Source organism: Babylonia areolata, chromosome 32, assembly GCF_041734735.1.
Source record: "Babylonia areolata isolate BAREFJ2019XMU chromosome 32, ASM4173473v1, whole genome shotgun sequence".
Classification (NCBI taxonomy): Eukaryota; Metazoa; Mollusca; class Gastropoda; order Neogastropoda; family Buccinidae; genus Babylonia; species Babylonia areolata.
Genome location: NC_134907.1, coordinates 840,018 through 958,339, shown reverse-complemented (window position 1 = coordinate 958,339; position 118,322 = coordinate 840,018). Strand labels below are relative to the sequence as shown.

At 44.2% G+C, this 118,322-nt stretch overlaps 4 protein-coding genes and 1 non-coding gene across 6 annotated transcripts; 3 read left to right on the top strand and 2 right to left on the bottom strand.

The window, feature by feature from the left end:
• Positions 1-6,785: 6,785 nt before the first annotated feature.
• LOC143276529 (dnaJ homolog subfamily C member 9-like) lies at positions 6,786-24,239 on the bottom strand. Its single transcript, XM_076581073.1, has 5 exons — positions 24,033-24,239; positions 16,497-16,649; positions 14,672-14,791; positions 11,443-11,654; positions 6,786-8,891 (listed from the first exon to the last, which is right to left on the bottom strand). Exons 1-5 carry the CDS (start codon positions 24,160-24,162, stop codon positions 8,706-8,708), a joined length of 801 nt encoding a protein of 266 aa, XP_076437188.1. The 5' UTR covers positions 24,163-24,239; the 3' UTR covers positions 6,786-8,705.
• LOC143276528 (uncharacterized) lies at positions 24,164-37,472 on the top strand. Its single transcript, XM_076581072.1, has 4 exons — positions 24,164-24,520; positions 27,994-28,214; positions 30,520-30,862; positions 32,538-37,472. Exons 1-4 carry the CDS (start codon positions 24,307-24,309, stop codon positions 32,678-32,680), a joined length of 921 nt encoding a protein of 306 aa, XP_076437187.1. The 5' UTR covers positions 24,164-24,306; the 3' UTR covers positions 32,681-37,472.
• A 1,376-nt stretch (positions 37,473-38,848) lies between these two features.
• Positions 38,849-38,920, bottom strand: Trnaq-cug (transfer RNA glutamine (anticodon CUG)). The gene has a single exon. It is a non-coding gene; the product is annotated as a tRNA-Gln (tRNA).
• Positions 38,921-39,153: 233 nt separating this feature from the next.
• LOC143276504 (origin recognition complex subunit 2-like) lies at positions 39,154-81,956 on the top strand. Of its 2 annotated transcripts, none has more exons than XM_076581041.1 (13): positions 39,154-39,293; positions 45,200-45,343; positions 50,495-50,581; positions 52,040-52,117; positions 52,406-52,513; positions 54,763-54,884; positions 56,880-57,088; positions 61,061-61,193; positions 65,150-65,249; positions 71,919-72,062; positions 72,661-72,894; positions 77,316-77,434; positions 80,974-81,956. In XM_076581041.1, exons 1-13 carry the CDS (start codon positions 39,200-39,202, stop codon positions 81,052-81,054), a joined length of 1,653 nt encoding a protein of 550 aa, XP_076437156.1. In that variant the 5' UTR covers positions 39,154-39,199; the 3' UTR covers positions 81,055-81,956. The 2 variants fall into 2 exon arrangements, with proteins under 2 accessions (XP_076437156.1, XP_076437157.1); XM_076581042.1 differs by having other exon boundaries at positions 39,160-39,293; positions 45,203-45,343.
• A 21,939-nt stretch (positions 81,957-103,895) lies between these two features.
• On the top strand, positions 103,896-116,625 carry LOC143276381 (uncharacterized). Its single transcript, XM_076580861.1, has 6 exons — positions 103,896-104,023; positions 108,149-108,283; positions 109,359-109,502; positions 113,570-113,737; positions 115,040-115,212; positions 116,354-116,625. The coding sequence occupies exons 1-6, from the start codon at positions 104,005-104,007 to the stop codon at positions 116,588-116,590; spliced, it is 876 nt and encodes a 291-aa protein (XP_076436976.1). The 5' UTR covers positions 103,896-104,004; the 3' UTR covers positions 116,591-116,625.
• The last annotated feature ends 1,697 nt before the right edge of the window (positions 116,626-118,322 follow it).

The window sequence follows — 118,322 nt, the reverse complement described above, 5'->3', positions numbered from 1 at the left end:
TTAAACTGATCTTTCTCGTCAAACATTACATTTTGAAATAATACTCAATACATAAAAAGCTTGGATTTTTTTTAAGTGTATCACAAGTGAGTCTTGAAGGCCTTGCCTCTCTTGTTTTTGTTTGTTTTTTGCAGTCTGACTCTGATTCGCTCCTGTCGTAAAGAAACATGGCCGTGCTTTGGTACAGAATTACAGTTTTCCCTTTCTCCTTTGTTTTGGATGCATGTGTATTTGTGTGTGTGTCACTGTGTGTGTGTGTGCGTGTGCAACTGAAAGAAGAATGGTTGTTATGAACAAGTGCTGCCTTGACTGTTAGTCTTGGTCTGATGCTGTCCTCTTTAGTGGCTTTACAGACATCAGTACAGAATGGGTTGATGTGGTGGTGTTTTTTTTTCCACAGCCTAAAATTTCCTTGCTGTTCGCATCCTTGAAAAAAAAAAAAAATCTATGCTCTGTTGACTTTCCATTCTCTGTGTGTGTGATGGTTGTGTACGTGTGTTTGTGGTGATGACTGTGCACACAGGTTATATTTGTGTGCACCAAGTTTATGTATTCCGTCAATTTCACCCATCTTGTCTCATCACTGTTCTTCATGTCAGCTGGTCACAGGTCTCCGCTTCCTCCATTGTCAAATAAAAAAATTGTGGACAGAAAGAAAAGCCAAAGTTTTGTGATCAATACAGTGGATAATGTTTCTGACAATACGGTGGATGATGTTTCTGATCAACACAGTGGATGATGTTTAGAAGGGAGAACAGAAAAAGAGAAGAGGAGAGAAAGAAGGTAGAAGCAAGGGAAATAAATGCGTAGTTCTGAGGATTTGAGTTGTTGAAAATAGAACCAGAGAGAGAAGAGAAAGAAAGTACCAAGGGAGATAAACATGTAGTTTTGAGGATTTGAGTTATTAAAAATGGAACCAGAGAGTGGAGAGAAAGAAGGTAGAACTATTGGAGATAAACCTGTATGGTTTTGAGGAGTTGTGTTGTTGGGTGAAAATAGAACCAGAGAGAGGAGGTAAAATATAGAACCAAAGGAGATCATTCTGTATGGTTTTAGGAATTGTGTTGTTTGGTGAAAACAGAACCAGAGAGAGGAGAGAGAATGTAGAACCAAGGTAGATAAACCTGTATGGTTCTGAGGAGTTGAGTTGTTTGAAAATAGAAGCAGAGAGAGAAAAGAGAAGGTAGAACCAAGGGAGATAAACCTGCATGGCTTTGAGTTGTGTTTGATATAAATAGAACCAAAGAGAGAGGAGGTAAATTATAGAACCAAGGGAGATAAACCTGCATGGTTTTTAGGACTTGTTTGGTGAAAATAGAACCACAGAGAGGAGAGAGAAGGTTAAATATAGAACCAAGGGAGGTAAACCTGTATGTTTTTGTGTTGTTTGATGAAAATAGAACCACAGAGGTAGAAGCAGGGGAGAGAAACCTGTTGTGCTGTCCAGGATCAGGAGCAGAATCACAAGGCCAAACCCACTGTGACACTCCCCCCTGCACCCTCTCTCCCCCCCACCCCCCACCCCCTCCTCCAACCCCCCTTTGTTCACCAGTGTTGAGTCGTAATGTTTGTCGACACAACCAGGTAGGTTTGAACCAAAGTCTGTCGAGTGCATCTTGTGCGTTTCTGTTATTGTTACCAAAGACTTACAGACCTCTTCAAAGTGTGAGATTCATAGTTTGTCACGAGTGCATGGTTTCTAAACATGCCGTGGCCTGCTTTCACATAGTGTGTTTAGCCTTTACTTTGATGTTACTTTTGTGTGTGTGTGTAGGCGAGTGTTGTGGGCGTGTGCAAGAGAAGAGGTGTGAGTGTCAGTGAGACATGTAGTGTGTCGTGTTGGACGTGTTTTGGAGACTGGAATGTTATGTAGTGTGTTCAAGAGTGTGTCGTGTGTTGGGACTCTTAGTGTTTGTGTGTTGTTGTGTAGAGGAGGAAGGTGGCAGAATGGTTAAGACGCTCAGCTGCCAATACAGAGAGTCCGTGAGGGTGTGGGTTCGAATCCCGCTCTCGCCCTTTCTCCTAAGTTTGACTGGAAAATCAAACTGAGCGTCTAGTCTTTCGGATGAGACGATAAACCGAGGTCCCGTGTGCAGCACGCACTTGGCGCACTGAAAAAGAACCCATGGCAACGAGAGTGTTGTCCTCTGGCGAAATTACGTAAAATGAAATCCACTTTCATAGGTACACAAATATGTAAGCATGCACTCAAGGCCTGACTAAGCGCGTTGGGTTATGCTGCTGGTCAGGCATCTGCTCAACAGATGTGGTGTAGCGTGTATGGATTTGTCCGAACGCAGTGACGCCTCCTTGAGAAAGTGAAACTGAAACTGTGTAGTGTGTTCAAGAGTGTGTCATGTGTTGGGACAGGTAGTGTTTGTGTGTTGTTATGTAGTATGTTCAAGAGTGTGTCCTGTGTTGGGACACTTAAGTGTTTGTGTTGTTATGTAGTGTGTTCAAGAGTGTGTCGTGTGTTGGGGCTCATAGTGTTTGTGTGTTGTGTGGAGTATGTGTGAGCATGTCCATGGTCTGACTGTGCCCACACATCAGTGTGTGTGTGTGTGAGCATCAGTGCATGGTGTGTGTGTGTGTGTGTGTGTGTGTGTGCGTGCGTGTGTGAGTGGCCTTGTGTGTGAACATCTGTGTGTGTGGTGTGTGTGTGTGAGCATCTGTGTGTGTGTATGTGGTGTGTGTGTGTGTGCGTTTGTGTGAGCATCAGTATGTGTGTATAAGGTGTGTGTTTGAACATCTGGGTGTGTGTGTGTGTGAGAGAGAGAGCACCACTGTGTGTGCAGTGTGTATGTGTGTGTGTGTGCATCTGTGTGTGGTGTTTGTGTGTGTGTGTGAGCATCAGTGTGTGTATATGTGGGATGTGTGTGTGTGAGCATCAGTGTATGGTGTGTGTGTGTGCGTGTGCGTATGTGAGCATCAGTGTGTGTGCGATGTGTTTGTGTGTGTGTGTGTGTGCATCTGTGTGTGGTGTTTGTGTGTGTGTGTGTGTGAGCATCAGTGTGTGTATATGTGGGATGTGTGTGTGTGTGCGTATGTGAGCATCAGTGTGTGCGATGTGTGTGTGTGTGTGTGTGTTGATGCAAGTAGTCTTCTCTCTTCTTTGTCACTGCTTGATTGTGTCAGTGTCTGAAATCTGTACTGTTCTGTCATTTGGGTTCACTCATTTGTGTTTCATTGCTGATGTTATGGGAGATGATTGTCATGACTGTACTGGTCTGTGTCAGTGCTGTTTTCATGGAAAGAAATGAGTGACTGTACTTATGTGTCAGTGGTCTGTTTTCATGGAAAGAAATGAGTGACTGTACTTATGTGTCAGTGCTGTTTTCATGGAAAGAAATGAGTGACTGTACTTACGTGTCAGTGGTCTGTTTTCATGGAAAGAAATGAATGACTGTACTTATGTGTCAGTGCTGTTTTCATGGAAAGAAATGAATGACTGTACTTATGTGTCAGTGGTCTGTTTTCATGGAGAGATATGGTTGTTCTCAGTCTTTATTATCAGACAAATAGCAATCTGGAGTCTCTTCCCCACGTTGACCTCATAAATTTCCAAGCGACCCAATCACACCCACAGTTTTTGATGATAAACAGCTGACTGCTTTTTTCCCTGGTTTATTTTCTGACCTGTGAAGTGGCCTCTGAACTTTGCAATGTCAGTGACCTCTGACCCATTTGCCCAGGGTTCTTTTCTCACATGTACAGCTGATTATCTCCATCTTTTGATCTTTCTTCCCTTTTTTATACAGCTGACATCCCACCGTTTTAAAATTTTGATTTTCTAAACAGGTTGGCTTTTGTATGGTCAGGACTATAATTATCAAATTGAAACGCATCTTATGGTCTGTCATTGCTTTTGACGCGCATTTTGTTTGTAAATGCATGTACTCACACGACGTGTGTGTGCGTGTGTTGGAGAGACTGAGTGAGAGAGAATAGAGTACAATCAGTGTGAACTACTGTCTAGTCAGATACAGCGACTGTCATCGTTTGTACAGAGACGTAGACAGCACATCATTTCATGATTTGGTTAGTTTGTAGTGAGAGCTGTGGACTAGGTGTAATAATTTATTGACTGCCACTCCTGATCTCGTTTACTATGTGGTGGTGTACCTGTTATCGTGTGTGTGTGTGTGTGTGTGTGTGTGTTTCCCTCCGATTTCATTATATATATTATCATACTGTGTTGCTTTGGCGCTGTGGTAACAGCCACTGTGCATCTCTTGCTGTACGATTGTTTATTTTCATTATTACATTTATTATTATTGTTCTGTATGTTTCAGTTCCATTTACATGATTTATTACTATTACTACTACAGTATTACTATTGTTGTATGTGTGATTCAGTTTGGTTCAAATGATTTTTTTTTTATATTATTACTGTATTATTGTTCTGTGGGTTGAATTTCATAAACACAGGATTATTCATTCGGTGTGTGCAAATGAGTTTCACATCTGTTCATGTCTCTTTCTGATTCCAGACATTTATCATTTTCTGCCTGTATTTCTTTTTCTTTCTTTTTTTCTTTCTTTTTTTTCCATTCATTTGAATTATGTTCATGTTTCTTTTCTGATTTTAGACATTTCTGCCTGCATTTATTTATTTTTTGGTTTTGTTTTTGAAATTCATTTGAATTTCTTCAGATTTGTTATTTTTGAAACTAGTGGCTGACCAAACCTCGACATGTGCCATTAGAACACACTGTTTTGGATTGTGCTGAAGTGTGTGTTGGGTAAGAGGGATGCTTCAGTGTGTGTGTGTTGATCCATCATTGTGGACATGTGGTTACATGGTCTTCTTTGTGGCATCACACTATTTCCAGCATGTTGCTGAACTTGTGCATGAAGAACAGAATGGAATCAGGAGAAGTTTTTTGTTGTTGTTTTGTCAATCACTTTGTGCTGGAGTTGATGTCATTTGACCTATTGATTCTCGGACAGCTGTGGACTTGAAATGTGGACTTGAAACAAAAACCACCATCACCATGTGTCAAAATGTTTCAGACCTACTCAACACTGTCAGCTGAGATGTTATTTTTGAGCGTGTATGATTTGAGATGTGTGAGAATGTGCAATACTTGTTTGGTTTTTTATTGTCCTTACCTGTTGAATACATTGGAATGATTTGTTCCTTTTCCCATTCTGTCTGGAGGCGAGAGAGGGAAAAGTGGGCATTCATTCAGCATTTTCCTTATTGTGCTGTGCTCTCTTTGACAGTGATAGTGCATAAAGAATACATTGTTGTGTACAAAGAGGAAAGTATGTGTGCTGTGTTGATGTCCAGTGTGTGTTACAACAGGTGGTGAGAGAGGGGTGGTCCAGTGTGTGTTACAACAGGTGGTGAGAGAGGGGTGGTCCAGTGTGTGTTACAACAGGTGGTGAGAGAGGGGTGGTCCAGTGTGTGTTACAACAGGTGGTGAGAGTGGGGTGGTCCAGTGTGTGTTACAACAGGTGGTGAGAGAGGGGTGGTCCAGTGTGTGTTACAACAGGTGGTGAGAGAGGGGTGGTCCAGTGTGTGTTACAACAGGTGGTGAGAGAGGGGTGGTCCAGTGTGTGTTACAACAGGTGGTGAGAGAGGGGTGGTCCAGTGTGTGTTACAACAGGTGGTGAGAGAGGGGTGGTCCAGTGTGTGTTACAACAGGTGGTGAGAGAGGGGTGGTCCAGTGTGTGTTACAACAGGTGGTGAGAGAGGGGTGGTCCAGTGTGTGTTACAACAGGTGGTGAGAGAGGGGTGGTCCAGTGTGTGTTACAACAGGTGGTGAGAGAGGGGTGGTCCAGTGTGTGTTACAACAGGTGGTGAGAGAGGGGAGCAAGATGGAGGTGGTGGTTGATGCCTGTCATTGTGTACACACCTCTCTACACATCATGTACACATATCACTACACACCTCACTGCACATCATGTACACACCTCACTGCACATCATGTACACACCTCTCTACACATCATGTACACACATCACTACACACCTCACTGCACATCATGTACACACCTCACTACACATCATGTACACACCTCTCTACACATCATGTACACATATCACTACACACCTCACTGCACATCATGTACACACCTCACTGCACATCATGTACACACCTCACTGCACATCATGTACACACCTCACTACACATGTACACACCTCTCTACACATCATGTACACACATCACTACACATTTCACTGTACATCATGTACACACATCACAACACATGTACACACCTCACTGCACATCATGTACACACCTCAATACACATCATGTACACACCTCAATACACACCTCACTACACACATGTACACACCTCACTACACATCATGTACACACCTCACTACACATGTACACACATGTACACACCTCACTGCATACCTCACTACACATATCATGTACACACCTCACTACACATCATGTACACACCTCACTGCACACCTCACTACACATATCATGTACACACCTCACTACACACATGTACACACCTCACTACACATCATGTACACACCTCACTACACATGTATACACCTCACTACACATGTACACACCTCACTACACACATGTATACACCTCACTACACACCTCACTACACATGTACACACCTCACTACGCACATCATGTACACACCTCACTACACACATGTATACACCTCACTACACATCTCACTACACATGTATACACCTCACTACACATGTACACACCTCATTGCACACCTCACTGCACACCTCACTACACACATGTATACACCTCACTACACACCTCACTGCACATCATGTACACACCTCACTGTGTAACTGACATTTTTAATTCCAGCCAGGTGTAGTACTCAACAGATCACTGTATAATTGACATTGTAAATTCCAGCCAAGTGTAGTACTCAACAGATTACTGTATAATTGACATTTTTAATTCCGGCCAGGTGTAGTACTAAACAGATCATTGTATAACTGACATTTTTAATTCCGGCCAGGTGTAGTACTAAACAGATCATTGTATAACTGACATTTTTAATTCCGGCCAGGTGTAGTACTAAACAGATCATTGTATAACTGACATTTTTAATTCCGGCCAGGTGTAGTACTAAACAGATCATTGTATAACTGACATTTTTAATTCCGGCCAGGTGTAGACTGAACATATCTGTTTAACAGCATCATGCAACACAAGTAAGCCAACAAATGAACACTTCTAATGTCACCAAAGCACAATATGCAAGAAAAAATACACGTGTTTAAACATAAGCATATGATGAACTAACAAGTCCAGACGACTCTGATGTATTTAAAACCACAATCATACAAACAACAGCCTTTCAAAGCTTTCCAGCTTTTTCTGTCCTGGTCAATGTGAGAAACCAGTTAATTACCATCAGCTTTTTCTGTCCTGGTCAACGTGAGAAACCAGTTATTTACCACCAGCTTTTTCTGTCCTGGTCAACGTGAGAAACCAGTTATTTACCACCAGGTTTTCCTGTCCTGGTCAACGTGAGAAACCAGTTATTTACCACCAACTTTTTCTGTCCTGGTCAACGTGAGAAACCAGTTATTTACCACCAGCTTTTTCTGTCCTGGTCAATGTGAGAAACCAGTTATTTACCACCAGCTTTTTCTGTCCTGGTCAACGTGAGAAACCAGTTATTTACCACCAGGTTTTCCTGTCCTGGTCAATGTGAAAAACCAGTTATTTACCACCAGCTTTTTCTGTCCTGGTCAATGTGAGAAACCAGTTAATTACCACCAGCTTTTCCTGTCCTGGTCAACGTGAGAAACCAGTTATTTACCACCTGCTTTTCCTGTCCTGGTCAATATGAGAAACCAGTTAATTACCACCAGCTTTTCCTGTCCTGGTCAATGTCAGAAACCAGTTATTTACCACCAGCTTTTCCTGTCCTGGTCAATGTGAGAAACCAGTTAATTACCACCAGCTTTTTCTGTCCTGGTCAACGTGAGAAACCAGTTATTTACCACCAGGTTTTCCTGTCCTGGTCAATGTGAGAAACCAGTTATTTACCACCAGCTTTTCCTGTCCTGGTCAATGTGAGAAACCAGTTATTTACCACCAGCTTTTCCTGTCTCACTTTCTGAGTGAATTTTTTTCCACAACAAGACAAGCGTACAACCACATGTAGCACTTATTCTCTCACGTTCAGACATATTTCCTCTCTCTCACACATTCACAAAAACACATGCTGCTGTGACATAAAACCAGCAAGAGAGCAGCTGACACTCACAAAGACAGATGACAACTTTTTTCTTCTTCGTGTTCTGCACCTGACACTAAACAAAGTGCACACACACACACACAACACAGCACACACACATAACACACACATACCACAGTTCACACACACAACAAAGTACACACAATGTACACACATACACACACACACAACACAGTACATAGTACACACAGTGTACACACACACAACACACACACACACAACACTATACACTCACAACACAGTACATACACAACACTGTACACACACAAAACACAGTACATGCACAACACAACACAGTACACTCACACACAAACACAGTACACACACAACACAGTACATACACACACAACACTGTACACACACACACACAGTACATACACAACACAATACACACAACACAGTACACACACACACAACACAGTACACGCACAACGCAGTACACACACAACACAGTACACACGCACACAACACTGTACACACACACAACACTCTTCACTTTTTCTTCTTCTTCCCTTTGTGTGGCTGGCAGTATTTGGCCTCCAGACTGGCGAAGAAGCTGTCAGCATGAGCGGCGCGGGAGGCGTGGCGGTGGTGGATGAGGGAGGTGAGGGAGGAGGGGGAGTCGTCCAGCTTCAGCCTCTTGGCCTCCTCCTCCGCCTCCGCTGCTTCCTGGGTCGCCTGACCTCACAGGACACAGATAGATACATAGATAGATATATAGTGAATACTGCCTGACCTCACAGGATACAGATAGATACATAGATAGATATATAGTGAATACTGCCTGACCTCACAGGATACAGATAGATAAATAGATAGATATATAGTGAATACTGCCTGACCTCACAGGATACAGATAGATAAATAGATAGATATATAGTGAATACTGCCTGACCTCACAGGATGCAGATAGATACATAGATAGATATATAGTGAATACTGCCTGACCTCACAGGATACAGATAGATAAATAGATAGATATATAGTGAATACTGCCTGACCTCACAGGATACAGATAGATACATAGATAGATATATAGTGAATACTGCCTGACCTCACAGGATACAGATAGATACATAGATAGATATATAGTGAATACTGCCTGACCTCACAGGATACAGATAGATACATAGATAGATATATAGTGAATACTGCCTGACCTCACAGGATACAGATAGATACATAGATAGATATATAGTGAATACTGCCTGACCTCACAGGACACAGATATATACATAGATAGATATATAGTGAATACTGCCTGACCTCACAGGATACAGATAGATACATAGATAGATATATAGTGAATACTGCCTGACCTCACAGGATACAGACAGATATATACTATAGTGAATATTGCCTGGCCTCACAGGATACAGATAGATATATACTATAGTGAATATTGCCTGACCTCACAGGATACAGATAGATACATAGATATATAGTGAATACTGCCTGACCTCACAGGATACAGATAGATATATACTATAGTGAATATTGCCTGACCTCACAGGATACAGATAGATACATAGATAGATATATAGTGAATACTGCCTGACCTCACAGGATACAGATAGATAGATAGATATAGTAAATATTGCCTGACCTCACAGGATACAGATAGATACATAGATAGATATATAGTGAATACTGCCTGACCTCACAGGATACAGATAGATAGATAGATAGATAGTGAATACTGCCTGACCTCAGGACACAGATATATACCTAGATATATAGTGAATACTGCCTGACCTCACAGGATACAGATAGATAGATAGATATAGTAAATATTGCCTGACCTCACAGGATACAGATACATACATAGATAGATATATAGTGAATATTGCCTGACCTCACAGGATACAGATAGATACATAGATAGATATACAGTGAATATTTCCTGACCTCACAGGATACAGATAGATACATAGATAGATAGATAGTGAATATTGCCTGACCTCACAGGATACAGATAGATATATAGTGAATATTGCCTGACCTCACAGAATACAGATATATACTATAGTGAATGTTGCCTGACCTCACAGGATACAGATACACATATATAGTGAATATTGCCTGACCTCACAGGATACAGATAGATACATAGATATATAGTGAATATTGCCTGACCTCACAGGATACAGATAGATACATAGATAGATATATAGTGAATATTGCCTGACCTCACAGAATACAGATATATACTATAGTGAATGTTGCCTGACCTCACAGGATACAGACAGACAGATACATAGATAGATATATTAATATATAATGAATATTGCCTGACCTCACAGGATACACATAGATAGATATATTAATATATAGTGAATATTGCCTGACCTCACAGGATACACATACATAGATACATTAATATATACTAGTGAATATTGCCTGACCTCACAGGATACACATACATAGATAGATATATTAATATATAGTGAATATTGCCTGACCTCACAGGATACAGATAGATAGATAAATAGATATATTAACATATAGTTAATATTGCCTGACCTCAGATAGATAAATAGATATATTAACATATAGTTAATATTGCCTGACCTCACAATATACAGATAGATAGATCGATAGATAGATAAACATATAGTGAATATTGCCTGACCTCACAGGATACAGATAGACAGACACATAGATATATATATATTAATATATTGTGAATATTGCCTGACCTCACAGGATAGAGATAGATACAGAGATATATTAATATATAGTGAATATTGCCTGACCTCACAGGATACAGATAGATATCTGTAGTCAATATTGCCTGACCTCATAGGGATATATAGTTCCATATATATTGTGAATATTGCCATCATTATCATTTCCTGGGTCGCCTGATGTCACAAGAATACACACACACACACACACACCGCCACATATGCTCACACGCACACAGAACCCCCCCCCCCCCACAAGACACTCACTCAAACATCCCCACACGCACCAACCACCCCCCCTCACATACACAAACCCACACCATGCACACCCACACCACCACACACAAACACCACACACACACTCACACCCAAACCCTCACCCACCTCCCAACCCCCCCTCCTCTCCCCCACACACGCACACCCATACAAACATAAACACACAACCCACCCACAATCACACACACACACATAAACCCACACCCACAAACACCCACACATCCACCTCCCCACCCCAAACAGCCCCCACACACACACAAACCCACCCTGTTCCTTCGCGCGGTTCTCTTCCGCTTGGATTCCTTGGTGAAGGCGTTGAAAGACGGCAGCTCCCCCTGGTGGATGAGGCTGGTGAGGATGCCTGTGAATCGCTGTTCGTCGTCAGGACATGAGCACAGCACACTGTCCATGATCACGTCCATGTCACCCTCAGCCTCCAGGTAGGCTGTCTTCAGGTCACTCACCTCCTCCTCTGACCCTGCGGCAGGTGGACAGGGTGGATGGTACAGGTGGACAGGGTGGATGGTACATGTTGACAGGATGGTACAGGTTGATAGGGTGGATGGTACATGTGGACAGGGTGGTACAGGTGGACAGGGTGGTACAGGTGGACAGGGTGGATGGTACAGGTGGACAGGACAGTACAGGTGGACAGGGTGGATGGTACAGGTGGACAGGGTGGATGGTACAGGTGGACAGGGTGGATGGTGGATGGTACAGGTTGACAGGGTGGTACAGGTGGACAGGGTGGATGGTACAGGTGGACAGGACAGTACAGGTGGACAGGGTGGATGGTGGATGGTACAGGTGGACAGGGTGGTACAGGTGGACAGGGTGGATGGTACAGGTGGACAGGGTGGTACAGGTGGACAGGGTGGATGGTACAGGTGGACAGGACAGTACAGGTGGACAGGGTGGATGGTGGATGGTACATGTGGACAGGGTGGTACAGGTGGACAGGGTGGATGGTACAGGTGGACAGGGTGGATGGTACAGGTGGACAGGGTGGTACAGGTTGACAGGGTGGATGGTACAGGTGGACAGGGTGGATGGTACAGGTTGACAGGGTGGATGGTACAGGTGGACAGGGTGGAGGTACAGGTGGACAGGGACGGATGGTACAGGTGGACAGGGGGATGGTACAGGTGGACAGGGTGGATGGTACAGGTGGACGGTACAGGTGGACAGGTGGAAGGGTGGATGGTACAGGTTGACAGGGTGGATGGTACAGTGTGGACAGGGTGGACGGTACAGGTGGACAGGGTGGATGGTACAGGTGGACAGGGTGGACGGTACAGGTGGACAGGGTGGATGGTGGATGGTACAGGTGGACAGGGTGGATGGTACAGGTGGACAGGGTGGATGGTGGATGGTACAGGTTGACCAGGGTGGATGGTACAGGTGGACAGGGTGGGTGGTACAGGTGGACAGGATGGTACAGGTTGAGGGTGGATGGTACAGGTGGACAGGGTGGATGGTACAAGTGGACAGGGTGGATGGTACAGGTGGACAGGGTGGTACATGTGAACAGGGTGGACGGTACAGGTGGACAGGGTGATACAGGTGGACAGGGTGGCTGGTACAGGTGGATAGGGTGGTACAGGTTGACAGGGTGGATGGTACAGGTGGACAGGGTGGGTGGTACAGGTGGACAGGGTGGATGGTACAGGTGGACAGGGTGGATGGTACAGGTAGACAGGGTGGTACAGGTGGACAGGGTGGTACAGGTGGACAGGGTGGATGGTACAGGTGGACAGGGTGGTACTGGTGGACAGGGTGGTACAGGTGGACAGGGTGGTACAGGTGGACAGGGTGGGTGGTACAGGTGGAAAGGGTGGGTGGTACAGGTGGACAGGTGAGAAGGATTGATAAAGGTGGAAAGGACCAATGGTACAGGTGAACAGTATGGTACAGGTGGACAGGGTGGATGGTACAGGTGGACAGGGTGGATGGTACAGGTGGACAGGGTGGATGGTACAGGTGGACAGGGTGGATGGTACAGGTTGACAGGGTGGATGGTACAGGTTGACAGGGTGGATGGTACAGGTGGACAGGGTGGATGGTACAGGTGGACAGGGTGATACAGGTGGACAGGGTGGCTGGTACAGGTGGACAGGCTGGTACAGGTTGACAGGGTGGATGGTACAGGTGGACAGGGTGGATGGTACAGGTGGACAGGGTGGATGGTACAGGTGGACAGGGTGGATGGTACAGGTGGACAGGATGGTACAGGTGGACAGGGTGGATGGTACAGGTGGACAGGATGGTACAGGTGGACAGGGTGGATGGTACAGGTGGACAGGGTGGATGGTACAGGTGGACAGGATGGTACAGGTGGACAGGGTGGATGGTACAGGCGGACAGGATGGTACAGGTGGACAGGGTGGATGGTACAGGTGGACAGGGTGGTACAGGTGGACAGGGTGGATGGTACAGGTGGACAGGATGGTACAGGTGGACAGGGTGGGTGGTACAGGTGGACAGGGTGGATGGTACAGGTGGACAGGGTGGATGGTACAAGTGGACAGGGTGGATGGTACAGGTGGACAGGGTGATACAGGTGGACAGGGTGGCTGGTACAGGTGGACAGGGTGGTACAGGTGGACAGGGTGGTACAGGTTGACAGGGTGGATGGTACAGGTGGACAGGGTGGATGGTACAGGTGGACAGGGTGGTACAGGTGGACAGGGTGGGTGGTACAGGTGGACAGGGTGGTAAGGTGGACAGGGTGGGTGGTACAGGTGGACAGGGTGGGTGGTACAGGTGGACAGGTGAGAAGGATTGATACAGGTGGAAAGGACTAATGGTACAGGTGAACAGTATGGTACAGGTGGACAGGGTGGGTGGTACAGGTGGACAGGGTGGTACAGGTAGACAGGGCGGATGGTACAGGTGGACAGGGCGGATGGTACAGGTGGGTGGTACAGGTGGACAGGGTGGTACAGGTGGACAGGGCGGATGGTACAGGTGGATGGTACAGGTGGACAGGGTGGTACAGGTGGACAGGGTGGGTGGTACTGGTGGACAGGGTGGTACAGGTGGACAGGGTGGGTGGTACAGGTGGACAGGTGAGAAGGATTGATACAGGTGGAAAGGACTAATGGTACAGGTGGTACAGGTGGACAGGGCGGATGGTACAGGTGGACAGGGCAGATGGTACAGGTGGACAGGGCGGATGGTACAGGTGGACAGGATTGATACAGGTTGAAAGGAATAATGGTACAAGAATACAGGAATGAAGGTATAGATGTCAGCACACTTCCATATACATATTCAAACACATACTCACAACACACACATTCATGTATTGAATTACAAGCACACAGATGTATACCCATGAATTTCATAAAATGATCTCCTTCATGTCTTAGTCACCTTTGTACTTGTTCTCAAGGTCAACTCAAATGACAATCACCTTTTAACTTGTTCTCAAGGTCAACTCAAATGACAATCTCCTTTGTACTTGTTCTCAAGGTCAACTCAAATGACAATTACCTTTGTACTTTTTCTCAAACTCCTCAATGTCCTTGACGGTGACCTTGGGAAAGAGGAGTCTCCAGTACTCGCACCAGTCTCGGTCCTGGTCGATGACGTCATCCTCTTCACCCACCTCCCCTGCACACAACAGACGATGACGTCATTTCCACCCCCCCCCCCACACACAACAGTCGATGATGTCATTCTCCTCACCCCCCATACCCCCTCTGCACACAACAGTTGATGATGTCATTCTCCTCCAGCCCCACCCATTGCACACAACAGTCGATGACGTCATTCCCCTCACCCCCCCCTCCCCTGCACACAACAGACGTCATTCCCCTCACCGCCCCCCCCCCCCCCCCCCCCCCTTGCACACAACAGACGTCATTCCCCTCACCGCCCCCCCCCCCCCCCCTCCCCGCCCCCTTGCACACAACAGACGTCATTCCCCCCCCTCGCCTCCCCCCCACCCTTGCACACAACAGACATGACAGCCTTTTCCTTCAGTCACACATGGAGAGGTGATTGCAACAAACAGTGCGTGTTTTTCTTTGTCACTTTGTATCTTAAGTTCTGAATACAACACAGCAGCAACAACAATAATAATAATATCAACAACAGATACTTATATGATAGCACTCTATCCTGAAAACTGTTCTAGCGCTCAGTGCTTTAAAAAAAACACATCATATTATACATAACGCATTACATCAATATTACATAATATACATAACGCATTACATCAATGTTACAGATAAAAACCAAAATATACATTGCAAACTATATTATTTACACACAAACACAATACACACACTCGTACACGCATATGAACATGCCAACTGCCTCTCCAAACACACATGGATCAGTTAAAAGAAAACATTTCTCCTCAAACTGTCACTCTCTTTGACAATCTCAACTAATTTTACATCTATTACTAAATTAGTCTGACAAAAGACATAGGTCTCTGAATTGTTATTTTGTGCAAATACATGACATGAATTTGAGACAGCGTTTGGGGAAGGTTTAGCATGTTGTTGTGTCCTATAGAAAGGTACTTTACTCCCAATTTCCCTCACTCCACCCAGGTGTTAATGGGAACCTGACTACAGGTGGGGAAGGTTTAAGCAGCAGCAAGAGAGGGCCCTGCCTCCCTATACCGAGTCCTAGACAGTGGATAGGAATTTTCTGCCCCAAAGTTCTGAATCATGACATATAGCTGTTTCTCCACAGAACACTGAACACAGTTCTAAATCATGATATATATATAGAGAGAGTGAGTAAAGAGTGGTAACTCTCTTCATTCACAAGGTACACAACTTCAAGTCAGTGCTGCTTACGCTACCAATTCAGCTAGCACACAGGTAAATAAAAGGTACATTGGAACAAACCCAGACACTTCCTCAAAACACTGAACCCAGTTCTAAATCATGATATATACCTGTTTGATCACAGAAAAACTGAACAGTTTTAAATCATTATAAACCTGTTTCATCACAGAACACTGAACACAGATCTAAATCATGAAATATACCAGTTTTAAATCATGATATATAATATACCCGTTTCATCGCAAAACACTGAACACAGTTCTAAATCATGATATATACATATACCCGTTTGATCACAGAAAAACTGAAGGCAGTTTTAACTTATTATAAACCTGTTTCATCACAGAAAACTGAACAGAGTTTTAAATGATGATGTACCTGTTTCATCACAGAACACAAAACGAAGATTTAAATGATGATGTACCTGTTTCATCAGAGAACACTAACAAAGTTTTAAATCATTATAAACCTGTTTCAAACACACCTGTTCGATCGCACAACACTTAACACACCTGTTTCATCATAGACAGCTCGCTTGTCCTTGTCCGACAGAATGCTGTAGACTTTTCCAAGAGTCTGGAACTTTCTGGTGGCCACCTCCTTCTCCTCCGCCCCCACCCGGTCAGGGTGCACCGTCAAGGACACTTTGTGGTATCCCTTCTTCACTGAAACCACACAACAAGATTCCCTTCTTCAAACCACACGGCAACAAGATTCCCTTCTTCAAACCACACGGCAACAAGATTCCCTTCTTCAAACCACACGGCAACAAGATTCCCTTCTTCACTCAAACCACACAGCAACAAGATTCCCTTCTTCACTCAAACCACACAGCAACAAGATTCCCTTCTTCAAACCACACAGCAACAAGATTCCCTTCTTCACTCAAACCACACAGCAACAAGATTCCCTTCTTCACTCAAACCACACAGCAACAAGATTCCCTTCTTCAAACCACACGGCAACAAGATTCCCTTCTTCAAACCACACGGCAACAAGATTCCCTTCTTCACTCAAACCACACAGCAACAAGATTCCCTTCTTCACTCAAACCACACAGCAACAAGATTCCCTTCTTCACTGAAACCACACAGCAACAAGATTCCATTCTTCACTCAAACCACACAGCAACAAGATTCCCTTCTTCACTCAAACCACACAGCAACAAGATTCCCTTCTTCAAACCACACAGCAACAAGATTCCCTTCTTCACTCAAACCACACAGCAACAAGATTCCATTCTTCACTCAAACCACACAACAACAAGATTCCCTTCTTCACTCAAACCACACAGCAACAAGATTCCCTTCTTCACTGAAACCACACAGCAACAAGATTCCCTTCTTCAAACCACACAGCAACAAGATTCCCTTCTTCACTCAAACCACACAACAACAAGATTCCCTTCTTCACTCAAACCACACAGCAACAAGATTCCCTTCTTCAAACCACACAGCAACAAGATTCCATTCTTCACTCAAACCACACAGCAACAAGATTCCCTTCTTCACTCAAACCACACAGCAACAAGATTCCCTTCTTCAAACCACACAGCAACAAGATTCCCTTCTTCAAACCACACAGCAACAAGATTCCCTTCTTCACTCAAACCACACAGCAACAAGATTCCCTTCTTCACTCAAACCACACAGCAACAAGATTCCCTTCTTCACTCAAACCACACAGCAACAAGATTCCCTTCTTCAAACCACACAGCAACAAGATTCCCTTCTTCACTCAAACCACACAGCAACAAGATTCCCTTCTTCACTCAAACCACACAGCAACAAGATTCCCTTCTTCACTCAAACCACACAGCAACAAGATTCCCTTCTTCACTCAAACCACACAGCAACAAGATTCCCTTCTTCACTCAAACCACACAGCAACAAGATTCCCTTCTTCACTCAAACCACACAGCAACAAGATTCCCTTCTTCACTCAAACCACACAGCAACAAGATTCCCTTCTTCAAACCACACAGCAACAAGATTCCCTTCTTCACTCAAACCACACAGCAACAAGATTCCCTTCTTCACTGAAACCACACAGCAACAAGATTCCCTTCTTCACTCAAACCACACAGCAACAAGATTCCCTTCTTCACTCAAACCACACAGCAACAAGATTCCATTCTTCACTCAAACCACACAGCAACAAGATTCCCTTCTTCACTCAAACCACACAACAACAAGATTCCCTTCTTCACTCAAACCACACAGCAACAAGATTCCATTCTTCACTCAAACCACACAACAACAAGATTCCCTTCTTCACTCAAACCACACAGCAACAAGATTCCCTTCCTCACTCAAACCACACAGCAACAAGATTCCATTCTTCAAACCACACAGCAACAAGATTCCCTTCTTCACTCAAACCACACAGCAACAAGATTCCCTTCTTCACTCAAACCACACAGCAACAAGATTCCCTTCTTCAAACCACACAGCAACAAGATTCCCTTCTTCACTCAAACCACACAGCAACAAGATTCCCTTCTTCACTCAAACCACACAGCAACAAGATTCCCTTCTTCAAACCACACAGCAACAAGATTCCCTTCTTCAAACCACACAGCAACAAGATTCCCTTCTTCAAACCACACAGCAACAAGATTCCCTTCTTCACTCAAACCACACAGCAACAAGATTCCCTTCTTCAAACCACACAGCAACAAGATTCCCTTCTTCACTCAAACCACACAGCAACAAGATTCCCTTCTTCAAACCACACAGCAACAAGATTCCCTTCTTCACTCAAACCACACAGCAACAAGATTCCCTTCTTCACTCAAACCACACAGCAACAAGATTCCCTTCTTCACTCAAACCACACAGCAACAAGATTCCCTTCTTCAAACCACACAGCAACAAGATTCCCTTCTTCAAACCACACAGCAACAAGATTCCCTTCTTCACTCAAACCACACAGCAACAAGATTCCCTTCTTCACTCAAACCACACAGCAACAAGATTCCCTTCTTCACTCAAACCACACAGCAACAAGATTCCCTTCTTCACTCAAACCACACAGCAACAAGATTCCCTTCTTCACTCAAACCACACAGCAACAAGATTCCCTTCTTCACTCAAACCACACAGCAACAAGATTCCCTTCTTCACTCAAACCACACAGCAACAAGATTCCCTTCTTCAAACCACACAGCAACAAGATTCCCTTCTTCACTCAAACCACACAGCAACAAGATTCCCTTCTTCACTCAAACCACACAGCAACAAGATTCCCTTCTTCACTCAAACCACACAGCAACAAGATTCCCTTCTTCACTCAAACCACACAGCAACAAGATTCCCTTCTTCAAACCACACAGCAACAAGATTCCCTTCTTCACTCAAACCACACAGCAACAAGATTCCCTTCTTCACTCAAACCACACAGCAACAAGATTCCCTTCTTCACTCAAACCACACAGCAACAAGATTCCCTTCTTCACTCAAACCACACAGCAACAAGATTCCCTTCTTCACTCAAACCACACAGCAACAAGATTCCCTTCTTCACTCAAACCACACAGCAACAAGATTCCCTTCTTCACTCAAACCACACAGCAACAAGATTCCCTTCTTCACTCAAACCACACAGCAACAAGATTCCCTTCTTCACTCAAACCACACAGCAACAAGATTCCCTTCTTCACTCAAACCACACAGCAACAAGATTCCCTTCTTCACTCAAACCACACAGCAACAAGATTCCCTTCTTCACTCAAACCACACAGCAACAAGATTCCCTTCTTCACTCAAACCACACAGCAACAAGATTCCCTTCTTCACTCAAACCACACAGCAACAAGATTCCCTTCTTCACTCAAACCACACAGCAACAAGATTCCCTTCTTCACTCAAACCACACAGCAACAAGATTCCCTTCTTCACTCAAACCACACAGCAACAAGATTCCCTTCTTCACTCAAACCACACAGCAACAAGATTCCCTTCTTCACTCAAACCACACAGCAACAAGATTCCCTTCTTCACTCAAACCACACAGCAACAAGATTCCCTTCTTCACTCAAACCACACAGCAACAAGATTCCCTTCTTCACTCAAACCACACAGCAACAAGATTCCCTTCTTCACTCAAACCACACAGCAACAAGATTCCCTTCTTCACTCAAACCACACAGCAACAAGATTCCCTTCTTCACTCAAACCACACAGCAACAAGATTCCCTTCTTCACTCAAACCACACAGCAACAAGATTCCCTTCTTCACTCAAACCACACAGCAACAAGATTCCCTTCTTCACTCAAACCACACAGCAACAAGATTCCCTTCTTCACTCAAACCACACAGCAACAAGATTCCCTTCTTCACTCAAACCACACAGCAACAAGATTCCCTTCTTCACTCAAACCACACAGCAACAAGATTCCCTTCTTCACTCAAACCACACAGCAACAAGATTCCCTTCTTCACTCAAACCACACAGCAACAAGATTCCCTTCTTCACTCAAACCACACAGCAACAAGATTCCCTTCTTCAAACCACACAGCAACAAGATTCCCTTCTTCACTCAAACCACACAGCAACAAGATTCCCTTCTTCACTCAAACCACACAGCAACAAGATTCCCTTCTTCACTCAAACCACACAGCAACAAGATTCCCTTCTTCACTCAAACCACACAGCAACAAGATTCCCTTCTTCACTCAAACCACACAGCAACAAGATTCCCTTCTTCACTCAAACCACACAGCAACAAGATTCCCTTCTTCACTCAAACCACACAGCAACAAGATTCCCTTCTTCAAACCACACAGCAACAAGATTCCCTTCTTCACTCAAACCACACAGCAACAAGATTCCCTTCTTCACTCAAACCACACAGCAACAAGATTCCCTTCTTCAAACCACACAGCAACAAGATTCCCTTCTTCACTCAAACCACACAGCAACAAGATTCCCTTCTTCACTCAAACCACACAGCAACAAGATTCCCTTCTTCACTCAAACCACACATCAACAAGATTCCCTTCTTCACTCAAACCACACAGCAACAAGATTCCCTTCTTCAAACCACACAGCAACAAGATTCCCTTCTTCACTCAAACCACACAGCAACAAGATTCCCTTCTTCAAACCACACGGCAACAAGATTCCCTTCTTCACTCAAACCACACAACAACAAGATTCCCTTCTTCACTCAAACCACACAGCAACAAGATTCCCTTCTTCACTCAAACCACACAGCAACAAGATTCCCTTCTTCACTCAAACCACACAGCAACAAGATTCCCTTCTTCACTCAAACCACACAGCAACAAGATTCCCTTCTTCACTCAAACCACACAGCAACAAGATTCCCTTCTTCACTCAAACCACACAGCAACAAGATTCCCTTCTTCACTCAAACCACACAGCAACAAGATTCCCTTCTTCACTCAAACCACACAGCAACAAGATTCCCTTCTTCACTCAAACCACACAGCAACAAGATTCCATTCTTCACTCAAACCACACAGCAACAAGATTCCCTTCTTCACTCAAACCACACAGCAACAAGATTCCATTCTTCAAACCACACAGCAACAAGATTCCCTTCTTCACTCAAACCACACAGCAACAAGATTCCCTTCTTCACTGAAACCACACAGCAACAAGATTCCCTTCTTCACTCAAACCACACAGCAACAAGATTCCCTTCTTCACTGAAACCACACAGCAACAAGATTCCCTTCTTCAAACCACACAGCAACAAGATTCCCTTCTTCAAACCACACAGCAACAAGATTCCCTTCTTCACTCAAACCACACAGCAACAAGATTCCCTTCTTCACTCAAACCACACAGCAACAAGATTCCCTTCTTCACTCAAACCACACAGCAACAAGATTCCCTTCTTCAAACCACATAGCAACAAGATTCCATTCTTCAAACCACACAACAACAAGATTCCCTTCTTCAAACCACACAGCAACAAGATTCCCTTCTTCAAACCACACAGCAACAAGATTCCCTTCTTCAAACCACACAGCAACAAGATTCCCTTCTTCACTCAAACCACATAGCAACAAGATTCCCACTGAAAGCACACAGCAACAAGATTCAAATCAATTTAATCCCTTTCCACCTTTTGGGGTGTGGAGGATACAATAACAATACATACACATCCAATCACAACTTCAGTCCAAACTGTCACCAAAACAAGCAAAACAGAGAGAGAGAAAGAGAGAGAGAGAGATGGGCACACACACACACACGCTAATAACAATGATTTGCAACAAAACAAATCAAACTTCAACACACTGACAAGTAAACACACACACACACACACACACACACACACACTCATGCAGTGCACTGTCAGAGGTACTTTGTGGTAACCAGTAAACCCTTCTTCACTACAGGCACACAACAAACACACACAGGCAAACATACACGCACACACACACCACCCACACACACAGACACACACACAGAGGCAAACACAGACACACACACACAGGGTGCACCAACAGAGACAATTAAATGAATTCATGGTAACCCTTCTTTACTACAAGTACACAATACACACCAGCACTAATGTACAAGTTAAAAAAGAATCACAAGACGAAGTGAATTACCCAACCCTGCAAGCATACCCCCACGCCCCCCAAAAACAAACCAACCATACATGCATAATATATATATATATATATATATATATATATATATACATGCCTGAACGTGCACACACACACATACTTTTTCTGCACCAGACCAATCACTAGCTACCATGACAGTGTACAAGCAAAATCTTCAACAAAATTATGTGAAGATGGCTGCCTACCCACAAGACAGTTACACACATGTATGTACACACACAGTGATAACAGACTGACGGTCAGTGTGCTGGACTTTCAATCTGTGCACTGGGCTGGAATCCCAACACAGCCTGATGCTAATGATAAATCTATTTGTTTCTGGGTGGAGAGGTTTCCTAGGTCTTGAGAGAGGTGCTGATGTAACTGAACCGGCAAAATCCACATTTCTTCCCCTGTGTTCTGTCCATTCTATTTCATTCCGAAGAGGGAAAAACTGTAATATTTGTCTAAATAACATTGTAATATATACTCTACATTTCTTCCCCTGTCAAGAGAGAAAAAGAAGGCCAGTCAAAGAGTGGAGGGGAAGAAATGTTGAGTATATCATAATGCTATTAACCAATTTACAATTTAAGGAGGAAGGTGGCAGAATGGTTAAGATGCTCTTCTGCCAATACAGAGTCCGTGAGGGTCTGGGTTTGAATCTGAATCCTGCTCTCACCCTTTCTCCCAAGTTCGACTGGATAATCGAACTAAACATCTAGTCGTTGGGTTCAGACAAAAATTCAAGGTCCCGTGTGCAGCATGCACTTTGCGCACTGAAAAAAAGATCCCATGGCAATGAGAGTGTTGTCCTCAGGAAAACTTCTGTAGAAGGAATCCACTTGAATAGGTACACAAATGTATGCACTCAAGGCATGTTGCGTTATCGTGCTGGTCTGGCATCTGCCTAAAAAATGTGGTGTAGCATATATATATATATATGGATTTGTCTGAACACAGTGACGCCTCCTTGAGAAAACTAAACTAACCTGTCTTAAAAAGTTAAACGTTAAAGTACTGGGTAAGAAATGTGTATAAATAATTATATATATTATATATATTGCCACTGAACCTCCCATGGTGTTTGCACATGCTAAGAATACACATCAAAGATCCTGTAATCCATGACACTGTTCGGTGCGGGTGAGATATTTCGGATACTGGAAACACAAAACTATTCACTTGACAAAGGATCGCAAATATTATTAAACTATCCGATGCCAAAAGTCACAAACCAGCAAATTTCTGTTGGCCGTGCAGTACAGGAAATGAAGCTTATCAATATAAAATCTGTACCACATAATGCCTCAGTAGTAACATGGTAGACTTCTGATCACTTAGTAATCTATCTGTCTGTACAGGTCTATAAATTTATAAATCATACATAATCGAAAACAAGCACTGGATGAAGCAGCTCTTTTCATCCTCGGTGTTCTTATTCTCTTGTTCATCACCTTCCTGTGGCGTGGCTTGCCTGCGAATTCCTAGGACCTCGTACAAGTTAGTTGTTTCAAAAAGTTCTTCACATGACTTCAACAGCGCTGGAAGCTTTTCTTTCTGTTTGGTTTTCGATTTCTTCGGCATTTTTGGATGATTAGTATGGCTCTGTGTACTCGAAATGTCCGCGAAATGTTTGACTGAAGCTTGTTTCCAGAAACGAGAATCATTCCAGGGACATCATTCTGAGCAATATTGATTGTTGCAAGTCGAGGGTATTTGTGGGAAAATATGTCATTTTCTGCGTTCGAAGTTTCTCAGACAATAGCAGCTCAGTTCGGTGGTTGCCAGGATTCCAGTGGCAGTGATGATACACTACTGCACACCGCTGCTTACGAAGGAAACATTTCTGCTTTGGAGGAGATCTTGAGCAGACGACCATCAAGGGAAGCAATCAATCAGCGTAATCACTTGGGCTGCACACCTCTGAGGCTGGCAGCAACGGGTAAATGAAATTAACGGCCATGATCTTGACACACCGCTCATATTTGGTACTTGATATCGTCGTGTTTACCCAGATGTCAAACATCACTAGTGTTTTTACTTGTTCTAACTTTCCAGATTTCCCAAATAGAAGCTGGCCATAACATAAACAAATGGCACCAAGAATAGGCTACTAAAGTGCCCGTGTATATATATATATATATTTAATAATTAAAAAAAAAAAAAAAGAAGAAGAAGAAGAAAAAAAAGAAAAGAAGTATCATTCTGCAGCTTCAAACTAAAGGTTAAAGAAACCTATATGTTGACAGCTTATATATATATCACCACACGGCAAGCACTGCAGCATCCAACTGCACTGTTTGTGTTGCTGTCATATTGTCAACTAATAATGATTGATGAGAAATAATGTAACTTTTTATAAGGGAACCCGAAGTGGAATGACTGCATGCTTTTTTTTTTGCTTTTTTTTTAAATTTTATCCAGCCCTCAGGGCAAAGAGAAAATTAAACTGTAGTTATCAAGCAAATGATGAAAAGTAATGGAAAAAGACAAACACACATTTTCACACACATATACACATCCACACCCACATGCACACACTCATGCACACACACACACACACACACACACACACACACACACACACACACACATGCATGCACACTCACACTTTCAGAACAATACATGCACAGTGAATAAGTGAAAACATACATGGATTGATGTGTGCATGCATGATGCATGAGAGAGGGAAAGAACAGTGAAAAGGACAATGGAACCAACTGCCCATTTCAGTCCATTGCAGTTTGCATGTACCAGTTTATTATATGATATATATTCCCCAGTTCAATTCTCAAATCTCATGTGGAAAACCTTCCATGTCTATTGTGTTCGTTCTTTAGTTTAACGTCTTTTTACTGTAAGTGATATTAGACGAGGGTAGGAAAAAAATCGAGGGGGATGGGGAGAATTACTGTGTATGCATGCAAGTAAGTGAAAGTGTGTGTGTGTGTGTGTGTTATACGTTACATATAGAAAATGATTGATTTAAGGTTTGTTTAAAAACAAAAACAAAAAAAACACATAACAATATAACATATTTCTAATGAAAAACTAACAACTATAACAGCGAACCAACGAAAAAGTCATACATTAGCAATGGACTGCTGAAGATAGTCAACACTGAAGATGATTTCAGTTAGGGATTTGAGACTTAACATATCGCAAGTTGGTATATGATCGGCTGTTATGTGAGCACCACAGAAGCAAGAAACATTACTGACATATTTTGTCCTAAAACAATTCATTTTCCATCTGCAGATTAGAGAAATGATTTGCCTCTTATGAAAATCATTATGGTAATGTTTTCCCATGAAACCATACATTTTCTGTATGTTCTTAGGTAAATCCGAGTTATCGGTGTGTTTTTCCTCAAACTGAAATTTTGACCACTGGACTTTTTCTACCATGGTGTAACATTCCTGTAGTAAAGCGAAATATTTAAATCTAACTCCTTCGTGAAGCTTCTAGCTCCTTTTTTAGCCAAAATGTCAACTTTTTCATTATAGTAAAAACCTCAATGAGAAGGAATCCAGCAAAAGGTTATGTGAGAGCCTCTTAGTAAGAGTTCGTGTATCAAATGGTTAATTTCAGTAATGAGTTCATACCTAACCGTTTCTTTTATAAGTTCAATAGCGTGATGAACTGATTTAGAATCAACACAAAATAGAATCTTAAATATAGTTTTGGGAAAGGATATCATGAAATTTAACGCAATTTGAATTGCTATGAGTTCAGCTGTGAAGATGGACTTATTCTCTCCCAGTTGAAATGAGTTTTGAAAGTTAAGGTCTGGAATAACGAAAGCAGCACCATCTCTATCATTTACAACAGAGCCGTCTGTAAATATCTTCAGATGATTTGGGTATTTCTCTTCCAAATGGATTCGTACATGCGATGTAAGTAAATTTATGTTGTCATCTTTGGTCAGATCAATGTGATCGATATCAAATTGCGCTCTTTGAAGTTCCCATATGGGTGTAGGTGATACGACAGACCTTTTAGCAAAATGTGGGGTTTTATTCACGCCGGAATTTGTTAAAATACTTGACGTGTATGTTCCCAGTGTGGTATGAGAGGATATAGATCTAGCTCTCTTTGGAAAATCGCTGTCGGATTTGAGAGTTATTTCTGATTCCAAATCATTTTCGTCCGTTAAACTTCTCAGGACAAATTTACTACACGCAAGTTCCCTTTGATCCTCTAATGGTAATACTCCCGCTGCACTGTACGTTTTCTTACTGGAAGCATGGACTGGTAAGCCAAGTGCCAGTTTATATGCTCTGCAGTCTATGCTTTGAATTTTTTTCAATAAATATTTCGGTGCACTGAAGTATACTTCTTGTGCATATATCAGTTTTGACCGAACAAGTGATGTGCAAAGGTGTAGTAGAATGAATATGCCCTGGCTCCATGGTTGTTTGCATACTATTTTCAAAAAGTTTGATGTTTATTGTGTGTATTGATGTGTGTGTCAGGTGGACATACATGGTGTGTAGTAAACCTTTCATGTCTATTGTGTGTTGATGTGTGTGGTGTGTGGTGCTGTGTGTCAGGCATATCAAGTGTGTTGATGTGTGTGTCAGGTGTGTTGATGTGTGTGTCAGGTGTGTTGATATGTGTGTCAGGTGTGTTGCTGTGTTTGTCAGGTGTGTTGATGTGTGTGTCAGGTGTGTTGCTGATGTGTGTGTGTCAGGTGTGTTGCTGATGTGTGTGTGTCAGGTGTGTTGATGTGTTTGTCAGGTGTGTTGCTGTGTGTGTCAGGTGTGTTGATGTGTGTGTCAGGTGTGTTGCTGTGTTTGTCAGGTGTGTTGATGTGTGTGTCAGGTGTGTTGCTGATGTGTGTGTGTCAGGTGTGTTGATGTGTTTGTCAGGTGTGTTGCTGTGTGTGTCAGGTGTGTTGCTGATGTGTGTGTGTCAGGTGTGTTGATGTGTGTGTCAGGTGTGTTGATGTGTGTGTCAGGTGTGTTGATGTGTTTGTCAGGTGTGTTGATGTGTGTGTCAGGTGTGTTGCTGTGTGTCAGGCATGTCAAGTGTGTTGATGTGTGTGTCAGGTGTGTTGTCAGGTGTGTTGCTGTGTTTGACAGGTGTGTTGATGTGTGTGTCAGGTGTGTTGTTGATGTGTGTGTGTCAGGTGTGTTGATGTGTGTGTCAGGTGGACATACATGGAGTTTTGAAAACCTTCCATGTCTATTATGTGTTGATGTGTGTGTCAGATGGACGTGCATGGTGTGTAGAAAACCTTTCATGTCTATAGTGTGTGAATGTGTGTGACAGGTGTGTTGATGTGTGTCAGGTATGTTGATGTGTGTGTCAGGTGTGTTGATATGTGTCAGGTGTGTTGCTGTGTGTGTCAGGTGTGTTGATATGTGTCAGGTGTGTTGCTGTGTGTGTCAGGTGTGTTGCTGTATGTGTCAGGAGGACACACCAGGTGTGTAGAAAAACTACTGGACAGCGGTGCCCGAGTGGACGTGCCGGATGTCAAAGGTCAGACCCCGCTGCAAATGGCGGTGAAGAACGTGCACTACGACTGTGCACGCCTCCTGCTGGACAGGGGAGCTAACCCCAATGGGGACGGTAACAACCGACAGTCTCCCCTTAGTCAGGCCGCTCTGCTGGGTCGCTGTGACCTGGTGCAGGTGTGTGGTGTGGTGTGAGGGGTGTGTGATGTGGTGGGTGTGTTGTATGGTGTGGTGTGTTGGGTGTGTGGTGTTATGTATGGTGTGTGTGAGTGGTGTGTGGTGTGGTGTGAGGGGTGTGTGATGTGGTAGGTGTGTGATGTGGTGGGTGTGTTGTATGGTGTGGTGTGTTGGGTGTGTGGTGTTATGTATGGTGTGTGTGAGTGGTGTGTGGTGTGGTGTGAGGGGTGTGTGATGTGGTGGGTGTGTTGTATGGTGTGGTGTGTTGGGTGTGTGGTGTTATGTATGGTGTGTGTGAGTGGTGTGTGGTGTGGTGTGAGGGGTGTGTGATGTGGTAGGTGTGTGATGTGGTGGGTGTGTTGTATGGTGTGGTGTGTTGGGTTTGTGGTGTTGTGTGTGGTGTGTGTGAGAGGTGTGTGGTGTGAGAGGTGTGTGGTGTGAGGGGTGTGTGGTGTGAGAGTGGTGTGGTAGGTGTGTGATGTGGTGGGTGTGTTGTATGGTGTGGTGTGTTGGGTGTGTGGTGTTGTGTGTGGTGTGAGAGGTGTGAGGGGTGTGTGGTGTGAGGGGTGTGTGGTGTGGTGTGGTGTGAGGAGTGTGTGGTGTGAGGGGTGTGTGGTGTGGTGTGAGGAGTGTGTGGTGTGAGGGGTGTGTGGTGTGGTGTGAGGAGTGTGTGGTGTGAGGAGTGTGTGGTGTGAGAGGTGTGTGGTGTGGTGTGGTGTGAGGAGTGTGTGGTGTGAGGGGTGTGTGATGTGGTGTGAGGAGTGTGTGGTGTGGTGTGAGGAGTGTGTGGTGTGAGGGGTGTGTGGTGTGGTGTGGTGTGAGGAGTGTGTGGTGTGAGGGGTGTGTGGTGTGGTGTGGTGTGAGGAGTGTGTGGTGTGAGGGGTGTGTGATGTGGTGTGAGGAGTGTGTGGTGTGATGTGAGGAGTGTGTGGTGTGAGGGGTGTGTGGTGTGAGGGGTGTGTGATGAGGTGTGAGGGGTGTGGTGTGAGGGGTGTGTGGTGTGGTGTGAGAGGTGTGTGGTGTGAGGGGTGTGTGGTTTGGTGTGAGGGGTGTGTGGTGTGGTGTGATGGGTGTGTGGTGTGGTGTGAGAGGGGTGTGGGGTGAGAGGGGTGTGGTGTGGTGTGAGGGGTGTGATGTGGTGTGAGGAGTGTGTGGTGTGAGGGGAGTGTGATGTGGTGTGAGGAGTGTGTGGTGTGAGGGTGTGTGATGTGGTGTGATGTGATGTGAGGGGTGTGTGATGTGGTGTGAGGAGTGTGTTGTGTGAGGGGTGTGTGGTGTGAGGGGTGTTTGATGTGGTGTGAGGGGTGTGTGGTGTGAGGGGTGTGTGATGTGGTGTGAGGGGTGTGTGATGTGGTGTGAGGAGTGTGTGGTGTGAGAGGGGTGTGGTGTGGTGTGAGGAATGTGTGGTGTGATGGTGTGGTGTGAGGGGTGTGTGGTGTGATGGTGTGGTGTGATTGTGGTGTGGTGTGAGGGGTGTGTGGTGTGAGAGGTGTGTGGTGTGGTGTGAGGAGTGTGTGGTGTGAGGGGTGTGTGATGTGGTGTGAGGAGTGTGTGGTGTGAGAGGTGTGTGGTGTGGTGTGAGGAGTGTGTGGTGTGAGGGGTGTGTGATGTGATGGTGTGGTGTGATGGGTGTGTGGTGTGGTGTGAGGGGTGTGTGATGTGATGGTGTGGTGTGATGGGTGTGTGGTGTGGTGTGAGGGGTGTGTGGTGTGGTGTGAGGAGTGAGGGGTGTGTGGTGTGGTGTGAGGGGTGTGTGGTGTGATGGTGTGTGATGTGATGGATGTGTGATGTGATTGTGTGTGGTGTGATGTGATGATGTGTGGTGTGATGTGATGAATGTGTGATGTGATGATGTGTGGTGTGTGGTGTTATGTGATGAATGTGTGATGTGATTGTGTGTGGTGTTATGTGATGAATGTGTGATGTGATTGTGTGTGGTGTGATGTGATTGTGTGTGGTGTGATGTGATGAATGTGTGATGTGATTGTGTGTGGTGTGATGTGATGGATGTGTGATGTGATTGTGTGTGGTGTGATGTGATGGATGTGTGATGTGATTGTGTGTGGTGTGATGTGATAGATGTGTGATGTGATTGTGTGTGGTGTGATGTGATGGTGTGTGATGTGATGATGTGTGGTGTGATAGATGTGTGGTGTGATGGTGTGTGGTGTGATGTGATGATGTGTGGTGTGATGTGATGGTGTGTGGTGTGATGTGTGGTGTGATGTGATTGTGTGTGGTGTGATGGTGTGATGTGATGATGTGTGTATTCCCAAACTGATGGACACGACGAACCATGTCACAGCTGTTGCTGGACTACGGAGCGGAGCCGATGATGCAGCGTGAGGGAGCCAGCGGCCTGACCTTCACAGTGGACGCGCTCCAACTCTCCATCGCCTACCAGCACTACGACTGTTCCCAACTGCTGCTGATGGAGGGGGCCCAGTCCACCTTCTCCCCCTTCCACACCCTGGTGGTGCAGCGGGGCCACTGGCGATTCGCCCACCTGCTGCACCAGTTTGGCACCAGGCTGTGGGTTCGAGACCACAAGGGGCTGTACCCCTGGGAGGCCGAGCCGCGGAGGGCGAGGGAGGAGGGGGACGAACGCGACAGTCAGGAGTTACTGGCCTTCCTGCACAGACTGAAAGGTGAGGGGCATGGGGGGGATTGTTGGGGTGAGGGAGGAGAACAACATGACAGGAGTTGCTTCCCTTCCTGCACAACATGATGGTTACAGGTTATGACATGTAGTCATGGTTACAGGTACTGACATGTAGTCATAGATACATGTACTGACATGACATGATGGTTACAGGTACTGATGTGATGGTTACAGGTACCGACATGTTGTGATGGTTTGAGGTACTGACTTGATGTGATGCTTACAGGTACTGACATAAAATGTTGTGATGGTAACAGGTACTAACATCATGATGGTTACAGGTATTGACATGACGTGTCGTGGTGGTTACAGGTACTGACATGTCGTGGTTACAGGTACTGACATGTCACCATGGTTACAGGTACTGACATGATGGTTACAGGTACTGACATGATGGTTACAGGTACCGACATGATGTGATAGTTACAGGTACTGACATTTCATTATGGTTACAGGTACTGACATGACATGGTCGTTACAGGTACTGACATGGTGTGATGGTTACAGGTACCGACATGTGATGGTTACAGGTACTGACATGTCATTATGGTTACAGGTACTGACATGACATGATTGTTACAGGTCGACATGTCATTATGGTTACAGGTACTGACATGACATGATTGTTACAGGTACTGACATGGTGTGATGGTTACAGGTACTGACATGACATGATTGTTACAGGTCGACATGTCATGGTTACAGGTACTGACATGACATGATTGTTACAGGTACTGACATGACATGATTGTTAAGGTACTGACATGTTGTGATGGTTACAGGTACTGGTGTCATGGTTACAGGTACCAACATGACATGTCATGATGGTTGCAGGTGCTGACATGACGTGATGGTTACAGGTACTGACATGACGTGATGGTTACAGGTACTGACATAAAATGTTGTGATGGTTACAGGTACCGGCATGTTGTGATGGTTACAGGTACTGGCATGATGTGATGGTTACAGGTACTGACGTGATGGTTACAGGTACTAACATGACGTGATGGTTACAGGTACTGATGGTTACAGGTGCTGATGTGATAGTTACAGGTATTGACATGTCATCATGGTTATAGGTACTGACATGATGGTTAGAGGTACTGACATGATGGGTTCATGTACCGACATGATGTGATGGTTACATTGCAGGTACTGACATGGTGGTTACAGGTACTGATATGACAACACGGTTTCAGGTACTGACATGATGGGTACAGGTACTTGCATGATGGGTACATGTACCGGCATGATGTGATGGTTACAGGTACTGACATGTCATGATGCTTACAGGTACTGACATAGGTACTGACATGTCATGATGCTTACAGGTACTGACATAGGTACTGACATGTCATCATGCTTACAGGTACTGACATAGGTACTGACATGTCATCATGCTTACAGGTACTGACATAGGTACTGACATGTCATCATGCTTACAGGTACTGACATAGGTACTGACATGTCATGATGCTTACAGGTACTGACATAGGTACTGACATGTCATCATGCTTACAGGTACTGACATAGGTACTGACATGTCATCATGGTTACAGGTACTGACATAGGTACTGACATGTCGTCATGGTTACAGGTACTGACATAGGTACTGACATGTCGTCATGGTTACAGGTACTGACATGTCGTCATGGTTACAGGTGAGCCGCGGTCCCTGAAGTCATGCTGCCGACTGTCAGTGTGGCGGCAGATTCGCTCAGTGAGGAAGACAGCGTCCTGTGTCAAACAACTGACAGGTGTGCCCCAGGGCATCCTGCAGTACCTCAGCTTTGAGCACCTGTGACACCTGCAAAACACTAGTGCTTGCTTTGGATCTGGAGTGTCAGCATTGATATCAGCAAAAGACGTTGCTGAGTTCCGAGCAGTTTTGATCTGAAATGTCACAGATATTGCTGAGTTTCAAGCAGTTATGATTCTGAAATGTCAACACTGGGTATCAGCAAAAGACAGTGCTGATTTTTCATCTGTTTTTAATCCATCACCGACATCCACAAAAATATATTGCTCAGTTTTGAGCAGTTTTGATCTGCAACATCAACATTGATATCAACAAAATGTATTGCTGAGTTTTGAGCAGTTTTGATCTGAAAGACCAGCACAGACATCAACAGAAGATGTTGCGCAGTTTTGATCTGCAACACCAACGCAAATATCAACAAGAGATGTTGCTCAGTTTTGAGAAGTTTTTATCTGCAACACCAGTGCAAATATCAACAAGAGATGTTGCTCAGTTTTGATCTGCAACACCAACAAAAATATCAGCAAGAGATGGTTTGATCTGAAAGATTAATATTAAGAAAGGAGACTGGTGAAAGGAACACTGAGAGAAAGACAGAGATTGAGGAACATTGACCTTCTGAGGGTCAGAGAGAGAGAGACAAAGAGAGAGAGCTAGAGGGACACACACACACACACACACACACACACACACACACACACACACACACACACAGAATGAATGATTTATTCTCATCTGTAGATACGCACAAGCTTTTACCCCAAATATAGGGGTGTGACAAGAAAGAGGTGTTTTTTTTTCTCTAGGTATACACAGGCTGTAGCCCCAAATAAAGAAGAGTGACAACAACGCATTGTATTTCTGGGTATACACTGGCCAAGGCCCCAAATCTAGGAAAGTGACAACAACAAAAATGGTGTCTTTAGGTATACACAGGTTCTGGTCCCAAATATAGGGGAGTGACAACAACAACAAATTGCATCTCTGGGTTTACACAGGTCATGGCCCCAAATAACGGAAAGTGACGACAACAAATTGTATCTATGGGTATACACAGCCCATGGCCCCAAATATAGGAAAGTAACTACAACAAATTGCATCTCTAGGTATACACATGCTGTGGCTCTTAATATAGGAAAGTGACAACAAATTGTATCTCACGGTATACACAGGCTATGGCCTCAAATATAGGGAAGTGACAACAAGAAATTGTATCTCTGGGTAAATACAGGCCATGGCCCCAAATATAAGAAAGTGACAACAACAAATTGTATCTCAATGTATACACAGGCCATGTCTCCCAGTATAGGGGAATGGCTACAACAAATTGTATCTCTGGGTATACACAGGCTCTTGCCCCAAATATAGGGAAGTAACAACAACAAATTGTATCTATAGGTATACACAGGCCAGGGCCCCAAATATAGGGAAGTGACAACAAATTGTATCTCTGGGTATACACAGGCCATGGCCCCAAATACAAAAATGTGTCTTTAGGTATACACAGGCCAGGCCCCAAATGTAGGGGAGTGACAACAACAAATTGCATATCTGGGTATACACAGGCCATGGCCCCAAATATAGGGGAGTGACGACAACAAAAATTGTATCTCGAGGTATACACAGGCTGTGGCCTCAGATACAGGGGAGTGACCTGTAACCTGTATTGGTATCAGATCAGTGTCTAGAGAGGGATTGTTTGATGTTAGAATGACCTGTAGTCTGTGTGTTGGAATCAGATCAGTGTGTGTAGGGATGACATCATCACTAAATATACTAGTCTGAACTGGTTAAAATGGAACACAGAATCCCACAGGGGTCCGTTTTAGGCCCCATGCTCTTCACGCTGTACACTGCTCCTCTCGCTGAAATTATCAACCACTACAACATCAGGCATCATTCTCTTGCTGATGACACTCAAATTAAGAAAAGTGATACCCCTGAAAAATTGTCCTCGCTCTTGCAAGAAACATTAGACTGCTTCCTGGACATTCAAAACTGGATGACTATTAATAAGTTACAATTGAACGCGTACAAAACTGAAGCAATATCATGGGAACTAAACAGGAACTCTCTTCCATCACAACTGACACAATCAAACTTGGCAGTACATCCATCCCTCTTTCCAACTCAGTCAGGAACATTGGCATTGTCCTTGACAACACACTGTCCATGCAAAAATTTATCAGTCAGACCTGTCAATCTTGCTGTTGTCAACTGCAGTGCATCAGTTGCATTTTGAAATATCTGTCCATCGATGCAACATCTAGATTTGTTGTTTCTCTCATTAAGGCTGCTTAACTCTCTGTTGTCTGGTTTGCCTGCTTCACAAAACTCTGCTGCCTGACTTGTCCTCAGAATGAAAGATCTGAGCACATCATTCCTCTTTTGCAACATCTCCATTGGCTCCCTGTCTCACACAGAATAAAGTACAAGATCAGCACTCTATGTTATAAATGTATTCACAAATCTGCCCCTTCCTCTGTGGCTGCCTACACCTCTACACCCCATCTTGCTCTCTACAATCAGCTTTGGATCCATTCTGTTTCTGTATACCCAGATTCAAACACTCCACTGTCGGCCATCACTCTTTCTCAGTCTCTGGACCTTGCAGCTGGAATGAACTTCCTCTTTTGCTAGCCAGGTGTCTGCACTCAGCTCTCTCAAGTCTGGCCTTAAAACCCGCCTCTTCCCAAGATAGCCTCACCCCCCTGCCTCTTCCTTGTGTTCAGTTACCCAGTTTGTAATTTTTTTTTCTAAACTGAGTTATGCATGCACGTGAATGGTTGGTGTGTAAGTGCTTTGATTTGTCTTTGCACAAGATTCGGCATTATATAAATACTAATTATCATTATCATCAGTATTATTTATTTATTGTTATTGTTGGTTGTCTATTTATTGTGGTTATTATTATCATCATCATCATCATTATCATTATCATTATTATTTAATTTGGTATTTAAATTTATTTATTTATTTTTAATGCGCAGGGTAAAAAACAACAACTGTATGCAAACACACAGGAAGTGTTTGAGAGAGGAATGGTACACACAGACAGACAGACACACAGACAGAGAAATTTCGACAGAAATGATCTTTTGCATTATGGTGCTTTCAACGGTTATGGCATTATGTACTTTGTTCAAACCACTGTGAACAGATTGGTGTGCGTGTGTATGTGTGTGTATTATGTGTGTGTGTGTGTGTATGTGTGTATGTGTGTGTGTGTGTGTGTGTGTGTGATCTACCACTTACCTATGTGTGATAAATGTATGTGTGTGTGAGTGTGTGTGCGCGTGCACGTGCGTGTGTGTGTGTGTGTGTGTGTGTGTGTGTGTGTGTGTGTGATCTGGCATTTACCTATGTGTGATGCCAGGTATTGTCGGCTTGATCAATTATTTTCCAGTGCTGTGATGGATGCACATCTATAAATAGCTTTCAACGGGCTGCATCACCTCCCCCTCTTCCCTCCCCCTCACCCCCATTTGAACCAACCTAGTCTGCCTTTTCTGCCCATCGTTACTGTGTTACACCTGTTTTATTTACCTGTCTACCCATCAGTGTTCACTGTGTGGCTGATCAGATGTTACAACACCTGTTTTATTTACCTGTCTACCTATCGACGTTCACTGTGTGGCTGATCAGATGTTACAACACCTGTTTTATTTACCTGTCTACCCATCAGTGTTCGCTGTGTGGCTGATCAGATGTTACAACACCTGTTTTATTTACCTGTCTACCTATCGACGTTCACTGTGTGGCTGATCAGATGTTACAACACCTGTTTTATTTACCTGTCTACCCATCGACGTTCACTGTGTGGCTGATCAGATGTTACAACACCTGTTTTATTTACCTGTCTACCCATCAGTGTTCGCTGTGTGGCTGATCAGATGTTACAACACCTGTTTTATTTACCTGTCTACCTATCGACGTTCACTGTGTGGCTGATCAGATGTTACAACACCTGTTTTATTTACCTGTCTACCCATCAGTGTTCGCTGTGTGGCTGATCAGATGTTACAACACCTGTTTTATTTACCTCATAGGGGGTGTTGATTTCTGTTCTGTCTCTGTATTGTACACACACTTGAGGTTCCACACATTTGCATGCGTGCATGCATGTGCACACATACATTCATTCAAACACTCACACTCATGCATTTGTGCATTTGAAAACACACATGCACACACACTCTCTCTCTCTCTCTCACTCACACACACACACTCTCTCTCTCTCTCTCTCTCTCTCTCACACACACACACACACACTAACACACATGCACGCACGCGCGCGCACACCACACACACACTAACACTGACACACATGCATGCATGCACGCACGCATGCACGCACACACACACTCACAAACACTCATGCACACACACACACTAACACACACACTAACACAAACACTAACATTCACTCACTCACACACACACACACACTAACACTAACACTAACACTCACTCACACACACACACACACACACACACACACACACACACACGGAAAATGTATGTCCTGAAGCTGCCAGTGAGTGTTGCTAAAATTGTCCAGGGTAGAAATGTCCACCTGTAAAGATGAACTGGCTTAACTCACTCAATACGGCCAGTCCTCTCTTTCTCCTCTACACAGACCCCTCGGATGTCCAGTGGGTGTCTCAATGACCCAACCTTTAGCTTCCGTCGTCAGAATTGTGGTATTCTTTGTCAACATTCACGTCTTCAGTATAAGAGCTTTCCGCTTGCAATATTTTGATGATGGTAATTGGGGTGAAACGCGGTTAACGTTGTCTCTTTCGCCGTTCGTATGGAGAGAGTTAACGCTGTTTTACCAGCAATACAGCATCGCCATCATTATCAATCCTTGTTTTACTTTTTCTGATGTTCTTATTGTTTTTGTATTTATCTAATTTTTATGATAATGATACTACTACTACTACTACTATATAATATGTAATGATAATAATTATTATTATTATCATTATTGTTTTTATCATCATTATTGTTAGTAGTAGTAGTAGTCTTTTTATTATCATTTGAAAATGTCACTTCCTTTTGTTTCTGTGGTTTTGCTGTTATTGATGATATCTTTGCATATTCCTGTCTTGCATAATTATGTTTATTTTGCCATCAAGTGTGCAATATTGTTGTGGTTTTGTCATTTTAATATGAATGCAAATAATCATATCATGAGTGGAAATGCTGAATATCTTTGTCTTTATTTGTGTTTGTATTTGTATTTGTATTTCTTTTTATCACAACAGATTTCTTTGTGTGAAATTCGGGGCTGCCCTCCCCAGGGAGAGCGTGTCACAATACTACAGCGCCACCCATTTTTTAGTATTGTTTCCTGTGTGCAGTTTTCTATTTGTTTTTCCTATCGAAGTGGATTTTTCTACAGAATTTTGCCAGAGACAACACTTTTGTTGCTGTGGGTTCTTTTACGTGCGCTAAGTGCATGCTGCACACAGGACCTCAGTTTATCGTCTCATCCGAATGACTAGCGTCCAGACCACTACTTAAGGTCTAGTGGAGGGGGAGAAAATATCAGTGGCTGAGCCATGATTCGAACCAGCGCATTCAGATTCTCTCACTTCCTAGGTGGACGCGTTACCTCTAGGCCATCACTCCTGTGTGAGAATGTATAAGAACAAATAGAAAGGTGCAAACAACAACAACAACAACAACAACAACAACAACAACAACAAAACAGAGAGAGAGAGAGAGGAAAAAAAACAGCAACACACACAGAGAAAAAAATAATTTTTATCTCAATCAACTTTTTCTCACTACAAAAAAAAAAAAAAAAAAAAAAATCATTCCTTTTGCTACCACTCTCAGCAGAGTTTGGTTATTGTGTTGGTACAAGCACATAGCACACCTGTACACACAGACACACACACACACACACACACACACTTATTCATTCACTCACACACACTCACACACATACACATCAACACACACGCACACAGACGCACACTCATGCTCGCACATGTACACACACATGCATGTGCTTGTCAAAGAGAAAAATTGGAAGAACAAAACAGATATCATTACTACACTCAGTTGCATTATTGGAGTTACTAGATGGATGATAAAAAAAATATCTAAAAAAAAGATTGGTGCGAGAAAAAAAAAATGATAAGACAATGAAATCTTTGGAGTTGTGAATAGGTAGGTGGAGAGAAAAAAAAAAAAAAGTACAGGTTCCACCGAGATTTGAACTCGGATCGCTGGATTCAGAGTCCAGAGTGCTAACCATTACACCATGGAACCATCGATGTTCGATAAAGCAAACTAAATACTGATATAACAAAAATACTTCCGATTGTATGTTTTAATTTTAATGACTTGTATTAAATAAACAGTAAATTAGTATTGTCAGTTTACTGTTAGAACCGTCTCAGGCATTAAATCCTCCCTATTTATACAATTTTCAAAACTCAATGAAAACTTTTTTTCTGTATGTGCATTTTTTATCTTCATGGAAGAAGAGTGCAGTGGAAGACCCGCCACAGAAATCGCAAGTAGACAGCAGCGCGACTCACCGTCACTATGCAAAAAGAACGTAAAAAACGGGTGTCTGTGACGTTTGTTAAGGACGATGATGTGGTACAACATATTCTTCACATTGAAGACAAGAAATCTGGTTTGTTATTTCAGTTCCTTTTCGAAATTTATTGCTTTATCTCTTAATTCTAAAAACAAAAACTGTTCACTTGAATGTTCGCTTGTGTGCCGATATTTAGTATTTTCAACCACCGAGAATATGGTTAACATACGAAGCTTTGGTAAAGTCTCACTTTAGCATCCTGAATTCCTGGAGCTATATGCACGGTGTATTTCGTGTATATTGCAATGCAGGCTTGAAGTAACAATCATTTGGCCATTGTCCATAGCTCCAGGAATTTTGGATGCTAAAGTGGGACATTACCATGAAGTTTCAAGAAGAAAAAAACAAGATGTTAATTGTATCTTTAACATATGCATTAACTTTACATCAAAAGCTTGCACCGAACTGATACCACTACTGTGTCTACTTTTAATGATGCACAGTGGTGTTGCTGTAGAGAACACTGCCACTTATTTCAGGTTTCGGTTGGATCATCAACCACCCCCATTATATGCAGCCACTCAAAACCTGATTAAATACTGGTCAGGTATCTGCCTTGCATATGTGTTGTAGCTTAAGTGAAATTTGCCCAGAAGCAGTGACGCCTCCTTCAGAAACTGAAATTGAAACATCAGTCTTGAATACTGCCATATTCAGATATTGATAATAGTTTTACCTCGGACACCCAGTGGAGATCATCATCACTGTAGTTTATATTCTTCTTCGTTCATGGGCTGCACCTCCCACGTTCACTCGTATGTACACAAGTGGGCTTTTACGTGTATGACCGTTTTTACCATGCCATGTAGGAAGCCATATTCTGTTTTGGGGGGTGTGCATGCTGGGTATGTTCTTGTTTCCATAACCCACCGAATGTTGACATGGATTACAGGATCATTAACATGTGTATTTAATCTTCTGCTTGCATTTACACATGAAGGGGGTTCAGGCACAAGCAGGTCTGCACATATGTTGACCTTTACCCACCAGGCGCCATTGCCAAGATTTGAACCTGGGACCCTCAGATTGAAAGTCCAGCGCTTTAATCACTTGTTTATTGCACTGGTAGTATTTTGTATAATATTATGACTGTTCACTTAATGAGGACATGAAGTGGAACAGTTTCATGCTTTAAAATTGGCAAATGGGTAAATGATTACAGAACAATATATTATTTAAACTGAACATATCTGCACATTAAATTCATTAAAGCAATCATATTGATTGAAACAATCAACCTGGTGCAACACAGGGTGCAGCAATATTGGATGTCATAACAACTATGGGGAACGACCCCAGACTCTGTTCATAAAGTCCACAGAAACAATAAGTGTTCTGTGAGTGTGATCTGTTTATAAAGTCCACGGAAACAACAAGTGTTTTGTGATCTGTTTATAAAGTCCATGGAAACAAGTGTTCTGTGATCTGTTTATAAAGTCCATGGAAACAACAAGTGTTCTGTGATCTGTTTATAAAGTCCATGGAAACAACAAGTGTTCTGTGATCTGTTTATAAAGTCCACAGAAACAACAAGTGTTCTGTGATCTGTTTATAAAGTCCACAGAAACAAGTGTTCTGTGATCTGTTTATAAAGGCCATGGAAACAAGTGTTCTGTGATCTATTTATAGAGTCCATGGAAACAACAAGTGTTCTGTGATCTGTTTATAAAGTCCACGGAAACAACAAGTGTTCTGTGATCTGTTTATAAAGTCCACAGAAACAAGTGTTCTGTGATCTGTTTATAAAGTCCATGGAAACAAGTGTTCTGTGATCTATTTATAGAGTCCATGGAAACAACAAGTGTTCTGTGATCTATTTATAGAGTCCATGGAAACAACAAGTGTTCTGTGATCTGTTTATAAAGTCCATGGAAACAACAAGTGTTCTGTGATCTGTTTATAAAGTCCATGGAAGCAACAAGTGTTCTGTGATCTGTTTATAAAGTCCACGGAAACAACAAGTGTTATGTGATCTGTTTATAAAGTCCACAGAAACAAGTGTTCTGTGATCTATTTATAGAGTCCATGGAAACAAGTGTTCTGTGATCTATTTATAGAGTCCATGGAAACAACAAGTGTTCTGTGATCTATTTATAGAGTCCATGGAAACAACAAGTGTTCTGTGATCTGTTTATAAAGTCCATGGAAACAACAAGTGTTCTGTGATCTGTTTATAAAGTCCATGGAAACAACAAGTGTTCTGTGATCTGTTTATAAAGTCCATGGAAGCAACAAGTGTTCTGTGATCTATTTATAAAGTCCATGGAAACAAGTGTTCTGTGATCTGTTTATAAAGTCCATGAAAACAACAAGTGTTCTGTGATCTGTTTATAAAGTCCATGGAAGCAACAAGTGTTCTGTGATCTGTTTATAAAGTCCATGGAAACAACAAGTGTTCTGTGATCTGTTTATAAAGTCCATGGAAACAAGTGTTCTGTGATCTGTTTATAAAGTCCATGGAAACAAGTGTTCTGTGATCTGTTTATGAAGTCCATGGAAACAAGTGTTCTGTGATCTATTTATAGAGTCCATGGAAACAAGTGTTCTGTGATCTATTTATAGAGTCCATGGAAACAACAAGTGTTCTGTGATCTGTTTATAAAGTCCACGGAAACAACAAGTGTTTTGTGATCTGTTTATAAAGTCCACGGAAACAACAAGTGTTCTGTGATCTGTTTATAAAGTCCACAGAAACAAGTGTTCTGTGATCTGTTTATAAAGTCCATGGAAACAAGTGTTCTGTGATCTATTTATAGAGTCCATGGAAACAACAAGTGTTCTGTGATCTATTTATAAAGTCCATGGAAACAACAAGTGTTCTGTGATCTGTTTATAAAGTCCATGGAAACAACAAGTATTCTGTGATCTGTTTATAAAGTCCATGGAAACAAGTGTTCTGTGATCTGTTTATAAAGTCCATGGAAACAAGTGTTCTGTGATCTGTTTATAAAGTCCATGGAAACAAGTGTTCTGTGATCTATTTATAGAGTCCATGGAAACAAGTGTTCTGTGATCTATTTATAGAGTCCATGGAAACAGCAAGTGTTCTGTGATCTGTTTATAAAGTCCACGGAAACAACAAGTGTTTTGTGATCTGTTTATAAAGTCCATGGAAACAAGTGTTCTGTGATCTGTTTATAAAGTCCATGGGAACAACAAGTGTTCTGTGATCTGTTTTTTTAAGGCCATGGAAACAAGTGTTCTGTGATCTGTTTATAAAGTCCATGGAAACAACAAGTTTTCTGTGATCTGTTTATAAAGGCCATGGAAACAAGTGTTCTGTGATCTGTTTATAAAGGCCATGGAAACAAGTGTTCTGTGATCTATTTATAGAGTCCATGGAAACAAGTGTTCTGTGATCTATTTATAAAGTCCATGGAAACAACAAGTGTTCTGTGATCTGTTTATAAAGTCCATGGAAACAAGTGTTCTGTGATCTGTTTATAAAGTCCACGGAAACAACAAGTCTTCTGTGATGTGTTTATAGAGTCCATGGAAACAACAAGTGTTCTGTGATCTGTTTATAAAGTCCATGGAAACAACAAGTGTTCTGTGATCTGTTTATAAAGTCCATGGAAACAAGTGTTCTGTGATCTGTTTATAAAGTCCATGGAAACAACAAGTATTCTGTGATCTGTTTATAAAGTCCATGGAAGCAACAAGTGTTCTGTGATCTGTTTATAAAGTCCATGAAAACAACAAGTGTTCTGTGATCTGTTTATAAAGTCCACGGAAACAACAAGTGTTTTGTGATCTGTTTATAAAGTCCATGGAAGCAACAAGTGTTCTGTGATCTGTTTATAAAGTCCATGGAAGCAACAAGTGTTCTGTGATCTGTTTATAAAGTCCATGGAAACAAGTGTTCTGTGATCTATTTATAGAGACCATGGAAACAAGTGTTCTGTGATCTGTTTATAAAGTCCATGGAAACAACAAGTGTTCTGTGATCTGTTTATAAAGTCCATGGAATCAAGTATTCTGTGATCTGTTTTCAAGGCCATGGAAACAAGTGTTCCGTGATGCAAAATGTAGGCTCATCACTTTCATCATTTCCGTAACCTGTGCAAGTCAAATCGTCGTCTGTACAACATGTGCTTTCTTCTGGCACTCACAACTTTGAACTGTAGCATAAGGACTAGGGGTTCTGGTTCACCATGACTTAAGCCTCCAAGATTGTTGATGTTTCAGCAGCTTGTTTTAGCTCTTCGTCCAGAAACTTGGGTTCAACATTGTATGGAACTAAACCAAACTCCATTAAAGACCACCCTTACACAGTATTTTTCTATGAAATTGTCTGAGTTTGCTTCACTGATAAGTCAGCCAAAAGCGAAAGTGAGTCTTTTTGTTTGTGACATTGAAAGTGGAAGTAGATGGGCGCAATAGCCGAGTGGTTAAAGCGTTGGACTGTCAATCTGAGGGTCCCGGGTTCGAATCACGGTGACGGCACCTGGTGGGTAAAGAGTGGAGATTTTTACGATCTCCCAGATCAACATATGTGCAGACCTGCTAGTGCCTGAACCCCCTTCGTATGTATATGCAAGCAGAAGATCAAATATGCACGTTAAAGATCCTGTAATCCATGTCAGCGTTTGGTGGGTTATGGAAACAAGAACATACCCAGCATGCACACCCCCGAAAACGGAGTATGGCTGCCTACATGGCGGGGTAAAAACGGTCATACACGTAAAAGCCCACTCATGTGCATACGAGTGAACGTGGGAGTTGCAGCCCACGAACGCAGAAGAAGAAGAAAGTGGAAGCCTCCGTGACTGCTGGAATCATCACATTTCTATAAAGTTTTTACTCAAGATTTATTTGTTTTAACTTGTTTAAGAAGTATTGGACAAGATGTCATTGCCTAATATCGATTTATGTAAGCCATAAAGCCATCCCACCTCGCTTCTCCTTTAATGTGACCATCCTCATCCTAATTTCTATGATATTATGACTGCCAGTTTAATGTCACCTTGACCACAGACACCAAGCGGAGATAATCACTATATGATGCTGCTAAAAAGAATCTCTCTCTCTCTCTTCTTCTTCTCTCTTTCTGTCTCTGTCTCTCTGTCTCTCCCTCTTTCTCTCTCTTTCTCTCAACAGACAACAGACACCAAGTGGAGATAATCACTATATGATGCTGCTAAAAAGTATCTCTCTCTCTCTCTCTCTCTTCTTCTTCTTCTCTCTTTCTGTCTCTGTCTCTCTGTCTCTCCCTCTTTCTCTCAACAGACAACAGACACCAAGTGGAGATAATCACTATATGATGCTGCTAAAAAGAATCTCTCTCTCTTCTTCTTCTCTCTTTGTGTCTCTGTCTCTGTCTCTCTCTCCCTCTTTCTCTCTCTTTCTCTCAACGACAACAGACACCAAGTGGAGAGCGTCATTGTGTGTTGATACTATAACTGTTGTAACTTGATGTTACCATGGCAACCACGTGGAGAGCATCATTGTGTGTTGATACTATAACTGTTGTAACTTGATGTTACCATGGCAACCACGTGGAGAGCATCATTGTGTGTTGATACTATAACTGTTGTAACTTGATGTTACCATGGCAACCAAGTGGAGAGCATCATTGCGTGTTGATACTATAACTGTTGTAACTTGATGTTACCATGGCAACCAAGTGGAGAGCATCATTGCGTGTTGATACTATAACTGTTGTAACTTGATGTTACCATGGCAACCAAATGGAGAGCATCATTGTATGTTGATACTATAACTGTTGTAACTTGATGTTACCATGGCAACCAAGTGGAGAGCGTCATTGTGTGTTGATACTATAACTGTTGTAACTTGATGTTACCATGGCAACCAAGTGGAGAGCATCATTGTGTGTTGATACTATAACTGTTGTAACTTGATGTTACCATGGCAACCAAGTGGAGAGCGTCATTGTGTGTTGATACTATAACCGTCATAGCCTGATGTTACCATGACAGCAGACACCAAGCGGAGAGCAGCCAAGCGCAGTCTCAGCTACAGCAGTGGTGTGGCGGCTGGCAGTGGCAAGAAGAAATGGATTCCAGACAATGACGTCATTGAGGACAGCAGCGATGATGACGACAACCCTGCCCGCCTCTCAGGTTAGTGTCTGCAGTGATTACTGTAATGATGCACTGTCTGTGGTAATACGATGTGATGATTACTGTAATGATGTACTGTCTGTGGTAATACGATGTGATTACAGTAATGATGTACTGTCTGTGGTAATACGATGTGATGATTACAGTAATGATGTACTGTCTGTGGTAATACGATGTGATGATTACTGTAATGAGGTACTGTCTGTGGTAATACGATGTGATGATTACTGTAATGAGGTACTGTCTGTGGTAATACGATGTGATGATTACTGTAATGAGGTACTGTCTGTGGTAATAATAATAATAATAATGGATACTTATATAGCACACTATCCAGAAATCTGCTCTAGGTGCTGTACAAAAACGCTTTTGATAACATAAAACATTATATCTATGTTACATACACACACCAAAATGTGACCACACACACACACACATACGCGCGCGCGCGCACGCACGCACGCACGCACGCACGCACACACACACACACACACACACACACACTGCATACATACATTTTAACATACATGTGTATCTAACAGCTACCCTAACACATACGCACACATAGGCAGGCACAAACTTACATGGACACACGCACACACAATACACATTCATATACATGCATGTAGTTGTGGACCTGCCACAATTGAACTTATTGCTGAGGGAAAAGGTGAGTTTTGAGACGAGATTTAAAAGATGCGAGGGAATCAGAATGACGGAGGTTATCAGGGAGCTTGTTCCACGTCTTTGGCGATTGAAAAGAAAACAATCTGTGTCCATAGGTCTTACTTCTGACGTGAGGTATCCTGAGAAGTCGAGTATCAGAGGAAGAACGGAGCTGGCGAGACGGGGTATAGATATGGATGAGTTCAGAAAGATATTTGGGGCCAGATGCGTTGACTGCAGAAAAGGTCAGAGTGGATAGCTTATAGTCTATTCGATCAGAAACAGGCAACCAGTGGAGAGACTGAAGGAGAGGAGAAACATGGTCAAATTTAGAAGCTCTGCAAATGAGTCTGGCAGCGTTATTCTGAATTCTTTGGAGTCTGTCTAACAGGTATTTGGGAAGGCCGGCCAAAAGAGAGTTGCAGTAATCCAATCTTGAGAGAACCAGAGAGCATACAAGTGTCTTGGTTGCATCGGTTGAGAGATAGTGGCGGATAGAGCTGATTCTACGCAGTTCCAAATAGGCAACTTTACAGATATTCGAAATGTGCTGTTGGAAGGAAAGAGACTGGTCCAGGATTACACCAAGACTGCGAACAGAGGGAGAAAGTGAAACAGGTGTGCTATTGATCAGAACAGAGTCAGGAAAGGAAGGATGTTGACGAAACTTCTTTGGACATGTTATCATAAATTCAGTCTTATCATCATGTAATTGCAGCTTGTTGAGAGTCATCCAGTCCTTTAGGCCAGCAATGCACTCCTGTGTTTGAGTCACCAGTGCATCAAATTCAGCTATGGAAGCCGACTGATAAAGTTGTGTGTCATCAGCAAAGCTCTCATGCGACATCGCATGATGACTGATGACATCCGACACAGGAGCCGCATACAGCACGAAAAGAACAGGACCTAGGACGGACCCTTGTGGGACACCATATTTCAAGGCAGATACTCTAGAGTATGTACCATTTACACACACTTTCTGTGTACGATCTGACAGGTAAGACGTGATCCATGCTAGTGCAGTGTCACGAATACCAAAGGAAGTTTTAAGTCTGTTCAAGAGGATAGAGTGGTCGATAGTGTCAAAAGCTGCTGACAAATCTAAGAGAGCGAGAACAGATATCTTATCCTCATCAAATCCTGAAAGCAAATCATTCACTATTCTAAGAAGGGCTGTTTCGCAACTATGACCACGTCTATAAGCTGACTGGTGGGAATTAAGTAAACCATTCTGCTCCAGATGAGCTAAGAGCTGAGATAATATGATCTTTTCTAGCAGTTTTGATAAAAATGACAGATTAGAGACAGGTCGATAATTTTTCAAACAATTATGATCCAAAGATGGTTTCTTGATGAGTGGACGTACAACAGCAGATTTGAAGCTTTCAGGGAAACAACCAGACAGTAAGGAAGAATTGATGACATGAGTAATATGTGGCAGTAGAACATCAATACATTCAACCAACAAAGAAGACGGGACAGGGTCAAGCTCACAGGATTTCGGACAAGCGCTCAGACACACTTTCTTCACAAAATCTTCAGTAACCGGTTGGAAACAATGTAAAACAGGACCACTGTACACGCGTTCTTGAACGGGTGAAGAAGGAGACACAACAGAGTCAAGCTTCTCACGAATGCATGATATTTTGCCGGTGAAGAAGTCAGAAAACTTTTGAGGGAGTTCCTGCACCTGTTCCTGCACTGTCTGTGGTAATACGATGTGATGATTACTGTGATGATGTACTGTCTGTGTTAATACGATGTGATGATTACAGTAATGATGTACTGTCTGTGGTAATACGATGTGATGATTACTGTAATGATGTACTGTCTGTGGTAATACGATGTGATGATTACTGTAATGATGTACTGTCTGTGGTAATACGATGTGATGATTACTGTAATGATGTACTGTCTGTGGTAATACGATGTGATGATTACTGTAATGATGTACTGTCTGTGGTAATACGATGTGATGATTACTGTAATGATGTACTGTCTGTGGTAATACGATGTGATGATTACAGTAATGATGCACTGTCTGTTGTAATACGATGTGATGATTACTGTAATGAGGTACTGTCTGTGGTAATATGATACGATGATTACTGTAATGAGGTACTGTCTGTGGTAATATGATGTGATGATTACAGTAATGATGTACTGTCTGTGGTAATATGATGTGATGATTACTGTAATGATGTACTGTCTGTTGTAATACGATGTGATGATTACTGTAATGAGGTACTGTCTGTGGTAATCATCATCATGGCCTGGCTTCGCTGACGAAGATCTAGGAAGGGCGTTGTCCACGTCTGATGCAGGCACGCTCATGGCTGACAAGGCCAATGCGGGAAAAGCAGAGTCGGCCGCAGCGGTTGCAAGGGAAAGTCCGGTCTGGGTTCGCGGCTGCAGCGTCGTGGTTCTTCCTCCTTCTGCGTTTGTCCTCAAGGCTGGCCCTGCGGTTGTTTTCGAAGGAGGAGACAGCTTGGTGGATGGTGCGTCGCCAGGTCTCTCGATCAGCGGCTACTGCGGACCACTGGCGATGGTCAATGTGACAGGCACCGAGAGCTTTCTTCAAGGAGTCTTTGTATCTCTTCTTGGGTGCTCCTCTGTCACGGTGGCCAGTGGACAGTTCGCCATACAGCGCGATCTTGGGCAGGCGGTGGTCCTCCATCCTGGACACGTGCCCTGCCCAACGTAGCTGGGTCTTTAGCAGCACTGCCTCGATGCTGATAGTCTTTGCCTGCTCCAGGACCTCGACATTTGTGATGTAGTCACTCCAGTGGATGCTGAGGATGGTGCGAAGGCAGCGCTGGTGAAAGCGATCAAGCAGTCGTATGTGGTGCCGGTAGGTGACCCAGGTTTCGGAGCCATACAACAGGGTGGGCAGTACAACAGCTCTGTACACGCTGATCTTTGTGTCTTTCTTCAGGTGTTTGTTGTTCCACACTCTCTTGTACAGCCTGCCGAATGCGCTGTTTGCCTTTGCAAGTCTGTTGTCGATCTCCTTGTCGATCTTGGCGTCAGACGAGATGGTGCAGCCTAGGTAGCTGAACTGGTGGACCGACTTCAGCTCTGTCTCACCGATGTTGATGTGAGGAGCGTGGAATTCTTCCCGTGGGGCAGGCTGGTGGAGAACTTCCGTCTTTTTCAGACTGACTTCTAGGCCGAAGAGCTGCGCAGCCTCTGCGAAGCAGGACGTTATACGCTGCAGGGCCGCTTCTGTATGGGCGACGAGGGCAGCATCGTCGGCAAACAGAAGCTCTCTGATGAGTTGCTCCAGTGTCTTGGTGTGGGCCTGTAGCCGCCTCAGGTTGAATAGGCTGCCATCAGTGCGGTATCTGATGAAGATACCGTCGTCGTCGCCAAGATCTTCAGTGGCCTGTTGGAGCATCATGCTGAAGAAGATCGTGAAGAGGGTCGGCGCGAGGACACAACCTTGTTTCACTCCATTTCCAATTGGGAAGGGCTCCGAAAGGTCGTTGCTGTGTCTGACCTGTCCACGCTGTTCCTCATGTAGTTGGATGACCATGCTGAGGAATTTTGGGGGGCATCCTAGACGTTTCATGATCTCCCACAGACCTTTTCTGCTCACGGTGTCGAAAGCTTTCGTGAGATCGACGAATGTCGCATACAGTCCTTTGTTCTGTTCCCGACATTTTTCTTGTAGCTGTCTGAGAACGAAGACCATGTCTGTGGTAATACGATGTGATGATTACAGTCATGATGTACTGTCTGTGGTAATACGATGTGATGATTACAGTAATGAGGTACTGTCTGTGGTAAATACGATGTGATGATTACTGTAATGAGGTACTGTCTGTGGTAATACGATGTGATGATTACTGTAATGATGCACTGTCTGTGATGATACAGTTAAATAAGAATGCAACACAATACAGTCATACAATAGTCACATTGATACAGGGTGTTTAATCACTTACATCACATTGATTTTATATTGTGTCAGTCACTGATACCATGATGACGCTGATTATCACACTGATATATATCTGTCACACTGAGTCACTGATAGCATTATGACACTGATTATCACACTGATATATATTATCTATCACACTGTGTCAGTCACTGATACCATCATGACACTGGTTATCACACTGATATATATATATATATATATATATATATATATATATATATATATATATATATACCACACTGAGTTACTGATACCATCATGACACTGATTATCACACTGATATATATCTGTCACACTGTGAGTCACTGATACCCTGATGACACTGATTATCACACTGATATATATCTATCACACTGTGTCAGTCACTGATACCATCATGACACTGATTATCACACTGATATATATCTATCACACTGTGTCAGTCACTGATACCATCATGACACTGATTATCACACTGATCTATGTCTATCACACTGTGAGTCACTGATACCATGATGACACTGATTATCACACTGATGGGACGTGATTGTGTTTGACAGCTCTGGGTGTGGAGGAGAACAGCATCTCAGGCAATGCAGTGTTTTCCTTCCGTACACCCAAAAGGTCTGGACTGATGGCCAGGAAAGGTGAGGAAGTCAGTTAATCACTGAACACATGGCTTTGATGTCTTTGTGTGTGTGTGCTTGTCTGTGGGAGGGTGTGTGTGTGTGTGTGCAAGTGTGTGTGTGTGTGTGTTGGGCATTTTTGTCTTGTGTGTGTGTGTGCGTGTGTTGGGCATTTTTTGTCTTGTTTGTGTGCGCGTGTTGGGCATTTTTTGTCTTGTGTGTGTGTGTGTGCATGTGTTGGGCATTTTTTGTCTTGTTTGTGTGCGTGTGTTGGGCATTTTTTGTCTTGTGTGTGTGTGTGCATGTGTTGGGCATTTTTTGTCTTGTTTGTGTGCGTGTGTTGGGCATTTTTTGTCGTGTGTGTGTGTGTGTGATTGTATTGCATTACTCTTTTTTTTTTTTTTTCATCAAAAAAGATTTTTCTGTGTGTAAAATTTGGGCTGCTCTGCAGTTTTCCTAGCATTGTCTTGGTGTATAGATACAGATATATGTGATGTCTTTGCATGTGCAGAGGTATGTTATTATGCACTATTGTGCTTGCATTGTTTCATGTGAGGTGTTTAGAACCCGTTATATCGGGAGTTTGTGCCATGTAAGTACTGTCTGTTATTATTATTGATGTAGCGTCTTAACCAGGCTGTACCCAAGTTGTGTGTGTGTGTGTGTGATGATGGTGTTGAGGCGTTATGGATACTTATATACCTCCAGTTCTCAGTCAAGAGTCCAAGCTTTAAGTGGCCTACAAACAGTTATTTATACAGCAAGCTGCCTATATGTATCTTGCAAAAAAAAAAAAAAAAAAAAAAATGGTGCGTCTGTACAGGCGGATGCATGTGTGTGTATGTTGTGTGTGTGACTGTGTGCATGCACACTTGTGTGCGTTTTGTGTGTTGTGGAAAGATCATGTTATTATTGGGCTTGCTTTCCTGTTAAAGTTGTGTGTCAGTTTGTTACATGATATGTTGCACACCAAATTTTCCCGTTCTGCTTGTGATTGGCATGTGTCACAGACTTCACAATATTTGATTTCTCTTTCTGAGATAATGATGTTATTCTGATCCTGATTGAGAGTGGAAGCAAGTCTGTATGTGTTTATTTTCCTCCCCTCCCCTCCCACCCCCACCAGCATCTTCCCCCTCCAGAGTTAATTAACTAACACAACATCACTTTGTCGCAGTGTCTACTTACCTAACACTAACACAACATCACTGTGTCATATTGTCTAGTTACCTAACACTAGCACAACAACACTGTCACAGCATTGTCTAGTTACCTAACAATAGCACAGCGTCTAGTTACCTAACACTAACACAACACTGTGACAGTGTCTAGTTGCCTAACACTGACACAACATCACTGTTTCACATCGTCTAGTTGCCTAACACTGACACAACATTGCTGTGTGACAGCGTCTAGTTACCTAACACTAACAAAACATCACTGGATCTAGTTACCTAACACAGCGTCACTGTGTGACAGCGTCCGAGATCCGGGACAGTCTAACGCCCGGCTCTTCACCCGGTGGGAAAGGACCAACCAGGAAAGTTGCTCAGTCAGGTCAGGAAGACTCTCTTTCTTTCCCTCTGTCTCTCTGTCTTTCTCTCTTTTTTCACTTTGTAGACTCTTTGTGTCTCTCTGTGTCTCTGTCTGCCTGTCTGTCTGTCTCTCATACACACACACATTGTCATTCTTTCTCTCACTCTCTCTTTCACACACAAACATACACACACACACACACACACACACTCACTCACTCACTCACTCACTCTTCTCTCCGTCCACACACCCTCCCACACAGATGACGGGCGATGTGTGACGTGACGCAGGTGACCTTTGTCCTCTCAGGTCAGAGACAGACGGTGACCCCCCAGAGAGACAAGAGGTCAGCGACAACGGAGGGGAGAGCACCCCAGACCACCACGCCGTACCGTCTGAGGAAGAGGAACGCCGTCGGTGTGTGGTTCGCTTCTTTCTCTTCTTCTGTGATTGCGCTGTTTCAGTTTCAGTTTGTTTCTCAAGGAAGCATCACTTCGTTCACTTTCAGTTTCTCAAGGAGGCGTCACTTCGTTCACTTTCAGTTTCATTTTCTCAAGGAGGCGTCACTTCGTTCACTTTCAGTTTCAGTTTCTCATTCGTTCACTTTCAGTTCTCAAGGAAGCATCACTTCGTTCAGTTTCTCAAGGAAGCATTACTTCGTTCACTTTCAGTTTCATTTTCTCATTCGTTTACTTTCAGTTCTCAAGGAAGCATCACTTCGTTCAGTTTCTCAAGGAGACGTCACTTCGTTCACTTTCAGTTTCATTTTCTCATTCGTTCACTTTCAGTTCTCATGGAAGCATCACTTCATTCAGTTTCTCAAGGAAGCATTACTTCGTTCACTTTCAGTTTCTGAAGGAGGCATCACTTCGTTCATTTTCTCAAGGAAGCATCACTTCGTTCACTTTCAGTTTCTCAAGGAAGCATCACTTCGTTCACTTTCAGTTTCTCAAGGATCACTTCGTTCACTTTCAGTTTCTCAAGGAAGCATCACTTCGTTCACTTTCAGTTTCTCAAGGAGGCGTCATTTCATTCACTTTCAGTTTCATTTTCTCAAGGAAGCATCACTTCGTTCAGTTTCTCAAGGAGACGTTACTTCGTTCACTTTCAGTTTCATTTTCTCAAGGAAGCATCACTTCGTTCACTTTCAGTTTCTCAAGGAAGCATCACTTCGTTCACTTTCAGTTTCTCAAGGAGGCTTCATTTCGTTCACTTTCAGTTTCATTTTCTCAAGGAAGCATCACTTCGTTCACTTTCAGTTTCTCAAGGAAGCATCACTTCGTTCAGTTTCTGAAGGAGGCATCACTTCGTTCATTTTCTCAAGGAAGCATCACTTCGTTCACTTTCAGTTTCTCAAGGAAGCATCACTTCGTTCACTTTCAGTTTCTGAAGGAGGCGTCACTTCATTCAGTTTCAGTTTCTGTTGGAGGCGTCACTTCGTTCAGTTTCAGTTTCTGAAGGAGGCGTCACTTCATTCAGTTTCAGTTTCTGTTGGAGGCGTCACTTCGTTCAGTTTCAGTTTCTGAAGGAGGCGTCACTTCATTCAGTTTCAGTTTCTGTTGGAGGCGTCACTTCGTTCACTTTCAGTTTCTCAAGGAGGCGTCACTTCGTTCACTTTCAGTTTCATTTTCTCAAGGAAGCATCACTTCGTTCAGTTTCAGTTTCTCAAGGAAGCATCACTTCGTTCAGTTTCAGTTTCTCAAGTAGGTGTCACTTCGTTCAGACAAATCTGTATACACTACATCACATCTACTAGGCAGATGCCTGACCAGCAGTGTAACCCAGCGTGCTTACTCAGGCCTTGAGTTTGTGCATGTATGTTTGTCAACCTGTCTAAGTGGATTTCTGCTATGGAATTTTGCCGGCAGACAATGCTATCGTTGCCAGGGGTTCTTTTCCAGTTTGGCAAGTGCCGCTGCACACAGCATCTTGGTTTATATAGTCTCATCCAAATGAATAGGTGCTCAGTTCGATTTTCCAGTCAAACGTGGGAGAAAGGGTGAGAGGGAGATTTGAACCCAGACACTCCAATTGTGCAGTTTGTAATAATGGTGGTGGTGTGTCCTCTTCTAACATAGAACACTGGTTGGATTTTAGATGAGGGTAAGGGAAGGGATAAGCAAAATGAGAGGGTGAGATGAGAATGGTGGTGATTGGAGGAGGGGGGGGGGGAGCGTGGGGGGCAGGGGGGCTTTGCGGTTTGTGTGTTTTGTGTCTGTTTGTAGTTGAGCATGATTGTATACATGTGTGTGTGTGTATGAGCATGTGTGTGTGTTGGTTGTGTGTGTTGTGTGTGTTTTTGTGTGTGTGTGTGGTTTGTGTGTGTGTGTTGTGTCTTTGTGTGTGTGGTGTGTGTGTCTGTGTGTGTGATGTGCGTGTGTGTGATGTGTGTGTGTGTTGTTAGTGTGCGTGTGATGTGTTGTGTGTGTTATGTTGTGTGTGTTTGTATGTGATGTGTGTGTGTGATATGTGTTTGATGTTTATAATGTTTGTGTGATGTGTGTGTGTGATGTGTGTTTGATGTTTATAATGTTTGTGTGATGTGTGTGTGTGATGTTTATAATGTTTGTGTGATGTGTGTGTGATGTTTATAATGTGTGTGTGATGTGTGTGTGTGATGTGTGTGTGTGATGTGTGTGATGAACCCTCGTTGTGGCGTGCTGCAGTGGAGGACTCCTCAGATGAGGACAGCGTGGGGGCGGAGAGCGATGACGACGACAGCGATGACGATGAAGACACTGAGAGGAGCTGTCAGAAACAGGGGGGACAACCCAAAACTCTTGAACTGGTGGGTGGGGTGTAGTGCTCTGCCCTGGTTTCTCTGTGTACCTGTCTGTGTGTCTTTCTGGTTGATGGAAGATGCAGTGTGTTGTGGACATGGAGCTCCCACATCAAACCCATACCTTTTTATACATGCACGCATGCACATGCACACACATCATGCACCTCATTTATTAAAACGGATGCATTGATACATACAGGCACACACAGGCACACACACACAAACACACACACACACCACACACACACCACACACACACACACCACACACAACACACACATACACACATACACACACAACACACACATACACACACACACAACACACACACACAACACACCACACAAACACACACACACCACACCACACAAACACACACACACATTTCTGCATAATCACACGTTTTGTGTTCCCACATACACACACATCTGCATACTCACACATACAGTTACTTCCATGTATGCACACTCACACATATAATCACACACTCCCATATAATTATGTATACTCACACATACACTCACACACTTCATATTTGCATACACACACACACTCAAATACTTCCATATATGCATACTCGCACAGACACTCACACAGACACTCACACACTTCCATATGTGCATACTTTCATTGGCACTCACACACTTTTATGTATAAATATACCTTAAAAAATATATATACATACATACATACATATATATATATATATATGGTGGTGTGTGTCCATTGAGATCGATGATGACCATCATTGTCATCCAGCTGGGGGATGGGGGGAGGGTGGTGGTGGGGTAGGGATGCTCATGAATCTATCTGTGAATGCGCGGATGGCTGAACAGTCCAATCTGTGCATGAAATGTTTGCTGACAGTTGGGGCAGACAAAGACAGGCATATCATTGTCAGGGAGCTTGTTTGCCCGTGACTTTCTGGCCTGCCTCTTCTGAACAGCTGCAGCAGTCCTGTTGGCCTCGCACAACTTTGTGCCTTTGTGCACAGCAGCGCACCATTTGTCACAGTCCACTGTAGATTCCTCCCAGGAGTCAGGGTTGATATCAAACGCTTTCAGAGTGACTTTCAGAGTGTGTGTGTGTGTGTGTGTGAAAATCATTTACAGCTTAGTCTTTTGTGAAGGACTATGACTCTCAAACTAGGAGGCAAAATTGCACTGGCTCTTAGTGCTGCAGCCTTGTGGGCTAGTTGGCCTTTGGGAACCATCCCAACGCCGACTGTCCTGAAACCCTCTTGGCCGAGAGAGTGGGGATGTAACTTGGGGCAAGACACTCTCCACTGTAATCAAATTCTAGCCCAAATAGTCGGAACAGCAGTTGCCTCCTCTGCTGTTCTGATGGTCATAGTCGGACACGACTGACTATCATATATATATAAATTTATATATATATATATATATATATATATGCATACTAGACACACTCACACAGATACAGTGTGCATTCAACCCCCATGCTTCCCAAGTACAGGTATAAATTAGAGGGTGGGGAAGGGGCAGGGGGGGAGAGGCAGTAAAACTGCCACACAAAAGATGTGGAACGATCAAACTCTTTCCCTCCATCCACTTTATTATCTCAGAGACAATCCTCTCCACCCCCTCACCCTCCCCACCCCCTCACCCTCCCCACCCCCTCAGTACCACCCCCTCACACTCCCCACCCCCTCATCCTCCCCCTCACCCTCCCCACCCCCTCACACTCCCCACCCCCTCATTAGTACCACCCTCCCCACCCCCTCATTAGTACCACCCTCCCCACCCCCTCACCCTCCCCACCCCCTCACCCTCCCCACCCCCCCCACCCCCTCACCCTCCCCACCCCCTCACCCTCCCCACCCCCTCATTAGTACCACCCTCCCCACCCCCTCATTAGTACCACCCTCCCCACCCCCTCACCCTCCCCACCCCCTCATCAGTACCACCCTCCCCACCTCCCACACACACACCCAGTCTACGAGTTAACCCCGGTTTGTTTGTGTCCCACCCCCCTCTCCAGACGACCAATGCGGAGGAGTACTTTGACCTGCACGCCTCAGCGGTGGTGACCTCTGACCGCACGCTGTGTCGCCTTGACCTGGGTCGACTGGACAGCGATGAACTGAGGGCAGCTCTGCACACCGCCCCCCCTTCCCCCCACACCTCACACCGCGCTGCCCTCCGTCGTCAGCACACACACCTCTTTCGTCGCTGGATGTTCAATATGTGGTGAGTGACACGGTGGTGGTGATGATGGTCCGTGATCGTGTTCATGTGATGATGGTGGTTTTGGTGGTGGTAGTGATGATGACATAGTGGTGGTGATGATGATGATGACATAGTGGTGGTGGTGATGATGATGACATAGTGGTGGTGGTGATGATGACATAGTGGTGGTGATGATGATGACATAGTGGTGGTGATGATGATGATGACATAGTGGTGATGATGATGACATAGTGGTGATGATGATGACATAGTGGTGGTGGTGATGATGACATGGTGATGATGATGACATAGTGGTGATGATGATGACGACAGTGGTGGTGATGATGATGATGACATGGTGGTGATGATGATGACATGGTGGTGGTGATGATGATGACATGATGATGATGATGACATAGTGGTGGTGATGATGATGACATAGTGGTGATGATGATGATGACATGGTGGTGATGATGATGACATGGTGGTGGTGATGATGATGACATAGTGGTGATGATGATGATGACATAGTGGTGGTGATGATGATGACATAGTGGTGATGATGATGATGACATGATGATGATGATGACATAGTGGTGGTGATGATGATGATGACATAGTGGTGATGATGATGATGACATAGTGGTGGTGATGATGATGACATAGTGGTGGTGATGATGATGATGACATAGTGGTGATGATGATGATGACATAGTGGTGATGATGATGATGACATAGTGGTGGTGGTGATGATGATGACATAGTGGTGATGATGATGACGACAGTGGTGGTGATGATGATGATGACATGGTGGTGGTGATGATAATGATGACATGGTGGTGGTGATGATGATGATGATGATGACATGGTGGTGATGATGGTGATGACGTGGTGGTGATGATGATGATGACATGGTGGTGGTGATGATGATGATGACATGGTGGTGGTGATGATGGTGGTGGTGGTGATGATGATGATGACATGGTGGTGGTGATGATGATGATGACATGGTGGTGGTGATGATGGTGGTGGTGGTGATGATGATGATGACATGGTGGTGGTGATGATGATGATGACATAGTGGTGGTGATGATGATGATGACATGGTGGTGGTGATGATAATGATGACATGGTGGTGATGATGGTGATGACGTGGTGGTGATGATGATGATGACATGGTGGTGGTGATGATGATGATGACATGGTGGTGGTGATGATGGTGGTGGTGGTGATGATGATGATGACATGGTGGTGGTGATGATGGTGGTGGTGGTGATGATGATGATGACATAGTGGTGGTGATGATGATGACATAGTGGTGGTGATGATGATGACATAGTGATGATGATGATGATGACATAGTGGTGGTGATGATGATGACATAGTGGTGATGATGATGATGACATAGTGGTGATGATGATGATGACATGGTGGTGGTGATGATGATGATGACATGGTGGTGGTGATGATGATGATGACATGGTGGTGGTGATGATGATGATGACATGGTGGTGGTGATGATGGTGGTGGTGGTAATGATGATGATGATGACATGGTGGTGGTAATGATGATGACATAGTGGTGGTGATGATGATGATGATGACATAGTGGTGGTGATGATGGTGGTGATGATGACATGGTGGTGGTGATGATGATGACAGCTTGGTAGTGGTGTGTCGTGGTGTGTGTATTACGATGTGTTAGTTTGTTGTGGTCTGTGGTGTGTCGTGGTGTGTGTATTACGATGTGTTAGTTTGTTGTGGTCTGTGGTGTGTCGTGGTGTGTGTATTACGATGTGTTAGCTTGTTGTGGTCTGTGGTGTGTCGTGGTGTGTGTATTACGATGTGTTAGTTTGTTGTGGTCTGTGGTGTGTCGTGGTGTGTGTATTACGATGTGTTAGCTTGTTGTGGTCTGTGGTGTGTCGTGGTGTGTGTATTAAGATGTGTTAGTTTGTTGTGGTCTGTGGTGTGTCGTGGTGTGTGTATTACGATGTGTTAGTTTGTTGTGGTCTGTGGTGTGTCGTGGTGTGTGTATTACGATGTGTTAGTTTGTTGTGGTCTGTGGTGTGTCGTGGTGTGTGTATTACGATGTGTTAGTTTGTTGTGGTCTGTGGTGTGTCGTGGTGTGTGTATTACGATGTGTTAGTTTGTTGTGGTCTGTGGTGTGTCGTGGTGTGTGTATTACGATGTGTTAGTTTGTTGCGGTCTGTGGCGTGTGTCATGTTTTGTGGATGTGAACATGAATTGATGGACATGTCTTATTGTGTGCGTTATGGCGTGTGTTGTGTTTTGTGGATCTGAACATGAATTGATTGACATGTATTATTGTGTGCGTTATGGCGTGTGTTGTGTTTTGTGGATCTGAACATGAATTGATGGACATGTCTTATTGTGTGCGTTATGGCGTGTGTTGTGTTTTGTGGATCTGAACATGAATTGATTGACATGTCTTATTGTGTGTGTTATGGCGTGTGTTGTGTTTTGTGGATGTGAACATGAATTGATGGACATGTCTTATTGTGTGCGTTATGGCATGCGTTGTGTTTTGTGGATCTGAACATGAATTGATGGACATGTCTTAGTGTGTGTGTGTTATGGTGTGTGCTTTGTTTTGTGGATGTGAACATGAATTGATGGACATGTCTTATTGTGTGTGTTACGGTGTGTGTTGTGTTTTGTGGATCTGAACATGAATTGATGGACATGTCTTATTGTGTGCGTTATGGCGTGTGTTGTGTTTTGTGGATGTGAACATGAATTGATTGACATGTATTATTGTGTGCGTTATGGCGTGTGTTGTGTTTTGTGGATGTGAACATGAATTGATGGACATGTCTTATTGTGTGCGTTATGGCGTGTGTTGTGTTTTGTGGATCTGAACATGAATTGATGGACATGTCTTATTGTGTGCGTTATGGCGTGTGTTGTGTTTTGTGGATCTGAACATGAATTGATTGACATGTATTATTGTGTGCGTTATGGCGTGTGTTGTGTTTTGTGGATCTGAACATGAATTGATTGACATGTATTATTGTGTGCGTTATGGCGTGTGTTGTGTTTTGTGGATGTGAACATGAATTGATTGACATGTTTTATTGTGTGCGTTATGGCGTGTGTTGTGTTTTGTGGATCTGAACATGAATTGATGGACATGTCTTATTGTGTGCGTTATGGCGTGTGTTGTGTTTTGTGGATCTGAACATGAATTGATGGACATGTCTTATTGTGTGCGTTATGGCGTGTGTTGTGTTTTGTGGATCTGAACATGAATTGATGGACATGTCTTATTGTGTGCGTTACGGCGTGTGTTGTGTTTTGTGGATCTGAACATGAATTGATGGACATGTATTATTGTGTGCGTTATGGCGTGTGTTGTGTTTTGTGGATCTGAACATGAATTGATTGACATGTTTTATTGTGTGTATTATGGCGTGTGTTGTGTTTTGTGGATCTGAACATGAATTGATGGACATGTCTTATTGTGTGTGTTATGGCGTGTGTTGTGTTTTGTGGATCTGAACATGAATTGATTGACATGTTTTATTGTGTGTATTATGGCGTGTGTTGTGTTTTGTGGATCAAAACATGAATTGATGGACATGTCTTATTGTGTGCGTTATGGCGTGTGTCATGTTTTGTGGATCTGAACATGAATTGATTGACATGTATTATTGTGTGCGTTATGGCGTGTGTTGTGTTTTGTGGATCTGAACATGAATTGATGGACATGTCGTAGTGTGTGCGTTATGGTGTGTTATGTATTGTGGATCTGAACATGAATTGATGGACATGTCTTAGTGTGTGCGTTATGGTGTGTTATGGTATGTGTTATGTCATGTCTTATGCATTGTGGTGTGTGTTACAGTGTGTTATAGGTGTGTGTGCTATGTGTGTGTGTGTTTTATGGTGTGTGTGTTGTGTGAGTGTGTGTGTGTTGTATCTGTGTGTGTGTGTTATGTTGTGTGTGTGTTTATATGTGTGTGAGTGTGTGCAGCAATGGGTTCAACGTGCTGCTGTTCGGCGTGGGATCCAAACGCGACCTCATAGAGCAGTTCCGCAAACAGTACCTGACAGAGTTCTCTCATCTTGTCGTCAACGGTTACTTCCCCAGCCTCACTATCAAACAGGTAAACAGGGCTGCGTTCAGCAGAGTGAGTCCCTTCACTTTGTTCACTTTGTGCACTTCACTTGTGTGTGTGTGTGTGTGCTATGTTGTGTGTGTGTGTGTGTTGTGTTGTGTTGTGTGCTACATTGTGTTGTGTATGTGTGCTGTGTGGTGGTGGTGTGTGTGTGTGTGTGCTACGTTGTGTGTGTGTGTGTTTGAGCGTGTGCTATGTTGTGTGTGTGTGTGTGTGTGCTGTGTTGTGTATGTGTGCTATGTGGTGGTGTGTGTGTGTGTGTACTATGTTGTGCTGTGTGTGTGCTATATTGTGTTGTCATTTGTGTGTGAGCATGTGTTTGTGCATGTGTAGCAGTGGTTTTCAACTCATGTTTCAACTTACTTTCTAAAAACACCAATGTACCCATTTTTTCTTTCATTGGTTTTGTTTTTGGAAACTTGTTGTTTTGCGAGAAAGCTAGGAACCCTCCACTTGTTGTATTACTAATTCTATCCACAAGTAGTCACTTCTTTTTAAGGTGCTAGGAACCCTCCACTTGTTGTATTACGAATTCTATCCACAAGTAGTCACTTCTTTTTAAGGTGCTAGGAACCCTCCACTTGTATTACTTATTCTATCCACAAGTAGTCACTTCTTTTTAAGGTGCTAGGAACCCTCCACTTGTTGTATTACGAATTCTATCCACAAGTAGTCACTTCTTTTTAAGGTGCTAGGAACCCTCCACTTGTTGTATTACGAATTCTATCCACAAGTAGTCACTTCTTTTTAAGGTGCTAGGAACCCTCCACTTGTTGTATTACTAATTCTATCCACAAGTAGTCACTTCTTTTTAAGGTGCAGGGTTCGTGGTTAAAAACAAATCACACTGTAGTCTGCAAATTGCAGTCTTTCTGTGCCTTGTGCATCTCTGCATGTGTGTGTTTTACCTGGCACATTCACATTTTACCTGTGTGTGTGTTTTACCTGGCACATTCACATTTTACCTGTGTGCGTGTTTTACCTGGCACATTCACATTTTACCTGTGTGCGTGTTTTACCTGGCACATTCACATTTTACCTGTGTGTGTGTTTTACCTGGCACATTCACATTTTACCTGTGTGTGTGTTTTACCTGCACATTCACATTTTACCTGTGTGTGTGTTTTACCTGCACATTCACATTTTACCTGTGTGCGTGTTTTACCTGGCACATTCACATTTTACCTGTGTGCGTGTTTTACCTGGCACATTCACATTTTACCTGTGTGCGTGTTTTACCTGGCACATTCACATTTTACCTGTGTGCGTGTTTTACCTGGCACATTCACATTTTACCTGTGTGTGTGTTTTACCTGGCACATTCACATTTTACCTGTGTGTGTGTTTTACCTGGCACATTCACATTTTACCTGTGTGCATGTTTTACCTGGCACATTCACATTTTGCCTGTGTGTGTGTTTTACCTGCACATTCACATTTTACCTGTGTGCGTGTTTTACCTGCACATTGTGTTTCACATGGCTGTGTGTTTTACCTGCACATTCACATTTTACCTGTGTGTGTGTTTTACCTGGCACATGCACATTTTACCTGTGTGTGTGTTTTACCTGCACATTGTGTTTCACATGGCTGTGTGTTTTACCTGCACATTCACATTTTACCTGTGTGTGTGTTTTACCTGGCACATTCACATTTTACCTGTGTGCGTGTTTTACCTGGCACATTCACATTTTACCTGTGTGCGTGTTTTACCTGCACATTGTGTTTCACATGGTTGTGTGTTTTACCTGCACATTGTGTTTCACATGGCTGTGTGTTTTACCTGCACATTGTGTTTCACATGGTTGTGTGTTTTACCTGTACATTGTGTTTCATCTGGCTGTGTGTTTTACCTGCACATTGTGTTTCACATGGCTGTGTGTTTTACCTGTACATTGTGTTTCACCTGGTTGTGTGTTTTACCTGTACATTGTGTTTCATCTGGTTGTGTGTTTTACCTGTACATTGTGTTTCATCTGGCTGTGTGTTTTACCTGTACATTGTATTTCATCTGGCTGTGTTTTACCTGCACATTGTGTTTCATGTGGATGTGTGTTTTACCTGTACATTGTGTTTCATCTGGTTGTGTGTTTTACCTGTACATTGTGTTTCATCTGGCTGTGTGTTTTACCTGCACATTGTGTTTCACTTGGCTGTGTTTTACCTGCACATTGTGTTTCATCTGGCTGTGTGTTTTACCTGTACATTGTGTTTCACCTGGCTGTGTTTTACCTGTACATTGTGTTTCACATGGCTGTGTTTTACCTGCACATTGTGTTTCATGTGGATGTGTGTTTTACCTGTACATTGTGTTTCACATGGCTGTGTGTTTTACCTGTACATTGTGTTTCATGTGGATGTGTGTTTTACCTGTACATTGTGTTTCATGTGGTTGTGTGTTTTACCTGCACATTGTGTTTCATGTGGATGTGTGTTTTACCTGTACATTGTGTTTCACATGGTTGTGTGTTTTACCTGCACATTGTTTTTCATCTGGCTTTGTGTTTTACCTGTACATTGTGTTTCATGTGGATGTGTGTTTTACCTGTACATTGTGTTTCACATGCTTGTGTGTTTTACCTGCACATTGTGTTTCATCTGGCTGTGTTTTACCTGTACATTGTGTTTCATGTGGTTGTGTGTTTTACCTGTACATTGTGTTTCATGTGGTTGTGTGTTTTACCTGTACATTGTGTTTCACCTGGTTGTGTGTTTTACCTGTACATTGTGTTTCATGTGGATGTGTGTTTTACCTGTACATTGTGTTTCATGTGGTTGTGTGTTTTACCTGTACATTGTGTTTCATGTGGTTGTGTGTTTTACCTGCACATTGTGTTTCATCTGGTTGTGTGTTTTACCTGTACATTGTGTTTCATCTGGCTGTGTGTTTTACCTGTACATTGTGTTTCATCTGGCTGTGTGTTTTACCTGTACATTGTGTTTCATGTGGTTGTGTGTTTTACCTGTACATTGTGTTTTACCTGGCTGTGTGTTTTACCTGTACATTGTGTTTCATCTGGCTGTATGTTTTACCTGTACATTGTGTTTCACCTGGCTGTGTGTTTTACCTGTACATTGTGTTTCATCTGGCTGTGTGTTTTACCTGTACATTGTGTTTCATCTGGCTGTGTGTTTTACCTGCACATTGTGTTTCACATGGTTGTGTGTTTTACCTGTACAGTGTGTTTCATCTGGCTGTGTGTTTTACCTGTACATTGTGTTTCATCTGGTTGTGTGTTTTACCTGTACATTGTGTTTCACATGGTTGTGTGTTTTACCTGCACATTGTTTTTCATCTGGCTTTGTGTTTTACCTGTACATTGTGTTTCACATGGTTGTGTGTTTTACCTGTACATTGTGTTTCACATGGTTGTGTGTTTTACCTGCACATTGTGTTTCATCTGGCTGTGTGTTTTACCTGTACATTGTGTTTCATCTGGCTGTGTTTTACCTGTACATTGTGTTTCATGTGGATGTGTGTTTTACCTGCACATTGTGTTTCATGTGGATGTGTGTTTCACCTGTACATTGTGTTTCATGTGGATGTGTGTTTTACCTGCACATTGTGTTTCATCTGGTTGTGTGTTTTACCTGTACATTGTGTTTCATGTGGATGTGTGTTTTACCTGTACATTGTGTTTCATGTGGATGTGTGTTTTACCTGTACATTGTGTTTCACATGGTTGTGTGTTTTACCTGTACATTGTGTTTCATGTGGATGTGTGTTTTACCTGCACATTGTGTTTCACATGGTTGTGTGTTTTACCTGTACATTGTGTTTCATCTGGCTGTGTGTTTTACCTGTACATTGTGTTTCATGTGGATGTGTGTTTTACCTGCACATTGTGTTTCATGTGGATGTGTGTTTTACCTGCACATTGTGTTTCATGTGGCTGTGTGTTTTACCTGTACATTGTGTTTCATGTGGATGTGTGTTTTGTCAGGTGTTGGGCAGCATCACAGAAGACATTCTGGGTCACCAGGGAACTTTCCGATCTCCTCTTGACCATGTAGAGTTCATTCGCCAACGCTTCGAAACCCAAGGTCAGATCATCAACTGTTGAATAACTGACCAGGTTGTTCAGTTTGCATTCCTTTGTTCCTGTAGTCAGTTTCCTGAGTGTTAGATTTTAGTGATGTTTGTTCCATGACCAGTGCAGTGTATGGTTTCCAAGTGACCAGGTGGTGTCCAGAACAAGTTTAGTTCGCTGACTCCATCAGAAATGCCAAACAGATAGTCACCTGCTATACGTACATGTCCATAGTTCACTGACTCATCAGAAATGCCAAACAGATAGTCACCTGCTATACTTACATGTCCATCACTGACTCATCAGAAATGCCAAACAGATAGTCACCTGCTATACTTACATGTCCATAGTTCACTGACTCATCAGAAATGCCAAACAGATAGTCACCTGCTATACGTACATGTCCATAGTTCACTGACTCATCAGAAATGCCAAACAGATAGTCACCTGCTATACTTACATGTCCATAGTTCACTGACTCATCAGAAATGCTAAACAGATAGTCACCTGCTACATGTCCATAGTTCACTGACTCATCAGAAATGCCAAACAGATAGTCACCTGCTATACTTACATGTCCATAGTTCACTGACTCCATCAGAAATGCCAAACAGATAGTCACCTGCTATACTTACATGTCCATAGTTGACTGACTCCAGTAGAATGGTACACCAGTCAGTCACCTGCTACATGTCCATAGTTGACTGACTCCAGTAGAATGGTACACCAGTCAGTCACAAGGCAATAGAAAGGAAGATGGATGCGGTACTCTTCCATATCATCAGGTTTTAACGGGAACTGGAATTGTTGGGATCTACATGAAGTGCCGAGCATGGCGTCGATCCTGGATTGATTGTATGATTTTCCATGTTTGAAAAAAAACACACCAAAAAATCAACCCAGACTCCCAGACAGACCAAGCAGTGATCCAAAGAGAGTTCAAAACACAAGGTTTGTAAAAACTTCGACCTCCCTTCTGTGGCTGGAGATCACAGCTTACCGTCACATGGAAGGTATCCACACAGACCCAAGATTACTGGATTCCATGTTGTCAGTCACAAACTCTGAAGTCATTATTCTAGTCGCCGTTCTATCACCATTTACAACCTGGGCTCCTCGGTATCCATTTGAAACACAAAAACACAACACTGCAAAAGTTCCTTCCACTTTATCTCGTTTGTGGGAGCCATGTTCCGACACAAATTCAACAGCTTTGCAGCCCAGAACATCAATGAGCCACATCTTACTGAACATGTGAACCCTAAATGGCGATCACAGTGGGTCACTCTTTCAAACAGTTTCACACACAAACGGTCAGTGATGGAAGCGATGGGAATCCATGTAGAAACATCAAACTGTCATTTGCAAACATTTGGTAAAGTGTTGTGGTATTGTGAAAAATCACATGGTTCTTCCGCTGAAATGTTAGTGAAGCATTGTTGATGCGGAGTGCATGCATGTACACAGTGAGATTGAGTCAGTGATCAGTAACTGTGAGATTGAGTCAGTGATCAGTAACTGTGAGATTGAGTCAGTGATCAGTAACAGTGAGATTGAGTCAGTGATCAGTAACAGTGAGATTGAGTCAGTGATCAGTAACTGTGAGATTGAGTCAGTGATCAGTAACAGTGAGATTGAGTCAGTGATCCGTAACAGTGAGATTGAGTCAGTGATCAATAACAGTGAGATTGAGTCAGTGATCCGTAACTGTGAGATTGAGTCAGTGATCAATAACTGTGATATTGAGTCAGTGATCCGTAACTGTGAGATTGAGTCAGTTACCAGTAACTGTGAGATTGAGTCAGTGATCAATAACTGTGAGATTGAGTCAGTGATCAGTAACTGTGAGATTGAGTCAGTGATCAGTAACTGTGAGATTGATCAATAACTGAGATTGAGTCAGTGATCAATAACTGTGAGATTGAGTCAGTGATCAATAACAGTGAGATTGAGTCAGTGATCAGTAACTGTGAGATTGAGTCAGTGATCAGTAACTGTGAGATTGATCAATAACTGAGATTGAGTCAGTGATCAATAACTGTGAGATTGAGTCAGTGATCAATAACAGTGAGATTGAGTCAGTGATCAGTAACTGTGAGATTGAGTCAGTGATCAGTAACTGTGAGATTGATCAATAACTGAGATTGAGTCAGTGATCAATAACTGTGAGATTGAGTCAGTGATCAATAACAGTGAGATTGATCAATAAAGGTGAGATTGAGTCAGTGATCAATAACTGAGATTGAGTCAGTGATCAGTAACACTGAGATTGATCAATAACTGTGAGATTGAGTCAGTGATCAACAACTGTGAGATTGAGTCAGTGATCAATAACTGTGAGATTGAGTCAGTGATCAATAACTGTGAGATTGAGTCAGTGATCAATAACAGTGAGATTGAGTCAGTAATCCGTAACTGTGAGATTGAGTCAGTGATCCGTAACTGTGAGATTGAGTCAGTTATCAGTAACAATGAGATTGAGTCAGTGATCAATAACTGTGAGATTGAGTCAGTGATCAACAACTGTGAGATTGAGTCAGTTATCAGTAACAGTGAGATTGAGTCAGTGATCAATAACAGTGAGATTGAGTCAGTGATCCGTAACTGTGAGATTGAGTCAGTGATCCGTAACTGTGAGATTGAGTCAGTGATCAGTAACAGTGAGATTGAGTCAGTGATCAGTAACAGTGAGATTGAGTCAGTGATCAATAACAGTGAGATTGAGTCATTGGTCAGTAACTGTGAGATTGAGTCAGTGATCAATAACAGTGAGATTGAGTCAGTTATCTGTAACAATGAGATTGAGTCAGTAATCCGTAACTGTGAGATTGAGTCAGTGATCAATAACTGTGAGATTGAGTCAGTGATCTAGAACTGTGAGATTGAGTCAGTGATCAATAACAGTGAGATTGAGTCAGTGATCCGTAACTGTGAGATTGAGTCAGTGATCAATAACAGTGAGATTGAGTCAGTGATCCGTAACTGTGAGATTGAGTCAGTGATCAATAACAGTGAGATTGAGTCAGTGATCCGTAACTGTGAGATTGAGTCAGTGATCAATAACAGTGAGATTGAGTCAGTGATCAATAACAGTGAGATTGAGTCATTGGTCAGTAACTGTGAGATTGAGTCAGTGATCAATAACAGTGAGATTGAGTCAGTTATCAGTAACAATGAGATTGAGTCAGTAATCCGTAACTGTGAGATTGAGTCAGTGATCAGTAACGGTGAGATTGAGTCAGTGATCCGTAACGGTGAGATTGAGTCAGTGATCCGTAACAGTGAGATTGAGTCAGTGATCCGTAACGGTGAGATTGAGTCAGTGATCAGTAACGGTGAGATTGAGTCAGTGATCAGTAACGGTGAGATTGAGTCAGTGATCAATAACTGTGAGATTGAGTCAGTGATCAATAACAGTGAGATTGAGTCAGTGATCCGTAACTGTGAGATTGAGTCAGTGATCAATAACAGTGAGATTGAGTCAGTGATCCGTAACTGTGAGATTGAGTCAGTGATCAATAACAGTGAGATTGAGTCAGTGATCAATAACAGTGAGATTGAGTCATTGGTCAGTAACTGTGAGATTGAGTCAGTGATCAATAACAGTGAGATTGAGTCAGTTATCAGTAACAATGAGATTGAGTCAGTAATCCGTAACTGTGAGATTGAGTCAGTGATCAGTAACGGTGAGATTGAGTCAGTGATCCGTAACGGTGAGATTGAGTCAGTGATCCGTAACAGTGAGATTGAGTCAGTGATCCGTAACAGTGAGATTGAGTCAGTGATCCGTAACGGTGAGATTGAGTCAGTGATCAGTAACAGTGAGATTGAGTCAGTGATCAGTAACAGTGAGATTGAGTCAGTGATCAGTAACAGTGAGATTGAGTCAGTGATCAGTAACAGTGAGATTGAGTGATCAGTAACAGTGAGATTGAGTCAGTGATCAGTAACAGTGAGATTGAGTCAGTGATCCATAACTGTGAGATTGAGTCAGTGATCAGTAACTGTGAGATTGAGTCAGTGATCAATAACTGTGAGATTGAGTCAGTGATCAGTAACTGAGATTGAGTCAGTGATCAATAACAGTGAGATTGATCAATAACGGTGAGATTGAGTCAGTGATCAATATCTGAGATTGAGTCAGTGATCAGTAACACTGAGATTGATCAATAACTGTGAGATTGAGTCAGTGATCAACAACTGTGAGATTGAGTCAGTGATCAATAACTGTGAGATTGAGTCAGTGATCAATAACTGTGAGATTGAGTCAGTGATCCGTAACTGTGAGATTTAGTCAGTGATCAATAACTGTGAGATTGAGTCAGTGATCAATAACTGTGAGATTGAGTCAGTTACCAGTAACTGTGAGATTGAGTCAGTGATCAATAACAGTGAGATTGAGTCAGTAATCAGTAACAGTGAGATTGAGTCAGTGATCAGTAACAGTGAGATTGAGTCAGTGATCAATAACTGAGATTGAGTCGTAGCCATGTACCAAGTGGTTATTCAAGGGTACGCACAAAAGACTTAACTAAATATGATTAATTGAAGGATAGACGAGATCCCACACACAGGCCAGGAATATATAGAGGCCAGTCACAAATGGGTTTTTCTATTGTTTTATTTACAATAGTTATAAGAACATAAAAAGAGAAAACTAAGAAGAGAAGACTGAGAAGAAGAACTAAGAGAAGAACTAAGAAGAAAAAGACAAGAAGAGAAGACAGTGCCTGGAATGACATAAACAAATGTCATTAGCACAACATGTCGGCACAAGTGAATTGTAAAGCACATGTATACATGTTACATGGAAAGACTACCACTTGGTAATGCATATGTGTGAAGATCAAACACTGACATCAAATGACATTCCTAATACATTTAAATAGTGCAGTTAAAGTGATTGAAGTGATGCTGACTTAGTGAAAGTACACTGACAGTATAGATTAGGAAAGCTTATACTGTGTCAAAGTGACTCAAATGAATCAGTTTATCATGTTGCACTATACTGGAGTAAGCCGTATAGGAGAGAGCATGACAACTAAATTACAATTAACAGACTGATACATATCAGGTGGTTTTAACCAATAACTGATATTGATCCAACACTATCTTGTAATCATAACAGCAGAATACTGCACTCATCTTAGAGTACTGAGCACACTGTAGCAGTACAACTGATATTAGTGTGAAAGATAATACCTGAATAACAAACAAGATAGAGAATCAGTGGCTTAGATACAATACTGGCAAACTGATAGACCAGATAGTAAGTGAAGAACCATCATGGCTTAACCATTAAGTGGTGATCAATAACAGTGAGATTGAGTCAGTGATCAGTAAGAGTGAGATTGAGTCAGTGATCAATAACTGTGAGATTGAGTCAATGATCAATAACTGAGATTGAGTCAGTGACAGTGAGATTGAGTCAGTGACAGTGAGATTGAGTCAGTGATCAATAACAGTGAGATTGAGTCAGTTACCAGTAACTGTGAGATTGAGTCAGTGATCCGTAACTGTGAGATTGAGTCAGTGATCCGTAACTGTGAGATTGAGTCAGTGATCAGTAACTGTGAGTTTCAGTCAAGATTTAGTCAACCATCATTAACAGTGAGATTCAGTCAAGATTTAGTCAACCATCATTAACAGTGAGATTCAGTCAGGATTTAGTCAACCATCATTAACAGTGAGATTGAGTCAGTGATCAGTGAGATTGAGTCAACCATTGATAACAATGAGATTCAGTCAGTCACCAATAACAGTGGGAATCAAACAGTTATCAATAACAGTGATATTAAGTTAGTAGATTGAGTCAGTCATCAGTCACACTGAGAATGAGTCAGTCATTAATCACAGTGAGACTGGGTCAAAGACCGAATCAACCATATTAACAGTGAGATTGAGTCAGCCATCAATAATGGTGAGATTGAGTCAGCCATCAATAATGGTGAGATTGAGTCAGCCATCAATAACTGTTAGATTGAGTCAGTGATCAGTAAAAGTGAGACTGAGTCAGTCATAACAGTGAGATTGAGTCAGTCGTCAGTAACAGTGAGATTGAGTCAGTAGATTGAGTCAGTGATGAGTAACAGTGAGATTGAGTCAGTCATAACAGTGAGATTGAGTCAGTAGATTGAGTCAGTGATGAGTAACAGTGAGACAGAGTCAGTAGGTTGAGTCAGTGATGAGTAACAGTGAGACTGAGTCAGTAGATTGAGTCAGTGATGAGTAACAGTGAGATTGAGTCCGTGATGAGTAACAGTGAGACTGAGTCAGTAGGTTGAGTCAGTGATGAGTAACAGTGAGACAGAGTCAGTAGATTGAGTCAGTGATGAGTAACAGTGAGACTGAGTCAGTAGATTGAGTCAGTGATGAGTAACAGTGAGATTGAGTCAGTGATGAGTAACAGTGAGACTGAGTCAGTAGATTGAGTCAGTGATGAGTAACAGTGAGATTGAGTCCAGACTGAGTCACTGTTGTGCCGATCATGTACTTTTCATTGTTCAGTGAACACAGGTGTGTAATTGCTTGGGGGGATTTTGTAGTTGTTGAAAATTCCAGACAATGAAGATTTTTATCTGTTGTTGTCAGTCTTGTTGGCCATGTACATTAGTCTGTTGAGTGACTACAGGTGTGTCATTTCCTGGTGTTTTTTTGTTGTTTTTTAAAAAAAATTTTGCAGACTATGAAGATTTTTACCTGTTGATTCACAACGTGGATGGAGCCATGTTGCGCGGGGAGAGAACACAGAACGTGTTGAGTCTGTTGGCTCAGATCAGTGGTGTGCACGTCTTGGCCTCTGTCGATCACGTCAACGCCCCACTCAGTGAGTGGGGGGAGGGGTATTGGATTGTATTAGATTATTTGTAACTTTGTATAGTGGAGTGTGTGGAGGTGGGGGGGGCTGTGGGGGGTATAGGATTGTATTAGATTATTTGTAACTTTGTATAGTGGTGTGTGGGTGTGGGGGGGGGGGGTATAGGATTGTATTAGATTATTTGTAACTTTGTATAGTGGTGTGTGGGTGTGGGGGGGGTATAGGATTGTATTAGATTATTTGTAACTTTGTATAGTGGTGTGTGGGTGTGGGGGGGGTATAGGATTGTATTAGATTATATTTAACTTTGTATAGTTGTGGGTGGCAGTGGGGTATAGGATTGTATTTGATTATATGTAACTTTGTATAGTTGTGTGTGTGGGTGGGGTAGAGGATTGTATTAGATTATATTTAACTTTGTATAGTGGTGGGGAGATAGTATTGTGTTGAATGGTGTAACATTGTATGGTGTGTGTGTGTGTGTGTGTGAGTTAAGGGAGGGCGGGGGGGTATAGCATTTGCGTTGCACAGAATTTGGTGACGTGTGTGAACGTGGTGATGTTGCAACGGTCACTGTGTTTAACCCCTCAGTCACTGGTCATTTCAGTCTGGGACCAGACCAAGCTGAGTCGCTTCCAGTGGGTGTGGCAGGACGTGACGACCTTCACCTTGTATCTGTCAGAGACGTCCTATGAGAACTCCCTCCTGGTGCAGCAGTCCGGGGGACTAGCCCTTCGTTCCCTGGCTCACGTCATGCGCAGCCTCACGCCCAACGCTCGCAAAATCTTTGAGCTGCTCGCTCAGTACCAAGTGGAGAACGCTGATAACTCTGCTTTCATTGGTCAGTTTGTGTACTGTGGTAGCTGCTTTTTCATTGGTCAGTTTGTGCACCGTTGGTAACTGTTTTCATTGGTCAGTTTGTGCACCGTTGGTAACTGTTTTCATTGGTCAGTTTGTGCACTGTGGTAACTATGTTTTCATTGGTCAGTTTGTTCACCGTGGTAACTGTGTTTTCATTGGTCAGTTTGTGCACTGTGGTAACTGTGTTTTCATTGGTCAGTTTGTGCACTGTGGTAACTGTGTTTTCATTGGTCAGTTTGTTCAGTGACAGGGTTTAGTTGTTGTGTAACACTGGTAACTTGCCTTTCAGTGACAGGGTTTAGTTGTGTAACACTGGTAACTCGACTGTCAGTGACAGGGTTTAGTTGTTGTGTAACACTGGTAACTCGACTGTCAGTGACAGGGTTTAGTTGTGTAACACTGGTAACTTGTCTGTCAGTGACAGGGTTTAGTTGTTGTGTAACACTGGTAACTTAACGGTCAGTGACAGGGTTTAGTTGTGTAACACTGGTAACCTGTCTGTCAGTGACAGGGTTTAGTTGTGTAACACTGGTAACTTGTCTGTCAGTGACAGGGTTTAGTTGTGTAACACTGGTAACTTGTCTGTCAGTGACAGGGTTTAGTTGTTGTGTAACACTGGTAACTTAACGGTCAGTGACAGGATTTAGTTGTTGTGTAACACTGGTAACTTGTCTGTCAGTGACATGGTTTAGTTGTTATGTAACACTGGTAACTTAACGGTCAGTGACAGGGTTTAGTTGTTGTGTAACACTAGTAACTTAACGGTCAGTGACAGGGTTTAGTTGTTGTGTAACACTGGTAACTTAACGGTCAGTGACATGGTTTAGTTGTTATGTAACACTGGTAACTTAACGGTCAGTGACAGGGTTTAGTTGTTATTTAACACTGGTAACTTAACGGTCAGTGACAGGGTTTAGTTGTTGTGTAACACTGGTAACTTAACGGTCAGTGACAGGGTTTAGTTGTTGTGTAACACTGGTAACTTAACGGTCAGTGACATGGTTTAGTTGTTATGTAACACTGGTAACTTAATGGCCAGTGACAGGGTTTAGTTGTTGTATAACACTGGTAACTTAACGGTCAGTGACAGGGTTTAGTTGTTATGTAACACTGGTAACTTGTCTGTCAGTGACAGGGTTTAGTTGTTATGTAACACTGGTAACTTAACGGTCAGTGACAGGGTTTAGTTGTTATGTAACACTGGTAACTTAACGGTCAGTGACAGGGTTTAGTTGTTATGTAACACTGGTAACTTAACGGCCAGTGACAGGGTTTAGTTGTTATTTAACACTGGTAACTTGTCTGTCAGTGACAGGGTTTAGTTGTTGTGTAACGTTGGTAACTTAACGGTCAGTGACAGGGTTTAGTTGTTGTGTAACACTGGTAACTTAACGGTCAGTGACAGGGTTTAGTTGTTATGTAACACTGGTAACTTAACGGTCAGTGACAGGGTTTAGTTGTTGTGTAACATTGGTGTGAGTCATTTCTGGTTAACAATATGTGTATAGTGTTCTGTAATCACTGTGTAACATTGTGTTGTCACTGTGTTGTGGTGTGTCATCACTGTTTAGTGGTGTGTCATCACTATGTAGTGGTATGTTGTCACTGTGAAGTTGTGTGTTATCATTATGTGTACTGTGTCATCACTGTATAGTGGTGTGTCATCCCTGTGTAGTGGTGTGCTATCACTGTGTGTGCTGTGTCATCACTGTGTAGTGGTGTGTTATCACTGTGTGTGCTGTGTCATCACTGTGTAGTGGTGTGCTATCACTGTGTGTGCTGTGTCATTACTGTGTAGTGGTGTGTTATCACTGTGTAGTGGTGTGTCATCACTGTGTAGTGGTGTGTTATCACTGTGTGTGGTGTGTCATTACTGTGTAGTGGTGTGTCATTACTGTGTAGTGGTGTGTTATCACTGTGTAGTGGTGTGTCATTACTGTGTAGTGGTGTGTTATCACTGTGTAGTGCTGTGTCATCCCTGTGTAATGGTGTGCTATCACTGTGTGTACTGTGTCATCACTGTAGTGGTGTGTTATCACTGTGTAGTGGTGTGTCATCACTGTGTAGTGGTGTGTTATCACTGTGTGTGGTGTGTCATCACTGTGTAGTGGTGTGTTATCACTGTGTGTACTGTGTCATCACTGTGTAGTGTGTTACCACTGTGTGTGCTGTGTCATCACTGTAGTAGTGTGTTATCACTGTGTAGTGGTGTGTTATCACTGTGTGTACTGTGTCATCACTGTAGTGGTGTGTTATCACTGTGTGTACTGTGTCATCACTGTGTGTGCTGTGTCATCACTGTGTAGTGGTGTGTTATCACTGTGTGTACTGTGTCATCACTGTAGTGGTGTGCTATCACTGTGTGTACTGTGTCATCACTGTGTGTGCTGTGTCATCACTGTGTAGTGGTGTGCTATCACTGTGTGTACTGTGTCATCACTGTAGTAGTGTGTTATCACTGTGTGTACTGTGTCATCACTGTGTGTGCTGTGTCATCACTGTGTAGTGGTGTGTTATCACTGTGTGTACTGTGTCATCACTGTAGTGGTGTGTCATCACTGTGTGTGCTGTGTCATCACTGTAGTGGTGTGTTATCACTGTGTGTGCTGTGTCATCACTGTAGTGGTGTGTTATCACTGTGTGTACTGTGTCATCACTGTAGTGGTGTGTTATCACTGTGTGTACTGTGTCGTTACTGTGGAGTGGTGTGTTATCACTGTGTGTACTGTGTCGTCACTGTAGTGGTGTGTTATCAGTGTGTGTGCTGTGTCATTACTGTGTAGTGGTGTGTTATCACTGTGTGTGCTGTGTCATCACTGTGTAGTGGTGTGTTATCACTGTGTGTACTGTGTCATCACTGTAGTGGTGTGTTATCACTGTGTGTACTGTGTCATCACTGTAGTGGTGTGTTATCACTGTGTGTACTGTGTCATCACTGTGTAGTGGTGTGTTATCACTGTGTGTACTGTGTCATCACTGTAGTGGTGTGTTATCACTGTGTGTACTGTGTCATCACTGTAGTGGTGTGTTATCACTGTGTACTGTGTCATCACTGTGTAGTGGTGTGTTATCACTGTGTACTGTGTCATCACTGTAGTGGTGTGCTATCACTGTGTACTGTGTCATCACTGTAGTGGTGTGCTATCACTGTGTACTGTGTCATCACTGTAGTGGTGTGTTATCACTGTGTGTACTGTGTCATCACTGTAGTGGTGTGCTATCACTGTGTACTGTGTCATCACTGTGTAGTGGTGTGTTATCACTGTGTGTACTGTGTCATCACTGTGTAGTGTGTTACCACTGTGTGTGCTGTGTGATCTCTGTAGTGGTGTGTTATCACTGTGTACTGTGTCGTCACTGTGGAGTGGTGTGTTATCACTGTGTGTACTGTGTCATCACTGTGTAGTGTGTTACCACTGTGTGTGCTGTGTCATCACTGTAGTGGTGTGTTATCACTGTGTACTGTGTCGTCACTGTGGAGTGGTGTATTATCACTGTGTGTACTGTGTCGTCACTGTGGAGTGGTGTATTACCACTGTGTGTGCTGTGTCATCACTGTGTAGTGGTGTGTTATCACTGTGTACTGTGTCATCACTGTAGTGGTGTGTTATCACTGTGTACTGTGTCGTCACTGTGGAGTGGTGTATTATCACTGTGTGTACTGTGTCGTCACTGTAGTGGTGTGTTATCACTGTGTGTACTGTGTCATCACTGTAGTGGTGTGTTATCACTGTGTACTGTGTCGTCACTGTGGAGTGGTGTGTTATCACTGTGTGTACTGTGTCGTCACTGTAGTGGTGTGTTATCACTGTGTGTACTGTGTCATCACTGTGGAGTGGTGTGTTATCACTGTGTGTACTGTGTCGTCACTGTAGTGGTGTGTTATCACTGTGTACTGTGTCATCACTGTAGTGGTGTGTTATCACTGTGTGTACTGTGTCGTCACTGTAGTGGTGTGTTATCACTGTGTGTACTGTGTCATCACTGTAGTGGTGTGTTATCACTGTGTACTGTGTCGTCACTGTGGAGTGGTGTATTATCACTGTGTGTACTGTGTCGTCACTGTGGAGTGGTGTGTTATCACTGTGTGTACTGTGTCGTCACTGTGGAGTGGTGTATTATCACTGTGTGTACTGTGTCGTCACTGTGTAGTGTGTTATCACTGTGTGTACTGTGTCATCACTGTAGTGGTGTGTTATCACTGTGTGTACTGTGTCGTCACTGTAGTGGTGTGTTATCACTGTGTGTACTGTGTCGTCACTGTGTAGTGTGTTATCACTGTGTGTACTGTGTCGTCACTGTGGAGTGGTGTGTTATCACTGTGTGTACTGTGTCGTCACTGTGGAGTGGTGTATTATCACTGTGTGTACTGTGTCGTCACTGTGTAGTGCTGTGTTTCAGGCATGTCGTTCCAGGACCTGTATGTGCGTTGTCGTGAGTCGTTCCTGGTGAACAGCGACCAGACTCTCCGAGCTCAGCTGGTTGAGTTCAGAGACCACAAGTTGATACGTGTCAAAAAGGTAAGACACCCTGTCTGGGGCTGAGGGCATGTCTTTTTGTTGTTGGTTTTTCTAAGTGTCTGTTGTTTTTGGTCACTGTCCTGGAAACTGGTTCTCTGTTGGTCTTGATAACAAATGTTGAGTTTGTGTCCATGTCATAATAACAAGACTGGGTCGGTGTGACCCATGCTTTTTAAAGAGAAAAAAACGTGGTCACCCCTCGAAAGCTCGTGTAGGTCATGCATGACGCATACCTTTTTAATAGTGATTTCAGAAGGTTTAATTTGCAATTAGTGAAGGAAATAAAGAAGTTTTACGTTCTGTATTGTTAACCTTCGCTGGCTGTCGCTTTTGACTACACATGGAAGCTCATGTGGGTCGTCCACGACCCATACCACTGTCGCTTTTGACTACACACAGAAGCTCATGTGGGTCGTCCATGACCAATACCTTTAAAGAGACAAAAACCTGTAAATTCCTCCAAAGCTTAAAACAATATATAGAAAAGGAAAACATACTGTTACAATTGATTACACACACATACACTCGCACACACACACACAGACTCACAGAAACACATGCACTCAGAAGAAACACATGTTCACGCATTCACACACACGCACGCACAACTGATCACACACACAAATGCATAACACCACATGCACATACATACAAACCCTACTTATGGATACAGAGATAGAGAGAGACAGACAGACAGACAGACAGACAGAGAGAGAGAGATGTCTCGTAGCATCCTATACACGCACAATCAAAGATATTCAGTCACACAGGTACATGCTGTTAGAGAAAGGGATGGAAGGGGGTTACAGCTGAAGACAGGCGAAAGGGACGGGGCGGGGAGGGGGTAGTGGGGTAGTGAGGCTATTGAACGTAAAACTTCTTTATTTCCTTCACTAATTGCAAATTAAACCTTCTGAAATCACTATTAAAAAGGTATGCGTCATGCATGACCTACACGAGCTTTCGAGGGGTGACCACGTTTTTTCCTCTTTAAAAAGCATGGGTCATACACGACCCACACAAGCGTCCGTGTGTAGTTAAAACGCCACCTTCAATTGCTCATTAACTAATTAATGAATTTTTTCATTTTTTGACAAAAGTTGGCCTTTTAGGTGTAGAAAGCATTTCTGAAATTTCGTAGAAAAATATTAAGAATTGGCTGAGATATTTGCGTTTTTGCACCCTTCTGGGTCGTGTATGACCTACGATAGCCAGCGAAGGTTAATGTCAGTACAGATGGTGAATCTATGTTGGTGACTGTGTGTCTGCCTCAAATGATGACACTGTTTCCATGTGAAATGTCAGTACAGATGGTGAATCTATGTTGGTGACTGTGTGTCTGCCTCAAATGATGACACTGTTTCCATGTGAAATGTCAGTACAGATGGTGAATCTATGTTGGTGACTGTGTGTCTGCCTCAAATGATGACACTGTTTCCATGTGAAATGTCAGTACAGATGGTGAATCTATGTTGGTGACTGTGTGTCTGCCTCAAATGATGACACTGTTTCCATGTGAAATGTCAGTACAGATGGTGAATCTATGTTGGTGACTGTGTGTCTGCCTCAAATGATGACACTGTTTCCATGTGAAATGTCAGTACAGATGGTGAATCTATGTTGGTGATTCTGTGTCTGCCTCAAATGATGACACTGTTTCCATGTGAAATGTCAGTACAGATGGTGAATCTATGTTGGTGACTGTGTGTCTGCCTCAAATGATGACGCTGTTTCCATGTGAAATGTCAGTACAGATGGTGAATCTATGTTGGTGACTGTGTGTCTGCCTCAAATGATGACACTGTTTCCATGTGAAATGTCAGTACAGATGGTGAATCTATGTTGGTGACTGTGTGTCTGCCTCAAATGATGACACTGTTTCCATGTGAAATGTCAGTACAGATGGTGAATCTATGTTGGTGACTGTGTGTCTGCCTCAAATGATGACACTGTTTCCATGTGAAATGTCAGTACAGATGGTGAATCTATGTTGGTGACTCTGTCTGCCTCAAATGATGACACTGTTTCCATGTGAAATGTCAGTACAGATGGTGAATCTATGTTGGTGACTGTGTGTCTGCCTCAAATGATGACACTGTTTCCATGTGAAATGTCAGTACAGATGGTGAATCTATGTTGGTGACTGTGTGTCTGCCTCAAATGATGACACTGTTTCCATGTAAAATGTCAGTACAGATGGTGAATCTATGTTGGTGACTGTGTGTCTGCCTCAAATGATGACACTGTTTCCATGTGAAATGTCAGTACAGATGGTGAATCTATGTTGGTGACTGTGTGTCTGCCTCAAATGATGACACTGTTTCCATGTGAAATGTCAGTACAGATGGTGAATCTATGTTGGTGACTGTGTGTCTGCCTCAAATGATGACACTGTTTCCATGTGAAATGTCAGTACAGATGGTGAATCTATGTTGGTGACTGTGTGTCTGCCTCAAATGATGACGCTGTTTCCATGTGAAATGTCAGTACAGATGGTGAATCTATGTTGGTGACTGTGTGTCTGCCTCAAATGATGACACTGTTTCCATGTGAAATGTCAGTACAGATGGTGAATCTATGTTGGTGACTGTGTGTCTGCCTCAAATGATGACACTGTTTCCATGTGAAATGTCAGTACAGATGGTGAATCTATGTTGGTGACTGTGTGTCTGCCTCAAATGATGACACTGTTTCCATGTGAAATGTCAGTACAGATGGTGAATCTATGTTGGTGACTGTGTGTCTGCCTCAAATGATGACACTGTTTCCATGTGAAATGTCACTCAAGGCCCGGCCAGGATTTTGCTGATCCAATTCAAACATTTATCACAGTGTGTAGGTTGTTCCATATATGGTACACCTCATCTGCAAAACACTGCTGCCCCAACCCAGCACACTAGTTGGGCCAGAAACAAGTGCTTTCATGAACACAAGTCCCATTTTGAGGTGCATTATGAAATTATTCACCATGGGGATGTGAAGACAAAGCTGTAACTGAGAGTTTAACTTCTGTCGTTCTTTTGGGGACACTTCTGATGTGGCTCTTTGTCATCTCAGGGTTGTTGATGACAATGATCACTATGAATAAAAATATTTTTTAAAAGAAGAAAAAAAGAAAATGGTAGGTAGATACGATGAATAGTTATTGTGATGATGATAATGACTGATATGTTTGTGTGATACGGCTATGTGATCTGGAGGGTTATTAACGACAATGATAAATGAATAGAAAATAGGTTAAGAAAATAAAGAAAGAAAAATGGTAAATAGATACGATGAACAGTTATTGTGATGAAGACTGTTATGTTGGTGTTGATGTGATATGGCTCTGATCTGAAGGGTAGTTAACGACAATGATAAATGGATATGATGAACAACAAGTTATTGTATTGATAATGACTGATACCTTGGTGTTGATGTGATATGGCTCTGTGATCTGCAGCGTTATAAATGACAGTGATAAATGGATATGATGAATAACTATAGCTATTGTGATGATAATGACTGATGCCTTGATGTTGACATGTTCCCTTTTGCAGAACTACGATGGAGTGGAGCATCTCTTGATACCGATTGAGTCTTCAGCACTGAAAGAGTTCCTTGAGCAGGGAGACCACTGATGGAGCAGCGTTGCTTCCCTTCTTTCAGCGTGCACCAGAGGGAGGGAGTGCTGTGCGTGTAATGTGAGTGACGAGTGCTGGTGTGTCACAAGAAGACATCACAGCACAGTGCTGCTTGACTGTCTTTTGGGCTTTGAAATAATGTTCCGGAAATGGGTACATGTGTGTTTTTGTCTGTTCTCCCGCCATCTGTTTGGCTCATTGAAAGAGAAATGGATAATTTTGAACATGGTTGATCGTGTTCGGAGGAATGACCAGATCTGAACTTGATCCAAACTGCAGGGGTTTTTTTTTTGTTGGTTTTTTCCTTTTTGTGGCATGCACAGAGGACTGGTCCTTGTTGTTTTCTCTGGCCACGCCCCCTCCCCCATGTTGGCCACACCCCTTGCCCAAGTGGCATCACTTTGACAGATAGGCCCTCTAACCATGCACAGAGCACTGGTCCTTGTTTTCTCTGGCCACACCCCCTCCCCCATTTTGGCCACGCCCCTTGCCCAAATGGCACCACTTTGACAGATAGGCCCTCTAACCATGCACAGAGCACTGGTCCTTGTTTCCAACAATCAAATCATGTTTGAAAATATTTATTTGTCAGTTACTCATTTCAATTTTGTTGGGAATTTTCCATGTGAATGAAATCTTGTTAGAGAAGAGAGATGATTTTATCATTGAAGACTTTATATTGGTGTGAATGGTGAATAAATCTTGTATGTATCATTGGAAATCATTCTATAGCTAAGTGCTGATGTGAATGGTAAATAAATCGTGTATGATACGATTGGAAATCATTCTATAGCTAAGTGCTGATGTGAATGGTGAATAAATCTTGCATGTATCATTGGAAATCATTCTATAGCCAAGTACTGGTGTAAAATGATTGCTGAATAAAATACTGCATGTGAAAATAACATGTGTTCCGGTGTGTGTATCTTAACAAATGTTTGTCTGGAAGAGAGGTGAGGTAACAACACATGGAAATGATAAAGACGGGATGATAACAGATTATAAAGATCTTTGTGAAAGAAACCATTGTTACAACGCAAACCTGAACGTGAGGAAGAAACTGCAAGGCAGAGGTGTGCAGTGCTGTTGCTGACCACTCAAGTCTTTTACAGTAGAACTGAATTACTGTCGCTTCAGTGTACGCAGTCCAACCCTACTCTGTCCGTGTGTGATCTGCAGTCAGATCAGTGGGCTTCATGCTCATCGAAGAAGAGAAAGTGACGGCCGTTTTGAGGTGGGCACCGGAAATGTCAACACAGTAGGCCCATCCCAGTGCTTGTGCCTACAAGACATCGAGTCCTCCACTCCCCCTGTCCAGTTGATGACTGATCGCCGATCAAACTTCTTCCCTCTGTGAACTTCAACAACCTGATCTCCATTCCCCTCCACCCCCACTCGTCCAACAATTGTAGGCCCTCTGGTCTTAAGATTGCATCTTTCAACGCGTAGTCTGTTGGTCCAAACTGCAGAGAGAAAAGAACGGCTATTTCTTCTTTTATTGTTGACAACGACATTGATCTACTGTTTATTGTGGAGACGTGGCTCAAGCCCCGTGGAGACGAAGCAGTATGTGCTGATCTTGCCCCCAGTGGTTATGCCATCAAGTCACTCCCTCGTGCCTCTGGTTGTGGCGGTGGTACTGCAGTCATTTACAGGGACACTCTCACTCTGCACCTTACCTTCACTTCCACATTTTCCTTCACACAGTCATCCTTTGAATTGCTTCAAGTGTCCCTCACTTCCCAGCATAGCGTGCTGCACTTCATGTGTGTGTATCGCCCCTGGTCCACCTCTGTTAATAAGTTAACGGAGACCATGTTCTTTGAACAGTTTCCTAATCTTTGGACTGCTGTAACTGTCTTCATGGAAATTTGTCTTTTGGGGGATTTTAACTTTCATGTTGACAGTTCCACTGATGGTAACTTCTAAATATGTACAACCTTTCTCAGACTGTGTGGATCTACCCACAAGCATGATCATACTCTTGATGTGGTGATTGAGAAGCCCAGTGATGGGAGTTTATCGATCGTCTGATGTGAATCATGACAGAGTGACTATTTGTGTGCAGTTAGTGTCCTCGACATAGACCTCCCCTCCTCTGTTACAGTGTATCGTAGTGTGCGCAACATTCGTGCTATAGACAGGGGAGCTTTTCGTGACGACCTGAAACGGCTTCGAGTGCTTTTTGGACTGTTCAGCTGACCAGTACAACACTGCCCTTCAGGCAGCACTGGACAAGCTTGTCCCTGCATCTCATTGCAGGGTGTCGTCCAGGTAGGTGTCATGTCCATGGTTTGGGCTTCTTGGTGAGGAACTGCTAACAGTGAAGAGAGAGGGGCGACATGCAGAAGCACAGTGGAAGGTATCTGGTTTCACTGTCTACAAACAAATCTACCAGAAAGCCAAGAACTTTGTTACCTTTCTTGTGCACAAAGGGAAGACTCTGTTTTTCAACACCAAGATCTCCGAAGCTAAATCAAGCAAAGAACTATATCGCATTACAAACAAGCTTTGTGGCAGAACAAAATCTTCTTTGTTTCCTTCTATCTATCCATTTTCAGTACTGCCCAGTGTCTTCTCCAATTTTTTCTGCTAAAAAATGTTTACCTCGGGAAAGAACTGGATTCACAGTCACTTGTGTCACATCCCTTGGGAAAAGAATTTCAAGGTGTTCCTTTTGTTGCTTTCACACCTGTTTCAGAGACAGATGTACTGTGTTGAAAAAGTCTGCTCCGAAAACATGTGACCTGGACCCCCTTCCCACACCACTACTGTATGAGTGTTTGGATGTTGTTTTGCCTGCACTTACGAGAATTATAAATGATTCTTTAATTTCTGGTGTCTTCCCTGATGTATACAAAACTGCACTTGTTAAGCTCCTGCCAAAGAAAGCCACTCTGGATCACAATGACCTCAAAAGTTTTCACCCTGTATCCAATCTTGCTTTTGTGTCCAAAATTATAGAAAAAACTGTTCTCTACCAACTTGCAGACCATTCAGCATTAAACAGCCTGCTCTCTTCTTTTCAGTCACCATATAGATCTGCACATAGCACTGAAACTGTCAAAAGTGGTTAATGACCTGTTACTGTAAACTGTCTGTGTTAACTTTGCTCGATCTGTCGGCTGCATTTGACACAGTAGATCACAGTATACTCCTTTCAGACTTGAACATGTTTTTGGGATTCACTCAACAGTTCTGAGTTGGTTTTCTTCATACCTGTCCAACCACTTCCAGATTGTCTCTGTTAATAACTAAGTCTGACCCAACCCTGATCCCCTATGGTGTGCCTCAAAGCTATGTCCTAGGCCCCATTCTGTTTGTTCTGTACACTGCCCATCTTTCTGATGTCATTTCTGGCCATTCTGTTCTTCACCACTCTTTTTGCTGATGATACTCAGCTACAAAAGTCTGCAGAACCAAACCAAGTACACAGTCTGATTCTGTCAATGCAGGACTGTATTCGCGATGTTAAATCCTGGATGACATTCAACAAACTAAAGTTAAGTTATGACAAAACTGAAGCTATGATTATTTCCTCTGCAAGAATGTCCACATCTACTTCTTTTCCTGCCTCTGTTGTGGTTGGTGATGCCACAGTTCAGTTTTCTAAATCAGCAAGGAACCTTGGAGTCATTCTTGACTCAAACCTCAGCATGCATGCTCAGGTAGTAAATCTGATACGCACAGTCAATTGTGAACTTCGTCACATTAACTCTATCCATCAGTATCTTTCTGTTGAAACTACAAAAACTCTTATTTCTGCTTTTGTGCTGTCACAAGTTGACTTCTGTAATTCTCTTCTCATAGGCTGCCGACGTAATATTCTTCAGCGAATTCAAAAACTTCAAAACAATGCTGCCCGTCTGACTCTCAGAGTCCCACGTACTGATCACATTTCTCCCCACCTCCACACTCTGCACTGGCTCCCCATTTTCACTGTTAGCAGCGCGAAATTTGGCCAAGCAGAGCAAACCGATAGGCCTAGTTTGCATCAGTTTGACATGGTAAGTATATGTATCACCAAACATTGAGTATAATACAAACTCCTACATACCCGTTTCTTGGACTAAATACATCTTAAAATTTCGTTTTTTGGACCAAATACGCACTACAGGTACAGAATTTGGGACTTTTTTCTCTCTTTTTTTTTTTTTTTTTTTTTTTTTTTTAAAGCCTTTTTGGCATTTCAACGCCCCTTCTTAATATAGAAATAGTTTAGGGTTGCGTACATGCGTATGAAATTTTTTTTAAAAAAGTTCATTCATCAAAATCGAATGGTTTTATTAATGATTTATAGTCATTGTGTAGAAGATTCTTGAACTGGTTAATGGTTTTAGCTGTTTTTGTTGAATTATTCAGTGCATTCCATCCTTTAACTGCTCTAAAGCTAAAAGAAAACTTACGAATATTTGTTCTGCAAAATTTTGTGAAAAGGTTAGTATTTGAACTTCTGGTAACATGGAGTTTGTTAGTAGAAAAGAAGGTGCAGGGGTCAGTGTCAACCATTTTATTAATTATCTTGAATACTTGTATCATGTCTCCTCTATATCTTCTGTATTTTTGTGAATGAAAGTTTAGTTGTCTCAAACGGTTTTGGTAGTCCAAATCTCTTAACTCTGGTATCATTTTAGTTGCTCTCTTTTGCACCTGTTCAACTGCTTTAGACTGTCTTATTAGTCTGGGATACCAAATTATATTGCCATATTCCAAAATTGGTCGAACAATTGCTTTATAGAGGTTGACAATGTGACATAAGGCCTTATTCTTAAATGTACGCCATCCACAGTTGGCCCGATCGGTATTCAGTTATATAAAAGGGGACTTGAGCTGAAACCTCCATGGCGGCATATCTGGTTCTTCAGTGTGACTGCGTGCGAAAACCTAAGTTAGGTAACACAACAGACAAAAATGTCCTTATCCATAATGTAAATGTTCTCTTAATAATACCCAATACTTTATTAGCTTTATTTATCACAGCCTGAATGTGGCCATCAAAAGAAAAATTTTCATCAAATATCACTCCCAGGTCTTTTTCTTTATTGCATTCTGAAATAACATTAGAATTTGTGCCATCAATTTTCATTATATAATTCTTTTTTGGATTATTTCTTCCTAAGTGTAGCACTTTGCATTTAGATACATTAAAATATAGATTCCACATGTTTGACCAATTTTGTAGGTTGTTTAGGTCATACAGAAGCGGCCCTGCAGCGTATAACGTCCTGCTTCGCAGAGGCTGCGCAGCTCTTCGGCCTAGAAGTCAGTCTGAAAAAGACGGAAGTTCTCCACCAGCCTGCCCCACAGGAAGAATTCCACGCTCCTCACATCAACATCGGTGAGACAGAGCTGAAGTCGGTCCACCAGTTCAGCTACCTAGGCTGCACCATCTCGTCTGACGCCAAGATCGACAAGGAGATCGACAACAGACTTGCAAAGGCAAACAGCGCATTCGGCAGGCTGTACAAGAGAGTGTGGAACAACAAACACCTGAAGAAAGACACAAAGATCAGCGTGTACAGAGCTGTTGTACTGCCCACCCTGTTGTATGGCTCCGAAACCTGGGTCACCTACCGGCACCACATACGACTGCTTGATCGCTTCCACCAGCGCTGCCTTCGCACCATCCTCAGCATCCACTGGAGTGACTACATCACAAATGTCGAGGTCCTGGAGCAGGCAAAGACTATCAGCATCGAGGCAGTGCTGCTAAAGACCCAGCTACGTTGGGCAGGGCACGTGTCCAGGATGGAGGACCACCGCCTGCCCAAGATCGCGCTGTATGGCGAACTGTCCACTGGCCACCGTGACAGAGGAGCACCCAAGAAGAGATACAAAGACTCCTTGAAGAAAGCTCTCGGTGCCTGTCACATTGACCATCGCCAGTGGTCCGCAGTAGCCGCTGATCGAGAGACCTGGCGACGCACCATCCACCAAGCTGTCTCCTCCTTCGAAAACAACCGCAGGGCCAGCCTTGAGGACAAACGCAGAAGGAGGAAGAACCACGACGCTGCAGCCGCGAACCCAGACCAGACTTTCCCTTGCAACCGCTGCGGCCGACTCTGCTTTTCCCGCATTGGCCTTGTCAGCCATGAGCGTGCCTGCATCAGACGTGGACAACGCCCTTCCTAGATCTTCGTTAGCGAAGCCAGGCCATGATGATGATGATTAGGTCATTTAGCAAAGCTTTGAATTTAACAGATTGGTTTCTTGTGATGAATGAAGTCCAAAATAAAATAAAAACCAAAGCCCAGCTCTTGTCTTCTCAATGAGAACACTTCGTGTTCCTTAAAATGCAGAAATAAACAATACAATGCGCTTTAAATGGAATACACACATTCAACAGATGACGTTACAAGGCGTCAAGAAGATTTACGTCATAGAACGATGACGAATATTTCGCTGCCATGGATTACTTGTGTAGAATATCACGCACATAAGACTGTGTGTGGAAGACCTCATAGTCAATACTGGGCTTCGTCGATACTCCAAGCAACACCTGGAATCTGTTTACGTGGAATCAAATGCTTGCAGTTTGAGAATGAAATAAGATGTGTGTGTGGAGTTTCCACTCGTCGAGTGCTGACGTGGTTTGGTTCCTCGTGGTTCTGATGATGGCGCAACAACTGAACTCAAGTAAGTCAGTGACTGGCATGGCTTAACACCAGGTAATTAAAGTCAGTGACTGGCATGGCTTAACACCGGGTAATTAAAGTCAGTGACTGGCATGGCTTAACACCAGGTAATTAAAGTCAGTGACTGGCATGGCTTAACACCGGGTAATTAAAGTCAGTGACTGGCATGGCTTAACACCGGGTAATTAAAGTCAGTGACCATCATGGCTTAACACCAGGTAATTAAAGTCAGTGACCATCATGGCTTAACACCGGGTAATTAAAGTCAGTGACTGGCATGGCTTAACACCGGGTAATTAAAGTCAGTGACTGGCATGGCTTAACACCAGGTAATTAAAGTCAGTGACTGGCATGGCTTAACACCAGGTAATTAAAGTCAGTGACTGGCATGGCTTAACACCGGGTAATTAAAGTCAGTGACTGGCATGGCTTAACACCGGGTAATTAAAGTCAGTGACTGGCATGGCTTAACACCAGGTAATTAAAGGCAGTGACCATCATGGCTTAACACCGGGTAATTAAAGTCAGTGACTGGCATGGCTTAACACCGGGTAATTAAAGTCAGTGACTGGCATGGCTTAACACCAGGTAATTGAAGTCAGTGACTGGCATGGCTTAACACCGGGTAATTAAAGTCAGTGACTGGCATGGCTTAACACCGGGTAATTAAAGTCAGTGACTGGCATGGCTTAACACCGGGTAATTAAAGGCAGTGACTGGCATGGCTTAACACCGGGTAATTAAAGTCAGTGACTGGCATGGCTTAACACCAGGTAATTAAAGTCAGTGACTGGCATGGCTTAACACCAGGTAATTAAAGTCAGTGACTGGCATGGCTTAACACCAGGTAATTAAAGTCAGTGACCATCATGGCTTAACACCAGGTAATTAAAGTCAGTGACCATCATGGCTTAACACCAGGTAATTAAAGTCAGTGACCATCATGGCTTAACACCAGGTAATTAAAGTCAGTGACTGGCATGGCTTAACACCAGGTAATTAAAGTCAGTGACTGGCATGGCTTAACACCAGGTAATTAAAGTCAGTGACTGGCATGGCTTAACACCGGGTAATTAAAGTCAGTGACTGGCATGGCTTAACACCGGGTAATTAAAGTCAGTGACTGGCATGGCTTAACACCGGGTAATTAAAGTCAGTGACTGGCATGGCTTAACACCGGGTAATTAAAGTCAGTGACTGGCATGGCTTAACACCAGGTAATTAAAGTCAGTGACTGGCATGGCTTAACACCGGGTAATTAAAGTCAGTGACTGGCATGGCTTAACACCAGGTAATTAAAGTCAGTGACTGGCATGGCTTAACACCGGGTAATTAAAGTCAGTGACTGGCATGGCTTAACACCAGGTAATTAAAGTCAGTGACCATCATGGCTTAACACCAGGTAATTAAAGGCAGTGACTGGCATGCCTTAACACCAGGTAATTAAAGTCAGTGACTGGCATGGCTTAACACCAGGTAATTAAAGTCAGTGACCATCATGGCTTAACACCAGGTAATTAAAGGCAGTGACTGGCATGGCTTAACACCAGGTAATTAAAGTCAGTGACCATCATGGCTTAACACCAGGTAATTAAAGTCAGTGACCATCATGGCTTAACACCAGGTAATTAAAGTCAGTGACTGGCATGGCTTAACACCAGGTAATTAAATTCCGTGACCATCATGGTTTGACACCAGGTAATTAAATTCCGTGACCATCATGGTTTGACACCAGGTAATTAAAGTCAGTGACCATCATGGCTTAACACCAGGTAATTAAATTCCGTGACCATCATGGTTTGACACCAGGTAATTAAAGTCAGTGACCATCATGGCTCAACACCAGGTAATTAAAGTAGTGACCATCATGGCTCAACACCAGGTAATTAAAGTCAGTGACCATCATGGCTCAACACCAGGTAATTAAAGTCAGTGACCATCATGGTTTGACACCAGGTAATTAAAGTCAGTGACCATCATGGCTCAACACCAGGTAATTAAAGTAGTGACCATCATGGCTTGACACCAGGTAATTAAAGTAGTGACCATCATGGCTTGACACCAGGTAATTAAAGTAGTGACCATCGTGGCTCAACACCAGGTAATTAAAGTCAGTGACCATCATGGCTTAACACCAGGTAATAAAAGTAGTGACCATCATGGCTCAACACCAGGTAATAAAAGTAGTGACCATCATGGCTCAACACCAGGTAATAAAAGTAGTGACCATCATGGCTCAACACCAGGTAATTAAAGTAGTGACCATCATGGCTTGACACCAGGTAATTAAAGTAGTGACCATCATGGCTTGACACCAGGTAATTAAAGTCAGTGACCATCATGGCTCAACACCAGGTAATTAAAGTAGTGACCATCATGGCTCAACACCAGGTAATAAAAGTAGTGACCATCATGGCTCAACACCAGGTAATTAAAGTAGTGACCATCATGGCTTGACACCAGGTAATTAAATTAGAACCCATCATGGCTCAACACCAGGTAATTAAAGTCAGTGACCATCGTGGTTCAACACCAGGTAATTAAAGTAGTGACCATCATGGCTCAACACCAGGTAATTAAAGTAGTGACCATCATGGCTCAACACCAGGTAATTAAAGTAGTGACCATCATGGCTCAACACCAGGTAATTAAAGTCAGTGACCATCGTGGCTCAACACCAGGTAATTAAAGTAGTGACCATCATGGCTCAACACCAGGTAATTAAAGCAGTGACCATCATGGCTCAACACCAGGTAATTAAAGTTGTGACCATCATGGCTTGACACCAGGTGGAAAGAGGTGATGAGATGACTTAGACAGGGAAAGATATGAAAAGTGGCAGAGGTTAAAAGGAAAAGCTTGTGAAAGACTGGGCTGACTGAGAGTAAAACGTAACGATCTCAAACATTCCTATAACCGGATAAAACCTGCTCTATCGGAGTAAAAAAAAAAAAAAAAAATCTAATCAAAAATTTATTCTAAAGACAAGTACGGGTTTAGTGGAAACTGGTCAGAAAACTTTCGAAAGATCATTTGTCTTGTTGTTGGAGGCTCGACAAGTTTGTGATGGACAGGAACTTCGTTTCCGCACGAACACTATAGTTGTTTTTTGGTGTGTTTTTTTTTTTGGGGGGGGGGGGGGGCGGGGGGGGGGGGGGGTGCAATATTTTGAACGAAGGGCATTCAAACGATGTGTGTGTAGGTGGGTGGGGGGAGTTACTGCTGTCTCTCATGTCTGTTCTCTGTGTTGTCTGTAGTGTGTGAGTTGTCTGTGTGATGCGATGTCGTGTGATGTGACGTGGTGTGATGCAGTGTGGTGTGGGGTGATGTGACGTGACGTGGTGTGATGTGATGTGACGTGACGTGGTGTGATGTGGTGTGACGTGGTATGATGTGACGTGACATGGAGTGATGTGATGTGACGTGGTGTGATGCGGTGCGGTGTGATGTGACGTGACGTGGTGTGATGTGAAGTGACGTGGTGTGATGTGACGTGACGTGGTGTGATGTGGTGTGACGTGGTATGATGTGACGTGACATGGAGTGATGTGATGTGACGTGGTGTGATGCGGTGCGGTGTGATGTGACGTGACGTGGTGTGATCTGATTTGACGTGGTGTGATGCAGTGTGACGTGGTGTGGTGTGATGTGACGTGGTGTGATGCATTGTGACGTGGTGTGATGCGGTGTGACGTGGTGTGATGCAGTATGGTGTGATGTGACGTGGTGTGATTTTGTGTGATGTGACGTGGTGTGGTGTGATGTGGTGTGATGTGACGTGGTGTGATGCAGTGTGACGTGGTGTGATGCAGTGTGACGTAGTGTGATGACGTGGTGTGATGCAGTGTGACGTGGTGTGATGCAGTATGGTGTGATGTGACGTGGTGTGATTTTGTGTGATGTGACGTGATGTGATGTGACGTGGTGTGATGTGACGTGGTGTGATATAGTGTGGTGTGATGTGACGCGATATGATGTGTGTTGCAGTGTAGTGTGATGTGATATGAAGCGATATGATGAGGTGTGATGCAGTGTGATTTGGTGTGAGATGACTATGTGGTGTGGTGTGGTGTGATGTGGTGTTGTGTACGGGTATGAGGAGATGTAATGTGGGGTACGGGAGTGATGTTCGATGTGTAATATGTTGTGTGATGTGGTGTTGTGTGATGTGCTGTGTAGGGGCAAGACGTGATTTGGTGTGGTGTACAGTTATAGCGTGATATGGTGTGATGTCGTGTTGTGTGATATGGTGTGATGTGGTGTGGTGTACGGGTGTGATGTGGTGTGGTGTGATGTGGTGTACGAGTGTGATGTGGTGTGGTGTACGGGTGTGATGTGATATGGTGTGGTGTACGGATGTGATGTGATATGGTGTGATGTGATATGGTGTGGTGTACGGGTGTGATGTGATATGGTGTGATGTGATATGGTGTGGTGTACGGGTGTGATGTGGTGTACGGGTATGGTGTGGTGTGGTGTACGGGTATGGCGTGTGATATGGTGTGATGTGGTGTGGTGTAAAGGTATGTCGTGATATGATGTGGTGTGGTGTACGGGTGTGATGTGGTATGGTGTGGTGTGGTGTACGGGTGTGATGTGTTATGGTGTGGTGTGGTGTACGGGTATGATGTGATGTGGTGTGGTGTACAGGTATGATGTGATATGGTGTGGTGTACGGGTATGATGTGATGTGGTGTGGTGTACGGGTATGGTATGATATGGTGTGATGTGGTGTGATGTGGTGTGGTGTACGGGTATGATGTGATATGGTGTGATGTGGTGTGGTGTACGGGCATGATGTGATATGGTGTGGTGTACGGGTATGGTGTGATGTGGTGTGGTGTACAGGTATGGTGTGATGTGGTGTGGTGTACGGGTATGATGTGATATGGTGTGGTGTACAGGTATGGTGTGATGTGGTGTGGTGTACAGGTATGGTGTGATGTGGTGTGATATGGTGTGATGTGGTGTGGTGTACAGGTATGGTGTGATGTGGTGTGGTGTACAGGTATGGTGTGATGTGGTGTGATATGGTGTGGTGTACAGGTATGGTGTGATGTGGTGTGATATGGTGTGGTGTACAGGTATGGTGTGATGTGGTGTGATATGGTGTGGTGTACAGGTATGGTGTGATGTGGTGTGGTGTACAGGTATGGTGTGATGTGGTGTGATATGGTGTGGTGTACAGGTATGGTGTGATGTGGTGTGGTGTACAGGTATGGTGTGATGTGGTGTGGTGTACGGGTATGGTGTGATGTGGTGTGGTGTACAGGTATGATGTGATATGGTGTGATGTGGTGTGGTGTACGGGCATGATGTGATATGGTGTGATGTGGTGTGGTGTACGGGTATGGTGTGATGTGGTGTGGTGTACAGGTATGATGTGATATGGTGTGATGTGGTGTGGTGTACAGGTATGATGTGATATGGTGTGATGTGGTGTGGTGTACAGGCATGATGTGATATGGTGTGATGTACAGGCATGATGTGATATGGTGTGATGTGGTGTGGTGTACGGGTATGGTGTGATGTGGTGTGGTGTGATGTACGGGTGTGGTGTGGTGTGGTGTGGTGTGTGATATGGTGTGGTGTGTGTTGTGTGATATGGTGTGATGTGGTGTGGTGTACGGGTGTGACGTGATATGGTGTGGTGTAGTTTGGTGTACGGATGTGATGTGATCTGGTGTGATGTGGTGTGGTGTAAAGGTATGGCGTGATATGGTGTGATGTGGTGTGGTGTAAAGGTATGGCATGATGTGGTGTGGTGTAAAGGTATGGCATGATATGGTGTGATGTGGTGTGGTGTAAAGGTATGGCATGATATGGTGTCATGTGGTGTGGTGTAAAGGTATGGCATGATATGGTGTGATGTGGTGTGGTGTAAAGGTATGGCGTGATATGGTGTGATGTGGTGTGGTGTAAAGGTATGGCATGATATGGTGTGATTTGGTGTGGTGTAAAGGTATGGCATGATATGGTGTCATGTGGTGTGGTGTAAAGGTATGGCATGATATGGTGTGATGTGGTGTGGTGTAAAGGTATGGCATGATATGGTGTGATGTGGTTTGGTGTAAAGGTATGGCATGATATGGTGTGATGTGGTTTGGTGTAAAGGTATGGCATGATATGGTGTGATGTGGTGTGGTGTAAAGGTATGGCATGATATGGTGTGATGTGGTGTGGTGTAAAGGTATGGCATGATATGGTGTGATGTGGTGTGGTGTAAAGGTATGGCGTGATATGGTGTGGTGTAAAGGTATGGCATGATATGGTGTGATGTGGTGTGGTGTAAAGGTATGGCATGATATGATGTGGTGTGGTGTAAAGGTATGGCGTGATATGGTGTGATGTGGTGTGGTGTAAAGGTATGGCATGATATGGTGTGATGTGGTGTGGTGTAAAGGTATGGCATGATATGGTGTGATGTGGTGTGGTGTAAAGGTATGGCATGATATGGTGTGTTGTGGTGTGGTGTAAAGGTATGGCATGATATGGTGTGATGTGGTGTGGTGTAAAGGTATGGCGTGATATGGTGTGGTGTAAAGGTATGGCATGATATGGTGTGATGTGGTGTGGTGTAAAGGTATGGCGTGATATGGTGTGATTTGGTGTGGTGTAAAGGTATGGCATGATATGGTGTGATTTGGTGTGGTGTAAAGGTATGGCATGATATGGTGTGATGTGGTGTGGTGTAAAGGTATGGCGTGATATGGTGTGGTGTAAAGGTATGGCATGATATGGTGTGATGTGGTGTGGTGTAAAGGTATGGCATGATATGGTGTGATGTGGTGTGGTGTAAAGGTATGGCATGATATGGTGTGATGTGGTGTGGTGTAAAGGTATGGCATGATATGGTGTGATGTGGTGTGGTGTAAAGGTATGGCATGATATGGTGTGATGTGGTGTGGTGTAAAGGTATGGCGTGATATGGTGTCATGTGGTGTGGTGTAAAGGTATGGCGTGATATGGTGTGATTTGGTGTGGTGTACGGGTATGGTGTGATGTGGTGTGGTGTACAGGCATGATGTGATATGGTGTGATGTGGTGTGGTGTACGGGTATGATGTGATATGGTGTGATGTGGTGTGGTGTACGGGTATGATGTGATATGGTGTGATGTACGGGCATGATGTGATATGGTGTGATGTGGTGTGGTGTACGGGTATGGTGTGATGTGGTGTGATGTGGTGTGGTGTACGGGTATGGTGTGATGTGGTGTGGTGTGTGATATGGTGTGATGTGTGGTGTGTGTTGTGTGATATGGTGTGATGTGGTGTGGTGTACGGGTGTGACGTGATATGGTGTGGTGTAGTTTGGTGTACGGATGTGATGTGATCTGGTGTGATGTGGTGTGTTGTAAAGGTATGGCGTGATATGGTGTGATGTGGTGTGGTGTAAAGGTATGGCATGATATGGTGTGATGTGGTGTGGTGTAAAGGTATGGCATGATATGGTGTGATGTGGTGTGGTGTAAAGGTATGGCGTGATATGGTGTGATGTGGTGTGGTGTAAAGGTATGGCATGATATGGTGTGATTTGGTGTGGTGTAAAGGTATGGCATGATATGGTGTCATGTGGTGTGGTGTAAAGGTATGGCATGATATGGTGTGATGTGGTGTGGTGTAAAGGTATGGCATGATATGGTGTGATGTGGTTTGGTGTAAAGGTATGGCATGATATGGTGTGATGTGGTTTGGTGTAAAGGTATGGCATGATATGGTGTGATGTGGTGTGGTGTAAAGGTATGGCATGATATGGTGTGATGTGGTGTGGTGTAAAGGTATGGCATGATATGGTGTGATGTGGTGTGGTGTAAAGGTATGGCGTGATATGGTGTGGTGTAAAGGTATGGCATGATATGGTGTGATGTGGTGTGGTGTAAAGGTATGGCATGATATGGTGTGATGTGGTGTGGTGTAAAGGTATGGCGTGATATGGTGTGATGTGGTGTGGTGTAAAGGTATGGCATGATATGGTGTGATGTGGTGTGGTGTAAAGGTATGGCATGATATGGTGTGATGTGGTGTGGTGTAAAGGTATGGCATGATATGGTGTGTTGTGGTGTGGTGTAAAGGTATGGCATGATATGGTGTGATGTGGTGTGGTGTAAAGGTATGGCGTGATATGGTGTGGTGTAAAGGTATGGCATGATATGGTGTGATGTGGTGTGGTGTAAAGGTATGGCGTGATATGGTGTGATTTGGTGTGGTGTAAAGGTATGGCATGATATGGTGTGATTTGGTGTGGTGTAAAGGTATGGCATGATATGGTGTGATGTGGTGTGGTGTAAAGGTATGGCGTGATATGGTGTGGTGTAAAGGTATGGCATGATATGGTGTGATGTGGTGTGGTGTAAAGGTATGGCATGATATGGTGTGATGTGGTGTGGTGTAAAGGTATGGCATGATATGGTGTGATGTGGTGTGGTGTAAAGGTATGGCATGATATGGTGTGATGTGGTGTGGTGTAAAGGTATGGCATGATATGGTGTGATGTGGTGTGGTGTAAAGGTATGGCGTGATATGGTGTCATGTGGTGTGGTGTAAAGGTATGGCGTGATATGGTGTGATTTGGTGTGGTGTACGGGTATGGTGCGATGTGGTGTGGTGTACAGGCATGATGTGATATGGTGTGATGTGGTGTGGTGTACGGGTATGATGTGATATGGTGTGATGTGGTGTGGTGTACGGGTATGATGTGATATGGTGTGATGTACGGGCATGATGTGATATGGTGTGATGTGGTGTGGTGTACGGGTATGGTGTGATGTGGTGTGATGTGGTGTGGTGTACGGGTATGGTGTGATGTGGTGTGGTGTGTGATATGGTGTGATGTGTGGTGTGTGTTGTGTGATATGGTGTGATGTGGTGTGGTGTACGGGTGTGACGTGATATGGTGTGGTGTAGTTTGGTGTACGGATGTGATGTGATCTGGTGTGATGTGGTGTGGTGTAAAGGTATGGCGTGATATGGTGTGATGTGGTGTGGTGTAAAGGTATGGCATGATATGGTGTGATGTGGTGTGGTGTAAAGGTATGGCATGATATGGTGTCATGTGGTGTGGTGTAAAGGTATGGCATGATATGGTGTGATGTGGTGTGGTGTAAAGGTATGGCGTGATATGGTGTGATGTGGTGTGGTGTAAAGGTATGGCATGATATGGTGTGATTTGGTGTGGTGTAAAGGTATGGCATGATATGGTGTCATGTGGTGTGGTGTAAAGGTATGGCATGATATGGTGTGATGTGGTGTGGTGTAAAGGTATGGCATGATATGGTGTGATGTGGTTTGGTGTAAAGGTATGGCATGATATTGTGTGATGTGGTGTGGTGTAAAGGTATGGCATGATATGGTGTGATGTGGTGTGGTGTAAAGGTATGGCATGATATGGTGTGATGTGGTGTGGTGTAAAGGTATGGCATGATATGGTGTGATGTGGTGTGGTGTAAAGGTATGGCGTGATATGGTGTGGTGTAAAGGTATGGCATGATATGGTGTGATGTGGTGTGGTGTAAAGGTATGGCATGATATGGTGTGATGTGGTGTGGTGTAAAGGTATGGCGTGATATGGTGTGATGTGGTGTGGTGTAAAGGTATGGCATGATATGGTGTGATGTGGTGTGGTGTAAAGGTATGGCATGATATGGTGTGATGTGGTGTGGTGTAACGGTATGGCATGATATGGTGTGATGTGGTGTGGTGTAAAGGTATGGCATGATATGGTGTGTTGTGTGGTGTAAAGGTATGGCATGATATGGTGTGATGTGGTGTGGTGTAAAGGTATGGCGTGATATGGTGTGGTGTAAAGGTATGGCATGATATGGTGTGATGTGGTGTGGTGTAAAGGTATGGCGTGATATGGTGTGATTTGGTGTGGTGTAAAGGTATGGCATGATATGGTGTGATTTGGTGTGGTGTAAAGGTATGGCATGATATGGTGTGATGTGGTGTGGTGTAAAGGTATGGCGTGATATGGTGTGGTGTAAAGGTATGGCATGATATGGTGTGATGTGGTGTGGTGTAAAGGTATGGCATGATATGGTGTGATGTGGTGTGGTGTAAAGGTATGGCATGATATGGTGTGATGTGGTGTGGTGTAAAGGTATGGCATGATATGGTGTGATGTGGTTTGGTGTAAAGGTATGGTGTGATGTGGTGTGGTGTAAAGGTATGGCGTGATATGGTGTCATGTGGTGTGGTGTAAAGGTATGGCGTGATATGGTGTGATTTGGTGTGGTGTACGGGTATGGTGTGATGTGGTGTGGTGTACAGGCATGATGTGATATGGTGTGATGTGGTGTGGTGTACGGGTATGATGTGATATGGTGTGATGTGGTGTGGTGTACGGGTATGATGTGATATGGTGTGATGTACGGGCATGATGTGATATGGTGTGATGTGGTGTGGTGTACGGGTATGGTGTGATGTGGTGTGATGTGGTGTGGTGTACGGGTATGGTGTGATGTGGTGTGGTGTGTGATATGGTGTGATGTGTGGTGTGTGTTGTGTGATATGGTGTGATGTGGTGTGGTGTACGGGTGTGACGTGATATGGTGTGGTGTAGTTTGGTGTACGGATGTGATGTGATCTGGTGTGATGTGGTGTGGTGTAAAGGTATGGCGTGATATGGTGTGATGTGGTGTGGTGTAAAGGTATGGCATGATATGGTGTGATGTGGTGTGGTGTAAAGGTATGGCATGATATGGTGTGATGTGGTGTGGTGTAAAGGTATGGCATGATATGGTGTCATGTGGTGTGGTGTAAAGGTATGGCATGATATGGTGTGATGTGGTGTGGTGTAAAGGTATGGCGTGATATGGTGTGATGTGGTGTGGTGTAAAGGTATGGCATGATATGGTGTCATGTGGTGTGGTGTAAAGGTATGGCATGATATGGTGTGATGTGGTGTGGTGTAAAGGTATGGCATGATATGGTGTGATGTGGTTTGGTGTAAAGGTATGGCATGATATGGTGTGATGTGGTTTGGTGTAAAGGTATGGCATGATATGGTGTGATGTGTTGTGGTGTAAAGGTATGGCATGATATGGTGTGATGTGGTGTGGTGTAAAGGTATGGCATGATATGGTGTGATGTGGTGTGGTGTAAAGGTATGGCATGATATGGTGTGATGTGGTGTGGTGTAAAGGTATGGCGTGATATGGTGTGGTGTAAAGGTATGGCATGATATGGTGTGATGTGGTGTGGTGTAAAGGTATGGCATGATATGGTGTGATGTGGTGTGGTGTAAAGGTATGGCGTGATATGGTGTGATGTGGTGTGGTGTAAAGGTATGGCATGATATGGTGTGATGTGGTGTGGTGTAAAGGTATGGCATGATATGGTGTGATGTGGTGTGGTGTAAAGGTATGGCATGATATGGTGTGATGTGGTTTGGTGTAAAGGTATGGCATGATATGGTGTGTTGTGGTGTGGTGTAAAGGTATGGCATGATATGGTGTGATGTGGTGTGGTGTAAAGGTATGGCGTGATATGGTGTGGTGTAAAGGTATGGCATGATATGGTGTGATGTGGTGTGGTGTAAAGGTATGGCGTGATATGGTGTGATTTGGTGTGGTGTAAAGGTATGGCATGATATGGTGTGATTTGGTGTGGTGTAAAGGTATGGCATGATATGGTGTGATGTGGTGTGGTGTAAAGGTATGGCGTGATATGGTGTGGTGTAAAGGTATGGCATGATATGGTGTGATGTGGTGTGGTGTAAAGGTATGGCATGATATGGTGTGATGTGGTGTGGTGTAAAGGTATGGCATGATATGGTGTGATGTGGTGTGGTGTAAAGGTATGGCATGATATGGTGTGATGTAAAGGTATGGCGTGATATGGTGTCATGTGGTGTGGTGTAAAGGTATGGCGTGATATGGTGTGATTTGGTGTGGTGTACGAGTGTGATGTGATATGATGTGATGTGGTGTGGTGTACTGGTGTGATGTGATATGGTGTGGTGTGGTGTGGTGTGGTGTACGGGTGTGATGTGATATGGTGTGGTGTGGTGTGGTGTGGTGTACGGGTGTGATGTGATATGGTGTGGTGTGGTGTGGTGTACGGGTGTGATGTGATATGGTGTGATATGGTGTGATGTAGTGTGGTGTACGGTATAGTGTGATATGGTGTGGTGTACGGGTGTAGTCTGATGTGGTGTGGTGTACGGGTGTGGTGTGGTGTGGTGTGGTGTACGGGTGTGATGTGGTGTGGTGTACGGGTGTGATGTGATGTGGTGTACGGGTATGTGGTGTGATGTGGTTTGTTGTACTGGTATGATGTGATATGATGTGATGTGGTGTGGTATACGGGTATGATGTGATGTGGTATGGTGTACGGGTGTGATGTGATGTGGTGTGGTGTGCTGTTGTGTGATGAGGTGTGGTGTGGTGTACGGGTGTGATGTGATGTGGTGTGGTGTGCTGTTGTGTGATGAGGTGTGATGTGGTGTGGTGTACGAGTGTGATGTGATGTGGTGTGGTGTGCTGTTGTGTGATGAGGTGTGATGTGGTGTGGTGTGGTGTACGGGTGTGATGTGATGTGGTGTGGTGTGCTGTTGTGTGATGAGGTGTGATGTGGTGTGGTGTACGAGTGTGATGTGATGTGGTGTGGTGTGCTGTTGTGTGATGAGGTGTGATGTGGTGTGGTGTGGTGTACGGGTGTGATGCGATGTGGCGTGGTGTGCTGTTGTGTGATGAGGTGTGATGTGGTGTGGCGTGGTGTACGGGTGTGATGTGGTGTGGTGTGCTGTTGTGTGATGAGGTGTGATGTGGTGTGGTGTGGTGTACGGGTGTGATGTGATGTGGTGTGGTGTGCTGTTGTGTGATGAGGTGTGATGTGGTGTGGTGTGGTGTACGGGTGTGATGTGATGTGGTGTGGTGTGCTGTTGTGTGATGAGGTGTGATGTGGTGTGGTGTGGTGTACGGGTGTGATGTGATGTGGTGTGGTGTGCTGTTGTGTGATGAGGTGTGATGTGGTGTGGCGTGGTGTACGGGTGTGATGTGATGTGGTGTGGTGTGCTGTTGTGTGATGAGGTGTGGTGTGGTGTACGGGTGTGATGTGATGTGGTGTGGTGTGCTGTTGTGTGATGAGGTGTGATGTGGTGTGGTGTACGAGTATGGTGTGATATGGTTTGATGTGGTGTTGTGTACGGGTGTGATGTGATATGTGGTGTGATGCAGTTTGATGTGGTGTGGTGTGATGTGTGATGCAGTTTGATGTGGTGTGGTGTGATATAGTCTGATGTGGTGTGATGTGGTGTGATATAGTCTGATGTGATGTGGTGTGATATAGTCTGATGTGGTGTGATGTGGTGTGATATAGTCTGATGTGATGTGGTGTGATATAGTCTGATGTGGTGTGATGTGATGTGGTGTGATATAATCTGATGTGATGTGGTGTGATGTGATGTGGTGTGATATAGTCTGATGTGATGTGATCTGGTGTGATGTGATATAGTCTGATGTGGTGTGATGTGATGTGGTGTGATATAATCTGATGTGATGTGGTGTGATGTGATGTGGTGTGATATAGTCTGATGTGATGTGATCTGGTGTGATGTGATGTGGTGTGAAGTGACGTATGTGATGTGGGTTGTGAAATGGCGTGAAGCAGTGTAGTGGCGTGACTTGACGTGGTGTGAAGCACAGTGTTGTGGCGTGACTTGACGTGGTGTGAAGCAGTGTGTTGTGGCGTGACATGACGTGGTGTGAAGCACAGTGTTGTGGCGTGACTTGACGTGGTGTGAAGCACAGTGTAGTGGCGTGACTTGACGTGGTGTGAAGCACAGTGTAGTGGCGTGACTTGACGTGGTGTGAAGCACAGTGTAGTGGCGTGACATGACGTGGTGTGAAGCACAGTGTTGTGGCGTGACTTGACGTGGTGTGAAGCACAGTGTTGTGGCGTGACTTGACGTGGTGTGAAGCACAGTGTTGTGGCGTGACTTGACGTGGTGTGAAGCACAGTGTAGTGGCGTGACTTGACGTGGTGTGAAGCACAGTGTAGTGGCGTGACGGTGACGGCGTGACGTGTGTTAAGGCATCCTGTGCCCGAAGCACCATGTGCCTGACGGCGGGCAGTGCAAGGAGTGTGGCAGCAGTCAGTACGTGGCTGGACACCGCTGCAGAGACTGTGGGCACTGCCTCCTGCAGGCCTGTGCCGACGTCAACGGCTTCTGTAAGCCCAGCAGCTTCACCAACCCCGTGTACTGCGCCAAGGGCTACAAGCCAAAGCGCTGCACAGACCGTGAGTGGGCGTGTGTAGGGCGGGTGGGGGTCGTGGTGTGTGGGGTCGTTAGTGTGGTTTTGGTGTGGGGGTAATGGTGTGGCTAGTGGTGGTGTGGGTGTCGGTGTCGGGGTGGTGTGGGTAGTGGTGTGTTGGTGGGGGTGTGAGCTATTTTGTGGGTGGTGGTGATGTGGGGGTCGTGGTGTGGGTGGTGGTGGTGGTGTGGGGGGTCGTGGTGTGGGTGGGGGGTGGTGGTGATGTGGGGGTCGTGGTGTGGGTGGTGGTGGTGGTGTGGGGGGTCGTGGTGTGGGTGGTGGTGTGGGGGGTCGTGGTGTGGGGGGTCGTGGTGTGGGTGGTGGTGATGATGTGAGGGTCGTGGTGTGGGTGGTGGTGTGGGGGGTCGTGGTGTGGGTGGTGGTGGTGATGTGAGGGTCGTGGTGTGGGTGGTGGTGTGGGTGGTCGTTGTGTGGGTGGTGGTGTGTGGGGTGGTGGTGTGGGGGTCGTGGTGTGGGTGGTGGTGGTGTAGGGGTCGTGGTGTGGGTGGTGGAGGTTTGGGGGGTGTGACGGTGCGTATGTATATGTGCATGTGTGTACGTGTGTGTATTTGTGTCTATGAGTGTGTGTGTGTGTGTGTGTGTGTGTGAGAGAGAGAGAGAGAGAGAGAGAGAGAGAGTATATTTGTGCACATTAGCACAATTCGTGTGTGTGTGTGTGCATGTGTATGTGTGTCTGTGTGTGTATGTGTGCGTGTTTGTGTGTATGTGCGTGCGTGCGTGCATGCGTGTGTGTGTGTGTGTGTGTGTGTGTGTGTGTGTGTGTGCAGGCTGTGGCAAGGGGGACTATGGACATGACTGCAAAGAGAAGTGTGGAGCCTGCAAGCAGGCGACCTGTGACCCCGCCTCTGGCTCCTGTCAATCCTGTCGGGCCGGCTTCAGAGGGTCCAAGTGCACCACTAGTCAGTGCATGTGTACTCAGTGTGCTGTGTCGGTCAGTTCTGTTGTCCTCGGTGTACCACAAGTCAGTGCTTGTGTACTGTGTTTTTCCTATCGAAGTGGATTTTTTCTACAGAATTTTGCCAGGGACAACCCTTTTGTTGTCGTGGGTTCTTTTACGTGCGCAAAGTGCATGCTGCACACGGGGCCTCGGTTTATCGTCTCATCCGAATGACTAGCACCACTAGGTCTAGTGGAGGGGGAGAAAATATTGGCGAATGTACCGTGTTTCGAACCAGTGCGCTCAGATTCTCTCTCTTCCTAGGCGGACTGTGTGTGTGTGTGTGTGTGTGTGTGTGTGTGTGTGTGTGTGTGTATACATGTGTATGTATGTGTATGTATGTACATGTGTGTGTGTGTGTGTGAGTGTGTACATGTGTGTGTGGGTGTATGTATGTACATGGTGTGTGTGTGTGTTATGTATGTACGTGTGTGTGTGTGTGTGTGTGTGTGTTTGTACATGGTGTCTGTGTGTGTGTTATGTATGTACATGTGTGTGTGTGTGTGTGTGTGTGTGTGTGTGTTTGTTATGTGTGTGTGTGTACATGTGTACATGTGTATGTATGTACATGTGTGTGTGTGTGTGTGTGTGTGTGTGTGTGTGTGTGAGAGTGTGTACATGTGTGTGTGGGTGTATGTATGTACATGGTGTGTGTGTGTGTGTGTTATGTATGTACGTGTGTGTGTGTGTGTGTGTGTGTGTGTTTGTACATGGTGTCTGTGTGTGTGTGTGTGTTATGTATGTACATGTGTGTGTGTGTGTGTGTGTTTGTTATGTGTGTGTGTGAGTGTGTGTGTACATGTGTGTGTGTGTGTATGTACATGTACATGTGCGTGTGTGTGTGTGTGTGTGTGTGTGTATGTACATGTGTGTGTGTGAGTGTGTGTACATGTGTGTGTGTGTGTGTGTGTACATGTACATGTGTGTGTGTGTGTGTGTGTGTGTGTGTGTGTGTGTGTGTGTGTGTGTGTGTGTGTCGCAGAGTGCACCAGCCATTTCTACGGGGAGAACTGTCAGGAGAGGTGTGGCGCCTGCTACTATAACTTCCCCTGCAACATCACATCGGGCACCTGTGAGAAGTGCAAGGCGGGCTTCGTCATGCCGCTGTGCAAATCACGTGGGTCTTTACACTGCCACTGTGCAAATCACGTGGGTCTTTACACTGCCACTGTGCAAATCACGTGGGTCTTTACACTGCCGCTGTGTAAATCACGTGGGTCTTTACACTGCCACTGTGCAAATCACGTGGGTCTTTACACTGCCACTGTGCAAATCACGTGGGTCTTTACACATCACGTGGGTCTTTACACTGCCACTGTGCAAATCACGTGGGTCTTTACACATCACGTGGGTCTTTACACTGCCACTGTGCAAATCACGTGGGTCTTTACACTGCCGCTGTGCAAATCACGTGGGTCTTTACACTGCCGCTGTGTAAATCACGTGGGTCTTTACACTGCCGCTGTGTAAATCACGTGGGTCTTTACACTGCCGCTGTTTAAATCACGTGGGTCTTTACACTGCCGCTGTGCAAATCACGTGGGTCTTTACACTGCCGCTGTGTAAATCACGTGGGTCTTTACACTGCCGCTGTTTAAATCACGTGGGTATTTACACTGCCGCTGTGTAAATCATGTGGATCTTTACACTGCCGCTGTGTAAATCACGTGGGTCTTTACATTGCCGCAGTGTAAATCACGTGGGTCTTTACACTGCCGCTGTGTAAATCACGTGGGTCTTTACACTGCCGCTGTTTAAATCACGTGGGTCTTTACACTGCCACTGTGTAAATCACGTGGGTCTTTACACTGCCGCTGTGTAAATCACGTGGGTCTTTACATTGCCGCTGTGTAAATCACGTGGGTCTTTACACTGCCGCTGTGTAAATCACGTGGGTCTTTACACTGCCGCTGTTTAAATCACGTGGGTCTTTACACTGCCGCTGTGTAAATCACGTGGGTCTTTACACTGCCGCTGTTTAAATCACGTGGGTATTTACACTGCCGCTGTGTAAATCATGTGGGTCTTTACACTGCCGCTGTGTAAATCACGTGGGTCTTTACACTTGCCGCTGTGTAAATCACGTGGGTCTTTACACTGCCGCTGTGTAAATCACGTGGGTCTTTACACTGCCGCTGTGTAAATCACGTGGGTCTTTACACTGCCGCTGTGTAAATCACGTGGGTCTTTACACTGCCGCTGTGTAAATCACGTGGGTCTTTACACTGCCGCTGTGTAAATCACGTGGGTCTTTACACTGCCGCTGTGTAAATCACGTGGGTCTTTACACTGCCGCTGTGTAAATCACGTGGGTCTTTACACTGCCACTGTTTAAATCACGTGGGTATTTACACTGCCGCTGTGTAAATCACGTGGGTCTTTACACTGCCGCTGTGTAAATCACGTGGGTCTTTACATTGCCGCTGTGTAAATCACGTGGGTCTTTACACTGCCGCTGTGTAAATCACGTGGGTCTTTACATTGCCGCTGTGTAAATCACGTGGGTCTTTACATTGCCGCTGTGTAAATCACGTGGGTCTTTACACTGCCGCTGTGTAAATCACGTGGGTCTTTACACTGCCGCTGTTTAAATCACGTCTTTTCTCATGCTGTTTCCCTCCCCCCCCCCCTCCACACACACACACACACCCTACAGTCCTCCATATCTCTCTGCTTTTGTCTGTCTGTCTTTCTGTCTCAGTCTTTCTTTCAAGAAGTCTTTGTCTCTTTCTCTCTTTCTGTCTGTCCGTCTTTGTCTCTTTGTGTTTGTCTGTCTGTCTGTCTGTCTGTGTGTGTGTGTGTGAGCTGTTTGGATGTCATTTTGTATGTGTAGTACATTGACAGCTTTGACTTTGCTCGAGTTTTATGTGTTGAGGTGTGTGTGGGGTGTGGGTGTTAACGTGTGTGTGTTCGTATGTGTTTTGAGGTGTGTGTGTGTGTGTGTGTGTGTGTGTGTGTGTGTTTTGAGGTGTGTGTGTGTGTGTGTGTGTGTGTGTTTGTGTGTGTTTTGAGGTGTGTATGCGTGTGTGTGTGTGTGTTGATGTGCTGTGTGTTTTGAGGTGTGTGTGTGTGTGTGTGTGTGTGTGTGTGTTGATGTGCTGTGTGTTTTGAGGTGTGTGTGTGTGTGTGTGTGTGTGTGTGTGTGTTGATGTGCTGCGTGTTTTGAGGTGTGTGTGTGTGTGTGTGTGTGTGTTGATGTGCTGTGTGTTTTGAGGTGTGTGTGTGTGTGTGTGTGTGTGTTGATGTGCTGTGTGTTTTGAGGTGTGTGTGTGTGTGTGTGTGTGTGTGTGTTGGTGTGCTGTGTGTTTTGAGGTGTGTGTGTGTGTGTGTGTGTGTGTGTGTGTGTGTTGATGTGCTGCGTGTTTTGAGGTGTGTGTGTGTGTGTGTGTGTGTGTTGATGTGCTGAGTGTTTTGAGGTGTGTGTGTGTGTGTGTGTGTTGATGTGCTGTGTGTTTTGAGGTGTGTGTGTGTGTGTGTGTTGATGTGCTGCGTGTTTTGAGGTGTGTGTGTGTGTGTGTGTGTGTGTGTGTTGATGTGCTACATGTTTTGAGGTGTGTGTGTGTGTGTGTTGATGTGCTGCGTGTTTTGAGGTGTGTGTGTGTGTGTGTGTGTGTGTGTGTGTGTGTGTGTTGATGTGCTGAGTGTTTTGAGGTGTGTGTGTGTGTGTGTGTGTGTGTGTGTGTTGATGTGCTGTGTGTTTTGAGGTGTGTGTGTGTGTGTGTGTGTGTGTTGATGTGCTGTGTGTTTTGAGGTGTGTGTGTGTGTGTGTGTGTGTGTGTTGATGTGCTGTGTGTTTTGAGGTGTGTGTGTGTGTGTGTGTGTGTGTGTTGATGTGCTGTGTGTTTTGAGGTGTGTGTGTGTGTGTGTGTTGATGTGCTGTGTGTTTTGAGGTGTGTGTGTGTGTGTGTGTGTGTGTTGATGTGCTGCGTGTTTTGAGGTGTGTGTGTGTGTGTGTGTGTGTGTGTGTTGATGTGCTGCGTGTTTTGAGGTGTGTGTGTGTGTGTGTGTGTGTGTGTGTGTTGATGTGCTGAGTGTTTTGAGGTGTGTGTGTGTGTGTGTGTGTGTGTGTGTGTGTGTGTTGATGTGCTGTGTGTTTTGAGGTGTGTGTGTGTGTGTGTGTGTGTGTGTGTGTGTGTTGATGTGCTGAGTGTTTTGAGGTGTGTGTGTGTGTGTGTTGATGTGCTGCGTGTTTTGAGGTGTGTGTGTGTGTGTGTGTGTGTGTGTGTGTGTGTGTGTGTGTGTGTTGATGTGCTGCATGTTTTGAGGTGTGTGTGTGTGTGTGTGTGTGTGTGTGTGTTGATGTGCTGCGTGTTTTGAGGTGTGTGTGTGTGTGTGTGTGTTGATGTGCTGCGTGTTTTGAAGTGTGTGTGTGTGTGTGTGTGTTGATGTGCTGCGTGTTTTGAGAGAGGTGTGTGTGTGTGTGTGTGTGTGTGTTGATGTGCTGCATGTTTTGAGGTGTGTGTTTATGTGTGTTTGTTGAAGCGTGTGTTTTGAGGACTGTTGAGATGTGTGCTGAGGTGTGTGATGAGATGGGTGTGTGCTGAGGTGTGTGATGAGGTGGGTGTGTGCTGAGGTGTGTGATGAGGTGTGTGATGAGGTGTGTGATGAGGTGTGTATGTGCTGAGGTGGGTGAGGAAGTGTGTATGTGTTGAGGTGTGAGTTGTGTGTGGTGAGTTGTGTACGTTGAGTGTGTGATGAGGTATGTTGAGTGTGTAATGAGGTTTGTGTGGTGAGGTGTGTATGTTGAGTGTGTGATGAGGTGTGTTGTGAGGTGTGTATGTTGAGTGTGTGATGAGGTGTGTATGTGATGAGGTGTGTATGTTGAGTGTGTGATGAGGTGTGTGTGTGGTGAGGTGTGTATGTTGAGTGTGTGATGAGGTGTGGTCAGGTGTGTATGTTGAGTGTGTGATGAGGTGTGTGTGTGTGATGAGGTGTGTATGTTGAGTGTGTGATGAGGTGTGGTCAGGTGTGTATGTTGAGTGTGTGATGAGGTGTGTGGTGAGAGGTGTGTGATGAGTGTGTGGTGAGGTGTGTATGTTGAGTGTGATGAGGTGTGTATGTGATGAGGTGTGTGGTGAGGTGTGTATGTTGAGTGTGATGAGGTGTGTGGTGAGGTGTGTGTGATGAGGTGTGGTGAAGTGTGTGTGATGAGGGGAGGTGTGGTGAGGTGAGGTGTGTGTGATGAGGTGTGGTGAGGTGTGTGTGTGATGAGGTGTGGTGAGACAGTGGGAATGACGTGCAGGGTGCCGGGAAGGGAGATACGGCCAGGGCTGTCAGAACACGTGTGGCCATTGTGGCCGCAACACCACCTGTGACAGTGAGACCGGCCACTGCCAAATCTGCCAGTCGGGGTTCAAACCTCCACTCTGCGACACAGGTCTGGGCATTGGGTGGAGCCGGGGGGAGGAAGGGGGGGGGGACCCCACAGATATTTCTCTGTCTTTTTCTGCTATTCTGCTTGCCACTCCGCAGGTCCTACATATCTTTCTGACCTTATCAATGTTTAAACTCCCGCTCTTCCTGTGACTGTTACCTTTGGAAACTCCCTCGTGTCAATACAAGAACCTGTGGTGAACGTTCTTTCTTCTTTGCTGCTCCTCACATCTGGAACAACCTTCCTCGTCATATCCGTGCATCTGATTCTATTTCTGCTCTTCGCTCATGATTAAAAACCAGTCTATAAGCACTCTCAGCTTCCTTGTTCTCCAACACCACCCATGTCAGCTCACTTTGGATGTATGTAGAGTGGGAAAGGGAGAGTGGGAGGGGGAGGGGGAGGGGGTTTGAGAAAAAGTGGTCATGAATGTTTTATGTACCTTGTAATGTTTTTCTTTCATGTAAAGCGCCCTGAGCTCTCAGAGAGAAAGGGCGCTATATATATATATATATATATATATATATATATATATATATAAGAGAGAGAGAGAGAGAAGGATGTTTATTATTGTCTGTATATGTTTGAGGGCTTTGCTTGGTTGCCATGGTTACTGGTTTATACAAAGATTATTTTATCATTGTCTATATGATATCAACCTGAGGCTTTTGTTTTAGTTACTATGGTTACTTATTCATAAAGAGGATGTTCATCATTGTCGTGTATGTGTGTTGGGGGTTGTTCAAACATGTCCTTTGATGTATATGGTGATTGCTGGTTGACGTATATACTATCTGTTCAAGAAGAACTGTGTGTGTGAATGAAGGGGGTTGTACAAATATTTCCCGGACAGCAGCCCACAGGCAGTGGGGGTGGGGAGGGGTGGCCATCGGAATTTAATGTAAGGGAGACAACCCTTCGTGGTGCCTCACGTCACTTGAGTTTTCTCCCCTGTGTATTCGTCATGCGTATGTCTCTCATTATGTGCGTGTGTGTGTGTGTGTGTGAGTGTGTGTGTGTGTGTACGTGTGTGTGCTTGCGTGTGTGTGTGTGTGTACGGGCGTGGTTTTGCCCGCAGAGTGTGAGGGAGGTATGTACGGCACCAACTGCCTCCAGCAGTGCGGGCTGTGCGCGGAGGGCGCGGCCTGTGACAGGGTGACGGGGCACTGTCCTGGGCAATGTCAGGGCGACCAGGACCCCCCGCTCTGCACCAAGAGGAGAGGTCAGGGGCCAAGGTCACCGTGTCGGCAGCGTTCTCCGTCACAACACGCACACACACACACACACACACACACACAAAGGCACTCACACACAGAGACACAAAGGCACACACACACACACACGCGCGCGCGCGCACACACACACGCATACATACACACACAGACCCACACGCATACATGCACACACACACACACAGACACACACGCGCGCATACATACACATACATGCACACAAAGAAACATACACACACAGACACACACATACACGCATACACACACACAAACACACGCACGCACGCACACACACACACACATACACAGAGGTGGGCGCAGGGCTTGCACAATATCAACCTGTGTTTAGATACATGGGTAGTGTGTGTAAATAGCGGACATGGGGAGACAGACACTGGTCACGGTCAGTGTCAGTGTCTGTGTTGACAGAATGTCAGGGTTAGTGTCTGTGTTGACAGAATGTTAGTGTCTGTGTTGACAGAATGTCAGGGTTAGTGTCTGTGTTGACAGAATGTTAGTGTCTGTGTTGACAGAATGTCAGGGTTAGTGTCTGTGTTGACAGAATGTCAGGGTTAGTGTCTGTGTTGACAGAATGTCAGTGTCTGTGTTGACAGAATGTCAGGGTTAGTGTCTGTGTTGACAGAATGTCAGTGTCTGTGTTGACAGAATGTCAGTGTCTGCGTTGACAGAATGTCAGGGTTAGTGTCTGTGTTGACAGAATGTCAGTGTCTGTGTTGACAGAATGTCAGGGTTAGTGTCTGTGTTGACAGAATGTCAGGGTTAGTGTCTGTGTTGACAGAATGTCAGTGTCTGTGTTGACAGAATGTCAGGGTTAGTGTCTGTGTTGACAGAATGTCAGTGTCTGTTGACAGAATGTCAGGGTTAGTGTCTGTGTTGACAGAATGTCTGTGTTGACAGAATGTCAGGGTTAGTGTCTGTGTTGACAGAATGTCAGTGTCTGTGTTGACAGAATGTCAGTGTCTGTGTTGACAGAATGTCAGGGTTAGTGTCTGTGTTGACAGAATGTCAGTGTCTGTTGACAGAATGTGAGGGTTAGTGTCTGTGTTGACAGAATGTCAGGGTTAGTGTCTGTGTTGACAGAATGTCAGTGTCTGTGTTGACAGAATGTCAGGGTTAGTGTCTGTGTTGACAGAATGTCAGGGTTAGTGTCTGTGTTGACAGAATGTCAGTGTCTGTGTTGACAGAATGTCAGGGTTAGTGTCTGTGTTGACAGAATGTCAGTGTCTGTGTTGACAGAATGTCAGGGTTAGTGTCTGTGTTGACAGAATGTCAGTGTCTGTGTTGACAGAATGTCAGGGTTAGTGTCTGTGTTGACAGAATGTCAGGGTTAGTGTCTGTGTTGACAGAATGTCAGTGTCTGTGTTGACAGATTGTCAGGGTTAGTGTCTGTGTTGACAGAATGTCAGTGTCTGTGTTGACAGAATGTCAGGGTTAGTGTCTGTGTTGACAGAATGTCAGGGTTAGTGTCTGTGTTGACAGAATGTCAGTGTCTGTGTTGACAGAATGTCAGGGTTAGTGTCTGTGTTGACAGAATGTCAGGGTTAGTGTCTGTGTTGACAGAATGTCAGTGTCTGTGTTGACAGAATGTCAGGGTTAGTGTCTGTGTTGACAGAATGTCAGGGTTAGTGTCTGTGTTGACAGAATGTCAGTGTCTGTGTTGACAGAATGTCAGGGTTAGTGTCTGTGTTGACAGAATGTCAGTGTCTGTGTTGACAGAATGTCAGGGTTAGTGTCTGTGTTGAAAGAATGTCAGTGTCTGTGTTGACAGAATGTCAGGGTTAGTGTCTGTGTTGACAGAATGTCAGTGTCTGTGTTGAGTGTTGACAGAATGTCAGTGTCTGTGTTGACAGAATGTCAGTGTCTGTGTTGACAGAATGTCAGGGTTAGTGTCTGTGTTGACAGAATGTCTGTGTTGAGTGTTGACGGAATGTCAGTGTCTGTGTTGACAGAATTTCAGTGTCTGTGTTGACAGAATGTCAGGGTTAGTGTCTGTGTTGACAGAATGTCAGTGTCTGTTTTGACAGAATGTCAGGGTCAGTGTCTGTGTTGACAGAGTGTATGTGTTGACAGACCGTCAGTGTCTGTGTTGACAGAGTGTCAGTGTTGACAGAACGTCAGTGCTGACAGAATGACAATGTATGTGTTGACAGAATGTCAGTGTTGACAGAATGACAATGTATGTGTTGACACAATGTCAGTGTCTGTGTTGACACAATGTCAGTGTCTGTCTGTGTTGACAGAATGTCTGTGTTGACACAATGTCAGTGTCTGTGTTGACACAATGTCTGTGTCTGTGTTGACACAATGTCAGTGTCTGTGTTGACACAATATCAGTGTCTGTCTGTGTTGACATAATGTCATTGTGTTGATAGGGTGTCTGTGTTGACACAATGTCAGTGTTGACAGAATGACAATGTCTGTGTTGACAGACTGTCAGTGTCTGTGCTGACACAATATCAATGTCTGTTGACACAATGTCAGTTTCTGTCTGTGTTGACAGAATGTCAGGATCAGTGTCTGTGTTGACAGAGTGTCAGTGTCTGTGTTGACAGAATGTCAGTGTCTGTGCTGATAGAATGTCAGTGTTGACAGAACGTCAGTGTCTGTGTTGACAGAATGTCAGTGTTGACAGGGTGTCAGTGTTGACAGAATGTCAGTGTCTGTGTTGACATAGTGTCGGTGTCTGTGTTGACAGAACTTCAGTGTCTGTGTTGACAGAGTGTCAGTGTTGACAGAACGTCAGTGTCTGTGTTGACATAATTTCATTGTCTGTGTTGACACAATGTCAGTGTCTGTGTTGACACAATGTCAGTGTCTGTCTGTGTTGACACAATGTCTGTGTTGCCATAATGTCAGTGTCTGTCTGTGTTGACACAATGTCTGTGTTGATAGAATGTCAGTGTCTGTCTGTGTTGACACAATGTCAGTGTCTGTGTTGACACAATGTCTGTGTTGATAGAATGTCAGTGTCTGTGTTGACACAATGTCAGTGTTGACAGAATGACAATGTCTGTGTTGACAGACTGTCAGTGTCTGTGTTGACACAATATCAATGTCTGTTGACACAATGTCAGTTTCTGTCTGTGTTGACAGAATGTCAGGATCAGTGTCTAATGCCAGTGTCTGTCTGTGTTGACACTATGTGTTGACAGAATGACAATGTCTGTGTTGACACAATGCCAGTGTCTATGTTGACACAATATCAGTGTGAGTTGACAGAATGTCAGTGTTGACAGACCGTCGGGGTCAGTGTTGACAGAATGTCAGTGTCAGTGTTGACACAATGTCAGTGCCTGTGTTGACAGAGTGTGAGGAAGAGTTCTACGGGATGGCGTGTTCACAGCGATGTGGTGAGTGTCGCTATCCGCCCTGTGATGAGTTCACAGTGGTGACAGAATGTCAGTGTCTGTGTTGACACAATGTCAGTGTTGACACGCTGTCTGTGTTGACAGAGTGTGAGGAAGAGTTCTACGGGATGGCGTGTTCACAGCGATGTGGTGAGTGTCGCTATCCGCCCTGTGATGAGTTCACAGTGGTGACAGAATGTCAGTGTCTGTGTTGACAGAATGTCAGTGTTGACAGGGTGTCAGTGTTGACAGAATGTCAGTGTCTGTGTTGACATAGTGTTGGTGTCTGTGTTGACAGAGTGTCAGGGTTGACAGAACGTCAGTGTCTGTGTTGACATAATTTCATTGTCTGTGTTGACACAATGTCAGTGTCTGTGTTGACACAATGTCAGTGTCTGTCTGTGTTGCCACAATGTCAGTGTCTATGTTGACACAATATCAGTGTGAGTTGACAGAATGTCAGTGTTGACAGACCGTCGGGGTCAGTGTTGACAGAATGTCAGTGTCAGTGTTGACACAATGTCAGTGCCTGTGTTGACAGAGTGTGAGGAAGAATTCTACGGGACAGCGTGTTCACAGCGATGTGGTGAGTGTCGCTATCCGCCCTGGGATGAGTTCACAGTGGTGACAGAATGTCAGTGTCTGTGTTGACACAATGTCAGTGTTGACACTATGTCTTGTGTTGACAGAGTGTGAGGAAGAATTCTACGGGACAGCGTGTTCACAGAGATGTGGTGAGTGTCGCTACCTGCCGTGTGATGAGTTCACAGGTCACTGCACATGCCCAGTGGACCTGATCCTCAACAACACACCGTGTGTACCGTGTCGGTCAGCCCTCGTGCCCCCCCTCTGCCTGGGTACGTGTGTGTGTGTGTGTGTGTGTGTGTGTGTGTGTGCGCGCGTGCGGACTGTGTGTGTGTGTGTGGACGGTGTGTGTGCGTGTGTGTGTGTTTGTGTGGACGGTGTGTGTGCGTGTGTGTGTGTGTGCGCGCGCGCGGACTGTGTGTGTGTGTGTGTGTGTGTGTGTGGACGGACGTTGTTGGTGTCTGTGTACATGTACAGATATAACCGAAATGAGGTCTGTATACTGTACATGTACAGATATAATAGAAACGAGGTCTGTGTATATGTACAGATATTACAGAAATGAGGTCTGTGTTTTATAACATGTACAGATATAACAGAAATGAGGTCTGTGTACATGTACAGATATAACAGAAATGAGGTCTGTGTACTGTACATGTACAGATATAACAGAAATGAGGTCTGTGTACATGTACAGATATAACAGAAATGAAGTCTGTGTACATGTACAGATATAACAGAAGTGAGGTCTGTGTACTGTACATGTACAGATATAACAGAAGTGAGGTCTGTGTACATGTACAGATATAACAGAAATGAGGTCTGTGTACTATAACATGTACAGATATAACAGAACTGAGGTCTGTGTACTGTACATGTACAGATATAACAGAAATGAGGTCTGTGTACATGTACAGATATAACAGAAGTGGGGTCTGTGTAATGTACATGTACAGATATAACAGAAATGAGGTCTGTGTACATGTACAGATATAACAGAAGTGAGGTCTGTGTACATGTACAGATATAACAGAAATGAGGTCTGTGTACTGTACATGTACAGATATAACAGAAGTGAGGTCTGTGTACATGTACAGATATAACAGAAGTGGGGTCTGTGTACTGTACATGTACAGATATAACAGAAATGAGGTCTGTGTACATGTACAGATATAACAGAAATGAGGTCTGTGTACATGTACAGATATAACAGAAATGAGGTCTGTGTACTGTACATGTACAGATATAACAGAAATGAGGTCTGTGTACATGTACAGATATAACAGAAATGAGGTCTGTGTACTGTACATGTACAGATATAACAGAAGTGAGGTCTGTGTACATGTACAGATATAACAGAAGTGAGGTCTGTGTACATGTACAGATATAACAGAAATGAGGTCTGTGTACTGTACATGTACAGATATAACAGAAGTGAGGTCTGTGTACATGTACAGATATAACAGAAATGAGGTCTGTGTACTGTACATGTACAGATATAACAGAAGTGAGGTCTGTGTACTGTACATGTACAGATATAACAGAAATGAGGTCTGTGTACTGTACATGTACAGATACAACGGAGAAGCCGGAAGCGGAGGAGAAGAGCCAGCCCTGGCTAGGTCCGTCTCTGGGGGTGGGTGCAGGCATCACCGGCCTCGTCCTCATCGGGGTCATCGTTCTCTACTTCCTACGGCGACGTCGTCCTGACAGCACGGACAAACGCGGCATTCTGCTCAGACTCAAGGTACCTCGCCCACAGCACTTCACATCACCTGACCCCTTCACTTGACCTGACCCGTCCCCACATCACCTGACCCACATTAAATCACATGACATTACATCACCTGACCTGACCCACATTAAATCACATGACATTACATCACCTGACTTGACCCACATTAAATCACATGCATGACATTACATCACCTGACCTGACCCACATTAGATCATATGACATTACATCACCTCACCTGACCCACATTAAATCACATGACATTACATCACCTCACCTGACCCACATTAAATCACATGACATTACATCACCTCACCTGACCCACATTAAATCACATGACATTACATCACCTCACCTGACCCACATTAAATCACATGACATTACATCACCTGACCTGACTCACATTAAATCACATGACATTACATCACCTGACCTAACCCACATTAAATCACATGACATTACATCACCTGACCTGACCCACATTAAATCACATGACATTACATCACCTCACCCACATTAAATCACATGACATTACGTCACCTGACCTGACCTACATTAAATCACATGACATTACATCACCTGACTTGACCCACATTAAATCACATGCATGACATTACATCACCTGACCTGACCCACATTAAATCACATGACATTACATCACCTGACCTGACCCACATTAAATCACATGACATTACATCACACCACCTGACCCCACATCACATGACCTGACCTGACCCCACATCACATCACCTGATCTCACAGAACCAAACCCTCATGACCTGACCTGATTTGACCTTTCCCCTCCCCTTCCTCCTTCGTGGGCTGTGGCTCCTTCGTTCACTCAGATCATGTGACCTGACCCCATTTGACCTGACCTGACCTCACCCTACATGACCTGACCTGACCCCACTTGACCTGACCTGACCCTACATGACCTGACCTTACATCACATTACCTTAACCTTTTTAGGTTGAATGAAATTGATAAAACAAATACAATTCTAAAAGCTTATTTATTCAGTCATTTATGATCACATTTTAAATTAATTAATGTATATATTATCACTGTCATGTTCAGTGATCGTACTCTGAGAGTCGCTGCCATGGTTGTGGTCGTCATGGTAACAGCCGTTTTTTTTTTTACCTGCCTGCAGGTGCCGGAGCCGGAGCCGGTGGTGCCTGCAAGCAGGAGGGCGATGAGCCTGAACAGTCTGGTCTTAACCCGCCCCCCGCTCTTCCACTCACGCTCCTTCCACGGGTACCGCCCCCGCTCCTTCTCCGTCCCCAGCCGCTCCTTCCGCCCGGCCCCCTCCAGTAGGTCCCACATCAGCAGGTTCAGCGACACCGCCACCAACCTGTCCGACAGCTCCATCACCTCCTCCGTTGTCTAGACACCTCCCTCACCTGTGTGTGGTGTAGACACCTGGCTGACCTGTGACCTGTGTGGTGTAGACACCTGGCTGACCTGTGTGGTGTAGACACCTGGCTGACCTGTGACCTGTGTGGTGTAGACACCTGGCTGACCTGTGACCTGTGTGGTGTAGACACCTGGCTGACCTCTGTGGTGTAGACACCTGGCTGACCTGTGATCTCTGTGGTGTAGACACCTGGCTGACCTGTGACCTAGGTGGTGTAGACACCTGGCTGAACTGTGACCTAGGTGGTGTAGACACCTGGCTGACCTGTGACCTAGGTGGTGTAGACACCTGGCTGACCTGTGACCTAGGTGGTGTAGACACCTGGCTGACCTCTAATTGTAGACGCCTGGCTGACCTGTGACCTGTGTGGTGTAGACACCTGGCTGACCTGTGACCTGTGTGGTGTAGACACCTGGCTGACCTCTGACCTGTGTGGTGTAGACACCTGGCTGACCTGTGACCTGTGTGGTGTAGACACCTGGCTGACCTCTGACCTGTGTGGAGTAGACACCTGGCCGACCTGTGTGGTGTAGACACCTGGCTGAACTGTGACTTGTGTGGTGTAGACACCTGGCTGAACTGTGACCTGTGTGGTGTAGACACCTGGCTGAACTGTGACCTGTGTGGTGTAGACACCTGGCTGAACTGTGACTTGTGTGGTGTAGACACCTGGCTGAACTGTGACCTGTGTGGTGTAGACACCTGGCTGAACTGTGACCTGTGTGGTGTAGACACCTGGCTAACTGTGACTTGTGTGGTGTAGACACCTGGCTGAACTGTGACCTGTGTGGTGTAGACACCTGGCTGAACTGTGACCTGTGTGGTGTAGACACCTGGCTGACCTGTGTGGTGTAGACACCTGGCTGACCTCTGACCTGTGTGGTGTAGACACCTGGCTGACCTGTGACCTGTGTGGTGTAGACACCTGGCTGAACTGTGACCTGTGTGGTGTAGACACCTGGCTGAACTGTGACCTGTGTGGTGTAGACACCTGGCTGACCTGTGACCTGTGTGGTGTAGACACCTGGCTGACCTGTGACCTAGGTGGTGTAGACACCTGGCTGACCTGTGTGGTGTAGACACCTGGCTGACCTCTGACCTGTGAGGTGTAGACACCTGGCTGAACTGTGACCTGTGTGGTGTAGACACCTGGCTGACCTGTGACCTGTGTGGTGTAGACACCTGGCTGACCTGTGACCTGTGTGGTGTAGACACCTGGCTGAACTGTGACCTGTGTGGTGTAGACACCTGGCTGAACTGTGACCTGTGTGGTGTAGACACCTGGCTGAACTGTGACCTGTGTGGTGTAGACACCTGGCTGACCTGTGACCTGTGTGGTGTAGACACCTGGCTGAACTGTGACCTATGTGGTGTAGACACCTGGCTGAACTGTGACTTGTGTGGTGTAGACACCTGGCTGAACTGTGACCTGTGTGGTGTAGACACCTGGCTGAACTGTGACCTGTGTGGTGTAGACACCTGGCTAACTGTGACTTGTGTGGTGTAGACACCTGGCTGAACTGTGACCTGTGTGGTGTAGACACCTGGCTGAACTGTGACCTGTGTGGTGTAGACACCTGGCTGACCTGTGTGGTGTAGACACCTGGCTGACCTGTGACCTGTGTGGTGTAGACACCTGGCTGACCTGTGACCTGTGTGGTGTAGACACCTGGCTGAACTGTGACCTGTGTGGTGTAGACACCTG

What these genes read in the sequence shown, in the direction of transcription:
- LOC143276529 (XM_076581073.1), bottom strand. Translation starts at nt 24,162, where the DNA reads ATGCCGAAGAAATCGAAAACCAAACAGAAAGAAAAGCTTCCAGCGCTG. An exon ending in GCAAGCCACGCCACAGGAAG is followed by an intron (nt 16,650 to 24,032) that starts GTGATGAACAAG and finishes GTGTGGTTTCAG; the next exon opens with TGAAGAAGGGATACCACAAA. An exon ending in AGCTGTCTATGATGAAACAG is followed by an intron (nt 14,792 to 16,496) that starts GTGTGTTAAGTG and finishes TGTTGTGTGCAG; the next exon opens with GGGAGGTGGGTGAAGAGGAT.
- LOC143276528 (XM_076581072.1), top strand. Translation starts at nt 24,307, where the DNA reads ATGTCATTTTCTGCGTTCGAAGTTTCTCAGACAATAGCAGCTCAGTTC. An exon ending in TCTGAGGCTGGCAGCAACGG is followed by an intron (nt 24,521 to 27,993) that starts GTAAATGAAATT and finishes TGTATGTGTCAG; the next exon opens with GAGGACACACCAGGTGTGTA. An exon ending in CTTCCTGCACAGACTGAAAG is followed by an intron (nt 30,863 to 32,537) that starts GTGAGGGGCATG and finishes TCATGGTTACAG; the next exon opens with GTGAGCCGCGGTCCCTGAAG.
- LOC143276504 (XM_076581041.1), top strand. Translation starts at nt 39,200, where the DNA reads ATGCAAAAAGAACGTAAAAAACGGGTGTCTGTGACGTTTGTTAAGGAC. An exon ending in CGCTGGATGTTCAATATGTG is followed by an intron (nt 57,089 to 61,060) that starts GTGAGTGACACG and finishes GAGTGTGTGCAG; the next exon opens with CAATGGGTTCAACGTGCTGC. An exon ending in TGATAACTCTGCTTTCATTG is followed by an intron (nt 72,895 to 77,315) that starts GTCAGTTTGTGT and finishes GCTGTGTTTCAG; the next exon opens with GCATGTCGTTCCAGGACCTG.
- LOC143276381 (XM_076580861.1), top strand. An exon ending in ACCTCCACTCTGCGACACAG is followed by an intron (nt 108,284 to 109,358) that starts GTCTGGGCATTG and finishes TTTTGCCCGCAG; the next exon opens with AGTGTGAGGGAGGTATGTAC. An exon ending in GCTCTGCACCAAGAGGAGAG is followed by an intron (nt 109,503 to 113,569) that starts GTCAGGGGCCAA and finishes TTGTGTTGACAG; the next exon opens with AGTGTGAGGAAGAATTCTAC.